We start from the raw sequence: 124,837 nt of genomic DNA, 5'->3' as shown, positions 1-124,837 counted from the left end.
TGTGTGGTATTTACACAGTAATTCAGCAATTTTCAAGATAGATCTATATCGCGCCGGCCTGTAAATAATCAGGTCTGGGCCAGACAAACCGGGAAACGATGACACGCAATAAACCAAATCAACGATTGTTGCACTAACATATTCATGAGCGCGACAAGAAGAACAAACGCTCTTTCGTTCCATCTGAGTCATCACAAACCATTCCTCACTGTAGGATGTTAGAGTTTCAGCGTCGTCAACACACACGTCTACTTCCTCAGAGTAATTTAAGGCACCGATCATAATTTATGGCAGGGGTGGGGTGGGTGTGTGGATTCCCTGAATATCTTGTACAATTAAAATGACCGTCCACTTCACCCCCTTACACACACGTGCGTCATAAATTTCTACGTTCACGTGCGGGGAACTTTTCGTCGTAATGAGTCTTGCACTCGTGATGATTAGCAGCAGACGCGTCTTTAGCTCCAAACAGGGTTGTTCGCGTCAATGTAAGAAAATAATGCCGTAGTAGCATGTGGTGGTGCAGAGCTTTCAGTACGATACTACCTGCCTAGCGGTATATCTTTCATTTATGTTAATCTCGAATGAACCACATGCGGATGACATCATATTAGTTACAAATATTGTCGTACGATACGAAAATGATTCACTTAATGTCTCATAAAGGTAACATATTTATTCTGTATTTCTATTTTTTAGTTAATCTTACGAGAAAATTGTTGATACATCAACATGACACGAAAATAACAAGATATTTTCCTCAAAAGATATTTTAAAACCATTGCTGAAACATAATTTAAATTCTACCATGACATTGATTCCACAGATGTATGGACAATGTACACTTCAAGGTGTTTTTATATCTCTGACACAAAATAATTCGAATGATCTTATATGGAGTTGAGGTATGGGGTTTAGACTTTATCGATAGAGTACCTTCATATGCATGGTGAACATTATTAAGTTTTACGGTAAAGTCGTCACAAGTGCAGTTATGTATGGTAAATACGGTATAAATTATTGAGTAAGATTACTAAGTATCCCATATTATAGATATAGCTCAGAAAGTGTTCAGATACGATAATTGTATTTGACAACATTTGAAAGCAAAACTGGGTTTCGTCTGTCATAAAGTTGATGTATTTGAATTTGGATATATTATATTCAAAATTGAAATGCAAAGTGAAAAAGTTGATTGCCCAAAATGTTTTGTTATTATGTACTCAAAGACTCAAATTGAGTGAGTGAGTTTGATTTTACGCCGCTTTTATCAATATTCCAGCAATATCCCGGCGGAGGACACTAGAAATGGGCTTCACACATTGTACCCATGTCGGGATTCGAACCCGGGTCTTCAGCGTGACGGGCGACCGCTTTAACCACTAGGCTACCCGACCGCCCCAAAGACTCAAAGACTCAAATATATGCATATACAAAAATGGCTCACTTCTTTAGGACTATCTCAAAAACAAATTATTTTGGCATGTTTAGAACAGATGAGTATCTTTTAAAACCAACCATGTATCAATGTAGAATTTTACAGATGTAGATGCTCATTGCAAGCTTTGAATATTGAAACAGAAAGAAATATCAAAATACCAAAGGAATGTGGACTGTAAAATGTGTAACTAACACATAAGATTAACCGAAAATACAAATACGGAACAGATTATGTTTTCTGAAGAGAAGACAAGTTCACCTTGATCTCGTATGCCCATTTTATCACGTGGCACATATCCAGCTCAATTTATGCTCCAATCTATAAAAATCTTTAAGTTTAATGAAATATCTGTAAATATGAAGGTATTAAAGTCCTGAAAAGTGTATATATTTCATGCTATAAGTTATTTAGACATTATTTCTGTACATTAATGTCCACACATATTTGTGCAATAGTCCTGTGGCCAGTCGGTATTTCTTCAATAGGGGGGCACGGGTGGCCCAGTCGTCTAAGGCGCCGCGATTCGCTGTGCAGAGTTGCGTCCCTTGGGCAAGCCAGAAACCTATGATTGTGGGTTCGAATCCCGGTTCGCCCTGATTATGTTTCTAGGTTTGTCAGCACCATACCCGTGCTCGTGGGTTTCACTGAAGTGGTAAACGTCTGAGACCTGCATCACTTCGGGCTTTCCTCCCACATTAAGCTGACACGCCGCGATATAACTGGAATACTGTTAAAAGCGGCGTTAAACCGAACTCACTCACTCACTCACTCACTATTTCTTCAATAAGGACGTGAATAAAACAAATGATAATTATAGATAAAATATAAAGGTATTTAAAAAAAAACAAAAGAAAATTAAAAAGAGAAAAAAACAACTTCATCATTGACAAGATTTTGTTTACAAACATTAAAGGTCTCGGTTCCAAATAAGAATAAGAGGTATCAAATCTTCAGTGAGACTACCTCAAATATCAAAACACAGTAGGTTTATCTGCTTATTGTATGTTTTAAATATTTCCTTATATGATAAAAATGTCTATTAAGATCATGGTTAGCATTTTCGATCCGGATTTGCAAACACGTGAATAGAAGCGTGGGTTTCATTTATTTGTTTGAAGCTTGACATCACTTTATTAAAACAATTGTTCTAGCTGTATGCAAGACAGGGAAATTATTTTCAAATTCGAAATGTTAAATAAGCATTAAATGTACAAATAATTTCCGGTATGGTTATTACTGCATCAATTTCCTTCTTGTTAGTGATACGCTTTACAAATGTAAATAACCAGATAAAAATATATCACTGCACTCGAGTGACGCCGTGCTTCTAGTATCTCACACTTGTACGTGTATGGTGCAAGGAGTCATGGCCTGTAACCGGTAAGTAGATAGTGAGTGAGTAAATATTTCAGTTGCGTGCCATATAGTATGAACGTTAACGTCCGAAAAGAGGTAATCATAGACTATATCGGCCGTTTTAAGTACATTTCGTTCGCTTCGTTTGTTCCTTAAACCCCCTCAACAATATCAGAACTATATGACGGCGGCTGTAGATAATATAGTTTTGGCCAGGCCAGTGGTTGATATCATGAGCAAGGATCGACACCGAGTATGACGATCCAATCCATTCATCCGCGTCTTTCGACCAACAAAGGTTGCAAGGGACCAAGTCGAACCCGGAATCCTCAAGTAAGTTTTATAACGATATATGTTTGGCGACCCACTCAGCAACATCCCAGCTATATGACCGGTGGTCTGTTAATAGAATAATCATTAGCATCGATCTACTTATTTGTGAAACGATGATGCACAATCAACTAAGCCATTGAGTCTGACCGCCTCTTACGACCATCATAGGTTTCGGAGACCTACATTATATATTCTTAACCGGAATCCAACACTACGCCCAAAACACCCAGAGAGGACATTATCTGTACCACTGCATTCGATAATATCACAGAAATTACTTATTATTTACAAACAGTGATTCAATAATAGTTTCTGTCAAATTTCAACAGAAGCTCAACGTTTAGATGCTACATACACAGCTAGTTGTTAGGCATACATTACCCAAGGGAAGTAACTCTTATTGGCAATTATGACGAATATCTATCAGAGGTGTGTATTTGACAGCTGATAAAACTCATCAGTTGTCACTGATAATGAAAGAATGTCAGGTCTTTTAAACTCTTTCATTGGCATTAACACAGTTTTATTTGTCTAGCTATTTACGTCTGTCAGTGATCATTTGTATGCCATGAGATCAAATTACAACCGACTCCCCGAAAATGAAGGGGCCCCGAAAAGGTTTTGTTTGCAAGACATTTGGCACTTCTGAAGATGGATGAATGATTTTTTGTTTCTGTAGTGTAACTATGTGTCTGTATCCGTCATAAATTACATATTTATTAACTTTATACATCAACTGATATTTATTGAAATTATGTATCTGCTTTTTGTGGTTGCTATCAAGTCTACAATGGACTCTCAAATGTTTCAGTATATTGTTGTTATAGGTGCACATTACTAGCAAATAATCCCATAGAAATTCTTCTGAATTGTCAAGTCGCTATGTCTGACTAAATTGGAATCCTGGTTACAATTGGATTGTGGCTCACAGGTCACTGGATTGTCTGGTCCAGAGTTGATAATCCACAGATCGCCGTCATATAGCTGGGATACTGCTGAATGCGGCGTGAAACAAGAAGCATGTGCTTGTTCCCGTGCACGCACACACACACACACACACACACACACACACACACACACATACGTTAATTGTTTCTTGAGAATACGTGTTTGGATATGCTATATTCAGATGGTGAGAGTTATAAAAAATGGCCGTGATGGTTGGATAAGATAGGTTGAGGTGAGGTGAGGTGAAATGGGGTTTAACGGCCAGGGATTGAACTACTTTCCTGGCAGATGCTTTATCCATGAGACCAAGTAGGCGGTCAATATGATACGGGACTTGTAGTGATGTTTTCATATAGCACAGCATCGTGATGTGTCACCCTGGAATTTGGGGCTAGAACTGGTTCCAGCAACCAATGCTTGTGGTACAGGGCTACTTAATGGATCAGGTGATCCGGCTCACTGACTTTGTTGATTGAGATCTTTTCTTTGAACGCACCCATCTGGGAAATTGAAGTCATCAAAGATTTATTGAGTAAATGTGTAAATATTTATTTCATATTGTCTTTTCACCAGACCATGCAGTTCAGATGAATCGTTTGAGAGAATCGACATCGTCCCTTCACAGCCCCCTCCCCCTCAGATTGACGGTCAGATCTTGGAGGATGTCCCTGTGAGCAAGCGGACAGCCCCCCTCTCTGAGGAGAAGTTCCTGCAATTCCTGGATGCTGACGGGAGACTGGTTGATGAACATGGCCTACGGAGAACTGTATTCTTGGGTAAGACATCTGGGATACATCTACACCTCAGAGGCCGGCCCAAGTCTAGGGTCTAGGACATAGGGTTCAAAACTAAGTGCACTTGGTGCAAATTTTTTTGTTTTGTTCAAATTTATTTTAATGTATTCAGATTGTATTGTAACACTGCATCCAATACAACATGATATAATGATGCCTGTTCCTCTTGTTGGTCTTATTATCAGTGGAATACAAGTCACCTTGACCAAGTTGTCACATTGGTTGTAGCCCTGTGGAGATCCGGGGTCTTCAGCAACCCATCTTTGCCGTAAAAGGCGACTATGCTTGTCGTAAAAGGCGACTAACGGGATCGTGTGGTCAGGCTCGCTTACTTGGTTGATGCTTGTCATTGTACCTCAGTGGCGTGGATTGATGCTCATGATATCAATCACTGGGTTGTCTGGTCCAGACTCGATTATATACAGGCTGCTGTCATATAGCTGGAATGTTGCTGAGTGTGGTGTTAAACAACAATCAAAACATTAGTTATGGTAATGTTTACTTGAAATAGGAACATTTTTGTTAGCATTTGGACATTTTTACTGACATTTGCTGCAGAAGTGGTGCCAAATTTCAGCCTCTGAGCAGGTTTAGATAAATCCCTGATATGACAGTAAAATTCCTGCATTGGAATTTAAGAATCCCAATTCATATTGACATAGTTTCAGTGATGTAAAGTAGAAAACTTGGAATTAAACTTCTCACTCCTGCCAATTCAGGTTATTGCACCCAGGATATTTGTGAAACTGGTGATGGATATCACTCTGAAATTTCCTAATCATATCGATATGCAGAGCTCTCACTTTGATTAATAGATTGTAATCCATTTTATGTAATCATTTAATAAGAATATAAGTAAACACTACTGCTCCATCTGAGGGTTTCCGTCCGCTCATCAGAGTTAAGTCTGATGGAGACAGAGCCTAGTTTACGAGATGAAATGTGCATGAAAAATTATCATCTTCAATTTAGAAATAAAAGCAAGTTAATTACTTCTGTTACACTTGCCTTATGTCCACGTCGAGTGAAATTGTATTTCAAGAGATGTATATTTTCAAATTCTTCATCAGTTTGTTTCAGTGATGAGACATGATAGAAGGTTGATCTTTAATCACAAGTAGTAGAGACGCTGGGGTTACCAGCCAATCCACATTCATTCATATCATGGCAAGATGCTAACCTTCCACAGACTATCGTTTGAAATCCATATCACTATGTTGTATTAAAGAAACATCAGTATTAATTAATAATGGATAAAAGTGAGGTGTATGGGTGTTGTACCCTATAGTTTTATGTGAAGGTTAGTGTCTTACCCCATCATGATATATATTTATGTGGACGGGGGACTTCCCCCATTGTCTATACAATTTCATCCTCAAATACATTGAAAGCAATGTTAAACCAACTGACTGCAAGCTCCTCACAGCGATAGTACGTTCCCGGAGCTCTCTATACTATCGCTGCCACCAGTCAAAACTCCCCACTGTGAATAGGTGGCCACAACCATGCTTGGAGTTGGACTCGCAACCGAATGACCGTTATGTTTACAAACAAGTGACGACTGTCGTGACGCCGAATACACTTACCCCTGCTAAATTACTTTCTTTATTTGTCAAGTTGAATTTCTGTTTCATTAAAACTGTCATGTAATTGATATAGTAAGAATGTAAGGGAGAAGTTGGTTGATTTTCCGTTAGTCTGCAATCTCGAACCAATCTGATTATCAAAACAACAAAGTAAATTCATCTGGAAAACATGGTCAGTCGTAAACCTTTTCAAACTGAAATAGGATGGCATTCCCAAAGACATAAACAAAAATATAAACGTTACTACATATGGGGTTAGAGGGCAAATTTCAAGATTCTTGAAATGGCCGCGCCCACACTGGTGGCAGCGATGTTACCGAGAGTGTAACGAAGGTGTCACGCGCTGGGAAGGAGCTTGCAACTGACTGTTGACAAGGGAGATAACCTGGGATGTTTCAGGCGGCGTGGAGCCCAGCATCAGGAAGCAGGTGTGGCAGTTTGTGTTTGGCCTGTACCCTTGCACCTCCACCAGCAGGTCAGTCAATGTGGGCGGGGAAACTGCAGCAACATGGGCGGGGAGAGTGCAGCAACATGGGCGGGGAGACTGCAGCAACATGGGCGGGGAGAGTGCAGCAACATGGGCGGGGAGACTGCAGCAACATGGGCGGGGAGACTGCAGCAACATGGGCGGGGAGACTGCAGCAACATGGGTGGGGAGAGTGCAGCAACAAGGGCGGGGAGAGTGCAGCAACATGGGCGGGGAGACTGCAGCAACATGGGCGGGGAGACTGCAGCAACATGGGCGGGGAGACTGCAGCAACATGGGCGGGGAGACTGCAGCAACATGGGCGGGGAGACTGCAGCAACATGGGCGGGGAGATTGCAGCAACATGGGCGGGGAGACTGCAGCAACATGGGCGGGGAGACTGCAGCAACATGGGCGGGGAGACTGCATCAACATGGGCGGGGAGACTGCAGCAACATTGGCAGGGAGACTGCAGCAAGCAGGGCGGCGTATTGTTAATTACAGAGCTCCAGATAAGCTGCGGTGTTGTGGGTATTTTACCCATGCATTTTAAAATCATTGGGTATCAGTAATTCTATCTGGGTATTCACATTTCTGTTACCCACTAGTTTTTACACATGTGGGTATTTAAGTTAAATATTTAAAAACACTATTCATATAGTCCTTGCAAACTGATGTCGTGTGGGTTCGAGAGCTTTATAGGACTCAAAAATACGACGATACTTCCACAAGAGAGTGTGATGGCATATGATCATGATGTAACTGTCATCATGGAGTTTGGCAAGGTTGACGGAATGCCTGTTTATAATTTCAAAATAAGTTGCTGATTTGCTAAACAATACGCAGGGTTACTTCACAATATTTTAATGATACACACAAGTTTTATTTTTCTAGTGTATCTGTAATGTTCGTTGCGTATTTGATAAGCTTGGATTTTATTTTACTGCATATTTCTTCATTTCTGATGCGTATTTTACGCAGATACACAGCTTATCTGGAGCTCTGTAATTATATGTTTATTGAACAAACGGGGCCTTGTATTGTTAATTACATGTTTATTGTACAAGCAGGGCATTATATTGTTAATTACATGTTTATTGAACAAACAGGGTGTTGTATTGTTAGTTACATGTTTATTGAATAAACAGGGCGTTATATAGTTAATTACATGTTTATTGAACAAACAGGGCGTTGTATTGTAAATTACATGTTTATTGAACAAACAGGGCGTTATATTGTTAATTCTACCGTGAATTTGGAATTTACTCGATTCTGATTGGTCAATCAGAGCCTATTAAATCACAATAAACCCCCTCTGTTTGAAACAGCTGGTTTGACGGCTGCATCACCACGGAAGCTAATATTCATAGAATAGTACTATTTTCAGTCATTGTCGGTAGGCATATTTAAATAATTATATCTACAATTACAGGTTACAAAATGTACAGATGCGGTTACTACAATATTGAAAGGATGTGTGGCAATACATTTCGTGCAGAAAAACATGACAGAAATCAACAAAGGGAATGTATGTACGTTTTAGGGACAACAGAGAGCTTGGAATTTTGACTGTGACGTCACAATGAGCGATATGACGTCATAGTGGTGACGTGCGATGTAGAGCGAAAGCCTTGCAAAGCTTGCTTTGGTTTCTTTAGGGATGCCCACTTCATGTTAGCTTACCAAGTTGCCGTGCTTATATACTTTCAATGACTGTCATATGTTCGAGTGAAGTATCACGGTGTACACAAACTGCTTGAGTATATACAGCACCATATTTTGTTCGGTGATTCCGTAATTCAGATCAATAACCCACTCAAAACACTGAACTCAACCCATGCCGCTTCACTCAGTATATTTGCTAACACCAAAGAGTTCGCGTTTTATTTAGTCATGGTAGAATGGAGATAAATATACTGTGTTTTCAATGTAGAGCTAGGTTACCTGTAGATTTAACTGCGCTAAATTTAACATTTGAAACCTCACGCTGCGCGTTCAGTTCCAAATTCAATTTAGCGGTGTTAAATCTACAGGTAACCTAGCTCTACATTGAAAACACAGTATATTTATCTCCTAATTCAAGGATGTGGTGAGATTTTGCAAATTTTCAGAGACATTTTGTCTTCACACAGTGGAAACTGTATTTAATATTCAGTATTTGTGACTCAAATTATGTTGCAATTAATGTTAGTAGATTATATAGATATATCCTCCGATATTTTCGAACATTAAATTATTCCAGGTCTTTGAAAGGCATTAGAAGTGACTCACACAAGGAAGAGTATTGATGGATGTCAACTTCTTTATTATGAGGAACATAATGTTGATGTTGGGGGTATTAGTGAGCCCTGGTCATTTTTTGCCTTGTTTATTACTAATGTGGCTGTTTAGGATGCGAAAACTAACTCGTGTAATAATTACGATGTATTGCGACAGTCCTCTGTACAATATGGTGGATATGATTGTTCCTGTTGCAGGGAAAGGGAGACAATCCTGATGGACTACATCGTGAAATATCACGAGTTGCGACAGAGATGGAAGACGATGCTTGTTCTCAGCTCCCGGCCTGGATGTAAGTCGCTGGAACATGTCTCCCTCGTCTAGTGGTAGAGCATCTGCCCGGAGGGTGGAAGGTCGGCTGTTTTACCCCAGGTCGCATCGTAACAAATGATGTTAAAAGATGGTACTTGTTGTTACCCTGTCTGGCGCTCGTCATTAAGGGGGTATAACAAGGATGGTCGGCTCGGAGTCAGTATACTGTGTCTGAGTGGGGTATTCATGTTAAACTGCGGCATGGTATCTCAGTGGGCTAGCGCTATAAAATCGGCATCAGTCCGGACTAGTACAAGCAGCCACACAGACACACACGTCCAACCATGTTGAAACAATCTTGAACACAACCTTAAACCTCACCTCACTTCACCTCACCTCACCTCACCTCACCTCGCCTCCCCTGTAGTAGCCATTGTAGGGTAGGGCAGGTATCGTCAATTCTTATACACTCGTGCCCTGTTTATACGGACTTCAGATATCCGGAAATCTCGGTTCCCGGACGATTTTCCTTCAAAACGAAATAATTACTATATAAATTTACCCGTATATACGGAAATTCAGTTTCTGGAACCGGACGGTCATTTTCATACACAAAATTGTCTCACCGCTGGTGGTAATCCTTCCACTGGTGGTAATCCTTTGATTTGTGAGAAGTCAATTAACCAAGTGACACTGAGTTACGTTTGAGAGGAGCTTGTTTGGTGTACATGTAATCCCCTTCGATGGTGTCTGTGGAGGTCAGAGGTCAAAGTTGTGTAAGTATGGCCTGTCAACCAGCGAAACGTCAGCGACACGCAGTTAGAGCACGCGAAAAAAAAGTAAATTTGTCTGTTTAAGGAAAAACACCCGTCAGCAAGTTTAGAAACCATCAGTAAGCATTATGGCACTGAATTTGGACATACCATAGGAAAATCGACAATTGCTGACATTTTAAAAGACAAACAGAAGTGGCTAAATCTCCCGGAAAATTCAAATGACTTATCATGATCCCGTGTAGCAAAACACCAGAAGCTGGAAGATGCATTATATCTTTGGTTGTGTGACATGACAAGTCGTAATGTGCCCGTTAATGATGAAATGCTGATAGAGAAACGTGTATGAATAAAGATTGAGTGGATGTATCTGTTTGCTCTGTCATCTGTCATGAGTTGCATAATTGAAGTAAGTAATTCCAGTAAGAAGCTGGTCTCAGTTATACGGAAATTTGTTTGTACGGACGAATTGTGTAAAGTGTCCATATAAACGAGGCATGACTGTATAATCAAAATTTGATTACAGTTGGTATTTGATGGCCATGTTTGTCTTGTTTGTCGTTTAACTTTGTATTCAGCAATCTTCCAGCTATGTGACAACTGACCGTAAATATTTGAGTCTAGACCAGGCATTCCAGTGATTGATATTATGAACAATGATCCACACTGAGCATTAAATTCCCTTTGATGACCAGCATGGGATACTGGGGACCTGTTCTAACCCGGACCCCCAGTGACAGTAACATTGACATCTTTTGCATGGCCGTATCTGAGGACAGAGACACTGAATAATAGGGGTGACAATTGGCCTGGATATCACTATTGTGATAACTATTGATATTGCAAGCAACTATTGCGATAAATATCGATAGTTTTCAGTGTATCATTTTAGATGAATTTTAGAGTTGAATTAAACCTTGGAACTGAAGTTTCCTTTGAATGTGATAACCATGACAACAAGTAAAATGTAAAGTGTGAGATATGACTGATTTGTTTTTTCCTTACCCTAATAATTCAAGGAAAAGAAACTTCCACATTACCATGTGTAAAATACTACCACACATGATCAAAAGAAAAACAAATTTAACAGCATTGCATGTATTTTATTGATATGGTAAATACAATCGAACCTCTCGATATTCCTAACTGAAATCGATACTATTGATCAGAAACTGATTTAACTATTGATTTATTGACTTTAACTGCTTACCAATAGCAATATATCGATATTTTGATTTATCGTGACACCCCTACTAAATAACACAAGTTAGGTGAGAGTAATGCACATGTCAGCAGCGTGATAGGTCTGGCAATATATCAATGCTAAACCTGATTAAACATGATGTCACAACAGAGAATACAGGGACAGCTTGATAAAATATTGTAATCCCATACTGCTTTACAGATGATGCAAGTTTTTTTTGCTGAAACAATAAAAATAAAACTAGTGGTCACTTCGAGTTCATTATAACCTTATTAAGTGTAAAAATATAAATTACTTGGAAAGAACATGGAAAGACCAATGTTTCAAATATTTCCAAATGTGGAAAGAATATTATTTCCAATGAGAATATTGATATTTCCAAAATTTGAAAACACAACATTCCGAACATTTCACATTTGGGAATACTATCTTACCAATGTTACAAAATGGGTTTCCTTTGGATTTGGTTTGTTTGTTGTTTAACGACGCACTCAGCAATATTCCAGCTATATGACGGCGGTCTGTAAATAATCGAGTCTGGACCAGACAATCCAGTGACTAATATCATGAGTATCGATCCACTTTTACGACAAGCATAGTCACCTTTTATGGCAAGCATGGGTTGCTGAAGACCTATTCTACCACGGATCTTCACGGGTGTTTCCTTTGGAAGATCACTTATTTCCAAGTGTGGAGGATTTCTTCTAGTGTAGCTTGGATCTCTGTTGTATATTCTACTCTCTGTTGCAGCAACCCCCCTGGAACAAGGCCTGATTGCCAAGTACCAGACTCAGGAAGGTAGCACCCCCCCATGCAGCCCCGAGATCAGCTCCGCCCAGCCCTCATTCGACACCTCCCCCGAGGGAATGCACCGGGCGGCGGCGGGGGTGGTGACCGGCCCCGTGGATGCGGCCCTGCTGTCTGAGACGCACCTCACGGACACATACACCATGGAGGAGATTCAGCAGAAGCTGGAGTTCATGAAGCTGCAGGCTCAGGTGAGAGGGAGTCACAGATCTGGGGCTCTCGGATTGAAATGCGGGGTTCCCAGGCATCAAGATTGGGGTGTCAGGCATAAGAATTGGGAGTCCTAGGACTGACCACTGCTCCAATAACAAATAAATAAAATATGTGAAATGGCACAACGTCCATGCAGTCGAGTGTGTTGGTGTGTGAGATATAGAGAATCTCACCCGACTGTCTTTTGATATCAAATATATCTACACAAGTTGATAAAAGTGGTAAAACTCCGAGGCTTGCCATCTACGAAGACACAGGTTCACAAGCTGAAAAAGTAGTGTTGTTTACTATTTTTGTTTGTACTTTGTTTCTTTTACTCACATACATAGCTTATTTCAGCGTTAGAAATTGGCACTGGTCCTATAGTCCTTGCCAGACTGCCCAATAGTTAAGGTGTCCTAAGGATTGGTGGAAATTTGCCATTATTATGGGTTTTGCTATATGTTATCCTTATTAGGACTAGTGGGCTGAAACTGTTAGTTTCTATTGCTGTATCTGGGTAAAGAAATGCTTTGGGAATTGTTTCCTTGTTTATTTGTTTTTTTAACACCACACTCAACAATATTCTAGTGATATGATAGCAGTCTGTAAATAATTAAATCTGGACCAGACAATCCAATGATTATCGATTTATGCAATTGGTGTACGATGACATGCATGAACCAAGTCAGTGAGCCTGACCACCCGATTCTGTTAGTCACCTATTACGACAAGCATGGGTTGCTGAAGACCTATTCTAATCCGGAATCTTCACGGGACAGTTCTGTTTGAAGTTGTGAGTGCTTTCTGCAGAGTTGTCTCCCAACACGATGGTTTGTTGCAGGTGTTTGTGAACCGCCACAAGATTGACGTGAACGACATGAGGACCAACATCCGGGTGATAGACAAGGACGTGCCGAGGACGGACCGTGACGTGGAGTACTTCGAGTAAGATCATTGAGAATGTATATAAAGAGGTGCTTTGAGAAACTTTATAAAATGATTACATTGATCTCAACAGGTGTTTACATGGGTCTGTGTATTTACAAGTCCATGGGACTCCTGTTAATAATCTGGGGGTCAAAGGTATGAACCTGGGGGTCAAAGGTATGAAACTGGGGGTGAAAGGTATGATCTTTGGGGTGAAAGGTATAATCTTGGGGGTCAAAGTATGAACTTGGGGGTCAAAGGTATGATCTTTGGGGTCAAAGGTATGAACATGGGACTCCAGGTGTCACGCTACACTCGATCTCCAAACATTTTACTGATGTTATATCATTGCGCATGCTCAGAAGCCTAAAACCTTTTGTAGATTGGGATTTGTATGTTAGACATCTTTAACTTTTGAGTGTGTTTCTCACCAGAAGAGAATTGTCAGTCATTATCTTGAAGTTTGGCTCCTTAGGAATAAAAATGAACTTTGAGGCATGTTCCTGTTGTTTCCCAGGGGCAGAAGCAACCCGCACCTCACCCAGCTGAGAGATATTCTAGTAACGTGTGCAGTCTACAATCCTAAACTCGGCTACGCCCAGGGAATGAACGACATCCTGTCCCGGTTCCTGTTCGTCATGGAGTCGGAGGTGAGACTGGACACACTGTGGTGGTTTTACTGCAGACATTAGGGAAACTGAAACCCACACCTTCACTTCTGTTGAATACAACTTTGAAAACAGTTCTTTTTACACTCTGGCTGGTATCATAGTATTATGTTAAATAATTTCAGTAATGAAAATAAATTCAATGAAGGTAACGAAACCGATTTACTAGCCTCAAGTCTATATCATATCTGTCTCCCTGACCGTCGACACTCTCTTTGGTCTGTGGTCTAAAGCATCTGCCCAGAGAGCAGAAAGTTAGTGGTTGGATCCAGGCCAAGTAATTTTACTGTTCTATTTGTTTTACATAAAAAAGTTATGTATAAATGAGCAAAATATGAAGACTAGTCTCTCCTCTCTTCCTCCAAGCTCTCTATTGCTTGTCTTGAGAGGAGACTATATTAGATCAGTGGCCAGGCTTGTAATTTGGGACCACCTCCGTGGTAAGGTGGTAGAGCGTCAGCCTGGAGAGGGGAAGGTCCGGGGTTCAATCCCTGGCCGTGTCATACCAAAAGACGTTAAAAGCTGGTACTTGTTACCCAGTAAGGGGCTAAAACAAGGACTGGTCAGCCTGGAGTCAATATACTGTTGAGTTGGTTATTCATGTTAAACTGCGGCACAGGCACACACACGCACACATTATCAATGATGGATAGGCTACGTTGTACTGACATCGATCCATTTCAAGTGGTCTTTGTCAACATGATCAACTCTGGAAAGAAATCTTCTGTTGGCAAATTATAACACATGAATCACTTTCATCATCAATAAGTGGTCAGTATGCAAGTATCAGGTTTCATTCAGAATATGAGATTCTTTAAATATCAGAACTCTGACACAGAGTTTCTGGAAAATACAGAAATGGGGAAATGATAATAATTAAGGATTGATTGTCTGGTCCATCCGACTTGGATGACACTGTATATTCAGTAACTGAGGACAAGACAGTATGGATAATCAACTACTTTATTACAGATGAAGTTGAACATCCATACTGCCACCAGTCACGTGGGCCCACGTCTATATCCCACTCAAAGGGGTGTTATCAGTGTGTGTGTGTTTGACTGTTTCAGGTGGAGACGTCATGGAGCCCACGTCTATATCCCACTCAAAGGGGTGTTATCAGTCTGTTTGTGTTTGACTGTTTCAGGTGGAGACGTCATGGAGCCCACGTCTATATCCCACTTAAAGGGGTGTTATCAGTGTGTGTGTGTTTGACTGTTTCAGGTGGAGACGTCATGGAGCCCACGTCTATATCCCACTCAAAGGGGTGTTATCAGTGTGTGTGTGTTTGACTGTTTCAGGTGGAGACGTCATGGAGCCCACTTCTATATCCCACTCAAAGGGGTGTTATCAGTCTGTTTGTGTTTGACTGTTTCAGGTGGAGACGTCATGGAGCCCACGTCTATATCCCACTCAAAGGGGTGTTATCAGTCTGTTTGTGTTTGACTGTTTCAGGTGGAGACGTCATGGAGCCCACGTCTATATCCCACTCAAAGGGGTGTTATCAGTCTGTTTGTGTTTGACTGTTTCAGGTGGAGACGTCATGGAGCCCACGTCTATATCCCACTCAAAGGGGTGTTATCAGTCTGTTTGTGTTTGACTGTTTCAGGTGGAGACGTCATGGAGCCCACGTCTATATCCCACTCAAAGGGGTGTTATCAGTCTGTTTGTGTTTGACTGTTTCAGGTGGAGACGTCATGGAGCCCACGTCTATATCCCACTCAAAGGGGTGTTATCAGTGTGTGTGTTTGACTGTTTCAGGTGGAGACGTCACGGAGCCCACGTCTATATCCCACTTAAAGGGGTGTTATCAGTCTGTGTGTTTGACTGTTTCAGGTGGAGACGTCATGGAGCCCACGTCTATATCCCACTCAAAGGGGTGTTATCAGTCTGTGTGTTTGACTGTTTCAGGTGGAGACGTCATGGAGCCCACGCCTATATCCCACTCAAAGGGGTGTTATCAGTGTGTGTGTTTGACTGTTTCAGGTGGAGACGTCACGGAGCCCACGCCTGTATCCCACTTAAAGGGGTGTTATCAGTGTGTGTGTTTGACTGTTTCAGGTGGAGACGTCATGGAGCCCACGTCTATATCCCACTCAAAGGGGTGTTATCAGTCTGTGTGTTTGACTGTTTCAGGTGGAGACGTCATGGAGCCCACGTCTGTATCCCACTTAAAGGGGTGTTATCAGTCTGTGTGTGTTTGACTGTTTCAGGTGGAGACGTCACGGAGCCCACGTCTATATCCCACTTAAAGGGGTGTTATCAGTGTGTCTGTTTGACTGTTTCAGGTGGAGACGTCACGGAGCCCACGTCTATATCCCACTTAAAGGGGTGTTATCAGTGTGTCTGTTTGACTGTTTCAGGTGGAGACGTCACGGAGCCCACGTCTATATCCCACTTAAAGGGGTGTTATCAGTGTGTCTGTTTGACTGTTTCAGGTGGAGACGTCACGGAGCCCACGTCTATATCCCACTCAAAGGGGTGTTATCAGTGTGTGTGTTTGACTGTTTCAGGTGGAGACGTCACGGAGCCCACGTCTATATCCCACTTAAAGGGGTGTTATCAGTGTGTCTGTTTGACTGTTTCAGGTGGAGACGTCACGGAGCCCACGTCTATATCCCACTTAAAGGGGTGTTATCAGTGTGTGTGTTTGACTGTTTCAGGTGGAGACGTCATGGAGCCCACGCCTATATCCCACTCAAAGGGGTGTTATCAGTCTGTGTGTGTTTGACTGTTTCAGGTGGAGACGTCATGGAGCCCACGTCTGTATCCCACTCAAAGGGGTGTTATCAGTCTGTGTGTGTTTGACTGTTTCAGGTGGAGACGTCATGGAGCTCACGTCTATATCCCACTCAAAGGGGTGTTATCAGTGTGTGTGTTTGACTGTTTCAGGTGGAGACGTCATGGAGCCCACGTCTATATCCCACTTAAAGGGGTGTTATCAGTGTGTGTGTTTGACTGTTTCAGGTGGAGACGTCACGGAGCCCACGTCTATATCCCACTTAAAGGGGTGTTATCAGTGTGTCTGTTTGACTGTTTCAGGTGGAGACGTCACGGAGCCCACGTCTATATCCCACTCAAAGGGGTGTTATCAGTGTGTGTGTTTGACTGTTTCAGGTGGAGACGTCACGGAGCCCACGTCTATATCCCACTTAAAGGGGTGTTATCAGTGTGTCTGTTTGACTGTTTCAGGTGGAGACGTCACGGAGCCCACGTCTATATCCCACTTAAAGGGGTGTTATCAGTGTGTCTGTTTGACTGTTTCAGGTGGAGACGTTTTGGTGCTTCAAGAACTACATGGAGAAGATTGAGTACGACTTCTCGGAGGAGGGGATGGTGAAGAAAATAGGTAGGCCGAAACTGTAGAACACACAGAGTGCAGGGTGCTAGTGATGCAGTTAGAGTATTTAACGATGTCCTTGTGTTTTGTGTATGATGTACCTTTGTGGTGTTCCATGTGGTGTTCCACGTGGTGTTGTGTGTTGTTCTGTGTGGTGTTCCATTGTGCTGTTCCTTTATGGTGTTGGATGTGTTGTTCCGTGTGGTGTTCCATGTGGTGTTCAACATGGTGTTCAGTGTTGTGTTCTGTGTTGTGTTCGATGTTGTGTTTGATGTGGTGTTCCATGTGATGTTCTGTGTGGTGTTCCATGTGGTGTTCGATGTGGTGTTCTGTGTTGTGTTCTGTGTGGTGTTCCACGTGGTGTTCTGTGTTGTGTTCTATGTGGTGTTCCACGTGGTGTTCCATTTGGTGTTAGATGTGGTGTTCGATGTGGTGTTCGATGTCGTTTTCTGTGTTGTGTTCGATGTGGTGTTCGATGTTGTGTTCCATGTGGTGTTCCATGTGGTGTTCAGTGTGGTCTTCCATGTGGTGTTCCATGTGGTGTTCGATGTTGTGTTCAATGTGGTGTTCGATGTGGTGTTCCATGTGGTGTTCCACGTGGTGTTCCATGTGGTGTTCCGTGTTGTGTTCCATGTGGTGTTCGATGTGGTGTTCCATGTGGTGTTCCATGTGGTGTTCAGTGTGGTGTTCTGTGTTGTGTTCAATGTGGTGTTCGATGTGGTGTTCCATGTGGTGTTCCACGTGGTGTTCCATGTGGTGTTCTGTGTTGTGTTCAATGTGGTGTTCAATGTGGTGTTCCATGTGGTGTTCCATGTGGTGTTCCATGTGGTGTTCTGTGTTGTGTTCAATGTGGTGTTCTATGTGGTGTTCCATGTGGTGTTGCATGTGGTGTTCTGTGTTGTGTTCAATGTGGTGTTCGATGTGGTGTTCCATGTGGTGTTCCACGTGGTGTTCCATGTGGTGTTCTGTGTTGTGTTCAATGTGGTGTTCGATGTGGTGTTCCATGTGGTGTTCCACGTGGTGTTCCATGTGGTGTTCTGTGTTGTGTTCAATGTGGTGTTCCATGTGGTGTTCCACGTGGTGTTCCATGTGGTGTTCTGTGTTGTGTTCCATGTGGTGTTCGATGTGGTGTTCCATGTGGTGTTCCATGTGGTGTTCAGTGTGGTGTTCTGTGTTGTGTTCAATGTGGTGTTCGATGTGGTGTTCCATGTGGTGTGGTGTTCGATGTGGTGTTCCATGTGGTGTTCCACGTGGTGTTCCATGTGGTGTTCTGTGTTGTGTTCAATGTGGTGTTCAATGTGGTGTTCCATGTGGTGTTCCATATGGTGTTCTGTGTTGTGTTCAATGTGGTGTTCCATGTGGTGTTCCATGTGGTGTTCTGTGTTGTGTTCAATGTGGTGTTCGATGTGGTGTTCCATGTGGTGTTCTGTGTTGTGTTCAATGTGGTGTTCGATGTGGTGTTCCATGTGGTGTTCCATGAGGTGTTCTATGTGGAGTTCCATGTGGAGTTCAGTGTGGTGTTCCATGTGGTGTTCAGTGTGGTGTTCCATGTGGAGTTCAGTGTGGTGTTCCATGTGATGTTCAGTGTGGTGTCCAGTGTGGTGTTCCATGTGGTGTTCCATGTGGTGTTCCATGTGGAGTTCAATGTGGTGTTCCATGTGGTGTTCCATGTGGTGTTCCATGTGGAGTTCAGTGTGGTGTTCCATGTGGTGTTCCATGTGGTGTTCAATGTGGTGTTCCATGTGGTGTTCTGTGTGGTGTTCCATGAGGTGTTCCATGTGGAGTTCCATGTGGAGTTCAGTGTGGTGTTCCATGTGGTGTTCCATGTGGTGTTCCATGTGGAGTTCAGTGTGGTGTTCAGTGTGGTGTTCCATGTGGTGTTCCATGTGGTGTTCAGTGTGGTGTTCCATGTGGTGTTCAGTGTGGTGTCCAGTGTGGTGTTCAGTGTGGTGTCCAGTGTGGTGTTCCATGTGGTGTTCCATGTGGAGTTCAGTGTGGTGTTCAGTGTGGTGTTCCATGTGGTGTTCCATGTGGTGTTCCATGTGGAGTTCAGTGTGGTGTTCCATGTGGTGTTCAGTGTGGTGTTCCATGTGGTGTTCAGTGTGGTGTTCCATGTGGAGTTCAGTGTGGTGTTCCATGTGGTGTTCAGTGTGGTGTCCAGTGTGGTGTTCCATGTGGTGTTCCATGTGGTGTTCCATGTGGAGTTCAGTGTGGTGTTCAGTGTGGTGTTCCATGTGGTGTTCCATGTGGAGTTCAGTGTGGTGTTCAGTGTGGTGTTCCATGTGGTGTTCCATGTGGAGTTCAGTGTGGTGTTCCATGTGGTGTTCCATGTGGTGTTCCATGTGGTGTTCCATGTTTAGTTCAGTGTGGTGTTCCATGTGGTGTTCAGTGTGGTGTTCCATGTGGTGTGGTTTTCAGTGTGGTGTTCCATGTGGTGTTCCATGTGGTGTTCAATGTGGTGTTCCATGTGGTGTTCAGTGTGGTGTTCCATGTGGTGTTCAGTGTGGTGTTCCATGTGGAGTTCAGTGTGGTGTTCCATGTGGTGTTCAGTGTGGTGTCCAGTGTGGTGTTCCATGTGGTGTTCAGTGTGGTGTTCCATGTGGTGTTCAATGTGGTGTTCCATGTGGTGTTCAGTGTGGTGTTCCAAGTGGTGTTCAGTGTGGTGTCCAGTGTGGTGTTCCATGTAGTGTTCAGTGTGGTGTTCCATGTGGTGTTCCATGTGGTGTTCAGTGTGGTGTTCAGTGTGGTGTTCCATGTGGTGTTCCATGTGGTGTTCCGTGTGGTTTTCAGTGTGGTGTTCAGTGTGGTGTTCCATGTGGTTTTCAGTGTTGTGTTCCATGTGGTGTTCCATGTGGTGTTCCATGTGCTCTTCAGTGTGGTGTTCCATGTGGTTTTCAGTGTGGTGTTCCATGTGGTGTTCAGTGTGGTGTTCCATTTGGTGTTCTGAGTGGTGTTCCATGTGGTGTTCAGTGTGGTGTTCGGTGTGGTGTTCCATGCGGTGTTCAGTGTGGTGTTCCATGTGGTGTTCAGTGGGGTGTTCCATGTGGTGTTCAGTTTGGTGTTCCATGTGGTGACCAGTGTGGTGTTCCATGTGGTGTTCCATTTGGTGTTCCATGTGGTGTTCAGTGTAGTGTTCCACGTGGTGTTCCATGGGGTGTTCAGTGTGGTGTTCCATGCGGTGTTCAGTGTGGTGTTCCATTTGGTGTTCCATGTGGTGTTCAGTGTTGTGTTCTGTGTTTCAGATCTAGTCAGGATGCTACTCAGTGAGGTGGACCCAGTCTTGCTACGACATTTTGAAGTTCACGAACTTGGCAACCTCTTCTTTTGTCACAGGTACGGCCACTGTCATACAAAAGAGGATTTGTCAATAATTTTGAAGTGATCTTTCTGTGTATTGACGCTACCATAAAATAAATTCCTTCATCAACTGTAAGAAACTGAAAAATACCTGAAACTTGACAATAATTAAAACACAAATTCTCATCTTGAAATTTCCATAGTGTCCTTCATTATGCCCATTTAAGAATTAGATCCGTGAAGAACCGGGGTAGAATAGCTCTTCAGCAACCCATGCTTGCCGTAAAAGGCGACTATGCTTGTCATAAGATGCAACTAATGGGATCGGTTGGTCAAGCTCGCTGACTTGGTTGATGCATGTCATCAATCCCAATTGCATGGATCGATGCTCATGATATCAATCACTGGATTGTCTGGTCCAGACTTGATTATTTACAGACCACCATAATATATCTGGTATATTTGAATGTGACAACAAACCAACCAACCGTTTAAGAATTGACATCCACGTCTTCACCTCTGTGGAATGCGTAGTGGATTTACACTAGGAGTTCACTCCGTTTTTTCATACTTATACCATCATAAATGCAAAAAATATTGAAGTCTGTTCTTATTTATAAATAAGCAACAATAACAGCTTCAAAGACAGCTTATTTAAGCTACAGACCCTTTAGACAATGATACGCAATCAGTGACACCTTTTAATGTGGGGGCACGGGTGGCCCAGTCGTCTAAGGCGCCGCGATTCGAGGTGCAGAGTTGCGTCCCTTGGTCACGCCAGAAACCTATGATTGTGGGTTCGAATCCCTGTTCGCCCCGATTATATTTCTAGGTTTGTCAGCACCATACCCATGCTCGTGAGTTTCACCAAAGTGGTAAACGTCTGAGACCTGCATCACCTCGTGCTTTCCTCCAACATTAAGCTGACATGCAGTGATATAACTGGAATACTGTTAAAAGCGGCGTTAAACCCAACTCACTCACTCGCTCACTCACTCACCTTTGAATGTAATAGTGCAACACAAGCCCCACCCCCCTGTTAACAGCCAATAAGGAAACTGTATTTCAGTGGGCGTGGCCTAATTATATTTTTGCTTCAGGGAATAATAAATGAAAATTCAATTGCCTGGTTAGTCAATCAAATGTCTTGGAATCACTTGCTACTTATTTATTTTGTAATAGTAGTAAGCCTACTCAGCAACGATTAAATCTATAATTTCACCATTGTTTTCGAGTAGTAAGAACAGGCATCAAATACACAATAACAACCTCAGATCTAAACCCATGATTATTCCTGTCTTTGTTTATCTTCACAGGTGGTTGTTGCTGGGCTTCAAACGAGAGTTCAGTTTCATGGACTCCTTACGATGTTTTGAGATTCTGTCGAGTCATCATTTAGAGTTATCTTCCCTTGAGGCGGAGAAGGCCCTCAGAAAAGAAGAAATGTTGGAATTTGCCAATACAGGTTTGCAGGATACTTCGCAATTATAGTTAATGTGATCCCAATTTTGTATATCCGGTCGAGATAAAATATTTTTATCCCGAAATCTTGTTCAACTTAAATAATTGGCACATGATCTTAAAGGGTGTAACCTGTTAAAGGTACTGAGTATCATGGAAATGAGCAAACTTTAATGTTTCAAAATGAATCACCATCGGCAACAAACACTGTCCTGGTCAGTCATATTTTCAGTGGATCACCAAGGTGTTTGATACTGAATGTCCAACACGACATTTGCGACATTCACGATATTCACGACATTCACGTACGTATCAGCCAAACCCTACCCTGGCAATGTCCTGGATATAATTCGGTCCTTATCAACTAGTGGTTGACATTATGAACAACAATCTCCTGTACACTGTGACTGGGGAACGCAAAATATTTTTCTCTTTGAATGTTTAAAGCTGATCAAAATTGAAGATTACCTAAGCTGATATTTCTATTCTGGTAAGAAATACACTCAATGTTTGGAGTGTCACTTGTTGATTTTCTTTAATCTGACATTGAAATCTCAGCCTGGGATCTCCTTATTTAGGCTTCGGACCTCAATTCGTGTTGATATTTCTGAATGAAGAATTTTATTTTTCTCGGGGACTGTTTGAACATTGTAATAAGACATTAACTAAACACTTACCTCTAAATATTCAAGGAAAACAGTACTCTGATGACCAGGCTTGTGCTTGTGTCCCGTTGTCTGCTCGAAGAGAGGCGCAAAAACGGAGCACCCTCTATGAGAAATTGTCAATTTAGAGTAGCGTCATCCTGAAAATAATTTCTGGAATGCAACAACGTTGGGCCAACGTATGAATTCCGACCACGACACTGCAAACCATTGTCAACATCAGGCCAACGTCAGAATGCTATCTGAAAAATGATTACTGAGAGTCCCTTGGACTTGAAAATTGATTGACACGTAGGGGGAATATCTTTATTGATTGGTTGAAAAAGATCATGTGACTTTGGCCTAGTGTTCCATCTCCCATGTTGTAAGAAAAATATAGACACACAAAAAAAAGCGGTTGAATGGGAACCCACTTTCGTCTTTATTGAACTTACAAATACCTGCTTGAATATAATATGCACTCCTCATTGGGTGGCCCAGATTTCTGGTAAATCACACTTTGTGACCAACCAAACCCCGGGGTTGTCTATTACTGCCAGTATGGGGAATTGGGGAGATGTCATGCCCTGAAACCTCCTTGAGTTGACCTACAAGTATGTTTACCTGTAAGAGAAGGGTGTTCACTGTTTTCAGGTGGAGACACGCGAACAACCCAGATGCCCCAGAAGGAATACACGTTCGAGGTGTTCATGTGTGCAGCCCTGCTGATGGAGTTCCGTGATGCTCTGTTCGACTGTAAGGACACTGGGATGGTGTTCACCTGTGTCAATGGGTAAGTGAAGTTGTGGATGAACGTCAGTCTATTCTGTCTGTTCGACTGTAAGGACACTGGGATGGTGTTCACTTGAGTCAATGGGTAAGTGACCTTGTGGATGAATGTCAGTCTGTTCTGTCTGTTCGACTGTAAGGACACTGGGAGGGTGTTCTATGTCAATGGGTATGTGAATTTGTTGATGAACGTCAGTCTGGTCTGTCTGTTTGACTGTAAGGACACTGGGATGGTGTTCTCCTGTGTCAATAGGTAAGTGAACTTGTTGATGAACGTCAGTCTGGTCTGTCTGTTTGACTGTAAGGACACTGGGATAGTATTCACCTGTGTCAATGGGTCTGTGATCTTGTGGATGAACATCAGTCTGGTCTGTCTGTTTGACTGTAAGGACACTGGGATAGTTTTCACCTGTGTCAAAGGGTCTGTGATCTTGTGGATGAACATCAGTCTGTTCTGTCTGTTTGACTGTAAGGACACTGGGATGGTGTTCTATGTCAATGGGTCTGTGATGTTGTGGATGAACGTCAGTCTGGTTAGTCTGTTTGACTGTAAGGACACTGGGATGGTGTTCTCCTGTGTCAATAGGTAAGTGAACTTGTGGATGAACGTCATTCTGGTCTGTCTGTTTGACTGTAAGGACACTGGGATAGTTTCCACCTGTGTCAAAGGGTCTGTGATCTTGTGGATGAACATCAGTCTGGTCTGTCTGTTTGACTGTAAGGACACTGGGATAGTATTCACCTGTGTCAATGGGTAAGTGAACTTGTGGATGAACGTCAGTCTGTCTGTCTGTTTGACTGTAAGGACACTAGGATGGTGTTCACTTGTGTCAATGGGTTAGTGAACTTGTGGATGAACATCAGTCTATTCTGTCTGTTCGACTGTAAGGACACTGGGATGGTGTTCACTTGAGTCAATGGGTCTGTGATCTTGTGGATGAACATCAGTCTGGTCTGTCTGTTTGACTGTAAGGACACTGGGATAGTTTTCACCTGTGTCAAAGGGTCTGTGATCTTGTGGATGAACATCAGTCTGTCTGTCTGTTTGACTGTAAGGACACTGGGATGGTGTTCTATGTAAATGGGTGAGTGAACTTGTTGATGAACGTCAGTCTGGTCTGTCTGTTTGACTGTAAGGACACTGGGATGGTGTTCACTTGAGTCAATGGGTAAGTGAACTTGTGGATGAACGTCAGTCTATTCTGTCTGTTTGACTGTAAGGACACTGGGATGGTGTTCACCTGTGTCAATGGGTAAGTGACCTTGTGGATGAATGTCAGTCTGTTCTGTCTGTTCGACTGTAAGGACACTGGGAGGGTGTTCTATGTCAATGGGTATGTGAATTTGTTGATGAACGTCAGTCTGGTCTGTCTGTTTGACTGTAAGGACACTGGGATGGTGTTCTCCTGTGTCAATAGGTAAGTGAACTTGTTGATGAACGTCAGTCTGGTCTGTCTGTTTGACTGTAAGGACACTGGGATAGTATTCACCTGTGTCAATGGGTCTGTGATCTTGTGGATGAACATCAGTCTGGTCTGTCTGTTTGACTGTAAGGACACTGGGATAGTTTTCACCTGTGTCAAAGGGTCTGTGATCTTGTGGATGAACATCAGTCTGTTCTGTCTGTTTGACTGTAAGGACACTGGGATAGTATTCACCTATGTCAATGGGTCTGTGATGTTGTGGATGAACGTCAGTCTGGTTAGTCTGTTTGACTGTAAGGACACTGGGATGGTGTTCTCCTGTGTCAATAGGTAAGTGAACTTGTGGATGAACGTCAGTCTGGTCTGTCTGTTTGACTGTAAGGACACTGGGATAGTTTCCACCTGTGTCAAAGGGTCTGTGATCTTGTGGATGAACATCAGTCTGGTCTGTCTGTTTGACTGTAAGGACACTGGGATGGTATTCACTTGAGTCAATGGGTAAGTGAACTTGTTGATGAACGTCAGTCTGGTTTGTCTGTTTGACTGTAAGGACACTGGGATAGTATTCACCTGTGTCAATGGGTAAGTGAACTTGTGGATGAACGTCAGTCTGTCTGTCTGTTTGACTGTGAGGACACTAGGATGGTGTTCACTTGTGTCAATGGGTTAGTGAACTTGTGGATGAACATCAGTCTATTCTGTCTGTTCGACTGTAAGGACACTGGGATGGTGTTCACTTGAGTCAATGGGTCTGTGATCTTGTGGATGAACATCAGTCTGGTCTGTCTGTTTGACTGTAAGGACACTGGGATAGTTTTCACCTGTGTCAAAGGGTCTGTGATCTTGTGGATGAACATCAGTCTGTTCTGTCTGTTTGACTGTAAGGACACTGGGATGGTGTTCTATGTAAATGGGTAAGTGAACTTGTTGATGAACGTCAGTCTGGTCTGTCTGTTTGACTGTAAGGACACTGGGATGGTGTTCTCCTGTGTCAATAGGTAAGTGAACTTGTTGATGAACGTCAGTCTGGTCTGTCTGTTTGACTGTAAGGACACTGGGATGGTATTCACCTGTGTCAAAGGGTCTGTGATCTTGTGGATGAACGTCAGTCTGGTTTGTCTGTTTGACTGTAAGGACACTGGGATGGTATTCACCTGTGTCAATGGGTCTGTGAACTTGTGGATGAACTTCAGTCTGGTCTGTCTGTTTGACTGTAAGGACACTGGGATGGTATTCACCTGTGTCAATGGGTCTGTGATCTTGTGGATGAACGTCAGTCTGGTCTGTCTGTTTGACTGTAAGGACACTGGGATGGTATTCACCTGTGTCAATGGGTCTGTGATGTTGTGGATGAACGTCAGTCTGTCTGTCTGGTTGACTGTAAGGACACTGGGATGGTGTTCTCCTGTGTCAATGGGTCTGTGACCATGTAGATGAACGTCAGTCTGGTCTGTCTGACTGTAAGGACACTGGGATGGTATTCACCTGTGTCAATGGGTCTGTGATGTTGTGGATGAACGTCAGTCTGGTTAGTCTGTTTGACTGTAAGGACACTGGGATGGTGTTCTCCTGTGTCAATAGGTAAGTGAACTTGTGGATGAACGTCAGTCTGGTCTGTCTGTTTGACTGTAAGGACACTGGGATAGTTTCCACCTGTGTCAAAGGGTCTGTGATCTTGTGGATGAACATCAGTCTGGTCTGTCTGTTTGACTGTAAGGACACTGGGATGGTATTCACTTGAGTCAATGGGTAAGTGAACTTGTTGATGAACGTCAGTCTGGTTTGTCTGTTTGACTGTAAGGACACTGGGATAGTATTCACCTGTGTCAATGGGTAAGTGAACTTGTGGATGAACGTCAGTCTGTCTGTCTGTTTGACTGTAAGGACACTAGGATGGTGTTCACTTGTGTCAATGGGTTAGTGAACTTGTGGATGAACATCAGTCTATTCTGTCTGTTCGACTGTAAGGACACTGGGATGGTGTTCACTTGAGTCAATGGGTCTGTGATCTTGTGGATGAACATCAGTCTGGTCTGTCTGTTTGACTGTAAGGACACTGGGATAGTTTTCACCTGTGTCAAAGGGTCTGTGATCTTGTGGATGAACATCAGTCTGTTCTGTCTGTTTGACTGTAAGGACACTGGGATGGTGTTCTATGTAAATGGGTGAGTGAACTTGTTGATGAACGTCAGTCTGGTCTGTCTGTTTGACTGTAAGGACACTGGGATGGTGTTCACTTGAGTCAATGGGTAAGTGAACTTGTGGATGAACGTCAGTCTATTCTGTCTGTTTGACTGTAAGGACACTGGGATGGTGTTCACCTGTGTCAATGGGTAAGTGACCTTGTGGATGAATGTCAGTCTGTTCTGTCTGTTCGACTGTAAGGACACTGGGAGGGTGTTCTATGTCAATGGGTATGTGAATTTGTTGATGAACATCAGTCTGGTCTGTCTGTTTGACTGTAAGGACACTGGGATGGTGTTCTCCTGTGTCAATAGGTAAGTGAGCTTGTTGATGAACGTCAGTCTGGTCTGTCTGTTTGACTGTAAGGACACTGGGATAGTATTCACCTGTGTCAATGGGTCTGTGATCTTGTGGATGAACATCAGTCTGGTCTGTCTGTTTGACTGTAAGGACACTGGGATAGTTTTCACCTGTGTCAAAGGGTCTGTGATCTTGTGGATGAACATTAGTCTGTTCTGTCTGTTTGACTGTAAGGACACTGGGATGGTGTTCTATGTCAATGGGTCTGTGATGTTGTGGATGAACGTCAGTCTGGTTAGTCTGTTTGACTGTAAGGACACTGGGATGGTGTTTTCCTGTGTCAATAGGTAAGTGAACTTGTGGATGAACGTCAGTCTGGTCTGTCTGTTTGACTGTAAGGACACTGGGATAGTTTCCACCTGTGTCAAAGGGTCTGTGATCTTGTGGATGAACATCAGTCTGGTCTGTCTGTTTGACTGTAAGAACACTGGGATGGTATTCACTTGAGTCAATGGGTAAGTGAACTTGTTGATGAACGTCAGTCTGGTTTGTCTGTTTGACTGTAAGGACACTGGGATAGTATTCACCTGTGTCAATGGGTAAGTGAACTTGTGGATGAACGTCAGTCTGTCTGTCTGTTTGACTGTATGGACACTAGGATGGTGTTCACTTGTGTCAATGGGTTAGTGAACTTGTGGATGAACATCAGTCTATTCTGTCTGTTCGACTGTAAGGACACTGGGATGGTGTTCACTTGAGTCAATGGGTCTGTGATCTTGTGGATGAACATCAGTCTGGTCTGTCTGTTTGACTGTAAGGACACTGGGATAGTTTTCACCTGTGTCAAAGGGTCTGTGATCTTGTGGATGAACATCAGTCTGTTCTGTCTGTTTGACTGTAAGGACACTGGGATGGTGTTCTATGTAAATGGGTAAGTGAACTTGTTGATGAACGTCAGTCTGGTCTGTCTGTTTGACTGTAAGGACACTGGGATGGTGTTCTCCTGTGTCAATAGGTAAGTGAACTTGTTGATGAACGTCAGTCTGGTCTGTCTGTTTGACTGTAAGGACACTGGGATGGTATTCACCTGTGTCAAAGGGTCTGTGATCTTGTGGATGAACGTCAGTCTGGTTTGTCTGTTTGACTGTAAGGACACTGGGATGGTATTCACCTGTGTCAATGGGTCTGTGATCTTGTGGATGAACGTCAGTCTGGTCTGTCTGTTTGACTGTAAGGACACTGGGATGGTATTCACCTGTGTCAATGGGTCTGTGATCTTGTGGATGAACGTCAGTCTGGTCTGTCTGTTTGACTGTAAGGACACTGGGATGGTATTCACCTGTGTCAATGGGTCTGTGATGTTGTGGATGAACGTCAGTCTGTCTGTCTGGTTGACTGTAAGGACACTGGGATGGTGTTCTCCTGTGTCAATGGGTCTGTGACCATGTAGATGAACGTCAGTCTGGTCTGTCTGACTGTAAGGACACTGGGATGGTATTCACCTGTGTCAATGGGTCTGTGATGTTGTGGATGAACGTCAGTCTGGTTAGTCTGTTTGACTGTAAGGACACTGGGATGGTGTTCTCCTGTGTCAATAGGTAAGTGAACTTGTGGATGAACGTCAGTCTGGTCTGTCTGTTTGACTGTAAGGACACTGGGATAGTATTCACCTGTGTCAATGGGTCTGTGATCTTGTGGATGAACATCAGTCTTGTTTGTCTGTTTGACTGTAAGGACACTGGGATGGTTTCCACCTGTGTCAAAGGGTCTGTGATCTTGTGGATGAACATCAGTCTGGTCTGTCTGTTTGACTGTAAGGACACTGGGATGGTATTCACCTGTGTCAATGGGTCTGTGAACTTGTGGATGAACTTCAGTCTGGTCTGTCTGTTTGACTGTAAGGACACTGGGATGGTATTCACCTGTGTCAATGGGTCTGTGATCTTGTGGATGAACGTCAGTCTGGTCTGTCTGTTTGACTGTAAGGACACTGGGATGGTATTCACCTGTGTCAATGGGTCTGTGATGTTGTGGATGAACGTCAGTCTGTCTGTCTGGTTGACTGTAAGGACACTGGGATGGTGTTCTCCTGTGTCAATGGGTCTGTGACCATGTAGATGAACGTCAGTCTGGTCTGTCTGACTGTAAGGACACTGGGATGGTATTCACCTGTGTCAATGGGTCTGTGATGTTGTGGATGAACGTCAGTCTGGTTAGTCTGTTTGACTGTAAGGACACTGGGATGGTGTTCTCCTGTGTCAATAGGTAAGTGAACTTGTGGATGAACGTCAGTCTGGTCTGTCTGTTTGACTGTAAGGACACTGGGATAGTTTCCACCTGTGTCAAAGGGTCTGTGATCTTGTGGATGAACATCAGTCTGGTCTGTCTGTTTGACTGTAAGGACACTGGGATGGTATTCACTTGAGTCAATGGGTAAGTGAACTTGTTGATGAACGTCAGTCTGGTTTGTCTGTTTGACTGTAAGGACACTGGGATAGTATTCACCTGTGTCAATGGGTAAGTGAACTTGTGGATGAACGTCAGTCTGTCTGTCTGTTTGACTGTAAGGACACTAGGATGGTGTTCACTTGTGTCAATGGGTTAGTGAACTTGTGGATGAACATCAGTCTATTCTGTCTGTTCGACTGTAAGGACACTGGGATGGTGTTCACTTGAGTCAATGGGTCTGTGATCTTGTGGATGAACATCAGTCTGGTCTGTCTGTTTGACTGTAAGGACACTGGGATAGTTTTCACCTGTGTCAAAGGGTCTGTGATCTTGTGGATGAACATCAGTCTGTTCTGTCTGTTTGACTGTAAGGACACTGGGATGGTGTTCTATGTAAATGGGTGAGTGAACTTGTTGATGAACGTCAGTCTGGTCTGTCTGTTTGACTGTAAGGACACTGGGATGGTGTTCACTTGAGTCAATGGGTAAGTGAACTTGTGGATGAACGTCAGTCTATTCTGTCTGTTTGACTGTAAGGACACTGGGATGGTGTTCACCTGTGTCAATGGGTAAGTGACCTTGTGGATGAATGTCAGTCTGTTCTGTCTGTTCGACTGTAAGGACACTGGGAGGGTGTTCTATGTCAATGGGTATGTGAATTTGTTGATGAACATCAGTCTGGTCTGTCTGTTTGACTGTAAGGACACTGGGATGGTGTTCTCCTGTGTCAATAGGTAAGTGAGCTTGTTGATGAACGTCAGTCTGGTCTGTCTGTTTGACTGTAAGGACACTGGGATAGTATTCACCTGTGTCAATGGGTCTGTGATCTTGTGGATGAACATCAGTCTGGTCTGTCTGTTTGACTGTAAGGACACTGGGATAGTTTTCACCTGTGTCAAAGGGTCTGTGATCTTGTGGATGAACATTAGTCTGTTCTGTCTGTTTGACTGTAAGGACACTGGGATGGTGTTCTATGTCAATGGGTCTGTGATGTTGTGGATGAACGTCAGTCTGGTTAGTCTGTTTGACTGTAAGGACACTGGGATGGTGTTTTCCTGTGTCAATAGGTAAGTGAACTTGTGGATGAACGTCAGTCTGGTCTGTCTGTTTGACTGTAAGGACACTGGGATAGTTTCCACCTGTGTCAAAGGGTCTGTGATCTTGTGGATGAACATCAGTCTGGTCTGTCTGTTTGACTGTAAGAACACTGGGATGGTATTCACTTGAGTCAATGGGTAAGTGAACTTGTTGATGAACGTCAGTCTGGTTTGTCTGTTTGACTGTAAGGACACTGGGATAGTATTCACCTGTGTCAATGGGTAAGTGAACTTGTGGATGAACGTCAGTCTGTCTGTCTGTTTGACTGTATGGACACTAGGATGGTGTTCACTTGTGTCAATGGGTTAGTGAACTTGTGGATGAACATCAGTCTATTCTGTCTGTTCGACTGTAAGGACACTGGGATGGTGTTCACTTGAGTCAATGGGTCTGTGATCTTGTGGATGAACATCAGTCTGGTCTGTCTGTTTGACTGTAAGGACACTGGGATAGTTTTCACCTGTGTCAAAGGGTCTGTGATCTTGTGGATGAACATCAGTCTGTTCTGTCTGTTTGACTGTAAGGACACTGGGATGGTGTTCTATGTAAATGGGTAAGTGAACTTGTTGATGAACGTCAGTCTGGTCTGTCTGTTTGACTGTAAGGACACTGGGATGGTGTTCTCCTGTGTCAATAGGTAAGTGAACTTGTTGATGAACGTCAGTCTGGTCTGTCTGTTTGACTGTAAGGACACTGGGATGGTATTCACCTGTGTCAAAGGGTCTGTGATCTTGTGGATGAACGTCAGTCTGGTTTGTCTGTTTGACTGTAAGGACACTGGGATGGTATTCACCTGTGTCAATGGGTCTGTGATCTTGTGGATGAACGTCAGTCTGGTCTGTCTGTTTGACTGTAAGGACACTGGGATGGTATTCACCTGTGTCAATGGGTCTGTGATCTTGTGGATGAACGTCAGTCTGGTCTGTCTGTTTGACTGTAAGGACACTGGGATGGTATTCACCTGTGTCAATGGGTCTGTGATGTTGTGGATGAACGTCAGTCTGTCTGTCTGGTTGACTGTAAGGACACTGGGATGGTGTTCTCCTGTGTCAATGGGTCTGTGACCATGTAGATGAACGTCAGTCTGGTCTGTCTGACTGTAAGGACACTGGGATGGTATTCACCTGTGTCAATGGGTCTGTGATGTTGTGGATGAACGTCAGTCTGGTTAGTCTGTTTGACTGTAAGGACACTGGGATGGTGTTCTCCTGTGTCAATAGGTAAGTGAACTTGTGGATGAACGTCAGTCTGGTCTGTCTGTTTGACTGTAAGGACACTGGGATAGTATTCACCTGTGTCAATGGGTCTGTGATCTTGTGGATGAACATCAGTCTTGTTTGTCTGTTTGACTGTAAGGACACTGGGATGGTTTCCACCTGTGTCAAAGGGTCTGTGATCTTGTGGATGAACATCAGTCTGGTCTGTCTGTTTGACTGTAAGGACACTGGGATGGTATTCACCTGTGTCAATGGGTCTGTGATCTTGTGGATGAACGTCAGTCTGGTCAGTCTGTTTGACTGTAAGGACACTGGGATGGTATTCACCTGTGTCAATGGGTCTGTGATCTTGTGGATGAACGTCAGTCTGTCTGTCTGGTTGACTGTAAGGACACTGGGATGGTGTTCTCCTGTGTCAATGGGTCTGTGACCATGTAGATGAACGTCAGTCTGGTCTGTCTGACTGTAAGGACACTGGGATGGTATTCACCTGTGTCAATGGGTCTGTGATGTTGTGGATGAACGTCAGTCTGGTCTGTCTGTTTGACTGTAAGGACACTGGGATGGTGTTCTCCTGTGTCAATGGGTCTTTGACCCTATGGATGAACGTCAGTCTGGTCTGTCTGTTTGACTGTAAGGACACTGGGATGGTATTCACCTGTGTCAATGGGTCTGTGATGTTGTGGATGAACGTCAGTCTGGTTAGTCTGTTTGACTGTAAGGACACTGGGATGGTGTTCTCCTGTGTCAATAGGTAAGTGAACTTGTGGATGAACGTCAGTCTGGTCTGTCTGTTTGACTGTAAGGACACTGGGATAGTATTCACCTGTGTCAATGGGTCTGTGATCTTGTGGATGAACATCAGTCTTGTTTGTCTGTTTGACTGTAAGGACACTGGGATGGTTTCCACCTGTGTCAAAGGGTCTGTGATCTTGTGGATGAACATCAGTCTGGTCTGTCTGTTTGACTGTAAGGACACTGGGATGGTATTCACCTGTGTCAATGGGTCTGTGATCTTGTGGATGAACGTCAGTCTGGTTTGTCTGTTTGACTGTAAGGACACTGGGATGGTATTCACCTGTGTCAATGGGTCTGTGAACTTGTGGATGAACGTCAGTCTGGTCTGTCTGTTTGACTGTAAGGACACTGGGATGGTATTCACCTGTGTCAATGGGTCTGTGATCTTGTGGATGAACGTCAGTCTGGTCAGTCTGTTTGACTGTAAGGACACTGGGATGGTATTCACCTGTGTCAATGGGTCTGTGATCTTGTGGATGAACGTCAGTCTGTCTGTCTGGTTGACTGTAAGGACACTGGGATGGTGTTCTCCTGTGTCAATGGGTCTGTGACCATGTAGATGAACGTCAGTCTGGTCTGTCTGACTGTAAGGACACTGGGATGGTATTCACCTGTGTCAATGGGTCTGTGATGTTGTGGATGAACGTCAGTCTGGTCTGTCTGTTTGACTGTAAGGACACTGGGATGGTGTTCTCCTGTGTCAATGGGTCTTTGACCCTATGGATGAACGTCAGTCTGGTCTGTCTGTTTGACTGTAAGGACACTGGGATGGTATTCACCTGTGTCAATGGGTCTGTGATCTTGTGGATCAACGTCAGTCTGTCTGTCTGTTTGACTGTAAGGACACTGGGATGGTATTCACCTGTGTCAATGGGTCTGTGACCTTGTAGATCAACCATAACATGGTTTAAGTTGGAGAGATCACCCAAATCTGAAGGGGCCATAATCAACAGATCAAGTGATTCCTCCATTTCTATATTATGACTAATCGTAAGTCTCTACAATAATTCATAATGACTGATGTGTATTAAACAGGCACTAGTGTCTATTCTGCTGGGTGTATCACAGCTGGAAATGCATGAACGTCTTAGACAATGATGCAGCCGTTGTGTTCCAGGTTGAAGTTTGAGCTGGACGACATCCTGACCAAGTCAGAGCGGCTGTTTTTCATGTACTGCCGTAAGACGGTGGAGGACAGCTTCCACCTGGTGGAGGACACGCCTAAGGAGGAGATGACTCTACAACAGAAGCTACTTAACAAGCTGAAAGGAAATACTCAATGAAGCCACGTCTTGATTGTCATGTTTGTCAAGGTTCATGTAATTTTATTATCAGGGATTTATCTAGACCTGTTCAGAGGCCAGTATCAGACCCCAACTCTGCAGCAATTGTCATTAAGAATACTCAAATTGGAATAACAAAATTCCCAATTTATTTTAATCTATATAACTAATAATTAGTGTTTGTTTAATTTATATTACTAATATTTGTAGATGTAACCTACATTTCAACAAGACCCTTAAAGAGGAAAAGGTTTTAATGCTTAATTTTGTATAATTGCAATCTCAAAATACAATGACTACATACCTCTCAATTTGAAAAATAAAAATTTAGATAAAATCCCAACAGAACACAATTGTTCCAGGGACGCTAAGTTTAGAATCCTAGATAACTCCCTGTTGTTTGTATCTTGTGTATCACTTGCTAAAATGAAAACACATGTTTGTTGACATTGTAAATACAAACATCGTTCAGACTTTTCACGGATATCATTGAATATCCATGCTATGTGTTATGTGTATTTGTTTGAAAGAGGTTTTAGTATCATGTGTGTATTTCTTTGAAAACGGTTTTCTCACTGATTTCAGTGAATATTCACAATATGTATCATATGTGTATTTGTTTGAAAGAGGTTTTATCACTGATTCCAAAGAATATTCACAATATGTATCATATGTGTATTTGTTTGAAAGAGGTTTTATCACTGATTCCAAAGAATATTCACAATATGTATCGGGAGATATGTATATGTATACATATATGTACATGGTCGTGGGTTTGAATCCCAGTTTGTCATCACCATACCCGTGCTCATTGTTTTCACCAAAGTGGAAAATGTCTGAGACCTGCGTCACTTGGGGCTTTTCTCCCACATTAAGCTGACACGCCGCGATATAGCTGTTAAACTGTTGAAGCAGTGTTAAACTCACTCCCTCACCATGTAACTTTGTTTGTACTTGTTTGAAGGAGGTTTTAGAACTGATTCCAGTGAATATTCACCATAGGTATTGTGTGTGTATTTGTTTCAAATAGGTCTTTCCACAGATTCCAGTGAATATTCACAATATCTATCATGTGTGTATTTGTTTCAAAGAGGTCTTTCCACAGATTCGAATGAATATTCACACAATAAACTTTGTAGGTGACAGCCAGTTCCACATGCAAAAACATTGTTTAATTAATTATTTTTTTTACCCAAAAATTCCACCAATTTATGCCCTTAATCCTGGAAACAAATATGTTTTAGAATGCTGGTTCTGGTTAATTTCATTTTCAGTGTTTGTCAGTGATAAAAATGTAATTCTCTTTCAAATGTTTAGAGGGGGCACGGGTGGCCCAGTCATCTAAGGCGCCGCGATTCGCTGTGCAGAGTTGCGTCCCTTGGGCACGCCAGAAACCTATGATTGTGGGTTTGAATCACGGTTCACCCTGATTATGTTTCTAGGTTGTCAGCACCGTACCCGTGCTCGTGGGTTTCACGGATGTGATAAACGTCTGAGACCTGCATCACTTGGGGCTTTCCTCCCACATTAAGCTGACACACCGTGATATAACTGGAATACTGTTAAAAGCGGCGTTAAACCCAACTCACTCACTCACTCACTCAAATGTTTAGATGTGCCCTTTGGAAGTGAAGGTTACCAACAAGAACAACACTTTGACTCATCTTCCTCCTCAGCGAATGTCTTTCTACCAAGAACTGGTTTTTCCTCTTCCTTTCATTGAGATTGATAATACCCTCGGATTATTTTGTTGGTTGGTTGGTTGGTTTGTTGTTTAACGCCGCACTCAGCAATATTCCAGCTATATGAAGGCGGTCTGTAAATAATCGAGTCTGGACCAGACAATCCAGTGATTGACATCATGAGCATCGATCCACGCAATTGGGATTGATGACATACATCAAGCAAGTCAGCGAGCCTGACCACCCGTGAATCCTACTGTCCATTAAGTATCGGTCTGTTCATATGTTCAGTTCTACTGAAAAATATGTTTCCACAAGCGCCTGTCAGACACCAGGAACATAATTTTTTACCATGACCTACCGATTTTAACAATGTACGGTAATACAAGGCATTTGGAACAGTTTACCCAGTTTTTTTTTGTGAAGGTGTGTTTCTGAACCCTTCATGTTTTCAACAGTAAAACCTTCTGCAGTAACTCTAGACACAGTAACAAGATGTTTAAAGCAGAAATTATTCAGATATTATGTCATAAGCTTAAGTTATATGACTCAAGTTTAAGTATGGGGCTCTGTGACATGGTGGATGACACATCACTGTGTCCAGGTGCAGATGCAGGAAGCTTTGCTCATGACGTCAATCACTGGTTTGTCATTTGCGTAGATAAATGCTCATGGTGTCAATCACTGGTTTGCCATTTGCATAGATCGGTGCTCATATCAATCACTAATTTGGCATTTGCATAGATCGGTGCTCATGAAGTCAATCTCTAATTTGCCAATTGTGTAGATCGGTGCTCATGATGTCAATCACTAATTTGGCATTTGCATAGATCGGTGCTCATGATGTCAATCACTAATTTGCCAATTGTGTAGATCAGTGCTCATGATGTCAATCACTAATTTGGCATTTGCATAGATCAGTGCTCATGATGCCAATCACTAATTTGCCAATTGCGTAGATCGGTGCTCATGATGTCAATCACTAACTTGCCTATTGTGTAGATCAGTTCTCATGATGTCAATCACTAATTTGCCTATTGTGTAGATCAGTTCTCATGATGTCAATCACTAATTTGCCTATTGTGTAGATCAGTGCTCATGATGTCAATCACTAATTTGCCTATTGTGTAGATCAGTTCTCATGATGTCAATCACTAATTTGCCTATTGTGTAGATCGGTGCTCATGATGTCAATCACTAATTTGCCTATTGTGTAGATCGGTGCTCATGATGTCAATCACTAATTTGCCTATTGTGTAGATCAGTTCTCATGATGTCAATCACTAATTTGCCTATTGTGTAGATCAGTTCTTATGATGTCAATCACTAATTTGCCTATTGTGTAGATCAGTTCTCATGATGTCAATCACTAATTTGCCATTTGTGTAGATCAGTTCTCATGATGTCAATCACTAATTTGCCTATTGTGTAGATAAGTTCTCATGATGTCAATCACTAATTTGCCTATTGTGTAGATTGGTGCTCATGATGTCAATCACTAATTTGCCTATTGTGTAGATCAGTTCTCATGATGTCAATCACTAATTTGCCTATTGTGTAGATCAGTTCTCATGATGTCAATCACTAATTTGCCTATTGTGTAGATCGGTGCTCATGATGTCAATCACTAATTTGCCTATTGTGTAGATCAGTTCTCATGATGTCAATCACTAATTTGCCTATTGTGTAGATCAGTTCTCATGATGTCAATCACTAATTTGCCTATTGTGTAGATCAGTGCTCATGATGTCAATCACTAATTTGCCTATTGTGTAGATCAGTGCTCATGATGTCAATCACTAATTTGCCTATTGTGTAGATCAGTGCTCATGATGTCAATCACTAATTTGCCTATTGTGTAGATCGGTGCTCATGATGTCAATCACTAATTTGCTATTTGTGTAGAGGAAAGCTCATGATGTCAATCACTAACTTGCCTATTGTGTAGATCAGTTCTCATGATGTCAATCTCTAATTTGCCTATTGTGTAGATGCAAGCTCATGATGTCAATCACTGATTTGCCAATTGCGTAGATCAGTGCTCATGATGTCAATCACTAATTTGCCTATTGTGTAGATCGGTGCTCATGATGTCAATCACTAATTTCCTATTTGTGTAGAGGAAAGCTCATGATGCCAGTTACTGGTTGGTCATTTGCATAGATCGATAATCATGAAGTCAATCACAGATTTGTGTAGATCGATGCTCATTCTATCAATCGCTGGTTTGCCAAATGTGTAGATTGATGCTGATGATGTCAATCACTGGTTTGCCATTTGCATGGATAGATGCTCATGATGTCAATCTCTAATTTGCCATTTGTGTAGATGCAAGCTCATGATGCCAGTTACTGGTTGGTCAGTTGCATAGATCGATTATCATGAAGTCAATCACAGATTTGCCATTTGTGTAGATCGATGCTCATTCTATTAATCACTGGTTTGCCTGGTCGAGGCTCATTCACAAGCCGCTGTGATACTGCTTGAATACTGCAGACTGCAAACATTGCTCACTCACCCACAACGTAAGATTCATCACTAGTGTCATCCCTAAAGTGAGCAAACTCTGTGATTTCATTATTGTTATAAATTACCCCACATCATGTCTAGTAGCCATGGGGCTTTTTTTATTCCATTTATTTATAAGTGTTGGACACAATAGGAAAACCCTTATTGCAGTGTCAAGATTATTTTTTACAGAAATCCATACATGACATTTATTGAAGAGTGTCGATTTTACGACTTTACGAACACCAAACCTTTTGTGTATTTGTTCTCTGCACCATGGAAACCTGGGTCAGAATTGGTCTTCAGCAACCCTTGTATGTAGTAAGTAGTGACCATAAGGTGATCATGCTCGGTCATAATCAATCAGGGGGCGCGGGTGGCCCAGTCGTCTAAGGCGCCACGTTTGGCTGCGCAGAGTTGAGTCTCTTGGGCACGCCAGAAACCTATGATTGTGGGTTTGAATCCCGGTTTCCCCTTATTATGTTTCTAGGTTGTCAGCACCGTACCCGTGCTCGTGGGTTTCACCGAAGTGGTAAACGTCTGAGACCTGCATCACTTCGGGCTTTCCTCCCACATTAAGCTGACACGCCATGATATGACTGGAATACTGTTAAAAGTGGCATTAAACCCAACTCACTCAACAACATAATCATATCATTGTATTTGCATTGATAAGAAGTTTGGCATTTCACAGCGTGGTACATGAAATTTGTATCTTATCTGTTAGCAGGGTAATGGGAACAAATTGCCCTTTCAGTAACAAGTATCTTGATGCAAGATAAGAGTTATTAATACCTGTACTCCCTCAGTGTATCTCCGGGTAAACCTAGAGTCTCGTTGTCAAGTGACGACACTGCAGGTGTATTGGATGACACACCTTGAAAATATCTGGACTAGTATTAAACACATTGTGTAATTATAGATGACGCCCCATCATTTATACTCTTGTAAATATTGTCGGGCAATGGCAATCAGCGTGTCCTATAATCTGTTTCTTTATTTGCAGTCTCGTGAAACATAAAATAAAAAATAAGTAGCCGAATAGTAAAGTTGTGCCACTTTTATAAATAATATCCATTATTTTCTTTCAACATTGTAAGTTTCATAATTACAAGATTCCTTCCCAAGAGGATGACAAAACATCTTGACAGAACTTGGCGCCAACATCAACCTTGTCATAAGCATGATGAGACTGTACCTCTGTCTGTAGGGCATTTTGAAATGTTTGAATCAAATATGTCTGTCTTGAAACTTGTCCTTTTATTTCAAGATTTGTGCACAGAGCCAGGGTAATTACTGTATTCGACGTAATAAGCGCCCAGGGAGATCTCAAAATTAGAAATAGGGGGGTTCTTATTAGAATGTTATTTTGGTGAAAAAAAACGAGTTGAAAGATAAATTTTGTGGTTTATGCTGACAGCCTGAAATGTTTATGTACGACAGATATACTTTTCCAGAATTAAATGCCCATAATTAAGGGTGCATATAACACACGAGTGCGTATTATACGCGATTAGATAAGTCGTGTGTACATTGATCAATCGGAAGGGGTGCTAATTGGGATTGTTCACTATTGTTCACTAGTTCACTATCTTAGAAAATGTCGCTGTGGGCACTTATTAGAGCGGGGCGCTTATTACGTTGAATGCGGTATGTTGTTTGATGATTATTCTTGTTGTCTATGGGTATACTTCAGTGTATACTGTCTGTAGTGATAGTACCATAGTGTCATGTTATGTCACATTCAAGTCTTGTTGAAAGGTTCCTTCAGTGTATACTGTCTGTAGTGATAGTACCATAGTGTCATGTTATGTCACATTCAAGTCTTGTTGAAATCCTTCAAATCCTGGACAAATGTCAAGGGTGCTGCAATTTGATGTGCACAGTTGCATCCCTTAGGTGAGGCAGAGACCTGATTGTTGGTTCGAATCCCAGTTTGCCCCGATTATGTTTCTAGGTTTGTCATCACTATACCAATGATTGTGGGTTCGCTAAACAGGTAGACGTCTAAAACCAGCAACCAGGGATTTATCTAGACCTGCTCAGAGGCCGATATTCAGCCCTGAGTCTGCAGCAAATGTCAGTTAGAACTGGAAAAACAAAATTCCCAAATTTGTTATGATAGTTGTAATCATATTATGGCTTTGCAGAGATGATTTATTTTTCTCTAATAACAGGACCATTGAAATGTCATTAGTTTTACATAAATGGATTGAATACATGTAGTTAAAATACTTTTAAATCTAAAAATAAAAAATAAAATTTTGGAACAAATTTTATGTTTTCGTAACTTGGCTGCCAAAGCTATTGAGCTTGTAGTCCAGATAATTCCTGTAGCATCCCGTAACCAACATCTGAACCAAACTGCAAGTAATCTTTATGAGGGGTGCCTCATTTCTATGGCTATTCCTTGTTAAAATTGACCTTTGGGAACGTTATGTATGTTTTGGAATATCTTAGGTCTGACATCGAGTGAGTGAGTTGGGATTTAATGCCGATTTTAACAGTATTCCAGTTAAATCGTGGCGTGTCAGCTTAATGTGGGAGGAAAGACCGAAGTGGTGCAGGTCTCAGACGTTTACCTCTTCGGTGAAACCCACGAACACGGGTATGGTGCTGACAAACCTAGAATCATAATCGTGGTGACCCGGGATTCAAACCCACAATCATAGGTTTCTGGCGTGCCCAAGGGACGCAACTCTGCACAGCGAATCGCCGTGCCTTTGATGACTGGGCCACTCCTGCCCCCCTCACATCGATGTATAGAGCTTACTAAAAGTGGACTTCATTGGGTCGCCAGCAATCTATAGTGGATTAGGTGGGCAGGATGGTGACTGGTTAATTTGATGGTCATGACATCTTGGTGCTGTTGATCCTTGCCCATGATATCAATCATGGGTTTGTATGGTCCCGAACTGAATATTTACAACTCTCGTCACATAGCTAGCATATTAACAGCTCACAACCTTTAAGTGCCTCCTACTTAGCCTAATAGTTTTTAAGCTTTTCTTGTTCATAGCTGTGTGAAAGGGTGCATACTATCAATGCAGACATTGAGTTGTGACTTTTTTCTCAAAGCGAAAACATTACAGCTAGCGCTTGACAATGGAAATAGCATGTTAGCATCTGTATTGAGGCTATTAGTACCGTTATTACAGTGTTGTATGTTTGTCAACAGTGTGTCTGTGCTTTTGAATGTATGTCATGTCTCTATACTCTTGAAGGAAACATCTTCCACATGTTCAAGTAACAAGTCGTCCCTGAAATGTGAGATTGATATCAACTTGCATGTCCTCTGTGCCTCATTCCTGCTCACTGAATGTTGTACATAGATGATGGTGATGATGATGATGATGATGATGATGATGAGTATTTGTACTGTGTGCTTCACGTGTGTGGGTCGCTGTGTATTTCATGTGAAGGACTTGTGTGAAGATATAAGATGTTACACATTCCATCTTTAATAAAAATATTTCAAGGCATTATTTAGTTGTGATACCTGGTACATGAATACATCAAATACTGGTACACTGAGACAACTGGTACATGGGGACAACTGGTACATGGTGACAACTGGTACATGGAGACAACTGGTACATGGGGACAACTGGTCCATGGAGACAACTGGTACATGGTGACAACTGGTACATGGAGACAACTGGTACATGGAGACAGCTGGTACATGGGGACAACTGGTACATGGAGACAACTGGTACATGGAGACAACTGCTACATGGTGACAACTTGTACATGGAGACAACTGGTACAATGATACAACTGGTTACAAGGAGACAACTGGTACATGGGGACAACTGGTACATGGAGACAACTGGTACATGGGGACAACTGGTACATGGAGACAGCTGGTACATGGTGACAACTTGTACATGGAGACAACTGGTACAATGATACAACTGGTTACAAGGAGACAACTGGTACATGGTGACTACTGGTACATGGGGACAACTGGTACATGGAGACGACTGGTACATGGAGACAACTGGTACATGGTGACAACTGGTACATGGAGACAACTGGTACATTGATACAACTGGTTACAAGGAGACAACTGGTACATGGAGACAACTGGTACATGGAGACAACTGGTACATGGGGACAACTGGTACATGGAGACAACTGGTACATGGTGACAACTGGTACATGGAGACAACTGGTACATGGAGACAACTGGTACATGGGGACAACTGGTACATGGTGACAACTGGTACATGGTGACAACTGGTACATGGAGACAACTGGTACATGGGGACAACTGGTACATGGAGATAACTGGTACATGGTGACAACTGGTACATTGAGACAACTGCTACATGGTGACAACTGGTACATGGAGACAACTGGTACATGGTGACAACTGGTACATGAATATAACTGGTACATGGGGACAACTGCTACATGGTGACAACTGGTATATGGTGACAACTGCTACATGGTGACGACTGGTACATGGAGACAACTGGTACATGGAGACAACTGGTACATGGTGACAACTGGTATATGGAGACAACTGGTACATGGAGACAAATGGTACATGGAGACAACTGGTACATGGTGACAACTGGTACATGGAGACAACTGGTACATGGAGACAACTGGTACATGGAGACAACTGGTACATGGAGACAACTGGTACATGGGGACAGCTGGTACATGGAGACAACTGGTAGATGGAGACAACTGGAACATGGAGACAACTGGTACATGGAGACAACTGGTACATGGGGACAACTGGTACATGGTGACAACTGGTACATGGAGACAACTGGTACATGGAGACAACTGGTACATGGAGACAACTGGTACATGGAGACAACTGGTACATGGGGACAACTGGTACATGGAGACAACTGGTACATGGAGACAACTGGTACATGGAGACAACTGGTACATGGAGACAACTGGTACATGTGCTACATGGAGACAACTGGTACATGGTGACAACTAGTACATGGAGACAACTGGTACATGGAGACAACTGGTACCTGGAGACAACTGGTATATGGAGACAACTGCTACATGGTGACAACTGCTACATGGTGACAACTGGTACATGGTGACAACTGGTACATGGTGACAACTGCTACATGGAGACAACTGCTACATGGTGACAACTGCTACATGGTGACAACTGCTACATGGTGACAACTGGTACATGGAGACAACTGCTACATGGTGACAACTGCTACATGGTGACAACTGCTACATGGTGACAACTGCTACATGGAGACAACTGGTACATGGTGACAACTGGTACATGGAGACAACTGGTACATGGTGACAACTGGTATATGGAGACAACTGCTACATGGTGACAACTGGTATATGGTGACAACTGCTACATGGTGACAACTGCTACATGGTGACAACTGGTACATGGAGACAACTGGTACATGGTGACAACTGGTACATGTAGACGACCGGTACATGGAGACAACTGGTACATGGAGACAACTGGTACATGGTACACAACTGGTACATGGGGACAACTGGTACATGGAGACAACTGGTACATGAATATAACTGATACACATGGCGACAACTGGTACATGAATATAACTGATACACGGAGACAACTGGTACATGAATATAACTGATAGACATGGCGACAACTGGTACATGAATATAACTGATACACGGAGACAACTGGTACATGAATATAACTGATACACGGAGACAACTGGTACATGAATATAACTGACACACATGGCGACAACTGGTACATGAATATAACTGATAGACATGGCGACAACTGATACATGAATATAACTGATACACGGAGACAACTGGTACATGAATACAACTCCTTGTCCACAAAGTGAGCGCCCTGAACCTTTATTGTATAAAAGACCACGGCGGAACAAATTAATGGATTTCCCGCCAACAATTTATCAAAGTTCCATTGAATTTCATGCAACACCATTGTTTGAAAGCGTCAACTGTTAACAACCGTCACGCACAAATGTGGACCCTGTAAGCCTTTACAGATCGCACACACTGAGCGTCGCCTGAGAATAACTAGTAACGGAATCGAAGTGACTATATATCGTCATACACGAACGAAGGGTGGGCATGAAATCAGTCTGTGTTCCCTTTCCATCAACACACCCGTGTGGACTCTGGGTGACTGGTTGATGCTGAGTAAGAATATAGGTCGCCATCAACCTTATCTTATGGTAAGAGGCGGTGACTTGGTTGATGACGTCATTGTGACCCAAATGCATGGATGATGCACATATTATCAATGACTGGATTGTCTGGCTCCGACTCGACACTTGCACAGACCGCCATCATATAGCTGCATTATTGCTGAGTGAGGCGTTCAAAAACAAACAAAACTTCAATGAAAGCCTTCTGAGACTAAGAGGCGAGGGGCGGTCGGGTAGCCTCGTGGTTAAAGCGTTCGCTCGTCACGCCGAAGACCCGGGTTCAATTCCCGACATGGGTACAATGTGTGAAGCCCATTTCTGGTGTCCCCCGGCGTGATATTGCTGGAATTTTGCTAAAAGCGGCGTAAAAACATACTCACTCACTCAATTCTAAGAGGCGACTAAATGAATCGGTTGGTCAGGCTCGGGGACTTGGTAGGTTGCAGAGCATCGCGTCCCAGTTACATGGATCGATGCACTCAAGCTTGCCGTAACGGGATCGGTTGGTCAGGTTTGCTCACTTGGTTGATGCATGTCATCGTATCCCATTTGCATGGATCGATGCGCATGATGTCAATCACTGGATTGTCTGGCCCAGACTCGATTATTTACAGACCTCCGTCATAAAGCTTGAATATTGCTGAGTTCGGCGTTAAACAACAAACAAACAAACAAACAAATGGATCGATGCAAATATTATCAATCACTGGTTTGTCTGGCCCCGACTCAATCCTGTTACACTTCCCCCTTATGTGGCTGCAATAGTGCTCAGTGTGACATTACATAACTAACAGACCGCCTCCGTGGTCTAGTGGTAGAGCGTCCGCCCGGACAGCGGAAGGTCCGGGATTCGATCCCTAGCCGCGTCATACCAAAAGACGTTAAAAGATGGTACTTGTTGTTACCCTGTCTGACGCTCGGCATTAAGGGGCTAAAACAAGGACTGGTCGACTCGGAGTCAGTATACTGTGTCTGAGTGGGGTATTCATGTTAAACTGCGGCATGGTATCTCAGTGTGCTAGCACTATAAATCGGCATCAGACCGGACTAGTACAAGCAGCCACACACACACATACACGTGCATGCACGTCGCTTTATAAGTGCAATAATCTTGAACGCGACGTTAAACCCCATTTCACCTCACCTCACATAACTAACACACACATATCTTAAAATACGAGGGATACAATGACGGTAGGGAAATGTGTCTATGGACACCGGTCGATTTGTAATATACTTCCTTTGAGAAATTCGTGGCTTTGTGCTGTTTGAACTGTGACTGATGCATTGAATTAAGGGATATTAACCTCGTTGTACGGTGAGTAAAGTATTACTAAGTCACGCTAATCACATGCACATCGTAGCATCTGAAGTTAGTCGTCATATATGTGGTAAATGTAGCATAATGTTTTTGTAATAAAATCACCCGGAACATGACTATCAAAGCGACAGGTATGTGGCCAATAGCATTACAACAGTGCGTTTACTGTGCTATTTGACTGTTATACCACTTAACGACGACCACAGATACATAGACACTGTACTAGCTGAACATAGGACACAGAAGTAGCGGGCATAGTTGGGAAGTCATCATGGTAAAACACTTATCCCATGTATCTAGTTTAACTTCCTTGTCTCCGCTCGGTCGAACACCCGCTCAAACACCCGCTTCACAACCGCTCACACTCGGCAACACTCTTTTGATTTAATACACTCTTTAAATTTAATACGCACACCAGAGGCAGAAACTATGTTATTGTGTCAGTTTGTTGTCAAATCGGCTCTTATTTTATCGGAAATATTTTATTTCGAAGCAAAATAAAATACTTTTCACATATTTAAATAAGGGGAACCACCTAGTTTCGGTTTCCCTGACCGGTGTATAGGCAACATTGTCGCAGGTAGATTTGGTTCAGCTTTATACTAATGTACCCAAAGACCTGTGAAATAACAGGCTGTATCTTGATCTGCTATTGTGATCAGGACATGGTAGCAAGCTACAACGTTATAGATGAATATATGTATCTTACGCGGCCAAGTACCCGAGTGCACGAACAAAAAGACCAAAACACCCACCCGTGTTTATCGTGCCTTTTATGTAAAATGTTTGAATGACATTTTGATGCCTATGTAACAGTGTAAACATCTCTTTTCTAGGTTCTAAGTTCGTGATGCACATAACCTAAACTTAAACAGATTGTAGATGATAAACATAGGAATAAAATATATTCATTGTAGGTTTATCCCACGCGGAAAACTGTTTGATGCACCCTCTGTCGGCTTGAATACATGGCTGCACAGTGGGTTTTCAAACCCGATTCCCCGAGTGATAAACTTACAAGTTATAATAGCTACACCAAGACTGGGGCTCAAGTCTCAACTCAACTCACAATCCCTGAAGAGACACGCAACGGTTTAAAGAAGGCTGTCAAGCTATATTTAAAGGTTGGAAGACCGACACAAACACGTGACCTCAATACGCCAAATTGGAATGCACATGACAACAGGAAAACACTGAAGGAAGGTGCTGTATTTGATATGAAAGTGGGTTTAGTGTTTTCATTTATAGAGGAATACCTTGGTGATTATAGATAAGGGGTAGTTGGATGTACAAATAAGAATCGCACAGGTAGATTTCTAGTAAAGTTATTGTACCTAATAAAGTCGATATATTTAATTTGATATCATAGATACAAATATAAAATTTTGGACCTCGACTGTCACATGTTGACGTTGTACAAAGGCATTTGAATACAGAGAGGGGTAAGTGGTTGGAGGTATACGGGGAGGGGTAGATTGATGGATGTATACAGAGAGGGATAGGAAGACGGATGTATACAGAGGTGGGGGAGGGGTTAGATTGATGGATGTATACAGAGATGGGTAGGTAAATGGATGTACACAGGGAGTGGTATATAGATGGATGTATAAAGGGAGGGGTAGGTAGATGGATGTATACAGAGAGGGGTAGATAGATGGATGTATACAGAGACGGGTAGGTAAATGGATGTATACAGGGAGGGGTAGGTAGATGGATGTATACAGGGAGGGGTAGGTAGATGGATGTATACAGGGAGGGGTATGTAGATTGATGTATACAGGGAGGGGTAGGTAGATGGATGTATACAGGGAGGGGGAGGTAGATGGATGTATACAGGGAGGGGTAGGTAGATGGATGTATACAGGGAGGGGTAGGTAGACGGATGTATACAGGGAGGGGTAGGTAGATGGATGTATACAGAGGGGGTAGATAGACGGATGTATACAGGGAGGGGTAGGTAGATGGATGTATACAGAGAGGGGTAGGTAGACGGATGTATACAGGGAGGGGTAGGTAGATGGATGTATACAGAGGGGGTAGATAGATGGATGTATATAGGGAGGGGTAGGTAGATGGATGTATACAGGGAGGGGTATGTAGATGGATGTATACAGGGAGGGGTAGGTAGACGGATGTATACAGGGAGGGGTAGGTAGATGGATGTATACAGACAGGGGTAGGCAGATGGATGTATATAGGGAGGGGTAGGTAGATGGATGTATACAGGGAGGGGTAGGTAGATGGATGTATACAGGGAGGGGTAGGTAGATGGATGTATACAGGGAGGGGTATGTAGATGGATGTATACAGGGAGGGGTAGGTAGATGGATGTATACAGGGAGGGGTAGGTAGATGGATGTATACAGGGAGGGTTGGTAGATTGATGTATACAGGGAGGGGTAGGTAGATGGATATATACAGGGAGGGTTGGTAGATTGATGTATACAGGGAGGGGTAGGTAGATGGATGTATACAGGGAGTGGTAGGTAGATGGATGTATACAGGGAGGGTTGATAGATGGATGTATACAGGGAGGGGTAGGTAGATGGATGTATACAGGGAGGGTTGATAGATGGATGTATACAGGGAGGGGTAGGTAGATGGATATATACAGGGAGGGTTGGTAGATTGATGTATACAGGGAGGGGTAGGTAGATGGATGTATACAGGGAGTGGTAGGTAGATGGATGTATACAGGGAGTGGTAGGTAGATGGATGTATACAGGGAGGGGTAGGTAGATGGATATATACAGGGAGGGTTGGTAGATTGATGTATACAGGGAGGGGTAGGTAGATGGATGTATACAGGGAGTGGTAGGTAGATGGATGTATACAGACAGGAGTAGGTAGATGGATGTATACAGGGAGTGGTAGGTAGATGGATGTATACAGGGAGGGGTAGGTAGATGGATGTATACAGGGAGGGGTAGGTAGATGGATGTATACAAAGAGGGGTAGGTAGATGGATATATACAGGGAGGGTTGGTAGATTGATGTATACAGGGAGGGGTAGGTAGATGGATGTATACAGAGAGGGGTAGGTAGATGGATGTATACAGGGAGGGGTAGGTAGATGGATGTATACAGAGGGGGGTAGGTAGATTGATGTATACAGGGAGGGGGAGGTAGATGGATGTATACAGAGAGGGGTAGGTAGATGGATGTATACAGGGAGGGGTATGTAGATGGATGTATACAGGGAGGGGTAGGTAGATGAATGTATACAGGGAGGGGTAGGCAGATGGATGTATACAGGGAGGGGTAGGCAGATGGATGTATACAGGGAGGGGTAGGCAGATGGATGTATACAGGGAGGGGTAGGCAGATGGATGTATACAGGGAGGGGTAGGTAGATGGATGTATACAGGGAGGGGTAGGTAGACGGATGTATACAGGGAGGGGTAGGTAGATGGATGTATACAGAGGGGGTAGATAGATGGATGTATACAGGGAGGGGTATGTAGATGGATGTATACAGGGAGGGGTAGGTAGACGGATGTATACAGGGAGGGGTAGGTAGATGGATGTATACAGACAGGGGTAGGCAGATGGATGTATATAGGGAGGGGTAGGTAGATGGATGTATACAGGGAGGGGTAGGTAGATGGATGTATACAGGGAGGGGTAGGTAGATGGATGTATACAGGGAGGGGTATGTAGATGGATGTATACAGGGAGGGGTAGGTAGATGGATGTATACAGGGAGGGGTAGGTAGATGGATGTATACAGAGAGGGGTAGGTAGACGGATGTATACAGGGAGGGGTAGGTAGATGGATGTATACAGACAGGGGTAGGCAGATGGATGTATATAGGGAGGGGTAGGTAGATGGATGTATACAGGGAGGGGTAGGTAGATGGATGTATACAGAGAGGGGTAGGTAGATGGATGTATACAGAGGGGGTAGGTAGATGGATGTATACAGAGGGGGTAGATAGATGGATGTATACAGAGAGGGATAGTGAGATGGATGTATACAGGGAGGGGTAGGTAGATAGATGTATACAGGGAGGGGTAGGTAGATGGATGTATACAGAGAGGGGTAGGTAGATGGATGTATACAGAGGGGGTAGGTAGATGGATGTATACAGGGAGGGGTAGGTAGATGGATGTATACAGGGAGGGGGAGGTAGATGGATGTATACAGAGAGGGGTAGGTAGATGGATGTATACAGAGGGGGTAGATAGATGGATGTATACAGAGAGGGGTAGAGAGATGGACGTATACACGGAGGGGTATGTAGATGGATGTATACAGAGAGGGATAGATAGATGAATGTACACAGGAAAGGGTAGACGGATGGATGTAATTAAAGAGAGATACATAGTTGGATGTAAAAAGAGGAGTGAGTGAGTATGGTTTTACGCCGTTTTGAGCAATATTCCAGCAATTTCACGTCGGGTAACACCACCAGAAATGGTCTTTACACAATGTACCCATTTCGGGAATCGAACTCGGATCTTCGGCGTGACGAGCGAACGCTTTAACCGCAAGGCTTCCCGACCACCTGATTACAGGGAGGGGTAGATAGATGGAGGTTGGGTAGAAAGATGGATGTAAACAGAGGGAAGTACACATTATATATTGTAGGAGGACCACGAGGGTTATATGGGGTTTTATGCGTCCCGCGTTAGGTTTTATACCACGAGCCGAATACATAAAACCCCATGTACCTCGAGTGATCCTGCTACAACGAGTGTACCGGCATATTTTAACATGACATTTTAAATAAATTAAAACAAATTCAAAATTGATAGAAAACAGCTATTCCATCGAGTGGGGTGTAAGGGATTTATTTTTCCTCTCAGAAATCCACGTGAAGCCTGACTTGCTCGTGGCGAGGTATAAGGGATTTTTTCGCTCGCTGAGAAATTTATTGCCCTCCAAAGCGGGATACGTCGTATTTTATCAAGATCAAGTGGACCAATCAGATCTCATCATTTTCACATGGAGGTATGATAAAGTTGGAGCTATACAGGGAGGGGTAGATAGATGGAGGTGTGGTAGAAAGATGGATGTAGACCAAGGTAGGTATATACGTGGATGTCACATTAGTTATCCCAGAACTAAACATTTTGAAATCAGTAAATAACCACACAGGTTTACAATCACAAAGGCAATACAATAGGTCAAACTAGCGTCAACAGAAACACTACAATAGTTCAAAATGTTTAATGTCTTGAAAGAGGCCTGTCTCCTTTCTTGACTGCAGAGTACTGTTGGAAACTGGCGGTAATTCGGTGTTTCCAGATAGGTACCAGAATCCAAACTGCACTTATAATTACAAGTACATTAGGAACAAGTCAGGTCGTAAAGGGCATCGACTCGTCCTATAATAGTTTATTAATAAAGTTATTGTACATAAAGTGTCTCTTATTCTTCATCAGCATGCCTATCAAACTATTCAATATATGGATGTTAAAATGTATGTCGAGTGGGGTGGATAGTTGGATATATGCAGAGGAGAATAAGTAACATTCTGTTGCTTGCCAATTCAATCTTTTGCATGTCCCTTGTTTGTAAGACACAAGTAATTATGTCAATCGTAATCATATATCGTTTTAGGTTGAAAGAATGTGAACCATTCTGTTGAGAACGTGACGGAAACTTGGAGGATGTCAGGATGGCAGGGTGATGCAGAATATATTGAGCAAGGTAATATATCAGTGAGCCAAAAGTCACTGTTTTGTGCTTTTCCTGCAACTTCACATATCGTACATACAACACCACAAGTATTCATACATAGAATGTTCAAACTGTTTCGCTGGAGTTTGGGCGCCTGTTTCGTGTGATTACGCGGACATCAGCATGTAGTGAAAGCTCTTGGTTGCTAAAAGTTCAATGATTAAGATAGGATGTTTGCATGGCGATAAACTTTCATTTGTTCATGTGTGTTACTGTTCTATATTTTCTTCCGCGGTGTAGTAGATAGAGCACCTGCCCGGAGAGCAGAAAATCGCTGGTTTGGAAAGACAGAAATAGATGGAACTTGCCTAGCTTTCGGTATTAAGGCGATAAATCAAGTACTGGCCGGGTCAGAGTCAGTACCATGTGTGTGCTGGGGGTGTTGACGGCGACGTATACGTCTTGCTATGATGAGACACACACACACACACACATTGTCCATAGGCGACATTTTGGATCAATGTGTTGAGTGAGTAAGTGAGTTGGGTTTAACGCCGCTTTTAACATTATTCCAGTTATATCACGGCGTGTCAGCTTAATGTGGGAGGAAAGCCCGAAGTGATGCAGGTCTCAGACGTTTACCACTTCGGTGAAACCTACGAGCACGGGTATGGTGCTGACAAACCTAGAAACATAATCGGGGCGAACCGGGATTCGAACCCACAATCATAGGTTTCTGGCGTGTCCAGGGGACGCAACTCTGCACAGCGAATCGCGGCGCCTTAGACGACTGGGCCACCCGTGCCCCCTCAATGTGTTGACCGAGGTAATGTGGCGATGATTATGGTGGGCGCGTGCAGTAATTGTCATCTTGGAAAGTCAAACTGGTCGCAAGAGTTGATTGAATGGATCTGGAGTGGTGACTTGATTGACAGCGTGTCATCGTACCCGAAAGGGGGAGTCGTTGTTCACAATATCAATCTCTGGATTGTCTCCACCAAACTCAATTATTTACGGGCCACGGATATTACTGTGCGGGGTTTAACAACGCCCGCCCGCCCGCCCGTCCGCACGCACGCACGCTCACACACACCCATTCCATGCAGAACATAAACTTTAAAATCCAGACAATAATCTGGGATTTTTGTTAGAGACAGATTATCACTGCAAAACGCAAAATCATGGTTGAAGGCGAAAATAATATATTCACAGATTGCTTATTTAATCACACGCCCCCCCCCCCCCAAAAAAAAAAATAAAAAAATAAAAAAAATATATATATATATTTTTTTTTAAAAGCAACACCCCCCCAAAAAACAAAAAAAACCAAACAAAACAAAACAAAACCGAACAAACCAAAAAAATAACAACAACCACAAAAACAACAACAACAAGAAGCAAAATTAACACCAAGATATATATAAACTCCAACACAATTGCTTTTTTAATCAATCAAACGCCATGAATTACGATTTATAATTACCTTAAACAAACATTACATAACTTGTCGTTTCTTTCAAGACGTTCCTTTTATATTTAGTTATTGGCACGTATGGGGAAGAACATGGACCGAGGCTGCACAACTGATCCAAACAGTACGTCTTGTTATTTGACTACTTACTCGTTTGCTATAATTGAACAAACTTGCAGTTGTTAGTACCAGAATGATTTCGCTGTCCCATATTATAGTAGCAGTTTCATCATCACATATGCGTATTACTGTTTGATAGTGATTTATAAACACATGCTTATCACATGGTCGCAAACGATTCAATGGATTAGTGGATTGTGCTTCAGGTGGAAGTGTCTTATGATTATGAATATGGTTTTGTTTACATATAGAATATGTTGAATCTTCCTAGTTACAGTTCAGGGGGCTGTAAATAGCCAAGGGACAAACATCAAAACTGCTGGAATCAACTACGAATATGTACAACAGCAGATTATCAATAAAGGTAAGATATACTAAAACAAAAGTACTCACGGAAATGAAAAAAAAAAAATGTTTTTTCGACCTCAGATCTTAAATAAATGCAGTTAATATACAAAATATATAAATATTCAAACAACTCAATTAGTACTAATTGGGCCTTGGCACAAATACAGCGTATCAAAGGTTTTTATGCCTTTTTACACGTAAAAGTGTGTATAAATGTGAATAAAACAGACTATTGTGAAACAGGGCATAACCAGGTGTTACTAGATCAAGGTGAATGTCCATGACCTATGACACCTTGACGACAGGTGAGAACAGGTGCATAATGCCTATAGTCTGTTTCTGCTATGTCAATTTGGACTTAGTTTTATTTTTGAATGTTGAAAGTGACGACAAATTACCTCCTGTAAAGTACATTTTGTATTGTTCACTGAGATCAAACTAGCAAATCCAGACTAGTACTTTTCGAGTTGTTTTGTTATTTCTTATTAACAGCGACGTAACACTTTGTGTCGATTTTTAAATTGAGAAAAACAGTTTTTTTCCAATTCCGTGAGTACTTTAGAGAGGCGTTGATCAATATTTGACAATCCCAGCATTTACTGTCAGATTCTTTTGTACTTCTCAAATGAACATTTACACTTTAATGCACCGGTTGTCTGTTTGAAATTGATTTGCAGATGGACCAAGGAATGGTGCTACATGTGAGGTAGAAACTGTAGATGAATGTACAAAACCTATAATCAAAACAGCAGGTAAGATCACATTTGTTTTTTGTTTTTAACTGTAATAATCGAGTTTAAACCAAACACTCAAGTTAATATTGTTATGCTCTACCTTATATGTAGTCGGAGTAAATACTTTTCGTAAGCGGTGACTTTAAGGATCGGGAAGTCAGGCTCGGTGTTGTTCTTCATAGCAACTTATACAGTTGAAATTAACCAGTTCTAACCCAAAATGCAGATGGGGTCAACCATCGATTGGAAAATACCATTTAAGTGAGTGAGTGAGTGAGTGAGTTGGATTTAACGCCGCTTTTAACAGTATTCCAGTTACATCACGGCGTGTCAGCTTAATGTGGGAGGAAAGCCCGAAGTGATGCAGGTCTCAGACGTTTACCACTTCGGTGAAACCCACGAGCACGGGTATGGTGCTGACAAACCTAGAAACATAATCGGGGCGAACCGGGATTCGAACCCACATTCATAGGTTTCTGGCGTGCCCAAGAGACGCAACTCTGCACAGCGAATCGCGGCGCCTTAGACGACTGGGCCACCCGTGCCCCAAAATGCCATTTGAGTATCATAACAATCATATGGTAGTCGTCGTTTAATACAAAACATTCAAGGTGATAACCTTGTGATTCTAATATGCCTAATCATTGTGTTTGCAGTCCCTGCAGAAGATGGCATTACTCGGATAGAAGGTGAATATTATCCCTTAAGTTAGTGCTCCGTCCGTGATAATCTATTTTGGTTTGTTGTTGTGTCAGTATGCATAAATGTTTCAGAAAATATGCGTTTTTTTTAACAAATATCTATTCGTAACAGAAATCAACCTGACCACTCTATTACCCAACAGGCAGCAGTGGGCTTAGATTGGTCAGTCATGTATATAATATCCTGGTGCTTCGTGAACGCTTCATAACGACGTGGAGTACATATTTAGATATATTCTACTTGAGTAGACTGTGAACGGGTATTCAGTAAAATAACACTGCTTCCCTAAAGACATTTCAGCGACTCAAATTGTATTGGATGAATACGATGTGAAGATTCAATTCCGAATACAGTGTGATTTTACTTTTCGAAAAGAAAGTGATTTCTGCTTTTAGGTAAAATTGTGAATATTTAAAATTGTCTTCGCTTCAGGAAAACCCAAAGGCTTTTGGAACAGTTATCATAATATACTACAAAAATACAAATGATTTATGGTTCAGCAAACGCACTCAGCTATATCATCACTAAAACAGTACCACTTCATTATATTCGTCACAATAACATACAATACACGATAGAATGTAAGATGTATAAAGGTCGGACCATTTCACATCGCAAAGTCTATAATACAATCATTTTAAATTTGCTTCAGACTGTTGAAAAAAAAGGAATTGACATCTACAGAAATCACATTGTTCCAAGGTGTAATTCTTAGATTAAAATAGTTTTAAATATATAGAAAAATGTCAGGTTTCGTAGCTGTAGGCGAAAGAATATCTAATCTCGTCACAAAATGAAGGATATTAATGGTCGTTCACTAATGAAAAGGACTGAGCACCCGATCATGCTGCATGCCATTGAATGATTGTGTTTGTTTAAATATTGAGGGAATATTATCAATTCCAAACATTTTCGGGAACAGTCTTTTACTTTGAAAAAGACCCCGTTCCATCCCAACAAAACACATACACACAACCACAACATACCCACCCTACCCATCCCAACGCCCTTCAAGTGTATGTCAAATGGTCGGCCCCTAAAGGCCGTGTCCAGCAAGCATATACATACTAAGTTTGTTGTATGTATTCACATGTCGTTGTTTTTGTATGTTACCGCAGTTGTATGTGAAGATGGCAGAAGAATAAAATGGCGGTATACAGCTGAGAACGGAAGCAACTGGCCCTTCTTGTCTGATTGGTTTTTTTTAAATATTCCTCGTGATATGATGCCGATTTCTGAAAAGGAGTACAAAGAATTTTTTAAAATGAATTCCGAGTTGGAGACAAAGTATGGTAGTAAGCTGCAAAAGGCTTCCGATGGATGTCTACACTTACAGTTTCGCCACAAGACGGAAGAAGAAGCAAAGAGAATGTGTGAAGATAAGGACTTTGTGAAAGAAAGATTTTTACAATACATGGCTGGCGTTGGGATGGACGCTACTTCGTGTACTGTTGGAGCATTTTACACACACGTTGCCCCAAGTTTGAAACAAACATCCTATGCAACAAGGTCAGTTGATCAATCATTGACACGTGCCTTGTATTTATTGTCGGGCACAGATTAACACAATGACACACCAGCTCTTATATTACAGACAGATAAAAACTGCATTTATATTACAACACAGATAATATCGAAATAAATCCCATAAGATTGTATAATAAACAGGTAGATCCAATAGATCTATAAAGCAAACTTACCTGAGATTCATGTTATCATAAGCCACATCTTGCCATCTTAGTTTCTATATTTGGTATGCAGATATTTTCGCGTCCTCTTCGACAGGTATAGAACACCAACCATGAAAGAAGAAAGATAACAGAAAATAAAATTACTACATGCTTATCTGATGTTTCGTTATCCATATGAATCGAAATTTCTGCTCGGATTGGCAAAATCAAAACAAGGGAATTTCTCAAAGAAAGCTTCAGATACACGGCTTTAATTTTCCAATAGTCAATTTTCCCTTAATATTCCAACAGCTCTTGCCTTATCTTTCTACATGAATAATATTGAACATGCCCTATGTACGAATAAATAGAGCCGTCAGAAGTTGTTAAATCTGGGTTAAAACATTCAAGACCTTTTAAAGACTTTCAAAATGGTAAAGGGTAGACATGTGGAGGGAATTTCAAAATTTGACGCATCAGTGAACACTTGACCTGCCTTTGCATATTTTGTGACGGGTGCCACCTGTGTGGATTAATATGCTCACCTGATATCATCACTAATAGTGTTTTATGTTGCACTGTGGATGATGGCATGGTTGCTGCTTTTGTACTTGTAGATTTATCTTCGGCTTTTGGTACGATAACCACAGCCGATGTCTATTGAGCCAACTCAAACACATATTCCATCTATGGAATGACCCTCCGTCGGATGACAGTCTGTTATTATATACGCATCGACAAAAAAAACCGCGAATACCATACATGCTGGTTAATATATGAAGAATTACCCATATTCAAGTAGTGATATTAGATTGGTTCGATGTAAAACGAACATACTGTATGTTGTGTGAATCGACACTCAAATACGCATCACATGCAACGCCATAGACCCATGAATCGAGATGCAACATTTGTTTCGTGCAGGATTAGTGTGGAAAGTTTGAACATCACCTGCAGCATATCATGATAAGAATTAAGACTCTGTTGTAACACTTGACTGATTGTTAGTTTTCTCACTGAGTGGTACATACTGGAAACACATCGGGGTAGGGTACGCTCACCCTTTCACGAACACCTGGTGTCATTACTACTTGATAGTGATTCATAAACACATGCTCATGATATAGTCAGAATCGTACACTCCACTCTGTTTTATGCAGAAATTTCTATTGGATATGGAAGGGGTTATGGAAGGTTTTTTTTCGCTTTATTTATTCTTAACGTGCATACTTCTCCATATGTTTCTATTATATATGGTTTGCGTTTCTTTTTTGCGGTGAGTATAGGTCTTGAGAGATCTGAGAGTGCCATACTAAAATGAAACTTTACCCAGGAAGCGCTGCCTAGTCAAACCCACCCAGAACTTTTCGGAGATTGTGAAGACTCCCAACACTGCAGCCTTCTGCATTACCCAGATTGTCATAAGGGCTGTATTCCTGGTAAAAAACCCGGGTACTCTCCCAATGTCAGTCATGATCAACAGATTGGGAGGTACCAAAACCTAAGGCACCGAGAACAATGGGGAGTCGGACAACATGGTACTTGGGATGCAAGCGTGGCATTATTATTATGATTATTGTTATTAATATTAAACACATGCTTATGATATGGTTGGTATCATTAATTTGGCTCTGTGATAATGAAAATGGTGCCTGAAAACATACAACTTTGTGGATAACAACTTCTTGTTTATTGCATTTAGTGACGTTGTTATCCATTTGTATGTTTTCTTGTTTACTTTTTAGAAACGGCTTTGTTGCTTTTACTCTTAGGTGAACAGCAGCAAACCATGGAAACAACATATCTTTAACTCAACTTCAGCAGTTATACAGCATGCAGTGTAAAGACATAAGAGGCCATAAGTAGTCCCATGTGATGGCGGAACGTAGTGAATACAACACGTGGGAGTGGCAACAACTGTTACCATTGCAGATGAACCAATATATTTTTAAATCACTGATAATTGCCGTTACAATTTACAGTAACAAAAGTTTTTTGTTGTGTTTCAGTGAATCAGGCGATGCAAAAGGTACGTTAAGAATGTTCATCTTCATTACTAGCATCCGAATGTTTCCTTCACTTTAGTGTGCAATATGCGAGTAATTTCAATGCTTGGTTTTTAGATAAAAAAATCGCTTATTTACCAAACGTGAACAACAGTAATATCCTCTTATAGTGAAAAATTTATATTCGAATGTCATTTTGCGATCCGATCGTTTGAAACAATAATGCAAAATAGCCTATGATCACACAAACTAACATACTTGGCATACGCGCACTCTTTGTTGGAAGTGCAAATTCATGATAATTCAAAATGTTAATTTTCAAACTTCAAAATTTAATTTTGACCTCAAGGGTAACAAATTCTACAAATTATTTCATGTGCATATGCATGTGCGCATCGTTAGGCATCGTTATTGTTCTGCTTTCGTTGTGCAACAAATGTTTATCGATGTTGATACGGGCGAACTATATATAAACGCAAAGTTTTTGCAACCAAGTACAATTCTGTAAACATTTTCCCCTAAGGAGCCATTGAACCAAGCGAAGTTGTAACTTTCATAGGATGATCTTGATGTTCGAATCCGAGTTACAATATGGTCGTCACAGCCATTTATTTTTCAAATTTAAATGAAATATGTCGTGGGACTTATAGGTTCCCTTTTCGTAATATTATATACTTTGACCATGACTTCAAAGCTCATAAAGTACATTCTAGGATCTGCAATCATCATGTCAGCAGAAGCACTTGACCAGCGAAGCTGAAGCTTAACATACTTGTTAAAATCCGATTTTCAATTTGTTTAAGCATCTTCTTTAAAGTAAACTGGGGACTGGACATACAGTCAAACCTCGGTGTGTCGAATCCCGCTTGTTTAGAACATACCTTCCAGTCCCTGCTAATTGCTTCTATATTCATCATTTATACTCGTATCTGTCGAACTTGATATGTCGAATTCCCGGTTGTCTCGAACGTAATTGGTAGCCCTAAGTGGGAAATAAAGCATAAACTTTCCCGATGACTCGAACAGTTAAAAAATATAGTCCACATACACGTCCTCACGAGTTCGACACAACGACTGTTTTATGTACAGGATCATGACAGTTAGTTGCTTTAGTCGTAAAGTTCACCAGATAAATCAGACTAAGGTGTGTGATTACAATTCCCAATATTTAATCACAAAACCTGGTGGCTAACTTACCTAGCATTGGGCCCTGCGTCTATTGAAGATTTGTCAAGGGTCAAGTTCATGCGTGAAGGGGTGGTTATGGGCAAACGCTTTTGTATTTTCTGGAACGTTTTCTCAGATACAGCAGCCTGACATGTTGTAATATGTGGGTGTTTGTCCATCTTATGGGGTGTCATTTTAATAACAGATGTGTATTGCAAGTCTAATTATGAAATTCTGGAAATGGAAACAACCTCGAAATTTAGTTCGTTGATTCATATTGCCAAGCTGACCTAAAATAACAATGTATAAAATCTGTTTATTCTAATGCTGACAGCAACATTAATATGTCTCATTTGATAAGTTACCGTTTGGATTGCACAACAAGGTGAGCTATGGTAAGCGCGGAAAAAGAGTTGATACACTGTTATATTGTTACTTTGAGATTGGCTGTAATAAGTGACTGGCGGGAGATACAAAAGACATACATTATATTTACAATATATATAATATGACAGTTGATTAATTACATAATCCCATTCTAATATATTCTAATTTAAACGATATTTAGGGATAGGTGGGACAACATTTGACGATGAGAGCTCATCTGAAAATTTAGATGAAAGCTTCTTCTCACTGGACGGAAGTGAGGATAGTGATAGACAGACACATAATGTCCTGGACACAAAGATCCCATCAACGCCAGCAGAAGAAGATTCCGAAAATGAAGATACAAGTACTCAAATGTAAATGCTGAAAGGGTTTGGTCAATAATGATCAATGAAAACAATTGTTTACAAATATTGGGCAACAGAGACGACATCTCCATATTCGTTGATTAGGCAGGAAACTAAAAGTAATGTTCTTTAACAATCAAGCTACACAGGTACATATCATGGATGTGCAGTTAAATGTATTTCTAAAGTCTCTGTATGTCTCAGTGTTGCATGTGTTATATATAACAGCACACACTCCATATCAGCATAACAAAAGAGCAAATAACCTCTGTTACTACAACCAAAATGATATATGGCCTGTTGCAGCAGCCAATTGATTACCTGGTCGCACAACTGACACAAGAAATTGCTTAGTCCTTCATCTACTAGTAGAAAACAAAATTAAAATGATGACTAGGTGGTAAGTAATGCCTATAGATCAAAGCACAAGATAAGTTCCTCGCGAATAAACATACTTCTGACAGATATGCACCGTACACTGTATCCCTCGTGCTAAAGTTCTTATTATATTTCGTGTCATTTTCGATGTATCTTTGTTTACAAAATTGGCTTAACTAATACAAACGTCGCGATTACCTGTAGATGTTTATATCTTCACCACTGCCTCGATGTTTGTGTATTTTCAGCCAATCAACACAATTACCATCGTATTCTGAAAGACATGACCTAGCGGAAATGGGTAAGTGTCTAAATTAATGTGAATTAGAAGCAAGAATGCAGCAATGGAGACATATTAAGGGAGGAAGTTATTATAACATAATGATTTTATAATATCTTCATAAATATCCTCTCAGAATGAGTATTCACCATTGCCGGATCCAGACAATTGCTGGGTGAGTGGGTGGGAAATTGGGGAGGGAATTCAGTGGTGCGTCACCAACCTCTTGAAGAGTACTAAGCATTGGGACATTTTACAGGCGTGAATAACACAAGGATTATATATAACACAATTATGAATCAATCATTTCGACGAGTTTACTGAACATAAATTGCCAGATACTCCCCTCCCCCTGCCTTCGTACCAATCTACTGTTACAATCAGCTTAAGTGAGTGAGTGAGTTTGGCTCTACACCGCTTTTAGCAATATCATAACAATATTACGGCGGGGGACACCAGAAATGGGCTTCACACATTGTACCCATGTCGGGAATGTAGTTTGTAGTTTGAAACTAGTATCAAGTTTAAGTATTATTTCCTGTACTTAAATATTTTAAAGTGTTATTCTCACATATGATTTGTTGACTTTGAGGGTCAATAACTTGAGATGTTATGAAAGGATATACACCTTAGCAGGAACACCTGACCTCCCCAACACTGCCAACAACTGAACAAGCTTTGGGTCACTTACAAATTGCAATCATCATAGAAAACATCAGTGTGTATTTCAAAGTAAATGAAATTTATGTCTATTTATTTGGATTTTATGAAAATGCATTGAAATTTGAAATGGTAAATGATTATTTCAACGGATCTTAGATGAGGATTGAATGCCTGCAACATGAATAAAATGACATGTTAATGCTGCAGATATACCAACTTCAAATATGACACAATGTCAACTGTGAACGATGATGTAAATGATAACCAATGTTGATTTGAGTAACAGTTAATCAAACAGGTTGTGTACATACTGTTGGCACAACGGGCGGTTCAACAGTGGCTTAAGCTAAATACGTTTGTGTAGATGTAAATAATTGTATCATTAAGCATCGAATTGTGTTGAATACAAACATTTAAATTAGCTTTGGGTGTGTGTTACATTGAATCATAGGTATTCAACGACACACAGTCCAATGTCAGGGTGGTAAATAACCTGATTCAATGTAGGATATAATAACACTTGCCACTCGTGTAATAAATCGATGTCCTTGCTGCACCACGTGACAACACTTCAGCATGACATTATCCCCCGAAATTGCGATTGGTCTCTTTCATCAGACCTTTACAAGATATAGCTGTGTCATTTGTGTCTTTTTCAGTTTATAAGACGTCTTGACAATGTGACCTTTGTATGGGTCGTCGTCGGTCCATCAGTCAGTCCGTCAACACTGAACTTGAAACTTCCCTCTCAAATCAACTGTTCATATCTATATCATTTCCGCATAACATGCTCTACACGTCCTAGCTGTCTCATTTCAGACAAACATCTGCCTTCCTACAAATCTCTTTTCCCCAGAAACCATTGGATATAATGTCTTCTGTTACACATGCACAATGAAATGAACTGTGATTTTGAAATATCCATAAAATGTTGGTTGTAAGAATAAGGTTGTTGTTATTAGTTGAATACTAGTATTACTAACTATACTGAAGTGTTATTGTGGCATATGATTTGCTGACTTTAAAGGTCATCAACTTCAGATTTGATGATAGAATATTCACCCAAGCAGTAACACCTGACCTTCACGACGCTGCAAGTAGATGTAAGCTTTGGATAACGTAGTCGATATGACTGAAATATTACCGATGTTACTTTAATTATAAACCCACTCACTCACACACTTGGAAAATGCAATCAGAGAATATATTATATAGACATCAGTGTGTCCAATATATTTTGAAAGATTTCATTTAGAAGCATGTATTTGGGTTTGATTAAAATGCAGTACTATCTGAAACGGTAAATAACTATTTCAGCAAAGCTGAGATGGGGATTGAATACTTGTAACATAACCCATACTGCCAGAGTGAGGCACCTAATCGCCAGCACACAAAGCGATCTAACCCGATTAGGTGATTAGGTGCCTTACTCTGGCAGTATGGGTTCGAATCCCGGACGGGACTCAAGCCAAAAAAGTACGACAATCTGTACTTTACTTAGAAAGTGTTATCCCAAATATAACATTTGTTACAGTGTTGCTACGTGTTTTCGTGTATTCGGTTATGCCATGTTACACATATTTTAAAACATTGCAGAGTTTCCTAAAGCTACAATCTAATACGAACAATCTTTATACATGATCAGGTATACATCAGTGCGCAAGACTACTGAGGCAAAGTATCAGTCCCTATGACCATGTGTGTATCGTTCCTAGTTATATTAACATTATTATGTACTTTGTTAAATTGGAATAGAGCAAATATTTAATATGCATATGTTATTAACAATTATATATGATAGGATGATCTTAAACTCAAATCCTCAGATGTTTTGTCCGTAGATAGGAAGAGTAAGGGGACTATTTTTCATGTAAAACATTCCATAGCAGTATTATTAAGCATCGAATTGTGTTGAAGACAAACATTAAAATTAGCTTTCACGTGTGTTACATTGAATCATAATTATTCATCTACACATAAAGGCGATACACAGTCCAATGTCAGAGTGGTAAATAACCAAATTCAATGTAGGATATAATAACACTTACCACTCGTGCAATAAATCATTGACTTCACTTCAGCATGACATGATCCCACGAAATTGCGATAGGTCTCTTTCATCTGACCTTTACAAGATATAGCTGAGTCATTTGTGTCTTTTCAGTTTTTAGGACACCTTGACAATGTGACCTTTGTGTGGGTCGTCGTCCGTGGTCCGTCCATCAGTCAGTCCGTCAACTGCGAACTTGAAAATTTCTTTACCAAATCTACTGAACATATCTGTATCATTTCCACATAAAATCTTTGGGAAGTCCCAAGCCACAGCACGGTTCATTTCAGAAAACAACAACTGCCTTCGTACGAGTCTCTTTCCTTATGAAACCACCAGACATACTGTATACTGCTACACATGCACAGTGGAGGAAGGTTTTGATTTTGAAAAAATCCGAAAAGGTTGTCATTTTGTTTTTTTGAAAAATGGGGTGTTTGTAATCAGTTGACTACTAGTATCCCGACTGTGATGAATGATGTAAATAATAACCAATGTTGATTTGAGTAACAGTTATTCAAACATGTTGTGTAAACACTTGTGACATTTCTGAATGGTTACAGTAAAAGGTGTGTCTGATGGAACAGTGTAGAATGTAATTGCAGGTAAATACATTTGCACAAAGATATTATTTGTTCTTGCAGGAACAAGGATGTTTGAAGGACTTGCATCAGGCACGAGCATTGTGGTCACAAATGTTAGTGGAGGTAAATGCATTCGTAGAGATGTATCTTTTGCAGATTTTGATTGATCATTTGTCGATTGTGACCGATGTAGCGCGACAATGGCCCGTATTTACGTCCTTCATTATTTATCATCACCTAGAATCCTGTCTTCAGAAAACTGCCTAAGTAGAACATCCTTTGTTCCCTGAGTGATTTTATGTCGGTGAATTGATCGTATCAAGAAAGGACATTGTCATGAAATCACTGGTATCAGATGCTTGATCATGGCAAAAAAGGCTTTTATTTTGAATAATCCAAAAATGTTGTCATGGTGGTTTAAGAAATGGGGTGTTTGTAATCAGTTGACTACTAGTATCCCGACTGTGATGAATGATGTAAATAATAACCAATGTTTATTTGAGTAACGGTTAATCAAAAATGTTATGTAAATACTTGTGACATTTCTGAATGGTTACAGTAAAAGGCGTGCCTGATGAAACAGTGACGAATGTAAATGCAGGTAAATACATTTGCACATGTCCACTCCGAACGATGTGGTGTGAACATGACCTGTGTTTCATTTAATGCACAAAGATATTATTTGTTTTTGCAGATAAAACTGGTGTACTTGTGACCAGGGGTGATGATGAAGGTAAATGCATTTGTATAGATGTATCTTTTGCAGATTTTGATTGATCATTTGTCGATTGTGACCGATGTAGCGCGTACATGACTCGTATTTACGTCCTTCATTATTTATCATCACCTAGAATCCTGTCTTCAGAAAACTGCCTAAGTAGAACATCCTTTGTTCCCCGAGTGATTTTATGTCGGTGAATTGATCGTATCAAGAAAGGACATTGTCATGAAATCACTGGTATCAGATGCTTGATCATGGCATTTGATTTCAATACATAATGGAACCTGTATTACAGGTGGTATCTTTTCTGTTGGGTTTTGACTTCGTGGTTGTGTTCAATGTCACATCAACAGTGTTGTACATAAACCCTTTGGAAACACCCTTGTCGCATATGTGACTAAAAGGATATGTACATACATTTGGCTCAGTCCCTTGATTTACGCATGACCGTTTATCTAAAATATCCTTCACATGTCACTGGCACACCGGGCCTAATGGTAATAACATATGCTTTTGTGTAGCTGTAGCTTCAAGCAATATGGTGTTAGTCATCACAGACACATTGCCTTATAATAATCAATATATACTCTTCAAAAAAAGAAACTTGACATAGATGTAAAATCAATTTTTGCCAAATACCTAAAATAATTACATTAAATGAGAACCAAATAAGTCAAACAGAAAGATGATGTGTCTGTAATTCGCGAAAACACATGCAAAGCACATAAACGTAGCGTTTGGGAATCAATTTTACAGCTTCACCCAAACGCAACCGCCTGTAAAAAACGTGCAGCACAGGATCCTGCATTTAGGCATGCAGGCCCCCCTGCTGAATGGGTATAAAAATCCACATCAACGGCTGTTCATACAGTCATTAAAACGGCAGTAGAGGCGGTGACAGAATGCCAAGAGTGTGAATGCAGCTCAACGGAACAACGCCATAGGGAGATTACAAGCTGGAGCAACTCAACAAGAAGTGGCCAGGCACTTTGGCGTATCCAGACAGAAAATCTCTGCACTGTGGACCCGATACAGCAACAAGAACAGAGACGACAGACCAAGGTCAGGAAGACCAAGGGTGACAACCCATGATCGATACATCCGGCAGCGACACCTCCGAGACCGCACTACCACAGCCACGTCTACAACCACACAGATCCCTGGGGTACGCAGAATATCAGATCAAACGGTACGCAACAAACTGAGGGAGGCTGGACTTTTTGCACGAAGACTTGTTCGACGTCATGTATTGACCCCACGTCATCTGGCGGATCGTCTGCTTTGGTGCCAACAGAGGGTGAGATGGGCACGTGCTAGGTGGAGAAATGTACTGTTTACTGACGAGTCCCGTTTCCTACTCACACGTGCTGATGGGCGCGCACGTGTCTACAGACGTCGGGGTGAATGTTACGCCCCCATCTGTGTGCAACAGGTTGTCCTATTTGGCGGCGGGAGTGTCATGGTATGGGCCGGAATTCATCACGCCTCTCGTGCATGTGGCAGGTGCATTGACAGGTGTGCGTTACAGACGCTTGATCCTACAGCCTTACGTTCTTCCTCACGTCAACGTTCATGGCGGACAGTTCCAGCAGGACAACGCTCGACCGCATATTGCACGTGTTTGTCAGGACTTCTTACAGCACAACAACATCCAGACATTACCTTGGCCAGCCCGGTCACCAGATTTGTCCCCGATTGAGCATCTGTGGGACGAGTTGGATCGACGCGTTCGCAGAAGGAATCCACCGCCCCAAACACTTCCGGCGCTTCTTGATGCACTTCAGCATGAATGGCAGCACATCCAACAGCGTGTTATTGACAACTTGATGGCATCTATGGGTCGTCGTTGTCAAGCGGTGATTGATGCACGTGGTGGGCACAACCGATACTGACATTTTCTGTACCCCTGTGACATTAACTGCATCGTGTACGTGTGTCTGTCTAGGTGACACGATTAATGTTTTGAACATTGTGTACATTGATCTTCAAACAATTATGGTTTCTGTGTCCTATTTTGAAACAATCGCATTATATTACATTTTGAAAGTCAATGTCAAGTTTCTTTTTTGGAAGAGTATATAATAAAACTGGATTAATTCAACTGTCGTCATTACAGCTAATTCATTTAGTATCTTTAAACTATCATGAAAAAATAGAGATAACAGATACTTTTGTTTGTTGGTTATATACACCTGATGTTTACGGATGTTTCTACCGTTCCATCATTTAGTACGTTTCTCAGCTACTCCACACAATATGCCACATGAGATGGTTGTCTTACAAAATCCGTTAGTGTCGTTTCTTTTGAAGCAATCTTTGTTTCAGTGTCTTGAGACTATGCATCAGCAAAGTGCTGATTCCGTAAGACCTGTAATCAAGAAACGTGGTTTCACTTTTGGTTGTGGAATCGTAAATGAAAGCGAAAAAACACTTTCGGAAATCATCAGAATTCTGTGTTAAAAGTCCATTGTATGATTCCGACTATATTATGAGCATGTGTTCATGAACCACAATGAAATAGTGATGGTAACAGGTGTCCCCATGTGCGTATCCGTCCAAAACACATGCAAAGGTACGTCTTAATGATGCACCCAAAAAAAACGGGAACATAAATACACATGAAGCTAAGGAATTACATTGTATTTAATTAGTCACTGACGCATCAAAATGTTATCCATATATCTACCATAAAACCTTTGAAAGTTTCATTAAGGCCCTGATTGTTGTAACCCGTATCAAGCAGCTTTTGAGCAGGAATCGTACGACGTGCTTTGAAATATTCGCGTATAGGGCATGCTCGATGATACCTCGAACGTTGTGAAATGTAGACACTAAAGGCAAGAGCTGCGGATTAGTGTGTGGAATTCAAACAAAGGTCCAAGACACTGGTTACGGGGTGAGAATGTTTATGCTTCAAGTGTCTAACAACAGATCCTGAACAATGTCATACAATAAATAGAGGGTCATACAATATACATGGGGCTTCACAAATGGTCATTACATCACTCACATATAACACAAATTAGACAGACTATGACACAATTTTAACTACAAGGGCAACTCCTTGCTTGACTCCGTACATACAAATCAAATAAATATGGTACAAACACAAGCCATATCTACCAAGCGCACCTAAAATCTGTGTAAACAAACCGTAACATTAATTTTGCAGTAACTACAAATCAATATATCTATTATCATCATTACAAAAGCCTGGATTCCGTACATAAGATGAAATAAATATGATACAGACACAGATGTCCTAATGCAATATGCATGTAAAATTCAATAGATGTGATACACAGTATCATATAAACACTTACTTGTATACAAACCAATTCCGGTGTATGACATTAGGGTGGAGACGTTACAGCGCTGCCAAGCCACATCTACCAAGCGTACCTAAAATCTGTGTAAACAAAAGACAACATTAATTTTGCAGTAACTACAAATCAATATATCTATTATCATTACAAAAGCAGGGAAAACATCAAATTAGCTTAGGCTAAAAGCACATTCATACTTACATTCACGTATACACCATTGCTGGTGCAAAGGGTGAATATGCAGTGCACATTTGAATTAAGAAGGAGGACAAGACTGTGAATGGTCCAATCAGCATTCATTGAATCAGGCCACACAATAATATGGTAATCCTGCCTATCTACCCTTATTTAAATTAGAAAGATACTAACTATAGAGCTGATAATAGACTCAGCTGTTAAAGTTTATTCCACCTATTAGTATAATCTGTTTCAAAATGACCAAACAAGGTGATAGAAAAGGATGCATTAGTTAATGATATACGAGTACCTGTTATTCTGAAAGTAATTGTTAATATACAAATATCGGTTCAACTATTAAATGACTTTAAACTAATATATATATTTATCATATAATGGGTAGGTTTCTCGGCAGGATAAAGCCAACGGATAAAAACGATATCCGTTGGGGTCCTATGCGGATAGAGATGCAAATATCAAAGGTCAAGTAGGGACTACTTTCACTGTTTATAAACAAACATGGCGTCGCACTCGTCATTCGGCGATCGAGTCAGAATTAACCATCGGGAATCTGGATAAACTACAGGGATAATTGCTATCATTATCAAAAGAACAGTCTAATATACTGAAAATCTGTGTTTAACTGTGACGTAGCTAAGGCATTTTATAAGTTTTGGCAACTTTGGAGATATAAATTTCGAAACAATTTGGCGAGGGCACGAGGTCTAGCCAAGCGGGATCAGAAGCCATATCTGTGCTTGTAGACCTCTGCGGCTTAAAACCTCCTCCACAAATTAAAATAGTTGGATTTGGCGGAAATATGTTTGAATTGTTACCTTGTTTCGTTTTGTCGCTGTGTGTACATTTGACTACACTTCTTATCGTTATGACAGCACAGACCGACTGTCAACAACACCTGACCGTGGCCGTGACGTCTCATAGTATAGGGTTAGAGTAGCTTCCCTTTGACAAAGGGCAGTTACTCTAGCGGAAAGACCGATGGATTGCCGCGAAAGGCAATTAAAAACAAGTGTTGTTTTGCGCATATGTTGCTTCGCCACTGTATAAGAAACCTATTTCAGTTGGAACTATATTGGCTACTGTCACTGTCCGACAGACACATCACTTACCCTGTGACGTAATAATTATTAATGCGCGCATTCCAGGTAAACTCGCAATGTTTCGGTTATGTTTGTGAGAGAGGGAAAGCGATTTTGAAGCAAAGAATTAAAGAATGACATTATATGATAAAGAGGTTATCACACTTGTGTGTTTGGGGATGGTAAATATCCTGTAATAGGAATAAACACTATGTATTTAGCTCGCCAAGGCTCGCTAAATACAATGTTTATTCCTAATGCAGGATATTTACCATCCCCAAACACACTCGCGTGATAACCTCTATATTACTGTATAATGCAATATAATGTATCTATTACATTAGTGCCGTTACCTTTGTCATTCTTACCTTGTATCTTTTCTTTATACTATGTTATAATTACTTAAACTTAGATCATGTTCCATTCTTTCGACTTAAACCTATGCTTGTGGGTTTGAAACCCTGTTTGCCATACCTGTGCTAGTTGGTTTCACCAAAGAGGTAAACGCCTGAGACCTGCATCGAGTTTACCTCACACACCAAGTTGACACGCCGTGATATAACTAGAATATTATTAAAAGCAACGTTAAACCCAACTCACTCACACATTAGTAAAGCATTACTTTTAAAGGGCGTACACCCAGTTGAGAACGAATTTGACATGTGATTGACGTGAATCACATATTTGCACTTCTCAAGTTATTAGCAAATCAATATTCGAAATTTACTTATAACCATCTGATATCAAATTTATATCAAATCAACAATGTCATTATAAATGTAATTATTACCATCTGACGGTTTACAGACAAAGTATAATTTACTTAAATATTAATGAGTATGAAATAAAACCATGAGTTGTAATGGAAAACAGCTACTAGGTTAGTGCAAAGTTTAAGAGCGCCTCCGTGGTCTATTGGGTAGAACGTCTGCCCTGAGATCGGAAGGTCGGTGGTTCTATCCTCGGTCGCGTCATACATAAGACCTTAGCAGTTGTACTTGCTGTTACCCTGCCTTGCGAGGACTTGTCGGCTCGGATTTTGGTTTGTTTGTTTGTTGTTTAACGCCGCACTCAGCAATATTCCAGCTATATGACGGCGGTCTGTAAATAATCGAGTCTGGACCAGACAATACAGTGATTGATATCATGAGCATCGACCAACGCAATTGGGATTGATGACTTGTATCAATCAAGTCAGCGAGCCTGACCACCCGATCCCGTTTGTCGCCTTTTACGACAAGCATAGTCACCTTTTACGGCAAGTATGGGTTGCTGAAGACCTATTCTACCCCGGAATCTTCACGGGTCTTGTCGGCTCGGAGTCAGAAAACTGTGTCTAATTGGGGTATTCATGTTAAACTGCGACATGGTTTCTCAGGAGGATAGCACTGTGAAACTGCCATTAGTCCGGACTAACACTAGCAGTCACACACACACACACGCGTGCATCCACGTCACATTTGAAGTGCAATGATATTGAACGTGACGTTGAAACCCATTTCACCTTACTTCTTTGAAGTTCATGTATATGGTAGGTAAGTCCTGATACTGAAACATATTATTCTGAGAATGAAACCTCGAAAGGTGTGGTTGATAAAAGTAGATACAGAAAAGCAGACATGTCTTTTGTCATTTTGAAAGTGACCACCTACTCATATAAAAATAATTGAATCACTTCTGCTCCAAAGGAAAGTGAACTCGTATATCGCAAAGAATCTAAGCTATGTAGCTTACAACATAAACTTACACCACTCCAACTACTGTATAGGGTTGGTAGGAAAACAGCTGGTGGTGTCCTGTGGTTCTGTGTACAATGCACAGGCCACAAGTCAGGCGAAGTTAATATACTGAACCGCAAAAGAAACGTCACCCCAAGTAACATTGCATGAAAGTTGTCATTTAAATATCTGGGTAATTTTTGTCAAAGTTTCTTAAATTTAACATTACCTTGTCCGGAAAAATGAAATTTGATGATAAAAAAACAAAGCAGATGACAATAAAACCGATCGCCCAAGCGCATCAAGGCAACGTCCATGGTAACCCGATGCACGTGATGCACGTGCAAATTGAAATGCACATTGAAATGCACATGCGTTCCCCCAATTCTTGCCCCATGAAAATCCACCCAGATCGGATAACATTCATTCGTTATTGAATTGCTACCACATGCCAAGATTGACAAGAAATCAGCGACACCAAGCCATTGGACGATTGCAAGCTGGAAAAACCGCCCGGCAAGTAGCCAATGCATTTCAAGTCCACGTAAGGACCATATACATGCTCCAGAAACGGTACCAAACCACCAACACTACAGATGACCGACAACGTAGTGGAAGACAAAGGGTCACCACCCGACGTCGGAATCGTCTGATTGTGCGACAGAAGCTTCAAGATCGCTTTGTTACTGCTGCGGAAACTGCTCGACAGACCATGGGGACACACAAGCGACACATTAGTGCGGACACCGTGCGTCGACGATTGACGAACAGACACCTCCACTGTCACAGGCGACACCGAGGACCCATTCTGACACCACATCATCGCCGGACCGTCTTCAGTGGGCAACGCAGCATAAGCATTGGCGCCACCAGCAGTGGCGAAGACTCCTCTTCTCAGACGAGAGCCGTTACTGTATCTCAACAGCAGATGGCAGAGAGAGAGAGAGAGAGAGAGAGAGAGAGAGAGAGAGAGCGAGAGAGAGAGAGAGTCTGGCGACGCCGTGAGGAACGTTATTCGGATGTTTGTGTTGTTGAGAGGGACTCGGGGGGCGGTCCGAGCATCATGGTGTGGGGTGGAATTGGTTTTGCACAGAGGGTCGGCCCTGTGGTCTTCCAGAACATCGGTCCAGGGAGAGGCAATGGTATCAAAGCAGCTCGGTACTTTGAACAACTTTTTAGACCACAAGCCATACCTCATTTGGCACGTCGCCGCAACCACAAGTTTCAGCATTATAACGCCCGTGCCCACACTGTGAGAGCAACAAGAGACTTCCTCCAGCAGAATGGCTTCAAACAATGCAGTGGCTTGCACTCAGTCCCGATTTAAATCCCATTGAGCACCTGTTGGACGAGATTCAAAGACGGCTGAATGACAGCTGAACTGCGTCAGGCATTCCTCAGAGTGTGGGCTCATGTGCCTATGGCCTTCATCAACCGTCTCATCCATTCCATGTATCGACGTTGCACGGCAGTCATCAATGCACATGGCGAATACACAAGATACTGACTAGTTTTGTGTTTCATTTTAAGAACATTTGACACTTTAATTTCAACCTTGATGATCAGTATTGCCAAGTTTCATCTTTTTTAATATGTCTCAAAGTATGTTTACAGTGTTTGGACAAATAAGGTTTCTCATATATCTATGCATGGTGACGTTTCTTTTGCGGGTCAATATATATACACTCAAGCATGGAGAATGATCAGTATTGATTATCTGCCGACAATGATTCATTTGGGCGTAAAAGGCAAAATAGTGGTGCAAATTATATGGATGGATCACTAAAAATAACCGATGATACCAGGTGTTCGTGGAAAGGGCGAGCATGTCCAATAGCAGAGAGTTAGAGGAAGGATGACTACAAAGAATGAAGCCGGGTGCTGGGACACTGCCGCATCATCGGATGCACTTTACCTGCGCCGCAATAAACAGTGGTTGTATTTTCTAAAATATGCTCACTCAACAAACATTGAACGCTGAGGAAAGAAGACATGGAAAGCCAATTTTGCATCATAAACCCTGATGGATGTGGATCTATTTGACGATTTGTGTCAGCTGAGTGCTCTTCAACACAGATCAAAACCAAGTAGCTAAATTCTTGTTTTAAAATGCATATTGGTAGCCCAATGTTGCTTTGACTAAGTAAAAGAGTAAAATCACCGTGACCTCGTGAACATGAAATAAAAGCAACAAAGGGTCTGTTAGATTAATCCCGAATACTACGAATGAGGCAAAGCTCTCCTCTGACCGAACTGTGACTATTTCGTGATAGGAAACCTATTTATTCACTCGACTTCGACACTCAGTGGGAGATCATTGTTGGAGCTATTGTCCTTTTAGAGCTTAAATTAAAGCTAACACGTGAATCAATATGAGCATCATATCAGTAGAAGGCACAAATATGTTGATCGTAGTTCCTTTTGTGTCGAATGTGTCCTCAGCACCCCATTGCTGGTCGTAAAAGGCGACCGAATTGGGCAACCCGTTTTGCCTTGGGTTGCGCCCCTGTGTCGGCCGAGGACGGAATTCTGGTGGTTGAGGTCACTAGAGCCAGGACCCAGTGTTCCTCTTGCCCAACACACAACTTTGACCCTTACTTCGCCTAGACTTGGGGTCGGATGGGCCCGGTCCTTTCAATCGGCTGGTCATGCCTAGAGTCGCATGCCAGAAGGCGGTGGCTCATGGGCCAATCTGGTGATAGAGACCTCTGAATTCTGTGTTTCTTGGGAATAGTGTTTATAGGCAGAACCAGCATGACACTTCTTCTTTTGGATCTCATAGCTATTCAAGTATATATTTACTAGAGTATAACACCTCAGTATCCTGGTGTTGCAGGCTGGCTTCAACTGCGATATTGTCTTTGATGACACTCGGTGGCGGGTGGGGAGCAGAGTTGCTGAACCATATTATCCCACTATGTCTTAAACAAACTCTTCTTGTTCTAGCAAGACGAACAAACGTCGACATATAGAGTTAACTTCATCAGATGAAGTCTCGTCTGAAGTAAAGGATACTTGGCCTCGGTTTATTGTTATATCCTCTTCTGATGACCTTCCATTAAAAGTGACTCCGTTCGCGATCTCCAAGGACATTCAAAGTGCCTGCGGAGAAGTGAAAAATGTAACGTGCCTTCGGACTGGTTCCATTCTAGTGGAATGTGCAAGGAGGCAGCAATCTGTCAATCTGCTCGGTTTACAGCAGTTTGTTAATACTCATGTTGTTGTTTCCATGCACAAGACACTGAACTCAAGCAGAGGCATCGTCAGAGACCTAGCTCGTTGTCTCTGTGACATGAGCGAGGAAGAGACTCCTGTTGAACTGAAAAGTCAAGGAGTCACCAACGTTAAACGTTTTACAAGGAAAACACACGAAGGCAATATTGTCAATACCAAAACATACCTTTTCACCTTCTCTCTGCCAAAAATCCCCAATTCAACAGAAGCTGGCTACTTCAACATCGGAGTGGAGGTTTATGTTCCACATCTGCTTCGATGTTTCAAATGTCAAAAGTTTGGACATGGAGCCAAATTCTGTCGTGGCAAGGATGTCGTGTGCTGCCGTTGCAGTGGTGCTCATGATAGCTCAGAATGCACAAATGGCATGAAGTGTTCCAACTGTGACGGAGAGCTTCCAAATCATATCCTTCTTTTGAATTTGAGTAAAAAATTTGAAAAGATAACATACAAATAATATCACTTACCAAGAAACGAAACAATTAGTCCAATCTGCAGCTGCAGCTGAAACCAGTGGGCGTAGCTCACTTAACAAAAAAGAAAAGAAAAAAAAAGAAACTGCGAAGAACCAAGGCACTCCAGCACATGGAGGTGCCTTCTGTTTCAATCTCTGTTAAGGTTCATTGCCGAATTGAGCCCCTGGTGATGGATGTCACTCCCACACAGCAAGTCCATGGGAGTGGACATTCCTCCCGCTCAAGATCCCCAGTTGAGACGCCATGAGCTGCTCAAGTCAATTCATTCAATGGAATTGTAGGGGACTACGGACTATCAAGTTTAAGTATTATTTCCTGTACTTAAATATTATAAAGAGTTATTGTCACATATGATTTGTTGACTTTGAGCGTCAATAACTTGAGATGCTTTGAAACGATATTCACCTTAGCAGAAACACCTGACCTCCCCGACACTGCCAACAAGCGAATAAGCCTTGGATCACTTACAAATTGCAATCATCATAGAAAACATTTCAATGTACATGTATATGAAAAATTTTCGTTTAGATGTATTTATTTGGATTTTATGAAAATGCTTTAATATTTGAAATGGTAAATAATTATTTTAGCGAATCTTAGATGAGGATTGAATACCTGCAACGTGAATAAAAGATACTTGTTTTTTGTACATGACATGTTAATGCTGCTGATATATCAGCTTCAAATATGACAAAATATCAACTGTGATCAATGATGTAACTGAAAACCAATGTTGATTTGACTGACAGTTAATCAAACACGCTGTGTACATACTGTTGGCACGACGGGCGGTTCAACAATGGCTTAAACTAAATACGTTTGTGTAGATGTAAATAATAGTATTATAAAGCATCGAATTTTGTTGAAGACAAACATTTAAATGAGCTTTGTTCGTGTGTTACATTCAACCATAGGTATTCAACGACACATAAAGGCGATATACACAGTCCAAAGTCAGGGTGGTAAATAACCTGATTCAATGTAGGACATATTAACTCTTACTACTCGACCAATAAATTGGTGTCCTTGCTGCACCAAGTGACGTGATCCCACGAAATTGCTATAAGTCTCTTTCATCTGACCATTACAAGATATAGCTGTGTCATTTGTGTCTTTTTAGTTATAAGGACGCCTTGACAATGTGACCTTTGTATGGTCGTCGTCAGTCCATCACTCAGTCGGTCAACACTCAACTTGAACATTTCTTCTCCAAATCTACTGTTCATAGCTGTAACTTTTCCACATAACATGTCATGGTGGTTTAAGAAATGGGGTGTTTGTCAGTTGACTACTAGTATCCCAAGTGTGATCAAAGATGTAAATAATAACCACTGTAGATTTGAGTAACGGTTAACCAAACATGTTGTGTAAAAACTTGTGACATTTCTGAGAGATTACAATAAAAGGTGTGCCTGATGGAAAAGTGTCGAATGTAATTGCAGGTCAATACATTTGCACATATGTAGATTTGAATTTATCAGTTGTCCACTGTGAACGATGTTGTGTGAACATGACCTGTATTTCATTTAATGCACAAAGATATTATTTGTTTTTGCAGGTGGACCTGTAAGATGCAGTGGGGTCGAAATAGTTCATGGAGGTAAATGCATTCGTATAGATGTATCTTTTGCAGATTTTGATTTATCATTTGTCGATTGTGACCGATGTAGCGCGAACATGGCCCGTATTTACGTCCTACATTATTTATCATCACCTAGAATCCTGTCTTCAGAAAACTGCCTAAGTAGAACATCCTTTGTTCCCCGAGTGATTTTATGTCGGTGAATTGATCGTATCAAGAAAGGACATTGTCATGAAATCACTGGTATCAGATGCTTGATCATGGCATTTGATTTCAATACATAATGGAACCTGTATTACAGGTGGTATCTTTTCTGTTGGGTTTTCACTTCGTGGTTGTGTTCAGTGTCACATCAACAGTGTTGTACATAAACCCTTTGGAAACACCCTTGTCGCATATGTGACTAAAAGGATATCTACATACATTTGGCTCAATCCCTTGATTTACCCATGACCGTTTATCTAAAATATCCTTCACATGTCACTGGCACACCGGGCCTAATGGTAATAACATATGCTTTTGTGTAGCTGTAGCTTCAAGTAATATGGTGTTAGTCATCACAGACACATTGCCTTATAATAATCAATATATACTCTTCAAAAAAAGAAACTTGACATAGATGTAAAACCACTTTTTGCCAAATATCTAAAATAATTCTATAAATGAGAACTAAATAAGTCAAACAGAAAGATGATGTGTCTATAATTCGCGAAAACACATGCAAAGCACATAAACGTAGCGTTTGGGGATCAATTTTACAGCTTCATCCAAACGCAACTGCCTGTAAAAACGTGCAGCACAGGATCCTGCATTTAGGCATGCAGGCCCCCCTGCTGAATGGGTATAAAAATCCACATCAACGGCTGTAGAGGCGGTGACAGAATGCCAAGAGTATGAATGCAGCTCAACGGAACAACGCCATTGGGAGATTACAAGCTGGAGCAACTCAACAAGAAGTGGCCAGGCACTTTGGCGTATCCAGACAGATAATCTCCGCACTGTGGACCCGATACAACAACACCAACAGAGACGACAGACCAAGGTCAGGAAGACCAAGGGTGACAACCCATGATCGATACATCCGGCAGCGACACCTCCGAGACCGCACTACCACAGCCACGTCTACAACCACACAGATCCCTGGGGTACGCAGAATATCAGATCAAACGGTACGCAACAAACTGAGGGAGGCTGGACTTTTTGCACGAAGACTTGTTCGACGTCATGTATTGACCCCACGTCATAGGCGGACCGTCTGCTTTGGTGCCAACAGAGGGTGAGATGGGCACGTGCAAGGTGGAGAAATGTACTGTTTACTGACGAGTCCCGTTTCCTACTCACACGTGCTGATGGGCGCGCACGTGTCTGCAGACGTCGGGGTGAACGTTACGCCCCCAACTGTGTGCAGCAGGTTGTCCCATTTGGCGGCGGGAGTGTCATGGTATGGGCCGGAATTCATCACGGTGGTAGGACGCCTCTCGTGCATGTGGCAGGTGCATTGACAGGTGTGCGTTACAGACACTTGATCCTACAGCCTTACGTTCTTCCTCACGTCAACGTTCATGGCGGACAGTTCCAGCAGGACAACGCTCGACAGCATATTGCACGTGTTTGTTAGGACTTCTTACAGCACAACAACATCCAGACATTACCTTGGCCAGCCCGGTCACCAGATTTGTCCCCGATTGAGCATCTGTGGGACGAGTTGGATCGACGCGTTTGCAGAAGGAATCCACCGCCCCAAACACTTCCGGCGCTTCTTGATGCACTTCAGCATGAATGGCAGCACACCCAACAGCGTGTTATTGACAACTTGATTGCATCTATGGGTCGTCGGTGTCAAGCGGTGATTGATGCACGTGGTGGGCACAACAGAAACTGACATTTGCTGTACCCCTGTGACATTAACTGTATCGTGTACGTGTGTCTGTCTAGGTGACACGATTAATGTTTTGAACATTGTGTACATCGATCGTCAAACAATTATGGTTTCTGTGTCCTATTTTGAAACAATCGCATTATATTACATTTTGAAAGTCAGTGTCAAGTTTCTTTTTTGGAAGAGTATATAATAAAACTGGATTAATTCAACTGTCGTCATTACAGCTAATTCATTTATTATCTTAAAACTATCATGAAAAAAAAGAGATAACAGATACTTTTGTTTGTTTGTTATATACACCTGATGTTTACGGATGTTTCTACCGTTCCATCATTTAATACGTTTCTCAGTTACTCCACACAATATGCCTCATGAGATGTCGTACAAATCCTATGGTTGTCTTACAAAATCCGTTAGTGTCGTTTCTTTTGAAGCAATCTTTGTTTCAGTGTCTTGAGACTATACATAAACTAAATGCTGATTCCGTAAGACCTGTAATCAAGAAACGTGGTTTCAATTTTGGTTGTGGAATCGTAGATGAAAGCGAAAAAACACTTTCGGAAATCATCAGAATTCTGTGTTAAAAGTCCCTGGTATGATTTCGACTATATCATGAGCATGTGTTCATGAACCACAATGAAATAGTGATGGTAACAGGTGTCCCCGTGTGCGTATCCGTCCAAAACACATGCAAAGGCACGTCTTAATGATGTACCCAAAAAGAACGGGAACATATTGTACACATGAAGCTAAAGAATTACATTGTATTTAATTTGTCACTGATGCATCAAAATGTTATCCATATATCTACCATAAATTTTTTGAAAGTTTCATTCAGGTCCTGAATGTTGTAACCCGTATCAAGCAACTTTTGAGCAGGAGTCGTATGACGTTCTTTGAAATATTCGTCTATAGGGCATGCTCGATGATACCTCAAAAGTTGTGAAATGTAGACACTAAAGGCGTGAACTGCGGATCAGTGTGTGGAATTCAAACAAAGGTCCAAGACACTGGTTACGGGACGAGAATGTTTATGCCTCAAGTGTCTAACAACAGATCCTGAAACAATGTCATTCAATAAATAGAGGGTCATACAATATAAATGTGGCTTCACAAATGGCCATTACATCACTCACATATAACACAAATTAGACAGATTATGACACAATTTTAACTACAAGGGCAACTCCTTGCTTGATTCCGTACATACAGATAAAATAAATATGATACAGACACAGACGTCTTAATGCAATCTGCATGTAAAATTCAATAGATGTGATACAAAGAAATTCTTATCCGGTGTATGACATTAGGGTGCAGACGTTACAGCGCTGCCAAGCAATATCTACCTAGCGTACCTAAAATCTGTGTAAACAAAACACAACATTAATTTTGCAGAAACTACAAATCAATATATATATTATCATTACAAAAGCATGGAACACATGAAAACAGCTTAGGCTAAAAGCACATTCATACTTACATTCACGCTTACACCATTGTCACAACAGTCTTGCTGGTGCAAAGGGTGACTATGCAGTGCACATTTGATTTAAGAAAGAGGGCAAGAGCGTGAATGATTCAATCAGCATTCATTGAATCAGGCCACACAATAATATGGTAATCCTGCCTATCTACCCTTATATAAATAAGAATGATACTAACTATAGAGTTAATAATAGACTAAGCTGTTAAACTTTCTTCCTCCTTATGAGTATAATATGTTTCAAAATGACCAAACAAGGTGATAGAAAAGCATGCATTAGTTCAAATAGGAAATGATATACGTGTACCTGTAATTCTGAAAGTAATTGTTAATATACAAATATCGGTACAACTATTAAATGACTTTAAACTAATATATATATTACTGTATAATACAATATAATGTATCTATTACGTTAGTGCCGTTACCTTTGTCATTCTTACCTTATATCTTTTCTTTATACTATGTTATAATTACTTAAACTTAAATCATGTTCCATTCTTTCGACTTAAACCTATGCTTGTGGGTTTGAAACCCTGTTTGCCATACCTGTGTTAGTTGGTTTCACCAAAGAGGTAAACGCCTGAGACATGCATCGAGTTTACCTCACACATCAAGTTGACACGCCGTGATATAACGAGAATAGTGTTAAAAGCAACGTTAAACCCAACTCACTCACACATTAATAAAGCATTACTTTTAAAGGGCGTACACCCAGTTGAGAACGAATTTGACATGTAATTGACGTGAATCACATATTTGCACTTCTCAAGTTATTATCAAATCAATAAAAAGAGCGCCTCCGTGGTCTATTGGGTAGAACGTCTGCCCTGAGATCGGAAGGTCGGTGGTTCTATCCTCGGTCGCGTCATACATAAGACCTTAGCAGTTGTTCTTGCTGTTACCCTGCCTTGCGAGGACTTGTCGGCTCGGATTTTGGTTTGTTTGTTTGTTGTTTAACGCCGCACTCAGCAATATTCCAGCTATATGACGGCGGTCTGTAAATAATCGAGTCTGGACCAGACAATACAGTGATTGATATCATGAGCATCGACCCACGCAATTGGGTTTTATTGACTTGTATCAACCAAGTCAGCGAGCCTGACCACCCGATCCCGTTTGTCGCCTTTTGCGACAAGCATAGTCACCTTTTACGGCAAGTATGGGTTGCTGAAGACCTATTCTACCCCGGAATCTTCACGGGTCTTGTCGGCTCGGAGTCAGAAAACTGTGTCTAATTGGGGTATTCATGTTAAACTGCGACATGGTTTCTCAGGAGGATAGCACTGTGAAACTGCCATTAGTCCGGACTAACACTAGCAGTCACACACACACACACGCGTGCATCCACGTCACATTTGAAGTGCAATGATATTGAACGTGACGTTGAAACCCATTTCACCTTACTTCTTTGAAGTTCATGTATATGGTAGGTAAGTCCTGATACTGAAACATATTATTCTGAGAATGAAACCTCGAAAGGTGTGGTTGATAAAAGTAGATACAGAAAAGCAGACATGTCTTTTGTCATTTTGAAAGTGACCACCTACTCATATAAAAATAATTGAATCACTTCTGCTCCAAAGGAAAGTGAACTCGTATATCGCAAAGAATCTAAGCTATGTAGCTTACAACATAAACTTACACCACTCCAACTACTGTATAGGGTTGGTAGGAAAACAGCTGGTGGTGTCCTGTGGTTCTGTGTACAATGCACAGGCCACAAGTCAGGCGAAGTTAATATACTGAACCGCAAAAGAAACGTCACCCCAAGTAACATTGCATGAAAGTTGTCATTTAAATATCTGGGTAATTTTTGTCAAAGTTTCTTAAATTTAACATTACCTTGTCCGGAAAAATGAAATTTGATGATAAAAAAACAAAGCAGATGACAATAAAACCGATCGCCCAAGCGCATCACGGCAACGTCCATGGTAACCCGATGCACGTGATGCACGTGCAAATTGAAATGCACATTGAAATGCACATGCGTTCCCCCAATTCTTGCCCCATGAAAATCCACCCAGATCGGATAACATTCATTCGTTATTGAATTGCTACCACATGCCAAGATTGACAAGAAATCAGCGACACCAAGCCATTGGACGATTGCAAGCTGGAAAAACCGCCCGGCAAGTAGCCAATGCATTTCAAGTCCACGTAAGGACCATATACATGCTCCAGAAACGGTACCAAACCACCAACACTACAGATGACCGACAACGTAGTGGAAGACAAAGGGTCACCACCCGACGTCGGAATCGTCTGATTGTGCGACAGAAGCTTCAAGATCGCTTTGTTACTGCTGCGGAAACTGCTCGACAGACCATGGGGACACACAAGCGACACATTAGTGCGGACACCGTGCGTCGACGATTGACGAACAGACACCTCCACTGTCACAGGCGACACCGAGGACCCATTCTGACACCACATCATCGCCGGACCGTCTTCAGTGGGCAACGCAGCATAAGCATTGGCGCCACCAGCAGTGGCGAAGACTCCTCTTCTCAGACGAGAGCCGTTACTGTATCTCAACAGCAGATGGCAGAGAGAGAGAGAGAGAGAGAGAGAGAGAGAGAGAGAGAGAGAGAGAGAGAGAGAGAGAGAGAGAGAGAGAGAGAGAGAGAGAGAGAGAGAGAGTCTGGCGACGCCGTGAGGAACGTTATTCGGATGTTTGTGTTGTTGAGAGGGACTCGGGGAGCGGTCCGAGCATCATGGTGTGGGGTGGAATTGGTTTTGCACAGTGGGTCGGCCCTGTGGTCTTCCAGAACATCGGTCCAGGGAGAGGCAATGGTATCAAAGCAGCTCGGTACTTTGAACAACTTTTTAGACCACAAGCCGAGATTCAAAGACGGCTGAATGACAGCTGAACTGCGTCAGGCATTCCTCAGAGTGTGGGCTCATGTGCCTATGGCCTTCATCAACCGTCTCATCCATTCCATGTATCGACGTTGCACGGCAGTCATCAATGCACATGGCGAATACACGAGATACTGACTAGTTTTGTGTTTCATTTTAAGAACATTTGACACTTAAATTTCAACCTTGATGATCAGTATTGCCAAGTTTCATCTTTTGAATATGTCTCAAAGTATGTTTACAGTGTTTGGACAAATAAGGTTTCTCATATATCTATGCATGGTGACGTTTCTTTTGCGGGTCAATATATATACACTCAAGCATGGAGAATGATCAGTATCGATTATCTGCCGACAATGATTCATTTGGGCGTAAAAGGCAAAATAGTGGTGCAAATTATATGGATGGATCACTAAAAATAACCGATGATACCAGGTGTTCGTGGAAAGGGCGAGCATGTCCAATAGCAGAGAGTTAGAGGAAGGATGACTACAAAGAATGAAGCCGGGTGCTGGGACACTGCCGCATCATCGGATGCACTTTACCTGCGCCGCAATAAACAGTGGTTGTATTTTCTAAAATATGCTCACTCAACAAACATTGAACGCTGAGGAAAGAAGACATGGAAAGCCAATTTTGCATCATAAACCCTGATGGATGTGGATCTATTTGACGATTTGTGTCAGCTGAGTGCTCTTCAACACAGATCAAAACCAAGTAGCTAAATTCTTGTTTTAAAATGCATATTGGTAGCCCAATGTTGCTTTGACTAAGTAAAAGAGTAAAATCACCGTGACCTCGTGAACATGAAATAAAAGCAACAAAGGGTCTGTTAGATTAATCCCGAATACTACGAATGAGGCAAAGCTCTCCTCTGACCGAACTGTGACTATTTCGTGATAGGAAACCTATTTATTCACTCGACTTCGACACTCAGTGGGAGATCATTGTTGGAGCTATTGTCCTTTTAGAGCTTAAATTAAAGCTAACACGTGAATCAATATGAGCATCATATCAGTAGAAGGCACAAATATGTTGATCGTAGTTCCTTTTGTGTCGAATGTGTCCTCAGCACCCCATTGCTGGTCGTAAAAGGCGACCGAATTGGGCAACCCGTTTTGCCTTGGGTTGCGCCCCTGTGTCGGCCGAGGACGGGATTCTGGTGGTTGAGGTCACTAGAGCCAGGACCCAGTGTTCCTCTTGCCCAACACACAACTTTGACCCTTACTTCGCCTAGACTTGGGGTCGGATGGGCCCGGTCCTTTCAATCGGCTGGTCATGCCTAGAGTCGCATGCCAGAAGGCGGTGGCTCATGGGCCAATCTGGTGATAGAGACCTCTGAATTCTGTGTTTCTTGGGAATAGTGTTTATAGGCAGAACCAGCATGACACTTCTTCTTTTGGATCTCATAGCTATTCAAGTATATATTTACTAGAGTATAACACCTCAGTATCCTGGTGTTGCAGGCTGGCTTCAACTGCGATATTGTCTTTGATGACACTCGGTGGCGGGTGGGGAGCAGAGTTGCTGAACCATATTATCCCACTATGTCTTAAACAAACTCTTCTTGTTCTAGCAAGACGAACAAACGTCGACATATAGAGTTAACTTCATCAGATGAAGTCTCGTCTGAAGTAAAGGATACTTGGCCTCGGTTTATTGTTATATCCTCTTCTGATGACCTTCCATTAAAAGTGACTCCGTTCGCGATCTCCAAGGACATTCAAAGTGCCTGCGGAGAAGTGAAAAATGTAACGTGCCTTCGGACTGGTTCCATTCTAGTGGAATGTGCAAGGAGGCAGCAATCTGTCAATCTGCTCGGTTTACAGCAGTTTGTTAATACTCATGTTGTTGTTTCCATGCACAAGACACTGAACTCAAGCAGAGGCATCGTCAGAGACCTAGCTCGTTGTCTCTGTGACATGAGCGAGGAAGAGACTCCTGTTGAACTGAAAAGTCAAGGAGTCATCAACGTTAAACGTTTTACAAGGAAAACACATGAAGGCAATATTGTCAATACCAAAACATACCTTTTCACCTTCTCTCTGCCAAAAATCCCCAATTCAACAGAAGCTGGCTACTTCAACATCGGAGTGGAGGTTTATGTTCCACATCTGCTTCGATGTTTCAAATGTCAAAAGTTTGGACATGGAGCCAAATTCTGTCGTGGCAAGGATGTCGTGTGCTGCCGTTGCAGTGGTGCTCATGATAGCTCAGAATGCACAAATGGCATGAAGTGTTCCAACTGTGACGGAGAGCTTCCAAATCATATCCTTCTTTTGAATTTGAGTAAAAAATTTGAAAAGATAACATACAAATAATATCACTTACCAAGAAACGAAACAATTAGTCCAATCTGCAGCTGCAGCTGAAACCAGTGGGCGTAGCTCACTTAACAAAAAAGAAAAGAAAAAAAAAGAAACTGCGAAGAACCAAGGCACTCCAGCACATGGAGGTGCCTTCTGTTTCAATCTCTGTTAAGGTTCATTGCCGAATTGAGCCCCTGGTGATGGATGTCACTCCCACACAGCAAGTCCATGGGAGTGGACATTCCTCCCGCTCAAGATCCCCAGTTGAGACGCCATGAGCTGCTCAAGTCAATTCATTCAATGGAATTGTAGGGGACTACGGACTATCAAGTTTAAGTATTATTTCCTGTACTTAAATATTATAAAGAGTTATTGTCACATATGATTTGTTGACTTTGAGCGTCAATAACTTGAGATGCTTTGAAACGATATTCACCTTAGCAGAAACACCTGACCTCCCCGACACTGCCAACAAGCGAATAAGCCTTGGATCACTTACAAATTGCAATCATCATAGAAAACATTTCAATGTACATGTATATGAAAAATTTTCGTTTAGATGTATTTATTTGGATTTTATGAAAATGCTTTAATATTTGAAATGGTAAATAATTATTTTAGCGAATCTTAGATGAGGATTGAATACCTGCAACGTGAATAAAAGATACTTGTTTTTTGTACATGACATGTTAATGCTGCTGATATATCAGCTTCAAATATGACAAAATATCAACTGTGATCAATGATGTAACTGAAAACCAATGTTGATTTGACTGACAGTTAATCAAACACGCTGTGTACATACTGTTGGCACGACGGGCGGTTCAACAATGGCTTAAACTAAATACGTTTGAGTAGATGTAAATAATAGTATTATAAAGCATCGAATTTTGTTGAAGACAAACATTTAAATGAGCTTTGTTCGTGTGTTACATTCAACCATAGGTATTCAACGACACATAAAGGCGATATACACAGTCCAAAGTCAGGGTGGTAAATAACCTGATTCAATGTAGGACATATTAACTCTTACTACTCGACCAATAAATTGGTGTCCTTGCTGCACCAAGTGACGTGATCCCACGAAATTGCTATAAGTCTCTTTCATCTGACCATTACAAGATATAGCTGTGTCATTTGTGTCTTTTTAGTTATAAGGACGCCTTGACAATGTGACCTTTGTATGGTCGTCGTCAGTCCATCACTCAGTCGGTCAACACTCAACTTGAACATTTCTTCTCCAAATCTACTGTTCATAGCTGTAACTTTTCCACATAACATGTCATGGTGGTTTAAGAAATGGGGTGTTTGTAATCAGTTGACTACTAGTATCCCAAGTGTGATCAAAGATGTAAATAATAACCACTGTAGATTTGAGTAACGGTTAACCAAACATGTTGTGTAAAAACTTGTGACATTTCTGAGAGATTACAATAAAAGGTGTGCCTGATGGAAAAGTGTCGAATGTAATTGCAGGTCAATACATTTGCACATATGTAGATTTGAATTTATCAGTTGTCCACTGTGAACGATGTTGTGTGAACATGACCTGTATTTCATTTAATGCACAAAGATATTATTTGTTTTTGCAGGTGGACCTGTAAGATGCAGTGGGGTCGAAATAGTTCATGAAGGTAAATGCATTCGTATAGATGTATCTTTTGCAGATTTTGATTTATCATTTGTCGATTGTGACCGATGTAGCGCGAACATGGCCCGTATTTACGTCCTACATTATTTATCATCACCTAGAATCCTGTCTTCAGAAAACTGCCTAAGTAGAACATCCTTTGTTCCCCGAGTGATTTTATGTCGGTGAATTGATCGTATCAAGAAAGGACATTGTCATGAAATCACTGGTATCAGATGCTTGATCATGGCATTTGATTTCAATACATAATGGAACCTGTATTACAGGTGGTATCTTTTCTGTTGGGTTTTCACTTCGTGGTTGTGTTCAGTGTCACATCAACAGTGTTGTACATAAACCCTTTGGAAACACCCTTGTCGCATATGTGACTAAAAGGATATCTACATACATTTGGCTCAATCCCTTGATTTACCCATGACCGTTTATCTAAAATATCCTTCACATGTCACTGGCACACCGGGCCTAATGGTAATAACATATGCTTTTGTGTAGCTGTAGCTTCAAGTAATATGGTGTTAGTCATCACAGACACATTGCCTTATAATAATCAATATATACTCTTCAAAAAAAGAAACTTGACATAGATGTAAAACCACTTTTTGCCAAATATCTAAAATAATTCTATAAATGAGAACTAAATAAGTCAAACAGAAAGATGATGTGTCTATAATTCGCGAAAACACATGCAAAGCACATAAACGTAGCGTTTGGGGATCAATTTTACAGCTTCATCCAAACGCAACTGCCTGTAAAAACGTGCAGCACAGGATCCTGCATTTAGGCATGCAGGCCCCCCTGCTGAATGGGTATAAAAATCCACATCAACGGCTGTAGAGGCGGTGACAGAATGCCAAGAGTATGAATGCAGCTCAACGGAACAACGCCATTGGGAGATTACAAGCTGGAGCAACTCAACAAGAAGTGGCCAGGCACTTTGGCGTATCCAGACAGATAATCTCCGCACTGTGGACCCGATACAACAACACCAACAGAGACGACAGACCAAGGTCAGGAAGACCAAGGGTGACAACCCATGATCGATACATCCGGCAGCGACACCTCCGAGACCGCACTACCACAGCCACGTCTACAACCACACAGATCCCTGGGGTACGCAGAATATCAGATCAAACGGTACGCAACAAACTGAGGGAGGCTGGACTTTTTGCACGAAGACTTGTTCGACGTCATGTATTGACCCCACGTCATAGGCGGACCGTCTGCTTTGGTGCCAACAGAGGGTGAGATGGGCACGTGCAAGGTGGAGAAATGTACTGTTTACTGACGAGTCCCGTTTCCTACTCACACGTGCTGATGGGCGCGCACGTGTCTGCAGACGTCGGGGTGAACGTTACGCCCCCAACTGTGTGCAGCAGGTTGTCCCATTTGGCGGCGGGAGTGTCATGGTATGGGCCGGAATTCATCACGGTGGTAGGACGCCTCTCGTGCATGTGGCAGGTGCATTGACAGGTGTGCGTTACAGACACTTGATCCTACAGCCTTACGTTCTTCCTCACGTCAACGTTCATGGCGGACAGTTCCAGCAGGACAACGCTCGACAGCATATTGCACGTGTTTGTTAGGACTTCTTACAGCACAACAACATCCAGACATTACCTTGGCCAGCCCGGTCACCAGATTTGTCCCCGATTGAGCATCTGTGGGACGAGTTGGATCGACGCGTTTGCAGAAGGAATCCACCGCCCCAAACACTTCCGGCGCTTCTTGATGCACTTCAGCATGAATGGCAGCACACCCAACAGCGTGTTATTGACAACTTGATTGCATCTATGGGTCGTCGGTGTCAAGCGGTGATTGATGCACGTGGTGGGCACAACAGAAACTGACATTTGCTGTACCCCTGTGACATTAACTGTATCGTGTACGTGTGTCTGTCTAGGTGACACGATTAATGTTTTGAACATTGTGTACATCGATCGTCAAACAATTATGGTTTCTGTGTCCTATTTTGAAACAATCGCATTATATTACATTTTGAAAGTCAGTGTCAAGTTTCTTTTTTGGAAGAGTATATAATAAAACTGGATTAATTCAACTGTCGTCATTACAGCTAATTCATTTATTATCTTAAAACTATCATGAAAAAAAAGAGATAACAGATACTTTTGTTTGTTTGTTATATACACCTGATGTTTACGGATGTTTCTACCGTTCCATCATTTAATACGTTTCTCAGTTACTCCACACAATATGCCTCATGAGATGTCGTACAAATCCTATGGTTGTCTTACAAAATCCGTTAGTGTCGTTTCTTTTGAAGCAATCTTTGTTTCAGTGTCTTGAGACTATACATAAACTAAATGCTGATTCCGTAAGACCTGTAATCAAGAAACGTGGTTTCAATTTTGGTTGTGGAATCGTAGATGAAAGCGAAAAAAACACTTTCGGAAATCATCAGAATTCTGTGTTAAAAGTCCCTGGTATGATTTCGACTATATCATGAGCATGTGTTCATGAACCACAATGAAATAGTGATGGTAACAGGTGTCCCCGTGTGCGTATCCGTCCAAAACACATGCAAAGGCACGTCTTAATGATGTACCCAAAAAGAACGGGAACATATTGTACACATGAAGCTAAAGAATTACATTGTATTTAATTTGTCACTGATGCATCAAAATGTTATCCATATATCTACCATAAATTTTTTGAAAGTTTCATTCAGGTCCTGAATGTTGTAACCCGTATCAAGCAACTTTTGAGCAGGAGTCGTATGACGTTCTTTGAAATATTCGTCTATAGGGCATGCTCGATGATACCTCAAAAGTTGTGAAATGTAGACACTAAAGGCGTGAACTGCGGATCAGTGTGTGGAATTCAAACAAAGGTCCAAGACACTGGTTACGGGACGAGAATGTTTATGCCTCAAGTGTCTAACAACAGATCCTGAAACAATGTCATTCAATAAATAGAGGGTCATACAATATAAATGTGGCTTCACAAATGGCCATTACATCCCTCACATATAACACAAATTAGACAGATTATGACACAATTTTAACTACAAGGGCAACTCCTTGCTTGATTCCGTACATACAGATAAAATAAATATGATACAGACACAGACGTCTTAATGCAATCTGCATGTAAAATTCAATAGATGTGATACAAAGAAATTCTTATCCGGTGTATGACATTAGGGTGCAGACGTTACAGCGCTGCCAAGCAATATCTACCTAGCGTACCTAAAATCTGTGTAAACAAAACACAACATTAATTTTGCAGAAACTACAAATCAATATATATATTATCATTACAAAAGCATGGAACACATGAAAACAGCTTAGGCTAAAAGCACATTCATACTTACATTCACGCTTACACCATTGTCACAACAGTCTTGCTGGTGCAAAGGGTGACTATGCAGTGCACATTTGATTTAAGAAAGAGGGCAAGAGCGTGAATGATTCAATCAGCATTCATTGAATCAGGCCACACAATAATATGGTAATCCTGCCTATCTACCCTTATATAAATAAGAATGATACTAACTATAGAGTTAATAATAGACTAAGCTGTTAAACTTTCTTCCTCCTTATGAGTATAATATGTTTCAAAATGACCAAACAAGGTGATAGAAAAGCATGCATTAGTTCAAATAGGAAATGATATACGTGTACCTGTAATTCTGAAAGTAATTGTTAATATACAAATATCGGTACAACTATTAAATGACTTTAAACTAATATATATATTACTGTATAATACAATATAATGTATCTATTACGTTAGTGCCGTACCTTTGTCATTCTTACCTTATATCTTTTCTTTATACTATGTTATAATTACTTAAACTTAAATCATGTTCCATTCTTTCGACTTAAACCTATGCTTGTGGGTTTGAAACCCTGTTTGCCATACCTGTGTTAGTTGGTTTCACCAAAGAGGTAAACGCCTGAGACATGCATCGAGTTTACCTCACACATCAAGTTGACACGCCGTGATATAACGAGAATAGTGTTAAAAGCAACGTTAAACCCAACTCACTCACACATTAATAAAGCATTACTTTTAAAGGGCGTACACCCAGTTGAGAACGAATTTGACATGTAATTGACGTGAATCACATATTTGCACTTCTCAAGTTATTATCAAATCAATAAAAAGAGCGCCTCCGTGGTCTATTGGGTAGAACGTCTGCCCTGAGATCGGAAGGTCGGTGGTTCTATCCTCGGTCGCGTCATACATAAGACCTTAGCAGTTGTTCTTGCTGTTACCCTGCTTGCGAGGACTTGTCGGCTCGGATTTTGGTTTGTTTGTTTGTTGTTTAACGCCGCACTCAGCAATATTCCAGCTATATGACGGCGGTCTGTAAATAATCGAGTCTGGACCAGACAATACAGTGATTGATATCATGAGCATCGACCCACGCAATTGGGTTTTATTGACTTGTATCAACCAAGTCAGCGAGCCTGACCACCCGATCCCGTTTGTCGCCTTTTGCGACAAGCATAGTCACCTTTTACGGCAAGTATGGGTTGCTGAAGACCTATTCTACCCCGGAATCTTCACGGGTCTTGTCGGCTCGGAGTCAGAAAACTGTGTCTAATTGGGGTATTCATGTTAAACTGCGACATGGTTTCTCAGGAGGATAGCACTGTGAAACTGCCATTAGTCCGGACTAACACTAGCAGTCACACACACACACACGCGTGCATCCACGTCACATTTGAAGTGCAATGATATTGAACGTGACGTTGAAACCCATTTCACCTTACTTCTTTGAAGTTCATGTATATGGTAGGTAAGTCCTGATACTGAAACATATTATTCTGAGAATGAAACCTCGAAAGGTGTGGTTGATAAAAGTAGATACAGAAAAGCAGACATGTCTTTTGTCATTTTGAAAGTGACCACCTACTCATATAAAAATAATTGAATCACTTCTGCTCCAAAGGAAAGTGAACTCGTATATCGCAAAGAATCTAAGCTATGTAGCTTACAACATAAACTTACACCACTCCAACTACTGTATAGGGTTGGTAGGAAAACAGCTGGTGGTGTCCTGTGGTTCTGTGTACAATGCACAGGCCACAAGTCAGGCGAAGTTAATATACTGAACCGCAAAAGAAACGTCACCCCAAGTAACATTGCATGAAAGTTGTCATTTAAATATCTGGGTAATTTTTGTCAAAGTTTCTTAAATTTAACATTACCTTGTCCGGAAAAATGAAATTTGATGATAAAAAAAACAAAGCAGATGACAATAAAACCGATCGCCCAAGCGCATCACGGCAACGTCCATGGTAACCCGATGCACGTGATGCACGTGCAAATTGAAATGCACATTGAAATGCACATGCGTTCCCCCAATTCTTGCCCCATGAAAATCCACCCAGATCGGATAACATTCATTCGTTATTGAATTGCTACCACATGCCAAGATTGACAAGAAATCAGCGACACCAAGCCATTGGACGATTGCAAGCTGGAAAAACCGCCCGGCAAGTAGCCAATGCATTTCAAGTCCACGTAAGGACCATATACATGCTCCAGAAACGGTACCAAACCACCAACACTACAGATGACCGACAACGTAGTGGAAGACAAAGGGTCACCACCCGACGTCGGAATCGTCTGATTGTGCGACAGAAGCTTCAAGATCGCTTTGTTACTGCTGCGGAAACTGCTCGACAGACCATGGGGACACACAAGCGACACATTAGTGCGGACACCGTGCGTCGACGATTGACGAACAGACACCTCCACTGTCACAGGCGACACCGAGGACCCATTCTGACACCACATCATCGCCGGACCGTCTTCAGTGGGCAACGCAGCATAAGCATTGGCGCCACCAGCAGTGGCGAAGACTCCTCTTCTCAGACGAGAGCCGTTACTGTATCTCAACAGCAGATGGCAGAGAGAGAGAGAGAGAGAGAGAGAGAGAGAGAGAGAGAGAGAGAGAGAGAGAGAGAGAGAGAGAGAGAGAGAGAGAGAGAGAGAGTCTGGCGACGCCGTGAGGAACGTTATTCGGATGTTTGTGTTGTTGAGAGGGACTCGGGGAGCGGTCCGAGCATCATGGTGTGGGGTGGAATTGGTTTTGCACAGTGGGTCGGCCCTGTGGTCTTCCAGAACATCGGTCCAGGGAGAGGCAATGGTATCAAAGCAGCTCGGTACTTTGAACAACTTTTTAGACCACAAGCCGAGATTCAAAGACGGCTGAATGACAGCTGAACTGCGTCAGGCATTCCTCAGAGTGTGGGCTCATGTGCCTATGGCCTTCATCAACCGTCTCATCCATTCCATGTATCGACGTTGCACGGCAGTCATCAATGCACATGGCGAATACACGAGATACTGACTAGTTTTGTGTTTCATTTTAAGAACATTTGACACTTAAATTTCAACCTTGATGATCAGTATTGCCAAGTTTCATCTTTTGAATATGTCTCAAAGTATGTTTACAGTGTTTGGACAAATAAGGTTTCTCATATATCTATGCATGGTGACGTTTCTTTTGCGGGTCAATATATATACACTCAAGCATGGAGAATGATCAGTATCGATTATCTGCCGACAATGATTCATTTGGGCGTAAAAGGCAAAATAGTGGTGCAAATTATATGGATGGATCACTAAAAATAACCGATGATACCAGGTGTTCGTGGAAAGGGCGAGCATGTCCAATAGCAGAGAGTTAGAGGAAGGATGACTACAAAGAATGAAGCCGGGTGCTGGGACACTGCCGCATCATCGGATGCACTTTACCTGCGCCGCAATAAACAGTGGTTGTATTTTCTAAAATATGCTCACTCAACAAACATTGAACGCTGAGGAAAGAAGACATGGAAAGCCAATTTTGCATCATAAACCCTGATGGATGTGGATCTATTTGACGATTTGTGTCAGCTGAGTGCTCTTCAACACAGATCAAAACCAAGTAGCTAAATTCTTGTTTTAAAATGCATATTGGTAGCCCAATGTTGCTTTGACTAAGTAAAAGAGTAAAATCACCGTGACCTCGTGAACATGAAATAAAAGCAACAAAGGGTCTGTTAGATTAATCCCGAATACTACGAATGAGGCAAAGCTCTCCTCTGACCGAACTGTGACTATTTCGTGATAGGAAACCTATTTATTCACTCGACTTCGACACTCAGTGGGAGATCATTGTTGGAGCTATTGTCCTTTTAGAGCTTAAATTAAAGCTAACACGTGAATCAATATGAGCATCATATCAGTAGAAGGCACAAATATGTTGATCGTAGTTCCTTTTGTGTCGAATGTGTCCTCAGCACCCCATTGCTGGTCGTAAAAGGCGACCGAATTGGGCAACCCGTTTTGCCTTGGGTTGCGCCCCTGTGTCGGCCGAGGACGGGATTCTGGTGGTTGAGGTCACTAGAGCCAGGACCCAGTGTTCCTCTTGCCCAACACACAACTTTGACCCTTACTTCGCCTAGACTTGGGGTCGGATGGGCCCGGTCCTTTCAATCGGCTGGTCATGCCTAGAGTCGCATGCCAGAAGGCGGTGGCTCATGGGCCAATCTGGTGATAGAGACCTCTGAATTCTGTGTTTCTTGGGAATAGTGTTTATAGGCAGAACCAGCATGACACTTCTTCTTTTGGATCTCATAGCTATTCAAGTATATATTTACTAGAGTATAACACCTCAGTATCCTGGTGTTGCAGGCTGGCTTCAACTGCGATATTGTCTTTGATGACACTCGGTGGCGGGTGGGGAGCAGAGTTGCTGAACCATATTATCCCACTATGTCTTAAACAAACTCTTCTTGTTCTAGCAAGACGAACAAACGTCGACATATAGAGTTAACTTCATCAGATGAAGTCTCGTCTGAAGTAAAGGATACTTGGCCTCGGTTTATTGTTATATCCTCTTCTGATGACCTTCCATTAAAAGTGACTCCGTTCGCGATCTCCAAGGACATTCAAAGTGCCTGCGGAGAAGTGAAAAATGTAACGTGCCTTCGGACTGGTTCCATTCTAGTGGAATGTGCAAGGAGGCAGCAATCTGTCAATCTGCTCGGTTTACAGCAGTTTGTTAATACTCATGTTGTTGTTTCCATGCACAAGACACTGAACTCAAGCAGAGGCATCGTCAGAGACCTAGCTCGTTGTCTCTGTGACATGAGCGAGGAAGAGACTCCTGTTGAACTGAAAAGTCAAGGAGTCACCAACGTTAAACGTTTTACAAGGAAAACACATGAAGGCAATATTGTCAATACCAAAACATACCTTTTCACCTTCTCTCTGCCAAAAATCCCCAATTCAACAGAAGCTGGCTACTTCAACATCGGAGTGGAGGTTTATGTTCCACATCTGCTTCGATGTTTCAAATGTCAAAAGTTTGGACATGGAGCCAAATTCTGTCGTGGCAAGGATGTCGTGTGCTGCCGTTGCAGTGGTGCTCATGATAGCTCAGAATGCACAAATGGCATGAAGTGTTCCAACTGTGACGGAGAGCTTCCAAATCATATCCTTCTTTTGAATTTGAGTAAAAAATTTGAAAAGATAACATACAAATAATATCACTTACCAAGAAACGAAACAATTAGTCCAATCTGCAGCTGCAGCTGAAACCAGTGGGCGTAGCTCACTTAACAAAAAAGAAAAGAAAAAAAAAGAAACTGCGAAGAACCAAGGCACTCCAGCACATGGAGGTGCCTTCTGTTTCAATCTCTGTTAAGGTTCATTGCCGAATTGAGCCCCTGGTGATGGATGTCACTCCCACACAGCAAGTCCATGGGAGTGGACATTCCTCCCGCTCAAGATCCCCAGTTGAGACGCCATGAGCTGCTCAAGTCAATTCATTCAATGGAATTGTAGGGGACTACGGACTATCAAGTTTAAGTATTATTTCCTGTACTTAAATATTATAAAGAGTTATTGTCACATATGATTTGTTGACTTTGAGCGTCAATAACTTGAGATGCTTTGAAACGATATTCACCTTAGCAGAAACACCTGACCTCCCCGACACTGCCAACAAGCGAATAAGCCTTGGATCACTTACAAATTGCAATCATCATAGAAAACATTTCAATGTACATGTATATGAAAAATTTTCGTTTAGATGTATTTATTTGGATTTTATGAAAATGCTTTAATATTTGAAATGGTAAATAATTATTTTAGCGAATCTTAGATGAGGATTGAATACCTGCAACGTGAATAAAAGATACTTGTTTTTTGTACATGACATGTTAATGCTGCTGATATATCAGCTTCAAATATGACAAAATATCAACTGTGATCAATGATGTAACTGAAAACCAATGTTGATTTGACTGACAGTTAATCAAACACGCTGTGTACATACTGTTGGCACGACGGGCGGTTCAACAATGGCTTAAACTAAATACGTTTGTGTAGATGTAAATAATAGTATTATAAAGCATCGAATTTTGTTGAAGACAAACATTTAAATGAGCTTTGTTCGTGTGTTACATTCAACCATAGGTATTCAACGACACATAAAGGCGATATACACAGTCCAAAGTCAGGGTGGTAAATAACCTGATTCAATGTAGGACATATTAACTCTTACTACTCGACCAATAAATTGGTGTCCTTGCTGCACCAAGTGACGTGATCCCACGAAATTGCTATAAGTCTCTTTCATCTGACCATTACAAGATATAGCTGTGTCATTTGTGTCTTTTTAGTTATAAGGACGCCTTGACAATGTGACCTTTGTATGGTCGTCGTCAGTCCATCACTCAGTCGGTCAACACTCAACTTGAACATTTCTTCTCCAAATCTACTGTTCATAGCTGTAACTTTTCCACATAACATGTCATGGTGGTTTAAGAAATGGGGTGTTTGTAATCAGTTGACTACTAGTATCCCAAGTGTGATCAAAGATGTAAATAATAACCACTGTAGATTTGAGTAACGGTTAACCAAACATGTTGTGTAAAAACTTGTGACATTTCTGAGAGATTACAATAAAAGGTGTGCCTGATGGAAAAGTGTCGAATGTAATTGCAGGTCAATACATTTGCACATATGTAGATTTGAATTTATCAGTTGTCCACTGTGAACGATGTTGTGTGAACATGACCTGTATTTCATTTAATGCACAAAGATATTATTTGTTTTTGCAGGTGGACCTGTAAGATGCAGTGGGGTCGAAATAGTTCATGGAGGTAAATGCATTCGTATAGATGTATCTTTTGCAGATTTTGATTTATCATTTGTCGATTGTGACCGATGTAGCGCGAACATGGCCCGTATTTACGTCCTACATTATTTATCATCACCTAGAATCCTGTCTTCAGAAAACTGCCTAAGTAGAACATCCTTTGTTCCCCGAGTGATTTTATGTCGGTGAATTGATCGTATCAAGAAAGGACATTGTCATGAAATCACTGGTATCAGATGCTTGATCATGGCATTTGATTTCAATACATAATGGAACCTGTATTACAGGTGGTATCTTTTCTGTTGGGTTTTCACTTCGTGGTTGTGTTCAGTGTCACATCAACAGTGTTGTACATAAACCCTTTGGAAACACCCTTGTCGCATATGTGACTAAAAGGATATCTACATACATTTGGCTCAATCCCTTGATTTACCCATGACCGTTTATCTAAAATATCCTTCACATGTCACTGGCACACCGGGCCTAATGGTCATAACATATGCTTTTGTGTAGCTGTAGCTTCAAGTAATATGGTGTTAGTCATCACAGACACATTGCCTTATAATAATCAATATATACTCTTCAAAAAAAGAAACTTGACATAGATGTAAAACCACTTTTTGCCAAATATCTAAAATAATTCTATAAATGAGAACTAAATAAGTCAAACAGAAAGATGATGTGTCTATAATTCGCGAAAACACATGCAAAGCACATAAACGTAGCGTTTGGGGATCAATTTTACAGCTTCATCCAAACGCAACTGCCTGTAAAAACGTGCAGCACAGGATCCTGCATTTAGGCATGCAGGCCCCCCTGCTGAATGGGTATAAAAATCCACATCAACGGCTGTAGAGGCGGTGACAGAATGCCAAGAGTATGAATGCAGCTCAACGGAACAACGCCATTGGGAGATTACAAGCTGGAGCAACTCAACAAGAAGTGGCCAGGCACTTTGGCGTATCCAGACAGATAATCTCCGCACTGTGGACCCGATACAACAACACCAACAGAGACGACAGACCAAGGTCAGGAAGACCAAGGGTGACAACCCATGATCGATACATCCGGCAGCGACACCTCCGAGACCGCACTACCACAGCCACGTCTACAACCACACAGATCCCTGGGGTACGCAGAATATCAGATCAAACGGTACGCAACAAACTGAGGGAGGCTGGACTTTTTGCACGAAGACTTGTTCGACGTCATGTATTGACCCCACGTCATAGGCGGACCGTCTGCTTTGGTGCCAACAGAGGGTGAGATGGGCACGTGCAAGGTGGAGAAATGTACTGTTTACTGACGAGTCCCGTTTCCTACTCACACGTGCTGATGGGCGCGCACGTGTCTGCAGACGTCGGGGTGAACGTTACGCCCCCAACTGTGTGCAGCAGGTTGTCCCATTTGGCGGCGGGAGTGTCATGGTATGGGCCGGAATTCATCACGGTGGTAGGACGCCTCTCGTGCATGTGGCAGGTGCATTGACAGGTGTGCGTTACAGACACTTGATCCTACAGCCTTACGTTCTTCCTCACGTCAACGTTCATGGCGGACAGTTCCAGCAGGACAACGCTCGACAGCATATTGCACGTGTTTGTTAGGACTTCTTACAGCACAACAACATCCAGACATTACCTTGGCCAGCCCGGTCACCAGATTTGTCCCCGATTGAGCATCTGTGGGACGAGTTGGATCGACGCGTTTGCAGAAGGAATCCACCGCCCCAAACACTTCCGGCGCTTCTTGATGCACTTCAGCATGAATGGCAGCACACCCAACAGCGTGTTATTGACAACTTGATTGCATCTATGGGTCGTCGGTGTCAAGCGGTGATTGATGCACGTGGTGGGCACAACAGAAACTGACATTTGCTGTACCCCTGTGACATTAACTGTATCGTGTACGTGTGTCTGTCTAGGTGACACGATTAACGTTTTGAACATTGTGTACATCGATCGTCAAACAATTATGGTTTCTGTGTCCTATTTTGAAACAATCGCATTATATTACATTTTGAAAGTCAGTGTCAAGTTTCTTTTTTGGAAGAGTATATAATAAAACTGGATTAATTCAACTGTCGTCATTACAGCTAATTCATTTATTATCTTAAAACTATCATGAAAAAAAGAGATAACAGATACTTTTGTTTGTTTGTTATATACACCTGATGTTTACGGATGTTTCTACCGTTCCATCATTTAATACGTTTCTCAGTTACTCCACACAATATGCCTCATGAGATGTCGTACAAATCCTATGGTTGTCTTACAAAATCCGTTAGTGTCGTTTCTTTTGAAGCAATCTTTGTTTCAGTGTCTTGAGACTATACATAAACTAAATGCTGATTCCGTAAGACCTGTAATCAAGAAACGTGGTTTCAATTTTGGTTGTGGAATCGTAGATGAAAGCGAAAAAACACTTTCGGAAATCATCAGAATTCTGTGTTAAAAGTCCCTGGTATGATTTCGACTATATCATGAGCATGTGTTCATGAACCACAATGAAATAGTGATGGTAACAGGTGTCCCCGTGTGCGTATCCGTCCAAAACACATGCAAAGGCACGTCTTAATGATGTACCCAAAAAGAACGGGAACATATTGTACACATGAAGCTAAAGAATTACATTGTATTTAATTTGTCACTGATGCATCAAAATGTTATCCATATATCTACCATAAATTTTTTGAAAGTTTCATTCAGGTCCTGAATGTTGTAACCCGTATCAAGCAACTTTTGAGCAGGAGTCGTATGACGTTCTTTGAAATATTCGTCTATAGGGCATGCTCGATGATACCTCAAAAGTTGTGAAATGTAGACACTAAAGGCGTGAACTGCGGATCAGTGTGTGGAATTCAAACAAAGGTCCAAGACACTGGTTACGGGACGAGAATGTTTATGCCTCAAGTGTCTAACAACAGATCCTGAAACAATGTCATTCAATAAATAGAGGGTCATACAATATAAATGTGGCTTCACAAATGGCCATTACATCACTCACATATAACACAAATTAGACAGATTATGACACAATTTTAACTACAAGGGCAACTCCTTGCTTGATTCCGTACATACAGATAAAATAAATATGATACAGACACAGACGTCTTAATGCAATCTGCATGTAAAATTCAATAGATGTGATACAAAGAAATTCTTATCCGGTGTATGACATTAGGGTGCAGACGTTACAGCGCTGCCAAGCAATATCTACCTAGCGTACCTAAAATCTGTGTAAACAAAACACAACATTAATTTTGCAGAAACTACAAATCAATATATATATTATCATTACAAAAGCATGGAACACATGAAAACAGCTTAGGCTAAAAGCACATTCATACTTACATTCACGCTTACACCATTGTCACAACAGTCTTGCTGGTGCAAAGGGTGACTATGCAGTGCACATTTGATTTAAGAAAGAGGGCAAGAGCGTGAATGATTCAATCAGCATTCATTGAATCAGGCCACACAATAATATGGTAATCCTGCCTATCTACCCTTATATAAATAAGAATGATACTAACTATAGAGTTAATAATAGACTAAGCTGTTAAACTTTCTTCCTCCTTATGAGTATAATATGTTTCAAAATGACCAAACAAGGTGATAGAAAAGCATGCATTAGTTCAAATAGGAAATGATATACGTGTACCTGTAATTCTGAAAGTAATTGTTAATATACAAATATCGGTACAACTATTAAATGACTTTAAACTAATATATATATTACTGTATAATACAATATAATGTATCTATTACGTTAGTGCCGTTACCTTTGTCATTCTTACCTTATATCTTTTCTTTATACTATGTTATAATTACTTAAACTTAAATCATGTTCCATTCTTTCGACTTAAACCTATGCTTGTGGGTTTGAAACCCTGTTTGCCATACCTGTGTTAGTTGGTTTCACCAAAGAGGTAAACGCCTGAGACATGCATCGAGTTTACCTCACACATCAAGTTGACACGCCGTGATATAACGAGAATAGTGTTAAAAGCAACGTTAAACCCAACTCACTCACACATTAATAAAGCATTACTTTTAAAGGGCGTACACCCAGTTGAGAACGAATTTGACATGTAATTGACGTGAATCACATATTTGCACTTCTCAAGTTATTATCAAATCAATAAAAAGAGCGCCTCCGTGGTCTATTGGGTAGAACGTCTGCCCTGAGATCGGAAGGTCGGTGGTTCTATCCTCGGTCGCGTCATACATAAGACCTTAGCAGTTGTTCTTGCTGTTACCCTGCCTTGCGAGGACTTGTCGGCTCGGATTTTGGTTTGTTTGTTTGTTGTTTAACGCCGCACTCAGCAATATTCCAGCTATATGACGGCGGTCTGTAAATAATCGAGTCTGGACCAGACAATACAGTGATTGATATCATGAGCATCGACCCACGCAATTGGGTTTTATTGACTTGTATCAACCAAGTCAGCGAGCCTGACCACCCGATCCCGTTTGTCGCCTTTTACGACAAGCATAGTCACCTTTTACGGCAAGTATGGGTTGCTGAAGACCTATTCTACCCCGGAATCTTCACGGGTCTTGTCGGCTCGGAGTCAGAAAACTGTGTCTAATTGGGGTATTCATGTTAAACTGCGACATGGTTTCTCAGGAGGATAGCACTGTGAAACTGCCATTAGTCCGGACTAACACTAGCAGTCACACACACACACACGCGTGCATCCACGTCACATTTGAAGTGCAATGATATTGAACGTGACGTTGAAACCCATTTCACCTTACTTCTTTGAAGTTCATGTATATGGTAGGTAAGTCCTGATACTGAAACATATTATTCTGAGAATGAAACCTCGAAAGGTGTGGTTGATAAAAGTAGATACAGAAAAGCAGACATGTCTTTTGTCATTTTGAAAGTGACCACCTACTCATATAAAAATAATTGAATCACTTCTGCTCCAAAGGAAAGTGAACTCGTATATCGCAAAGAATCTAAGCTATGTAGCTTACAACATAAACTTACACCACTCCAACTACTGTATAGGGTTGGTAGGAAAACAGCTGGTGGTGTCCTGTGGTTCTGTGTACAATGCACAGGCCACAAGTCAGGCGAAGTTAATATACTGAACCGCAAAAGAAACGTCACCCCAAGTAACATTGCATGAAAGTTGTCATTTAAATATCTGGGTAATTTTTGTCAAAGTTTCTTAAATTTAACATTACCTTGTCCGGAAAAATGAAATTTGATGATAAAAAAACAAAGCAGATGACAATAAAACCGATCGCCCAAGCGCATCACGGCAACGTCCATGGTAACCCGATGCACGTGATGCACGTGCAAATTGAAATGCACATTGAAATGCACATGCGTTCCCCCAATTCTTGCCCCATGAAAATCCACCCAGATCGGATAACATTCATTCGTTATTGAATTGCTACCACATGCCAAGATTGACAAGAAATCAGCGACACCAAGCCATTGGACGATTGCAAGCTGGAAAAACCGCCCGGCAAGTAGCCAATGCATTTCAAGTCCACGTAAGGACCATATACATGCTCCAGAAACGGTACCAAACCACCAACACTACAGATGACCGACAACGTAGTGGAAGACAAAGGGTCACCACCCGACGTCGGAATCGTCTGATTGTGCGACAGAAGCTTCAAGATCGCTTTGTTACTGCTGCGGAAACTGCTCGACAGACCATGGGGACACACAAGCGACACATTAGTGCGGACACCGTGCGTCGACGATTGACGAACAGACACCTCCACTGTCACAGGCGACACCGAGGACCCATTCTGACACCACATCATCGCCGGACCGTCTTCAGTGGGCAACGCAGCATAAGCATTGGCGCCACCAGCAGTGGCGAAGACTCCTCTTCTCAGACGAGAGCCGTAACTGTATCTCAACAGCAGATGGCAGAGAGAGAGAGAGAGAGAGAGAGAGAGAGAGAGAGAGAGAGAGAGAGAGAGAGAGAGAGAGAGAGAGAGAGAGAGAGAGAGAGAGAGAGAGAGAGAGAGAGAGTCTGGCGACGCCGTGAGGAACGTTATTCGGATGTTTGTGTTGTTGAGAGGGACTCGGGGAGCGGTCCGAGCATCATGGTGTGGGGTGGAATTGGTTTTGCACAGTGGGTCGGCCCTGTGGTCTTCCAGAACATCGGTCCAGGGAGAGGCAATGGTATCAAAGCAGCTCGGTACTTTGAACAACTTTTTAGACCACAAGCCGAGATTCAAAGACGGCTGAATGACAGCTGAACTGCGTCAGGCATTCCTCAGAGTGTGGGCTCATGTGCCTATGGCCTTCATCAACCGTCTCATCCATTCCATGTATCGACGTTGCACGGCAGTCATCAATGCACATGGCGAATACACGAGATACTGACTAGTTTTGTGTTTCATTTTAAGAACATTTGACACTTAAATTTCAACCTTGATGATCAGTATTGCCAAGTTTCATCTTTTGAATATGTCTCAAAGTATGTTTACAGTGTTTGGACAAATAAGGTTTCTCATATATCTATGCATGGTGACGTTTCTTTTGCGGGTCAATATATATACACTCAAGCATGGAGAATGATCAGTATTGATTATCTGCCGACAATGATTCATTTGGGCGTAAAAGGCAAAATAGTGGTGCAAATTATATGGATGGATCACTAAAAATAACCGATGATACCAGGTGTTCGTGGAAAGGGCGAGCATGTCCAATAGCAGAGAGTTAGAGGAAGGATGACTACAAAGAATGAAGCCGGGTGCTGGGACACTGCCGCATCATCGGATGCACTTTACCTGCGCCGCAATAAACAGTGGTTGTATTTTCTAAACTATGCTCACTCAACAAACATTGAACGCTGAGGAAAGAAGACATGGAAAGCCAATTTTGCATCATAAACCCTGATGGATGTGGATCTATTTGACGATTTGTGTCAGCTGAGTGCTCTTCAACACAGATCAAAACCAAGTAGCTAAATTCTTGTTTTAAAATGCATATTGGTAGCCCAATGTTGCTTTGACTAAGTAAAAGAGTAAAATCACCGTGACCTCGTGAACATGAAATAAAAGCAACAAAGGGTCTGTTAGATTAATCCCGAATACTACGAATAAGGCAAAGCTCTCCTCTGACCGAACTGTGACAGGTTCGTGATAGGAAACCTATTTATTCACTCGACTTCGACACTCAGTGGGAGATCATTGTTGGAGCTATTGTCCTTTTAGAGCTTAAATTAAAGCTAACACGTGAATCAATATGAGCATCATATCAGTAGAAGGCACAAATATGTTGATCGTAGTTCCTTTTGTGTCGAATGTGTCCTCAGCACCCCATTGCTGGTCGTAAAAGGCGACCGAATTGGGCAACCCGTTTTGCCTTGGGTTGCGCCCCTGTGTCGGCCGAGGACGGGATTCTGGTGGTTGAGGTCACTAGAGCCAGGACCCAGTGTTCCTCTTGCCCAACACACAACTTTGACCCTTACTTCGCCTAGACTTGGGGTCGGATGGGCCCGGTCCTTTAAATCGGCTGGTCATGCCTAGAGTCGCATGCCAGAAGGCGGTGGCTCATGGGCCAATCTGGTGATAGAGACCTCTGAATTCTGTGTTTCTTGGGAATAGTGTTTATAGGCAGAACCAGCATGACACTTCTTCTTTTGGATCTCATAGCTATTCAAGTATATATTTACTAGAGTATAACACCTCAGTATCCTGGTGTTGCAGGCTGGCTTCAACTGCGATATTGTCTTTGATGACACTCGGTGGCGGGTGGGGAGCAGAGTTGCTGAACCATATTATCCCACTATGTCTTAAACAAACTCTTCTTGTTCTAGCAAGACGAACAAACGTCGACATATAGAGTTAACTTCATCAGATGAAGTCTCGTCTGAAGTAAAGGATACTTGGCCTCGGTTTATTGTTATATCCTCTTCTGATGACCTCCCATTAAAAGTGACTCCGTTCGCGATCTCCAAGGACATTCAAAGTGCCTGCGGAGAAGTGAAAAATGTAACGTGCCTTCGGACTGGTTCCATTCTAGTGGAATGTGCAAGGAGGCAGCAATCTGTCAATCTGCTCGGTTTACAGCAGTTTGTTAATACTCATGTTGTTGTTTCCATGCACAAGACACTGAACTCAAGCAGAGGCATCGTCAGAGACCTAGCTCGTTGTCTCTGTGACATGAGCGAGGAAGAGACTCCTGTTGAACTGAAAAGTCAAGGAGTCACCAACGTTAAACGTTTTACAAGGAAAACACACGAAGGCAATATTGTCAATACCAAAACATACCTTTTCACCTTCTCTCTGCCAAAAATCCCCAATTCAACAGAAGCTGGCTACTTCAACATCGGAGTGGAGGTTTATGTTCCACATCTGCTTCGATGTTTCAAATGTCAAAAGTTTGGACATGGAGCCAAATTCTGTCGTGGCAAGGATTTCGTGTGCTGCCGTTGCAGTGGTGCTCATGATAGCTCAGAATGCACAAATGGCATGAAGTGTTCCAACTGTGACGGAGAGCTTCCAAATCATATCCTTCTTTTGAATTTGAGTAAAAAATTTGAAAAGATAACATACAAATAATATCACTTACCAAGAAACGAAACAATTAGTCCAATCTGCAGCTGCAGCTGAAACCAGTGGGCGTAGCTCACTTAACAAAAAGAAAAGAAAAAAAAAGAAACTGCGAAGAACCAAGGCACTCCGGCACATGGAGGTGCCTTCTGTTTCAATCTCTGTTGAGGTTCATTGCCGAATGGAGCCCCTGGAGATGGATGTCACTCCCACACAGCAAGTCCATGGGAGTGGACATTCCTCCCGCTCAAGATCCCCAGTTGAGCCGCCATGAGCTGCTCAAGTCAATTCATTCAATGGAATTGTAGGGGACTACGGACTATCAAGTTTAAGTATTATTTCCTGTACTTAAATATTTTAAAGAGTTATTGTCACATATGATTTGTTGACTTTGAGCGTCAATAACTTGAGATGCTTTGAAACGATATTCACCTTAGCAGGAACACCTGACCTCCCCGACACTGCCAACGAGCGAATAAGCCTTGGATCACTTACAAATTGCAATCATCATAGAAAACATTTCAATGTATATGCAAATTTTCATTTAGATGTATTTATTTGGATTTTATGAAAATGCTTTAATATTTGAAATGGTAAATGATTATTTTAGCGAATCTTAGATGAGGATTGAATACCTGCAACGTGAATAAAAGATACTTGTTTTTTGTACATGACATGTTAATGCTGCTGATATATCAGCTTCAAATATGACAAAATATCAACTGTGATCAATGATGTAACTGAAAACCAATGTTGATTTGACTGACAGTTAATCAAACACGCTGTGTACATACTGTTGGCACGACGGGCGGTTCAACAATGGCTTAAACTAAATACGTTTGTGTAGATGTAAATAATAGTATTATTAAGCATCGAATTTTGTTGAAGACAAACATTTAAATGAGCTTTGTTCGTGTGTTACATTGAACCATAGGTATTCAACGACACATAAGGCGATATACACAGTCCAAAGTCAGGGTGGTAAATAACCTGATTCAATGTAGGACATATTAACTCTTACTACTCGTCCAATAAATCGGTATCCTTGCTGCACCAAGTGACTTCACTGCCGCAAAACATGACCCCACGAAATTGTGATCGGCCTCTTTCATCTGACCATTACAAGATATGGCTGTGTCCTTTGTGCCTTTTCAGTTTTTAAGACACCTTGACACTGTGACCTTTGTATGTGGGTCGTCGTCCGTGGTCCGTCCATCACTTAGTCCGTCAACGCTGAACTTGAAAATTTCTTCAACAAATCAACTTAACATATCTGTATCATTTCCACATAACATGTCTCGAGCCACAGCACGGCTCATTTCAGAAAACAACAACTGCCTTCGTACCAGTCTCTTCTCTTATGAAACCACTGGACATATTGTATACTGTTACACGTGTACAGTGAAAAAAGGTTTGGATTTTGAAAAATCCAAAAAGGTTGTCATGGTGGTTTAAGAAATGGGGTGTTTGTAATCAGTTGACTACTCGTATCCCGAGTGTGATCAAAAATGTAAATAATAACCAATGTAGATTTGAGTAACGGTTAATCAAACATGTTGTGTAAATACTTGTGACATTTCTGAGAGATTACAATAAAAGGTGTGCCTGGTGGAAAAGTGTCGAATGTAATTGCAGGTCAATACATTTGCACATATGTAGATTTGAATTTATCAGTTGTCCACTGTGAACGATGTTGTGTGAACATGACCTGTTTTTCATTTAATGCACAAAGACATTATTTGTTCTTGCAGATGAAGGACGCAATGCGGTCGGAGCTGATTATGGAGGTAAATGCATTTGTATAGATGTATCGCTTGCAGATTTTGATTGATCATTTGTCGATTGTGACAGATGTAGCGCGACCATGGCCCGTATTTACATCCTTTATTATTTATCATCACCTAGAATCCTGTCTTTAGGAAACTGCCTAAGTAGAACATCTTGGTTCCCCGAGTGATTTTATATCGGTGAATTGATCGTATCAAGAAATGACATTGTCATGTCATGTCAAGAAAGCAGCTCGGTAATTTGATCTACTTTTGAGACCACACGCAATCCCTCTTTCGCACGTCGCTGCAACCACGAGTTTCTGCATGATAACCCCCGTACCCACACTGTGAGAGCAACAAGAGACTTCCTCCAGCAGAATGGCATCCGAACCATGCAGTGGCCTGCACTCAGTCCCGATTTAAATCCCATTGAGCACCTGTTGGACGAGATTCATAGACGGCTGAATGACGTCCGACCAAGGCCGACAACTACAGCTGAACTGCGTCAGGCATTCCTCAGAGCGTGGGCTCAAGTGCCTGTGGCCTTCATCAACCACCTCATCCATTCCATGTATCGACGTTGCGCAGCAGTCATCAATGCACATGGCGAACATACGAGATACTGACTTGTGATGCCATTTCTCAGAGACTAGTGTTGTGTTTCACTTTAAGAACATTTGACACTTTAATTTCAACCTTGATGATCAGTATTGCCAAGTTTCATCTTTTGAATATGTCTCAAAGTATGTTTACAGTGTTTGGACAAATAAGGTTTCTCATATATCTGTGCATGGTGACGTTTCTTTTGCGGTTCGGTATATAAGCCCTCAAGCATGGAGAATGATCAGTATTGATTATCTGCCGACAGAGATTCTTTTGGTTGTAAAAGGCAAAATAGTGGTGCAAATTATATGAATGGATCACTAAGAAAACACTGATGATACCAGGTGTTCGTGGAAAGGGCGAGCATGTCCAATAGCAGAGAGTTAGAGGAAGGATTACTACAAAAAATGAAGCCGGGCGCTGGGACACTGCCGCATCATCGGATGCACTTTACCTGCGCCGCAATAAACAGTGGTTGTATTTTCTAAACTATGCTCACTCAACAAACATTGAACGCTGAGGAAAGAAGACATGGAAAGCCAATTTTGCATCATAAACCCTGATGGATGTGGATCTATTTGACGTTTTCGTGTCAGCTGAGTACTCTTCAACACAGATCAAAACCAAGTAGCTAATTTCTTGTTTTAAAATGCATATTGATACCCCAATGTTGCTTTGACTAAATGAAAGAGTATAATCACCGTGACCTCGTGAACATGAAATAAAAGCAACAAAGGGTCCGTTAGATTAATCCCGAATACTACGAATGAGGCAAAGCTCTCCTCTGACCGAACTGTGACTATCTCGTGATAGGAAACCTATTTATTCACTCGACTTTTCTGCGGGAGATAATTGTAGACGCCATTGTCCTTTTACAGCTTAAATTAAAGCTAACACGTGAATCAATATGAACATCCTATTAGTAGAAGGCACAAATATGTTGATCATAGTTTGTGTCGAATGTGTCCTCAGCTCCCCATTGCTGGTCGTAAAAGGCGACCGAATTGGGCAACCCGTTTTGCCTTGGGTTGCGCCCCTGTGTCGGCCGAGGACGGAATTCTGGTGGTTGAGGTCACTAGAGCCAGGACCCAGTGTTCCTCTTGCCAAACACACCACTTTGACCCTTACTTCGCCTAGACAGGGGTAAGGATGGGCCCGGTCCTATCAATCGGCTGGTCTGTGTTTCTTGGGAATAGTGTTTATAGGCAGAACCAGCCTGACACTTCTTCTTTTGGATCTCATAGCTATTCAAGTTGATATTTACTAGAGTATAACACCTCAGTATCCTGGTGTTGCAGGCTTGCTTCCACTGCGATATTGTCTTTGATGACGCTCGGTGGCGGGTGGGGAGCAGGGGTGCTGAACCATATTATCCTCAAACAACCTCTTCTTGTTCTAGCAAGACGAACAAACGTCGACATGTAGAGTTAACTTCATCAGATGAAGTCTCGTCTGAAGTAAAGGATACTTGGCCTCGGTTTATTGTTACATTGTCTTCTGATGACCTTCCATTGAAAATGAATCCGTTTGCGATCTCCAAGGGCATTCAAAGTGCCTGCTAAGGAATGAAAAATGTAACGCGCCTTCGGACTGGTTCCATCCTAGTGGAATGTGCAAGGAGGCAGCAATCTATCAATCTGCTGGGTTTACAGCAGTTTGTTAATACTCATGTTGTTGTTTCTGTGCACAAGACACTGAACTCATGCAGAGGCATCGTCAGAGACCTAGCTCGTTGTCTTTCTGACATGAGCGAGGAAGAGATTGCTACTGAACTAAAAAGTCAAGGAGTCACCAATGTTAAACGTTTCACAAGGAAAACACATGAAGTCAATATTGTCGATACCAAAACATACCTTTTCACCTTCTCTCTGCCAAAAATCCCCAATTCAATAAAAGCTGGCTACTTCAACATCGGAGTGGAGGTTTATGTTCCACATCTGCTTCAATGTTTCAAATGTCAAAAGTTTGGACATGGAGCCAAATTCTGTCGTGGCAAGGATGTCGTGTGCTGCCATTGCAGTGGTGCTCATGACAGCTCAGAGTGCACGAATGATATGAAATGTTCCAACCGTGATGGAGAGCATATGGCTGCTTCCAAATCTTGTCCTTCTTTTGAAGTTGAGTCACAAATCTTGTAAATATAGGGGCGGTCGGGTAGCCTAGTGGTTAAAGCGTTCGCTCGTCACGCCGAAGACCCTGGTTCGATTCCCGACATGGGTACAATGTGTGAAGCTCATTTCTGGTGACCCCCGCCGTGATATTCCTGGAAAATTTTAAAAGCGACGTACAATCAGACCCAGACTTGAAATTATAACATACATATAATATCACTTACCAAGAAGCAAAACAATTAGTCCCATCTGCAGCTGAAACTCCTTCTATAAAAACATACTCAGCAGCAATTTCTTCCCAAACTAGAGTTGCTAAACTCTCTACTGTCTCTATTTCCTGCCAGACTGACATCTCGTGGATGACCAGGTTATCCTTGATGTAACAAATACAAACTCCGAAAGTGATCCTTTGATTTCAACATCTTCATCTCAGACAGAACCACAAACAGTACTCGACAACCAACCAGTGGACGTAGCTCACTTAACAAAAAGGAAAAAAAAGAAACTGCAAAGAACCAAGGCACTCCAGCACATGGAGGTGCCTTCTGTTACAACCATATGAGCCCATGGAGATGGATGTCACTCCCACACAGCAAGTCCATGGGGGTGGACAGTCCTCCCGCTCAAGATCCCCAGTTGAGCCGCCATGAGCTGCTTGAGTCAAATCATTCAATGGTACAGCAGGGGACTACGGACTATCCAGTTTAAGTATTACTTCCTGTACTTAAATATTTTAAAGTGTAATTCTCACATATGATTTGTTGGCTTTGAGGGTAAATAATTTGACCTCCCCGACACTGCCAACAAGTGAATAAGCCTTGGATCACTTACAAATTGCAATCATCATAGAAATCATTGTATATGAAAGTTTTCATTTAGATGTATTTATGTAGATTTTATGAAAATGCTTTAATATATGAAATGGTAAATGATTATGTTAGCGAATCTTAGATGAGGATTGAAAACCTGCAACGTCAATAAAAGATACTTGTTTTCTGTACATGACATGTTAATGCTGCTGATATATCAGCTTCAAATATGACAAAATATCAACTGTGATCAATGATGTAACTGATAACCAATGTTGATTTGGCTAACAGTTAATCAAACACGTTGTGTACATACTGTTGGCACGACGGGCGGTTCAACAATGGCTTAAGCTAAATACGTTTGTGTAGATGTAAATAATAGTATTATAAAGCATCGAATTTTGTTGAAGACAAACATTTAAATGAGCTTTGTTCGTGTGTTACATTCAACCATAGGTATTCAACGACACATAAAGGCGATATACACAGTCCAAAGTCAGGGTTGTAATTAACCTGATTCAATGTAGGACATATTAACACTTACTACTCGTGCAATAAATCGGTGTCCTTGCTGCACCAAGTGACTTCACTTCAACATGACACGATCCCACGAAATTGCGATCGGCCTCTTTCATCTGACCATTACAAGATATGGCTGTGTCCTTTGTGCCTTTTCAGTTTTTAGGACACCTTGACACTGTGACCTTTGTATGGTCGTCGTCGGTCCATCAGTCAATCCGTCAACACAGAACTTGAACATTTCTTCTCTAAATCTACTGTTCATATCTGTAACTTTTCCACATGACATGTTCTACAAGTCTTATCGGGTAATTTCAGACACACGCCTGCCTTCCTACTAATCTCTTCTCCCCAGAAACCACTGAAAATATTGTCTTCTGTTACACATGCACAACGAAATAAGATGTGACTTTGAAAAATCCATAAAATGTTGGTTGTAAGAATACAGTTGTTGTTATTAGTTCAATACTAGTATTATTAACTATACTTAAATATTTTGAAGTGTTATTGTGACATATGATTTGCTGACTTTCAAGGTCATCAACATTTTCTCAGTAGCGAACAGATTCTCGTACTTTTTTGGGTTGAGTCCTGTCCGGGATTCGAACCCACACTGCCAGTGTGAGGCACCTAATCGATAAATCGAGGTGCCCCACTCTGGCAGTGTGGGTTCGAATCCCGGACGGGACTCAACCCCCCCAAAAGTATGAAAATCGGTACTTTACTAAGAAAGTGTTCACCCAAAAATAACATTTGTTACTTTTGACCACTTTCTAAATCGCATTGTGTGTTCATAGCTTTCGGCCGTGGGAGCCAATTTACACTTGTCAGAGGGGTACACAAAGTATGTGATCTAGATTACCAGTTGTCGGACTTTCATTTTTGTGTGTTTTTCTGTATTCGGTTATGCCATGTTACACATATTGTAATACATAGCAGATGTTCCTGAAGCTACAATCTAATACGAACAATCTTTATACATGATCAGGTATTCAGTGAGCAAGACAACTGAGGCAAAGTATCAGTATCTATGGTCAAGTGTGTATCTTTCCTTGCTATATTAACATATGTACTTTGTTAAATTTGAGTAGAGCAAATATTTAATATGCATATGTTAATAACAATTAGATATGATAGGATGGGACATCTTAAACTCAAATCCTCAGATGTTTTGTCCGTAGATAAGAAACGTAAGGGGACTACTTATCATGTAAAACATCCCATAATAGTATTATTAAGCATCGAATTGTGTTGAAGACAAACATTAAAATTAGCTTTTGCCGTGTGTTAAATTGAATCATAGGTATTCAACGACACATAACGGCGATACTTACTACTCGTGCAATAAATCGGTGTCCTTGCTGCACCAAGTGACTTCACTTCAACATGACATGATCCCACGAAATTGCGATCGGCCTCTTTCATCTGACCATTACAAGATATGGCTGTGTCCTTTGTGCCTTTTCAGTTTTTAGGACACCTTGACAATGTGACCTTTGTATGGTCGTCGTCCGTGGTCCGTCCATCAGTTAGTCCGTCAACACTGAACTTGAAAATTTCTTCAACAAATCTACTGAACATATCTGTATCATTTCCACATAACATATTCCACATAAAATTTCCGGGAAGTCTCGAGCCACAGCGCGGTTCATTTCAGAAACCAACAACTGCCTTCGTACCAGTCTTTTTTCTTATGAAACCACTGGACATACTGTATACTTCAACACGTGCACAGTAAAAAAAGGTTTTAATTTTTAAAAATCCAAAAAAGTTATTGTGGTTTTAGAAATGGGGTGTTTGTAATCAGTTGTCTACTAGTATCCCGACTGTGATCAATGATGTAAATAATAACCAAAGTTGATTTGAGTTGCAGTTAATCAAACATGTTGTGTAAATACTTGTGACATTTCTGAGAGATTTCAGTAAAAGGTGTGTCTGATTGAACAGTGTCGAATGTAATTGCAGGTAAATACATTTGCACATATGTAGATTTTAATTGATTAGTTTTCCAGTGTAAACGATGTGGTGTGAACATGACCTGTATTTCATTTAATGCACAAAGATAATATTTGTTCTTGCAGATGCAGTTGCAGGTTTGTTACCACCCGGATATGAAACTGGTGTATCTGTGATTGGAGGTGATGATGAAGGTAAATGCATTTGTATAGATGTATATTTTGCAGATTTTGATTTATCATTTGTCGATTGTGACCGATCTAGCGCGAACATGACTCGTATTTACGTACATCATTATTTATCATCACCTAGAATCGTGTCTTTAGAAAACTGCCTAAGTAGAACAACCTCGGTTCCCCGGGTGATTTTATGTCGGTGAATTGATCGTACCAAGAAAAGACATTGTCATGAAATCACTTGTAGTAGATGCTTGATCATGGCATTTGATTTCAATAGATGATGGAACCTGTTTTACAGGTAGTATCTATTCTTTATCTCTACTCTATATCTATCTAATGGGATATGAGTTCAATGCCATATCAACAGTGTTGTTCCTAATACAAAAACCCGTTGGAAACAGCCTTGTCGAATGTGTGACCAAAAGGATATGTACATACATTTGGCTCAGTCCCTAGATTTACCAATGACCATTTATCTAAAATATCCTTCACATATCATGGGCACATCGGGCCTAATGGTAATAACATGCTGTAGTTTCAAGCAATATGGTGTTAGCCATTACAGACACATTGCCTTATAATAATTTGATAATAACTGGATAAGTTCAACTGTCATCATTACAGCTAATTCATTTAACATCTTAAAACTATCGTGAAAAAATACAGACAACATACACTTTTTTTTATTTGTTACACACACCTGATGTTTACGGATGCTTCTAACGTTCCAGAATTTAGCAATTATTTGATAGGTTTCTCAGTTGCTCTACACAATATGCCTCATGAGATTTCATACAAATGTTATGGTTGTCATACAAAATCCGTTGGGGCCGTTTCTTTTGAAGCAATCTTTGTTTCAGTGTCTTGAGTCAATGCATCAAGTAAATGCTGATTCTGTAAGGCCTGTAATCAAGAAACGTTGTTTCACTTTTGGTTGTGGAATCGTAAATGAAAGCGAAATAACTCTTTCGGAAATGATCAGAAATCTGTGCTAAAAGTTCATTGTATGATTTCAACTATATCATGAGCATGTGTTCATGAACCACAATGACATAGTGATGGTAACAGGTGTCCCCGTGTGAGTATCTGTCCGAAACACATGAAAAGGTACGTGTACGTCTTAATGGTGTACCCAAAAAGAACGGGAACATATGGTACACATGAAGCTAAGGAATTACATTGTATTTAATTTGTCACTGACGCATCAACATGTTCTCCACATGTTCTACCATAAAACCTTTGAAAGTTTCAAAAAGGCCCTGATTGTAGTAACCTGTATCAAGCAACTTTTGAGCAGGAATCGTATGACGTTCTTTGAAATATTCGTGTATAGGGCATGCTCGATGATACTTCAAAAGTTGTGAAATGTAGACACTAAAGGCTTGAGCTGCGGATCAGTGTGTGGAATTGAAACAAAGGTCCAAGACACTGGTTACATGGTGAGAATGTTTATGCCTCAATTGCCTAACAACAGATCCTGAAACAATGTCATTCAATAAATAGAGGGTCATACAATATACATGGGGCTACATTTCTGAACGGTTACAGTTAAAGGTGTGTCTGATGGAACAGTGTCGAATGTAATTGCAGGTAAATACATTTGCTCCTATGGAGATTTGAATTAATCATTTGTGCCCTGTGACCGATGTGGTGTGAACATGACCTATATTTCATTTCATGCACAAAGACATTACTTGTTCTTGCAGGTCTAGGCAAAACAGCTGTATTGGCCCGCAATCCTGGAGGTAAAAGAATTCGTATAGATGTGTCTTTTGCAGATTTTGATTTATCATGTGTCGATTGTGACTGATGTAGCGCGAACATATTTATGTCCTTCATTATTTATCATCACCTAGAATCCTGTCTTTAGAAAACTGCCTAAGTAGAACAACCTTGGTTCTCCGAGTGATTTTATGTCGGTGAAGTGATCGTACTAAGAAAGGACATTGTCATGAAATCACTGGTAGTATATGCTTGATCATGGCATTTGATTTCAATACATGATTGAACCTGTTTTATAGGTGGTATCTATTCTTTATATCTCTACTCTATATCTATCAATTGGGATTTCACATCGTGGTTGAGTTCAATGTCCTATTAACAGCGTTGTGCATAATGCAAAAACCCGTTGGGAACACCCTTGTCGAATGTGTAACCAAAAAGATATGTACATACATTTGGCTCAGTCCCTTGATTTACCGTTTAGCTAACATATCCTTCACATGTCACTGGCACACCGGGCCTAATGGTAATAAGATATGCTTTTGTTTAGCTGTAGTTTCAAGCAATATGGTGTTAGTCATTACAGACACATTGCCTTATAATAATCAATATATAATAAAACTGGATAAGTTCAACTGTCATCAATACAGCTTATTCATTTAACATCTTAAAACTATCGTGAAAAAATACAGACAACATACACTTTTGTTTGTTTGTTACACACACCTGATGTTTACGGATGCTTCTAACGTTCCAGAATTTAGCAATTATTTGATAAGTTTCTCAGTTGCTCTACACAATATGCCTCATGAGATTTCATACAAATGTTATGGTTGTCATACAAAATCCGTTGGGGCCGTTTCTTTTGAAGCAATCTTTGTTTCAGTGTTTTGAGACAATGCATCAACTAAGTGCTGATCCCGTAAGACCTGTAATCAAGAAACGTGGTTTCACTTTTGGTTGTGGAATCGTAAATGAAAGCGAAATAACTCTTTCTGAAAGCATTAGAAATCTGTGCTAAAAGTTCTTTGTATGATTTCGACTATAACATGAGCATGTGTTCATGAACCACAATGACATAGTGATGGTAACAGGTGTCCCCGTGTGAGTATCTGTCCAAAACACATGCAAAGGTACGTCTTAATGGTGTACCCAAAAAGAACGGGAACATATTGTACACATGAAGCTAAGGAATAACATTGTATTTAATTTGTCACTGACGCATCAACATGTTCTCCACATATCTACCATAAAACCTTTAAAAGTTTCAAAAAGGCCCTGATTGTAGTAACCCGTATCAAGCAACTTTTGAGCAGGAATCGTATGACGTTCTTTGAAATATTCGTGTATAGGGCATGCTCGATTATACCTCAAACCATGTGAAATGTAGACACTAAAGGCTTGAGCTGTGGATCAGTGTGTGGAATTGAAACAAAGGTCCAAGACACTGGTTACATGGTGAGAATGTTTATGCCTCAAGTGTCTAACAACAGATCCTGAACAATGTCATACAATAAATAGAGGGTCATACAATATACATGGGGCTTCACAAATGGTCATTACATCACTCACATATAACACATATTAGACAGACTATGACACAATTTTAACTACAAGGGCAACTCCTTGCTTGACTCCGTACATACAAATCAAATACATATGGTACAAACACAAGCCATATCTACCAAGCGCACCTAAAATCTGTGTAAACAAACCATAACATTAATTTTACAGTAACTACAAATCAATATATATCTATCATCATTACAAAAGCCTGGATTCCGTACATACAGATGAAATAAATATGATACAGACACAGATGTCTTAATGCAATCTGCATGTAAAATTCAATAGATGTGATACACAGTATCATATAAACACTTACTTGTATACAAAGCAATTCCGGTGTATGACATTAGGGTGCAGACGTTACAGCGCCGCAAAGCCACATGTACCAAGCGTACCTAAAATCTGTGTAAACAAAAGACACCATTAATTTTGCAGTAACTACAAATCAATATATCTATTATCATTACAAAAGCAGGGAAAACATCAAATCAGCTTAGGCTAAAAGCACATTCATACTTACATTCACGTATACACCATTGCTGGTGCAAAGGGTGAATATGCAGTGCACATTTGAATTAAGAAGGAGGACAAGACTGTGAATGATCCAATCAGCATTCATTGAATCAGGCCACACAATAATATGGTAATCCTGCCTATCTACCCTTATTTAAATTAGAAAGATACTAACTATAGAGCTGATAATAGACTCAGCTGTTAAAGTTTATTCCACCTATTAGTATAATCTGTTTCAAAATGACCAAACAAGGTGATAGAAAAGCATGAATAAGTTCAAATAGGAAATATGTGTACCTGTAATTCTGAAAGTAATTGTTAATATACAAATATCGGTTCAACTATTAAATGACTTAAAACTAATATATATATTACAATATGATACAATATAATGTATCTACCACATTAGTGCCGTTACCTTTGTCATTCTTACCTTATATCTTTTCTTTATACTATGTTATAATTACTTAAACTTAAATCATGTTCCATTCTTTCGACTTAAACCTATGCTTGTGGGTTTGAAAACCCTGTTTGCCATACCTGTGCTAGTTGGTTTCACCAAAGAGGTAAACGCCTGAGACCTGCATCGAGTTTACCTCACACATCAAGTTGACACGCCGTGATATAACTAGAATACTGTTAAAAGCAACGTTAAACCCAACTCACTCACACATTAGTAAAGCATTACTTTTAAAGGGCGTACACCCAGTTGAGAACGAATTTGACATGTAATTGACGTGAATCACATATTTGCACTTCTCAAGTTATTATCAAATCAATATTCTAAATGTACTTATAACCATCTGATATCACATTTATATCAAATCAACAATGTCATTATAAATGTAATTATTACCATCTGACGGTTTACAGACATAGTATAATTTACTTATATACTAATGAGTATGAAATAAAACAATGAGTTGTAATGGAAAAGAGCTACTACGGTTAGTGCGAAGTTCAAGAGCGTCTCCGTGGTCTATTGGATAGAACGTCTGCCCTGAGATCGGAAGGTCGGTGGTTCTATCCTCGGTCGCGTCATACATAAGACCTTAGCAGTTGTACTTGCTGTTACCCTGCCTTGCGAGGACTTGTCGGCTCGGATTTTGGTTGGTTGGTTTGTTGTTTAACACCGAACTCAGCAATATTCCAGCTATATGGCGGCGGTCTGTAAATAATCGAGTCTGGACGAGACAATCCAGTGATTGATATCATGAGCATCGACCCACGCAATTGGGATCGATGACATGTATCAACCAAGTCAGCGACCCTGACCACCCGATCCCGTTAGTCGCCTTTTACGACAAGCATAGTCACCTTTTACGAGCATGGGTTGCTGAAGAGCTATTCTACCCCGGAATCTTCACGAGTCTTGTCGGCTCGGAGTCAGAAAACTGTGTCTGAGTGGGGTATTCATGTTAAACTGCGACATGGTTTCTCAGGAGGATATATAGCACTGTGAAACTGCCATTAGTCCGGACCAGCACTAGCAGTCACACACACACACGCGTGCATCCACGTCACTTTTGAAGTGCAATGATATTGAACGTGACGTTGAAACCCATCTCACCTTACTTCTCCTTTGAAGTTCATATATATGGCAGGTAAGTCCTGATACTGAAACATATTATTCTGAGAATGAAACCTCGAAAGGTGGGGTTGATAAAAGTAGATACAGAAAAGCAGTCTTTTGTCATTTTGAAAGTGACCACCTACTCATATAAAAATAATTGAATCACTTCTGCTCCGAAGGAAAGTGAACTCTTATATGGCAAAGAATCTCATCTACACTCCAACTGTATAGGGTTGGTAGGAAAACACCATGTGGTGTCCCGTGGTTCCGTTTACAACGCACAGGCCACAAGTCAGGCGAAGTTAATATAAACCCGTGAGCATGGAGAATGATCAGTCTCGATTATCTGCCGACAAGGATTCATTTGGGCGTAAAATGCAAAATAGTGGTGCAAATTATATGAATGGATCACAAAGAATGACTGATGATAGCGGGTGGTCGTGAAACGGGTGAGCATGTCCGATAGCAGAGAGTTAGAACATTAGAAGCATCAGATGTTACACTAATTGCACCATTTTCATTAAAAAATAAGTGAATCTATTTCGCAGCATGATTTCTATTGGGGACAAACACCCAATAAAGTTAGTGATCGACATCCCGCGCCGTTTAAATTATATGCATAAAATCACACAAACATGTGTGAGTATGATTGATCGGGATGACTAAACCAAATAAATCCCTTTATTCTTTACGTGCTCTCGAGTCTGTTTCGGCGAATAATCGAGACTGATTATAATTATTCTCTGGTATTGTTATTCAAAATATTCCAAGGACGTGAAGTAGTAATGGTACTTTTCAACACAAATAACGTTTTTTTTGCAATGTTATGTTTAATAATTTCAATACAATAAATCATAATTACATAACACAATAGCAAAAACCTAACACATTTCCTGAGTGATGTGTGATTCTCTGCTTGTTTTTTCGTTAAACATCACTAAAATAATGTGTGATGAGCCACGTCATCGAACCTGACCGCCAGGTTTATTTAGTCGCCTTTCAAAACAAGGTTATAATATGGGCGGGGACCGATTTCATCGCAGAATTCCAACTTTCTCGATTAGTTCAGCAAAATTGTCTGATTTGCATTTGAAACTTAATCCAACTTGTTGCCTTGGAAACGAAAAAATACATGAAGATCAAAAGGCACCAGAGCATGCCTAAAAAGATACATGAGAAAAAAAATTGAGTGGTTTATGAGTCATTCTAAAGAAACGAAACGTGACAGACGAAAATATAAAGTAAGTAACGATAAATGAGTGAGTGAGTGAGTATCGTTTTCCGCCGCTTTTAGCAATATTCCAGCAATATCACGCGGGGGACACCAGGAATGGGTTTCACACGTCATATAGCTGGAATATTGCTGAGTGCGCAGTTAAACAACAAACCAACCAACCAAAACCATGTCGGGAATCGAACCCGGGTCTTCGGCGTGACGAGCGAACGCTTTAACCACTAGGCTACCCGACCGCCCAAGTTAAGATTAATTGCAGAGTTAAAAACAAATATAACGCATTGGTGATGTTGTTCTACAATCATGTAAGACATCAGCACATTATTGCTGTGTGAAGCATGATAATGATGTCATTGGATACCAAACATTGCCTGTCACAAACTGTTCAACTGCGAAGGCATGCTTCGAAAAGCGGGAAACACAACCTAACAACATTTATTGGACGATTGGAAGCAGCATAATTTCAGTCCGCTTTAAACACTGTATTCAATGTGCCCCAGAACACCCTCTCTAGAAGTTGGTTTCGGTACCAACAACATACAACCTCGCGTAACCGACCCAAGTCAGACCCATAAGTCCCTTAGACCCTTCAGAGAACAACTTCAAATATACCACAGGGGCATGGCAGTCGTAAACTGATAATTGAATATATTCCCATGATGGAGAATCCCCATAGTAGTTTGGTTTTCACATTCGATTTACCCGTTATATACATTGGGAGGAGACCAATGCGTTTTTCGTTCCATCAGGTTGTGAACACCAAGACGTGTCCCTCGTTAGCTAAGCAATATGACACAGTTTATTTCGTTCTTCAGATCGATCTTGTCGACACTGTCACAAGTTTAGGCGAGAGCGACTGCGTGGTGATATCTCTGAGGAATCTTTGAAGGAGCTTGCACGATCAGGTAGGTAATCACTATTCAATAGAATGATTGTTAATTTTGCATGATGTGGTTACATCCCGCGTGAATGGTATTCAACTGCTTTCGGCTTTCTATTTTGGGCCAGGTTAACGTCTTAACAAGCTTTATGGCTTGCGAATTTCACCTATTTTTCTTTTTGTATCGGATTGGATGTTGACAATTACTGGCTATCAAACCTGAGCAGAATCATCCGATAATCAAACATGTTAATGTATCGAAATTGATATGTTAACGTATTATTAATTCCTGAATAATAATTCTTGAAGTTAATACAAACCGAGTTTAGTCATGTCTGTTAATTAAGCATAATTAATTTTTATTGAGTTGGTTAATCATAAAAATTGACCACGAGTAGTAATAAAGTGTTAATATATCCGACATTGTGAGGGAGTGAGTGAGTTGACTTTAACGCCGCTTTTAACAGTATTCCAGTTATATCACGGCGTGTCAGCTTTATGTGGGAGGAAAGCCCGAAGTGATGCAGGTCTCAGACGTTTACCACTTCGGTGAAACCTAAGGAGCACGGGTATGGTGCTGACAAACCTAGAAACACAATCAGGGCGAACCGGGATTCGAACCCACAATCATAGGTTTCTGGCCTGCCCAAGGGACGCAACTCTGCACAGCGAATCGCGGCGCCTTAGACGACTGGGCCACCCCTGCCCCTTTTACAAGTGGAATATTTTACTATCAAACAGTAATTAGTCATTTGTCAATGTTGTGTGTTACATTTATGATAGTCATATAACATTTTGATCTGTGCTTGTCTACATATATCGGGCTAAGTTTGTCACACTCGGTGATTTGGTTTATGCATGTCATCGTGTCGATGCGTATCAATCACTGGATTGTCTGGCTCGGAGTTGATTCTTTACCGACAACCGTCATATGCTGGAATATTTCTGGGTGCAGCGTCACACAACAAACAACAATGGCAAATCATGTCACATTTGGCCTACTTATGATTTACAGGTTCAGCAATTTTTTTAATTTGCGCGATGGATTATCCGTGGATTCAAATTGTAGACATTGTCATCTGGACACTAACTTAGGCATTATTTTGAAAATCATTGTAATATGAGCAGAACGCTCGTTGATATAAGCTAAGTTATTAGACATTATTAAGTGCACCGGTCTTGTGTGAGTGATCCTCTTAATAGCCGAGTTAGCCCAAATCCATCGTCTAAGGGTTCAACCAGGATATTTCTACACTGGTTATGTGACATTTGACCTGATTTATGTGGACTGATTTGCGTGTTATCCAACTTGACTTTCTTTAATTCGGTACAGTGTTTGATGTCATCACGATTTATAACACAGATCAAACTCTGAAAGATCCATTAATGACAAACCGAAAAGGCCAACTAGTCTTTACATTTAAACTCCTGTCAAGTGAGTGACTCATCTCCAATATTGTTACAATGGAAACAATTTCGTCTCCTCATTAAAGGATCGTCACGAAATGGCTGAAATATGCCGATGTGACGTTAAAGTTTAACTCACTCACTCACTCACCCAACCGCCTACTGACTGACCGACTGACTCAGGAACCTTGAGCTACGTTTCAGCTCACTATTATACATTATTTGCTATTTTCTTGCAGCTCTCCGTCCCCATCCACTGCCGGCAGAAGTCATTAAGATATGTAAGTATATGCAGGTCACACAGGAAATAGTTAAGAAAGAGACAACTCATTAACACTATGACGTAATATCTTGTGTCTTTTCGGTTACATAGAATCAGTAGTTCAAAGTACATGTGGCTACAACATGTCATTATAAAATATCCGCTATAACATTTGCGTCACCGCGTGACGGAGGTCTTAAACTTTTATCATTTTGATGAACCCCCAAGAGCATGGGCATGCTACTGGCATAACGCTGGCTAACCTGGGATTCGAACCCAACATACAAATGTACGTCTCTAAATGCCTAATGGACAGCAAATTTAGGCGCCCCAGGCCACTGCCGACTACTTTAACACATGACATGGTAGACAATATCTCAAAATTGCATACATCGATTAATGATCATAGAACGTCAGTAACCTGACATGCTCAATAGCATTTTATTGCAGGAAGTCGCTTAGGCAATGCTGATAGATGATGTTTAAGGCTACAGTCACGCAGACAATGGGACCGCGATGCAAGCTCTTGGCGACTGATTTCCTTTGCGACCGGGTAGCGATCGCTGAGACCGGAGCAACTACTTCTGCCCACATTTGGAATTAGCGTATGATCGCCGGTCAATCAGCGATAGGTTTTACAACTTGTCACTGATTGATCGGCAACTGTTCACCGAAAATACGGCGAATTATTTGCAACTGGTTGAGACCGATCGGTGACTAGTCAGCGAATCTTCGGTGACTTGTTGCAACTGAACAGGGACTGGTCAGTGACTAGTTGTCGCCGCCTCATCACTGATCAATCACCGATATGTCGCCAGTAAGTTGCAAACAGTCAACACCCTTGTGTGGACGAAACCGATCGCCACACAGTGGAAACCAATTTGCGAATATTTTGGTCGCCAGTAGGTTGCATCGTGGTCGCATTGTCTGTGTGACTGAGGCTTATGATGACTTGTATGAAAATAGTCCTTTATTCTTCGATCTCTAGACTACTTTTTTGCACATTTATCTAATTATTAAGACTTTGAAACATAGCTAAGGTTTCTGCTTGAAACTGCGACAATAAAACAATAAAAACGTTAATCCTGACCGGAAATGTTCAGATGATTTAACTTGCGTCAATCGCAACAATTAGTATAATTCGTAACTTAACTGTTTTAATTGCCTCACCAAGTGAATCCCGCCAAGGTATGAAATAATGTTTATGCGTTCTACTTTAAAAAACAAACTTGTTCTATAGATGGATGTGACACGTGTGACAACGTTACCGAGGAAGCTAGGCATGAGTGTGAGTTAGGGAAGCATGTCTTCTTCATCCACCTTTTAGACCCATCAGAGAATAAAACATGTACATGTGAACTGATGCAGAAGACACAGTATCACATGAAGAAGATATTATCTGCGTTGAGAAACAAGCATGGAGGCATTCTGTACGTACATTCTTCTGATGGGATTGAGAATACTCGTTCATTCGTTGAGTCTATACTCAGTACACTGACATCTCCCGGTGAGATTGTTTCCGATGTTTTCGAGTGTGAATTTGATGAAACATGTCCTGACATATTGAGAATAGATGTTGAGCGTTCAGCAACGTTTATCACTGCTGATCTGAAAACGACACAACCTACCACATGTATGTTGAACTATCAATCTGTCTCACTTGATACTTTGAAGTCACGCCTCATCACTCAGCGTACAGTACAGAATACTGCGCCCACCTTGCAAGGTGTCTCTTATATCAAGCATGGAAAGGCTGTGGTGAAGTTGTATGCAGATGTCAAAATGTGGTCGTATGGATATAGATCGGTCGACAGAAGCTTAAGTGATAATGTCAGTGAACTCGTTGATGAAGTTCATTTGCCTGAGTATGTTTCATCACTTTCAAACAGAAAAAACGGCGGAAACATATTTGTAGGGGAGGAAAGCTTTCACTTGGAAAAACCGAAAGAGGTTATGCGAGGATTAAACATAGTTCCTCCTGGAAAGTGGCAGGTAGATGAATTTATGAGAACGCTTGAAC

General features: G+C 41.4%; 2 protein-coding genes and 2 long non-coding RNA genes across 4 annotated transcripts in view; all 4 read left to right on the top strand.

Annotated features, from left to right (window-relative positions):
- The first annotated feature begins 3,539 nt into the window (after positions 1–3,539).
- On the top strand, positions 3,540–37,130 carry LOC139460221 (TBC1 domain family member 15-like). Its single transcript, XM_071241730.1, has 12 exons — positions 3,540–3,559; positions 4,652–4,854; positions 6,858–6,933; positions 9,402–9,496; positions 12,184–12,431; positions 13,277–13,380; positions 13,880–14,012; positions 17,298–17,379; positions 20,613–20,703; positions 21,984–22,132; positions 23,427–23,565; positions 34,148–37,130. Exons 1-12 carry the CDS (start codon positions 3,540–3,542, stop codon positions 34,311–34,313), a joined length of 1,506 nt encoding a protein of 501 aa, XP_071097831.1. The 3' UTR covers positions 34,314–37,130.
- Positions 37,131–56,144: 19,014 nt separating this feature from the next.
- LOC139460558 (uncharacterized) lies at positions 56,145–60,474 on the top strand. The gene is made up of 3 exons (XR_011652807.1): positions 56,145–56,501; positions 58,672–58,691; positions 60,404–60,474. It is a non-coding gene; the product is annotated as an uncharacterized lncRNA (long non-coding RNA).
- Positions 60,475–97,126: 36,652 nt separating this feature from the next.
- Positions 97,127–115,390, top strand: LOC139460557 (uncharacterized). Its single transcript, XR_011652806.1, has 4 exons — positions 97,127–97,178; positions 107,463–107,498; positions 113,604–113,672; positions 115,364–115,390. It is a non-coding gene; the product is annotated as an uncharacterized lncRNA (long non-coding RNA).
- A 3,668-nt stretch (positions 115,391–119,058) lies between these two features.
- The window catches only part of LOC139460220 (uncharacterized), a 6,389-nt gene continuing 610 nt past the window's right edge, over positions 119,059–124,837 (top strand). The window contains exons 1-4 of the mRNA XM_071241728.1: positions 119,059–119,065; positions 121,084–121,173; positions 122,795–122,836; positions 124,058–124,837. The exon at positions 124,058–124,837 is cut by the window's right edge and continues 610 nt beyond it. Of these exons, the coding sequence (XP_071097829.1) occupies positions 119,059–119,065; positions 121,084–121,173; positions 122,795–122,836; positions 124,058–124,837 (919 nt within the window). The remainder of the gene's footprint in view (positions 119,066–121,083; positions 121,174–122,794; positions 122,837–124,057) is intronic.

The sequence above is a fragment of the Haliotis cracherodii genome, unplaced genomic scaffold (assembly GCF_022045235.1).
Source record: "Haliotis cracherodii isolate W230 unplaced genomic scaffold, xgHalCrac1.p SCAF_14, whole genome shotgun sequence".
Classification (NCBI taxonomy): domain Eukaryota; kingdom Metazoa; phylum Mollusca; class Gastropoda; order Lepetellida; family Haliotidae; genus Haliotis; species Haliotis cracherodii.
The sequence above is the reverse complement of the archived record's forward strand: the minus strand, read 5'-3'. Positions and strand labels throughout refer to the sequence as shown.

Coding starts and splice junctions, on each gene's coding strand:
- LOC139460221 (XM_071241730.1), top strand. CDS start 3,540: ATGACGAATATCTATCAGAG. Junction 9,497..12,183: donor TCTCAGCTCCCGGCCTGGAT/GTAAGTCGCTGG, acceptor TCTCTGTTGCAG/CAACCCCCCTGGAACAAGGC. Junction 12,432..13,276: donor TCATGAAGCTGCAGGCTCAG/GTGAGAGGGAGT, acceptor GGTTTGTTGCAG/GTGTTTGTGAACCGCCACAA.